General features: G+C 63.0%; 2 protein-coding genes across 2 annotated transcripts; one reads left to right on the forward strand and one right to left on the reverse strand.

Moving 5' to 3' along the window:
* The first annotated feature begins 4,142 nt into the window (after nucleotides 1-4,142).
* AOC1 (amine oxidase copper containing 1) lies at nucleotides 4,143-10,213 on the forward strand. The gene is given in 5 exon segments (XM_065400110.1): nucleotides 4,143-4,244; nucleotides 6,486-8,031; nucleotides 8,589-8,877; nucleotides 9,325-9,457; nucleotides 9,938-10,213. Coding segments are annotated over 5 exon segments (2,346 nt in total).
* Nucleotides 10,214-12,616: 2,403 nt separating this feature from the next.
* Nucleotides 12,617-120,264, reverse strand: KCNH2 (potassium voltage-gated channel subfamily H member 2). Its single transcript, XM_065400109.1, has 15 exons — nucleotides 120,189-120,264; nucleotides 117,065-117,295; nucleotides 77,797-77,961; nucleotides 74,530-74,973; nucleotides 72,081-72,295; nucleotides 26,251-26,682; nucleotides 23,820-24,207; nucleotides 23,142-23,341; nucleotides 18,934-19,186; nucleotides 17,836-18,029; nucleotides 17,307-17,406; nucleotides 15,710-15,946; nucleotides 13,715-13,901; nucleotides 13,205-13,370; nucleotides 12,617-12,817 (listed from the first exon to the last, which is right to left on the reverse strand). The coding sequence occupies exons 1-15, from the start codon at nucleotides 120,262-120,264 to the stop codon at nucleotides 12,617-12,619; spliced, it is 3,489 nt and encodes a 1,162-aa protein (XP_065256181.1).
* Between the last annotated feature and the right edge of the window lie 19,955 nt (nucleotides 120,265-140,219).

The following is a 140,219-nucleotide window of genomic DNA, read 5'->3' on the forward strand; positions in this document are numbered from 1 at the left end:
CGGCTCTGAGCGCGGAGGAGCTCAGGCCCCACTGGAGCCACGTTGCAGCGCTGTCCAGGGACGCTCCTGGATGCGGCGCGCTGAGGCTCCGGGTGAGGGGGGAGCCGGGGGTAAGGGGCTGGGGGGGTTGGATAAGGGGCAGGGAGGGGGCAGAGGTTGGGGGGGCGGTCAGGGGACAGGGAACGGGGGGGGTTGGATCGTGGGCGTTCTGTGGGTCTGTCAGGACTCGGTGCGGGGGGGTGGATAGGGGTCGGGGCAGTCAGGGGACAGGGAGCAGGGGTGGGATCCCGGGGTGGTGGTTGGGGGAGTCTCTGTGGGACAGTGAGGGAACAAGAAGCAGGATGGGTCGGGGATTCTGAGGGGGGGGCAGTCGGGGGGCAGGAAGTGAGTGGGGGTCGGATAGGGGGCAGGGCCAGGCTGTTTGGGAGGCACAGCCTTCCCTACCCTAAAGCTCATTCAGCAGTTTGAGGCTTGCAGAAGAGCCAAGCTGTTAGCTTTTCCGTTACGGCTGCCGTCCCTTTCACTTCTCAAATGCTAAATTATAGTCTATATTTAATTTCAGTGCCAGAGGGAGATTCATGTCAGGGGAGAGTAGCTTCATTTAAAATTAGCCACTGGTAGAGGGATCACATGAGAAGAGCAATATCCTACACCCCCTACCTCCTTCCCAACCCTACCAAGGGACACCCCCCTCCCCTGCATTCCCTGAGGCTCCAGAGGGGTTAATTCAGTGCTTCTCAAACTTTTGTACTGGTGACCCCTTTCACATAGCAAACCTCTGAGTGTGACCCCCCCCCTTATAAATTAAAAACACTTTTTTATATATTTAACACTATTATAAATGCTGGAGGCAAAGTGGGGTTTGAGGTGGAGGCTGGCAGCTCACGACCCCCAGTAATAACCTCGTGACCCCCTGAGGGGTCCCAACCCCCAGTTTGAGACCCCTGGGTTAATTTAATCTTAGCACCCTGTGTCCATTCACATGCATGTGCAATTTTGAGCATTTCAGTTTTCACAACATAGGCTCATCCCAGATTCTGGAACAAGCTCAAATGCTCAGTTTGTGGAGTATGTTCATAGTCTATTCTGAAGACAAACCCACAGTAACCGTCTCCAGTTTGTGAGGGACCCCATGGAGCCAGTCTCTAGGAAACAGATAAATTCATGGTGGTTAAGTCCATTAATGGCTATTAGCCAGGATGGGTAAGAATGGTGTCCCTAGCCTCTGTTTGTCAGAGGGTGGAGATGGATGGCAGGAGAGAGATCACTTGATCATTGCCTGTTAGGTTCACTCCCTCTGGAGCACTTGGCATTGGCCATTGTCGGTAGACAGGATACTGGGCTGGATGGGCCATTGGTCTGACCCAGTACAGCCGTTCTTATGTTCTAACCTAAATGAACCCAAAGTTATGGAGACAGATGAGAGTCAAGGAAGCCAGCAGAGTGTCAGAAACCTGGACAAATCTCTGACTGGATGGGCTCAGGCGTTTGGTCACAAGCTGAGGTGGTTCAAAAGTTTTGGATTTTTTTTTAGCAGAATTTTTTTATTGTTTCTTTAAACAATCAAACCAGCAAGCAGCAAATATCTGGCCACACACTTCTGAAACCCCAAACCATATTCAGGTTTTGGCAGACTAATTTCAGCTTTTCAATTAACAAAACCACAACAAATTTTGAAGGAAAGCTGACATTGTCCGTGTTTTTTTCTGCTTTTTAAAAACCCCTAGTTTCGATCCAAAAAAAGTTTTGATGGAAAATATTTGTCCAACCCTTTTAATGAGCTTTAGTGCCTTTTAGCACTAGCTGATGCTGAAAACCAGTGATGCCGTTGTGACGATGCGGTTCTGGCGGAACCCAACTGAGAGTGCCAACTCAGGACAAATTGCTCAAACAGGGCAGTTACAGCCCAAGGCTGGGGGTTTTTCCACCTCTAAGGCAAACCAAACCAGCCAGACTAAGAGGACTTCGGTCTCACCCCACTGGCTAACCGCAAGTCTCACAAGCAATCTCCTTAGACACTCCAGTTTCCCAATATTACCACCAGTGCCACTCGTTATGGGGACAAATGGTTATGAAAACCAAGACCCCAGTAAAAGAAAAAGGTTCTCCTGATCCCAAAGGACCAAGCCCCAGACCCAGGTCAATATACAAATCAGATCTTACCCACAAATCACGCTGTTGCCAATCCTTTAGAACCTAAAATCTAAAGGTTTATTCATAAAAGGAAGAAGATAGAGATGAGAGTTAGAATTGGTTAAATGGAATCAATTACATACAGTAATGGCAAAGTTCTTGGTTCAGGCTTGTAGCGGTGATAGAATAAACTGCAGGTTCAAATCAAGTCTCTGGAACATCCCCCGCTGGGATGGGTCCTCAGTCCTTTGTTCAAAGCTTCAGTTTGTAGCAAAGTCCCTCCAGAGGTATGAAGCAGGATTGAAGACCAAATGGAGATGAGGCATCAGCCTTATATAGTCTTTTCCAGGTGTAAGAACACCTCTTTGTTCTTACTGTGGAAAATTACAGCAAAATGGAGCCTGGAGTCACATGGGCCAGTTCCTGCATACTTTGCTGAGTTACAAGGTGTATCTGCCTTCTCTCAATGGGTCCATTGTGTAGCTGATGGTCCTTAATGGGCCATCAAGCAGGCTAGGCAGAGCTAACACCAGTTTGTCTGGGATGTCACCCAGCAGCATAGCATAAGTTTGAAATACAGACAGGATAGAGCCAATATTCATAACTTCAACTACAAAACTGATACACCCATATAGACAGCATAATCATAACCAGTAAACCATAACCTTGTCTTAGACACCCCATTTGACCCCCTTTATACAAGATTTGGTGCCACTACAGGACCTTGGTTGCAACAATGATCTATATGGTCCCAGTTTATGTCAATAACGTCACAGCAGGGGAAGGCGTTTCGTGCTGGTATCACCTGGGGGAGGGGGGCCCGGGGCTGGCGTGAGCCCAGGCCCCAGGCAGGAGTGGCCCCTCTAGCCAGCCATCCTGGTGGCTCTGGGCCTGTTCCCAGCGGCACTGGGTGGCCCTGGAGTTTGATCGCGGGGTCAGAGCAGCTGGGGCAGCCGATTGCTGGCAGGGCCCAGCTTATCACTGGCCCCATGGGGTGAGGACAACGGCCATGGGGCCAGAGCTCCCGGGGGACAGGACTCGCCGATCCCAGCACAGGGCCCGCGTCACCACCTGGCTCCAGCGGGTTACCCATTAACCCGGGCGGGGGAGGGGGAGTGACCCCTGCGGGTGCCCATCGCCCGGGGCGCTGCCTGAAGGGGGCCTGGCCGTGGGGGCTGGACAGGGCCTGTGGTGCCTGCTGGCCTCCCTGGCAGGGGCCGGTGCCCTTCCGCCGGAGCCCCCACCGCACAGTGGGCAATGGAGACCCTGGGGGGCGCTGGCTGTGGAGCCCGGGGATAGCGGCTCTTGTCCGGGGGGCCCGCGGCTGGGGGCAGGGCTGGCGCCGGGGCTGAGTGACGGAGCCCCCATGAACTCGCCAGCATAGACCCCTCGGAGCCGGGGGGCAGGGTGGCTCTGACACACAGAGCTGGTGCGCTCGGCCCAGCCCCTCCCCCGGGCAGCCCTGGTGCCCCTGGGCTGTTTGCTCTGCTGTGTTTGCCGGCACCTGGGCCGATCTCGCCCTCAGTGAAGCCCCGGCGCAGGCTCTGGTGGTCAGGACGCCCAGCAGAGACCCTCCACCCCCAAGAGCAGCGCGGGCAGGGTGCGAGAGGGCGTGGCGGGGCGCAGCGTGCCAGGCCGGGGCAGGGTGCAGCGTGCCAGGCCGGGGCAGGGTGCGAGAGGGCGTGGCGGGGCGCAGCGTGCCGGGCCGGGGCAGGGCGCAGCGTGCCAGGCCGGGGCAGGGCGCGAGAGGGCGTGGCGGGGTGCAGCGTGCCAGGCCGGGGCAGGGTGTGAGAGGCCGTGGCAGGGCGCAGCGTGCCAGGCCATGGCAGAGGCGTGGGGTTTGGGGGCCAGGGGGCTCTCAGAAGCCCTGGGTGGGTATTTCCCTCCCCTCCACATCCTCTGTCTCTGAGACCATCGTCATCTCCTCTCCCCTTGGGGGGGCCTGGACCCCCCGCCCAGCTTAGGCCCTGGGCCAGGAGCTGCCGCACCCCCCCCCCTCAAGCCAGCCAATGGCATCCCTCGGCCCCGCTTAGGGGGGGCGGGGGGCGGAGCGGGGCATGGGGCAGAGCCGGTGCTGCAGCCACAGAGCCAGAGCGGAGCAGGGGCTGCAGGTGAGCGACACCGGCTGGGCTGGGGGGTGATATGGGAGGGTACATGGGGGGGTGATATGGGGAGTGCACGGGGGGAGATGGGGTGCATGGGGGAAATGAGGGGTGCACAGGGGGGTGAGATGGGGTGCACGGGGGGTGAGATGGGGGGTGCATGGGGGGAGATTGGAGGTGCACAGGGTACAAGATGCCCACGGGCTGGGGATGCATCGAGGTTGATGGGAGGGACATGGGGGGAGCTGCACTGGCTGGGGGGCTGGAGCCCAGAAGGGGCAGGCAGAGGGTCCCCCAGCAGGTGCCCCCAGGCCAGGCAGCTCCGGGCATTTACCTGCCAGTGCCCCTGGCACTGGCCACATGGGGAGTCTCAGGGCTGAGTCGGGGCAGGGGCAGGGGCTGGCTAGTGCTGCCAGCAGCCCCAGAGAGGCCAGTCTGGAGGCTGTGGGGAGCCAGCTGCGGGGCACGGGAGCCCTGCTGCCCAGCCCCCTGCAGGGTTCTGGGCACAACTGCCCCATGCAGCCCCAAGCTCTGCCGGTGCCCCTCACTCCCGACCTGCAGCCCCTGCTAGCCCAGCTCTGTGCCGCCCCCCCACCCCCCCGCTCTGCTGGTGCCCCTCACTCCCGACCCGTAGCCCCTGCTAGCCCAGCCCTGGGCTCCTCTGGGTTGCCTGCTGTACTGCCAGCGAACCTGGGACGCACTATGTGGATAATCCTGACAGCAAGTATCTGGGCAGGGCCTGGCAGGGTGCACAGAATTGCAGACGTGTGGCACTGAAAGGGACCCTCCGTAGGTCAACCAGTCCCGTGCCCGGCACTCAGACACGGGGACATGCCAGTGTTTTGCAGGACAGGCTTAAAATTCAAAATGATCTGGACAAACTGGAGAAATGGTCTGAAGTAAATAGGATGAAATTCAATAAGGACAAATGCAAAGTGCTCCACTTAGGAAGGAACCATCAGTTGCACACATACAAAATGGGAAATGACGGCCTAGGAAGACGTCCTGCGGAAAGGGATCTGGGGGTCATAGTGGCTCACAAGCTAAATATGAGTCAACAGTGTGATGCTGTTGCAAAAAAAGCAACCATCATTCTGGGCTGTATTCGCAGGAGTGTTGTAAGCAAGACACGAGAAGTGATTCTTCCGCTCTGCTCCGCGCTGGTTAGGCCTCAGCTGGAGTATCGTGTCCAGTTCTGGGCGCCACATTTCAGGAAATTGGAGAAAGTCCAGAGAAGGGCAACAGAACTGATGAAAGGTCTAGAAAACATGAGCTACGAGGGAAGACTGAAAAAACTGAGCCTGTTTGGTCTGGAGCAGAGAAGACTGAGAGGGGACATGAGAACAGTTTTCAAGCACATAAAAGGTTGTTACAAGGAGGAGGGAGAAGAATTGTTCTTCTTAACCCCTGAGGACAGGACAAGAAGCAATGGGCTTAAATTGCAGCAAGGGAGGTTTAGTTTGGACATCAGGAAAAACTTCCTACCTGTCAGGGTGGTTAGGCACTGGAATAAATTGCTGGGGGAGGCTGTGGAATCTCCGTCACGGGGGATGTTTAAGAGCAGGTTGGACAAATCCCTGTCAGGGATGGTCTGGATAATATTTAGCCCTGGCGTGAGTGCAGGAGGCCGGACCAGGGACCTGTCGATGTCCATTCCAATCCTACGACTCTGTGATTCTACATAATAACTACACCATCCTGCCCCTTCGGTCACCGTACAGCTCCCCCCCCCCTTTCTGCCCCCCCAGGAACCGCAGCGTTCCCGGGCTTGCAGCCAAAGCCCGTCTTCCCCGTGTCCCCCGCAGACGGTGCAGCGTGAGCAGGGACCGGCAGAGCAGACAGGGCTGGAGGGAGCGGGGGAAGGTGCCCTGGCACATGCCCGGGAGGGTGACCAGCTGAGGAGCTGGGCCTGCCCGGGGCCCTGAGGGGTAGGGCAGGGCCCACACTGTCTTCCCCAGCTCCTGGCATGGGATGCAGTGCGGGTCGCCCGGGCTGTCTGCCCCGTGGCTGGCCCTGTGGTGCTGCCTGCCCATGGAAGCTGCCCCCAGCAGTTCCCCCTGCCGAGCCAATGGCCCGGCCCCTTGCGGGGGCTGAGCCCAGGATTGCTGAGGCGGGCACGGAGCCCCCAGCTGGGTGTGCCAAGCCCAGTGCGACCCGTGTGGGGTGCTGCAGCTTGGGCTGGGCAGGGGCGGTGGGACCAGACTGGGCCCGGCTCCTGCCCTGCTCTGACCAGCCCCTCCTGGTGCCCAGGTTCCCAGCGGAAGGATGTGGCTAGAGACCCTCGCGTGGGTGGTGGCGGCGCTCGGCGTCCTGGCCAGCGCCAGCCCCGCGCCCCAGCTGGGGGCGTCGATCTTTGCCGACCTGAGCCCGGCGGAGCTGCGGGCGGTGCAGAGATTCCTGCTGAGCCGGCCGGAGCTGAGGCTGGTGGCCGACTGCGGGGACTCGCTGGCCAGCAACAGCCTCTTCCTGGTGGAGCTGCAGGTGCCCCGGAAGAGCCAGGCCCTGCAGTTCCTGGACGGGGGCAGCCCCCGCCCACCACGCCTGGCCCGCGCCATCGTCTTCTTCGGGGAGCAGGCCCAGCCCAACGTCACCGAGTTCGTGGTGGGGCCCCTGCCCCGGCCCAGCTACTACCGGGCCGTGAGCTACAAGGGTGGGCGGCCCATCCCCTTCGCCGCGCGGCCCGTCACGCTGCTGGAATACGAGCTGATGCACCGCAGGCTGGTGGAGCTGACGGAGCCGCTATACCGGCTGCTGCGTGACACCGCTGGCTTCTGGTACCACAACTGCAGCCGGCGCTGCCTGACCTTCTCGGACGTGGCGCCGCGCGGGCTGGGCCCCGGCGAGCGCCGCTCCTGGCTCATCCTCCAGCGCTTGGTGGAGGGGCACTTCCTGCACCCCGTGGGGCTGGAGCTGCTGCTGGACCACCGCTCCCGCGACCCCCGGCGCTGGGCCCTGCAGCAGCTCTGGTACAACGGGCAGTACTTTGCCAGCGCCCAGGAGCTGGCCTGGCGCTACGAGCGTGGGGAGCTGTCCCTGGCCCGTCCGCCCACGCCCGAGCTGCTCTTCTCCACCTACGTGCCCCGCGGCCACTTCGGCACCGGCACCCCCACGGACATGCACGGGGCCAAGGTGTGCGAGCCGCAGGGCAAGCGCTACCGGCTGCAGGGCAACCTGGTGGAGTATGGGGGCTGGCGCCTTGCCCTGCGGCTGCGCTCCTCCGCCGGCCTGCAGCTCTTCGACCTGCGCTTCAACGGCGAGCGGCTGGCCCACGAGCTGAGCGTGCAGGAGGCTGTGGCCTTCTACGGGGGCAGCACGCCGGCCGCCATGCAGACCAAGTACATCGACACCGCCTGGGGCATGGGCACCCTGGCCTACGAGCTGGCGCCCGGCATCGACTGCCCCGAGGTGGCCACCTACCTGGACGCGCATCACCTGTACGACGCGGCGGGGCCGGTGCGCTACCGCCGCGCCCTCTGCCTCTTCGAGCTGCCCACGGGCGTGCCCCTGCGGCGCCACTTCGACAGCGACTTCCGGGGCGGCTACCGCTTCTACGGGGGGCTGGAGGGGCAGGCGCTGGTGCTGCGCACCACGGCCACCGTCTACAACTACGACTACATCTGGGACGTGCTGCTCTACCCCAACGGCGTGCTGGAGGCCAAGGTGCACGCCACCGGCTACATCCACGCCACCTTCTACACGCCGCAGGGCCTGCGCTACGGCTCCCGCGTGCACCGCGACGTGCTGGGCAACCTGCACACCCACCTGCTGCACTACAAGGTGGACCTGGACATCGCCGGTGCGTGTCCCCCCCCCCTCCCCCCCCGCGCCAGCTGGGTCCTTCCCCGGGGCAGCCCCCCCCGTGTCCTTCCCCAGAGCAGCCCCCCCCCCCACCAGCCGGCCGGTCCTTCCCCAGGGCAGCCCCCCCACCGCATCCTTCCCCAGAGCAGCCCCCGCCCCCACCAGCCAGCCAGTCCTTCCCCAGAGCAGCCCCCGCCCCCACCAGCCGGCTAGTCCTTCCCCAGAGCAGCCCCCCCCCGCCCCCCGCCAGCCGGCCGGTCCTTCCCCAGGGCAACCTCCCCCCGCCACCGGCTGGCCCTTCCCCAGGGCAGCCCCGCTCTTGCCCTGCTCCCTGGTGGCTACTGGCCTCCCACCCCCCCGCCAGTGCCCAGGCCAGGGGCTGCTCCTAGATGGGCCCCCCCCAAGCTGAGGTTGGAGAGACCCAGGAGTCCTGTTCCCATGACACTGATTGGGCCCAGGGGAGCGTCAGCCCCAGCCCCCTATCCTGGCCCTTCAGAGCGTCCGTCCCCGGGGGGCAGGGCTGGGGCCTCCCCTCATGGCCTGTCCCCCTCGCAGGCACCCGGAACAGCTTCGAGACGCTGGACGTGCGCTTCGAGAACATCTCCAACCCCTGGAGCGCGGGCGAGCGGGTCGTGCAGCCCCGTCTGCACCGGCGGCGGTGCCGGAGCGAGCGCCAGGCCGCCTTCCCCTTCGGCACGGCCCTGCCCCGGTACCTGCTGTTCTCCAGCCCGACCCAGCGCAACCGCTGGGGGCACCCGCGCAGCTACCGCATCCAGTACAGCTCGCAGGCCGGCCGCGTCCTGCCCCGCGGCTGGAGGGAGGAGCGGGGCGTCGCCTGGGGACGGTAAGGCCAGGGTGACCCGATGTCCCAGTTTTATAGGGACAGGCCCAATTTGTGGGTCTTTTTCTGGTATAGGCTCTTATTACCCCCCCACCCCATCCCGCTTTTTCACACTTGCTGCCTGGTCGCCCTAGGTAAGGCCGGGACCCAGCAGCCAGCGGGGGCCCCACTCCACGCGCGGGAGAAGCCAGTGCCCTGGGCCGAGCGGTACCCGGGGCTGGGGCAGCCGGGCCCGGCAGGGGGCGTCCTGGGGTCTCTGGGGCTGGCGCTGACCTGCAGCCGGTGGGACCTTGCGCTGGCCGGGGCGGTCTCAGGGCCGCTGCCCATTAACGGAGCTGGGGGGGCGGGATTCCCGGGGGGGGCCTGCCCAGCGGTGGTTTCTCCCTCGAGCCTGCTAGGCCGCGCCCCACAGGGGGACCGGGGCTCAGCTGGGGAATCCCCCCCTGGCAGGTACCACCTGGCGGTGACGCGGCACCACGAGAAGGAGGCGACCAGCAGCAGCCCCTACGCCCAGCATGACCCCTGGCAGCCGGCCGTCGACTTCGAGAGCTTCATCCGAAACGACGAGACCATCGAGAACCAGGTGTGGGGCGGGGCCTGGGCCGGGGCTGGTGTGGGGCCTGGGCCAGAGTTGAGCTGTGGGGTGGGCCCCTGAGGCTCTGCTCTCTGTGGAAAGGAGGGGATGGGGGGGGCTCCCTGCTGGGGGCGGGGGGAGGCAGTGCCGGGCCCCCAGTGTGTGCGGGGGTGATGGGTGTGGGAGGACAGTGCTGGGGTCCTGGGGGCACAGGGACTGTGTGGGGTGGGGTTGGGGCCCTGGGGGCGCAGGGGGGCCCCGGGCTGTGGGGGACAGTGCTGGGGCCCTGGGGGCCCAGTGACTGTGTGGGGTGGGGTTGGGGCCCTGAGGGTGCAGGGGGGCCTGAGGGAGTGGTGGTGCCAGGGCCCCGGTGACTGTGTGGGGTGGGGTTGGGGCCCTGAGGGTGCAGGGGGCTGCAGGCTGTGGGGGGCCCCAGGCCATGGGGGGCAGCGCCGGGGCCCTGGTGACCGCGACTCTCGTCCGTGGCAGGACCTGGTGGCCTGGGTGACGGTGGGTTTCCTGCACATCCCGCACGCCGAGGACGTGCCCAACACGGCCACGCCCGGCAACGCCGTCGGCTTCTTCCTGCGCCCCTTCAACTTCTTCGACGAGGACCCGTCGGTGGCGTCGCGCAGCCCTGTCATCGTGCGGCCCCGGGACCCAGCCTTCGCCCATGTGGACGTCCAGCGCTGGACGCCCGCCAGCCCGGGGCCCTGCGTCTCCGCCGAGCCCTTCGGCTACAACGGCACCTACAGGCAGGAGTGAGCCCGGCCCTGCCGCGGCACCGGGGCCCCGGGCTCTGCTCCGGCTGGCTGGGGCCGTGGCTGTGGAGACCGGGGGGGGGGAGCCCATAGCCCCCAGGAGTCGCCCCCAGACAGCTGGGCCTGGGGGGGGGCACAGAGGGGGGAAGGGGGCGCAGACTGAAGGGCTTGGCCCCTTGCCAAGGGGACTGTAGTCAGTAAATACACGTGTCTTTGCCCAGCCAGCGGTGTCCGTGGGGCTGTCAGGGCTGCAGGCCCCCGTGCGGCGTGTGGGGAGTTCTGGGGGGCTGTGTCTGCAGGCATGGGGGGGTGTCAGTGAGTGGTGTGTCTGTGAGCCGGGCGCTGGGTGTGTCCGTATGGGGAGCTGGGGGGCGCCGTGTCTGCAGGCATTGGAGGGCGGTGGGGGGGCTGTGTGAGCCGGGCGCTGGGTGTGTCCGTATGGGGAGCTGGGGGGCGCCGTGTCTGCAGGCATTGGGGGGCGGAGGGGGGTCTGTGTGAGCCGGGCGCTGGGTGTGTCCGTATGGGGAGCTGGGGGGCGCCGTGTCTGCAGGCATTGGGGGGCGGTGGGGGGGCTGTGTGTGTCCGTATGGGGAGCTGGGGGGCGCCGTGTCTGCAGGCATTGGGGGGCGGAGGGGGTGTGTGTGAGCCGGGCGCTGGGTGTGTCCGTATGGGGAGCTGGGGAGCGCCGTGTCTGCAGGCATTGGGGGGCGGAGGGGGGCTCTCGGGCCGGTGTGGGGGCTACGATCCCGCAGCCTGCCCCGCTGGGCACCCCCGGCACAACCAGCCACTGCAGAGCTGTGTTCCCCTCCCCCAGGCCCCGCGCCCACACGGAGCAGGCAGGGGCTGTGCCGGGGCCCCCAACACCGAGGGGCACCGTGCTGCCAGGAGCAGGACTCAATGGGGGGGCAGCAGGTGCAGACAGACTCCCCCACCCCGCCCCGCAGAGCCGCGTCCCAGGGCTGCCCCCGCAGACCCAGGCCGGCGCGTGTCCATGGTGCCCCCCAGGCAGATGCAGAGGGCGGCGTCATTGGCTGGTTTATTGGAGCGCTGGGGGGTCGCGTGAAGGCGCCATGCGGGGCCGTGTGGGGGGGGCACAGACCGGGCAGCACCCGCTACAGGACACGGCAGGAGGATGCACACGCCACATGGAGCTGCCGGCGGGTTGCTGACGAGAACCCCCGGACCCGGGCTGGGCTGCTTCGCCCGCCCCCACGGCACGGAGGGGAGCAAGGGGCTTGGGGGGGGGCTCCTCACCCTCTGCACAGCATGGGGAGCCCCCCCCCCCCCCCCCCCGGGACAGAGCAGATGCCCAGCTGGCCCCCCGGCGGGTTCGGGGCAGGCTGGGGGAGGGGCAGTACCTGCCAGGCAGCTCAGGGCTCCGGGGGGGGTGGGGGCTGGGGAGCAGCAGCCCAGAGGGGCGCGGGGGGGTGGCACTGGCAGGAGACGGGTATGTGGGCAGGGGCCACCTTGCCAACAGGGCCGGGGAGCAGCCCACGGCCCTGCCAGTCCCCTCCCCTGACCCACAGCAGGGCCAGCCGTGTGTGCTGCACCCCCCACAGGGAACAGGCCCCCCCCCGACACACACACACACAGGGAACACCCCCCCCCCAAGACACACACACACACACAGAGGGAACAATCTCCTCCAGACACACACATCCAGGGAACAGCCCCCCCCACACACACACATACAGTGAGCAGGGCCCAGCCACACACACAGGGACCCAGCTCCGCCCCCCCAAACAGCAGAGGGACATCTGTCTATAGACACACACACACAGGGAACAGCCCCCTCCCCCCAGGGAACAGGGACACACACACACACACACACACACACACGGAACAGAGCCGTGTGTACACACACGGAACAGGGCTCCCCCCCCCCAGGGAACAGGGCCGCACACACACAGACACACACACAGACACACACAGAACACAGCCGCGCGCACACACACACACACACCCCCGCCAGCGGCGCACACACGTGCTCATATCAGGGCACACACGGGGCAGCCAGGCAGATAAGACCCGGGCACCCAGCATGCTCAGCCCCTTTCGCCTGCCCGCCCGGCACCCATGGGGGCCAGCCCTGGCTGCGGGGGCCGCGCTGTGTCGGCCGGGCCCCGTGATATGTTCCAGAGTCCCGGGCTGTGGGTCCTTCATGGCTAGTCTCTGTTTCTTCGTACCAGTCTCTGGGCACCGCCGGGCGCGCGGGTCCCGTCCCGGGTCCGTTAGGCCGGCTAACGTCCTGGCAGCGTGGGCTCGGCCCGTGGCTCCTGCTGGGCTAGCGTGCGGCCAGGCCCTCTCAGCCGGGCGGCACTGTTGTCCTTGGGGGCGGGGAGGGGGCGGCAGCCCTGAGGCCCTGGCCACCTGCACAGGGCTCCGTGCCCCGTCCCCGTCCTGCTGATTAACTGCCCGGGTCGGAGCAGTGTCTCTGTAGGGTCTGTGAGTCCGGCGTCTGGGCCAGCTGTCCGGGGAGGGAGCGGCGCCGGGGGGGCGTGGGCGACGGCTCCACCAGCAGCACCACCTCCGAGGGGGGGGGCGGCTCGCGGGGCGGCACTGGGCTGGGTGGCGGCGGGAACTGGAACGGCGCCGGGTAACTAGGAACCTGCCGGGGGTGAGATGCTGTCAGCCAGGGAACCGGGCAGAAAACACCACGACTGACCGCAGCCCAGAACTCACTGGGCCGCGGCGCTGTTCACCGCCACGGGGCACCATAGAGGGGCAGGGCTGGGCCGGCAGGGGGCTGCGGGTCGGGAGTGAGGGGCACCGGCAGCGCTCGGGGGAGGGGAGCTCTGGGCTGGGCCAGCAGGGGGCTGCAGGTCGGGAGTGAGGAGCGCCGGCGAAGGAGGGCCCGGTGCTCCTGGGGATCTCGGTTCGATTCCCGACCCGGCGGTTGGGCGACCCGCCCCGCGTCCCCAGGGGGCAGAGCCCCGGCCGGTGTCTGTTGGCCGCAGGGGGTGTGCCGGGCTGACGCCGCATGGTGGGGTCTCACCTGGGGGCAGGGCTGGACAGGGGTGATGGGCAGGACGGGCGGCGGGGGGCGCTCCAGGCCGGGGAGCGGCGACGACACGGTGCTATAGGCTGGCGGCACCAGCCCAACCTGCCGCTGCAGCAGATGCATGATGGCGCCCACGTCCGCGGCCATGCGGGTCTCCAGCCTGCCGGGAGAGGAGGGGCTGAGCCGGAGGGCGGGGGCTGGGGCGCGCCTCCCAGCCAGCCCAGGGGCCCTGGCACAGAGCAGAGACGCCCCCGGGCACGACCCTGCCCCCCTGCTGGGCAACGCCTCAGCCGGCAGGAGCCACCAGACCCCACAGGCACCTGGCCAGGCCTGAGGGGCTGGAACTGGGTGGCCTCTGGGCAGACCCCCACCGGGGCCTTTCCCTCTCATGTTCCCAACCCCCCCCCACCTGCCCCCCAGGGCCTTTCCCTGCCATGCCCCCCCCCGCACTCCCCGATGGGGCAGCCGCCCGGTGTCAGAGCCGCCCCCCCCACCCCCCGCTACCTGTTGAGCTGCTGCTGCAGCTGGTCCAGCCGGCTCTCCACCTCGGTGTGGGGCCAGCGGCCCCGGGGGGGCAGGGCCATGCTGAGGCTGGCGTGGGCCGGGACGGTGCAGCGGGGCAGCTCCTGGTACTGCCGCCCCTGGCTCTCGCCCCAGAAGCTGAAGATGTTGGACACCCCCGAGAAGGCCCCTGAGGGGAGGAGAGAGACGGGTCAGGGCCGCGCTCGGGGGCTGCTGAGCTCCGAGACAGAGACCTCAGGTGGGGCTCCACCGACGCCTGGCACCGGGCCCAAGGGACCCACACCCCAACCTGTGGGGCCCGCACCCCTCCCCTGTGGGCCCGAACCCCCTCACTGTCCCTGTGGGGCCCGCACCCCTCCCCCGCTGTCCCTGTGGGGCCCACACCCTTCCCCCGCTGTCCCTGTGGTAACCTGTATCGGAACTGTTTAATGGATAAATTACCCTGTGCTAATTGCCAGGATGTTTGGGAGAAGGAGAGTTGAGCCTATTGTTTTCTCAGGCCGAAAGGCTGCTGGAAATGTATAAGAACCCTGGGACATGATCCTTCTGCATCTCAGATCTGCTTTGGGTTTCAAGAGGGGGAACCTTAAGCCACAAGGATTGAGATCCCCAGTCACTGACTGGAGGCACCCTGAATATGGACATTGGACTATACCCTATGGACTATTTCTAAAAGGACTTTTGGCAACTACAAGCTCACCTCTGCTATGCATCTGAACCTCAAGAATTGAATTCAAGTCTGTCTGTATATTGATCTTTTAACCAACTTTCTCTCTCTTCTTTTTTAATAAATTTTAGCTTAGTTAATACGAATTGGCTATAGTGTGTATTCTGGGTAAGATCTAAGTTATAATTGGACCTGGGTATGTGGCTGATCCTTTGGGATTGGAAGAACCTTTTCTTTTATATGATGAGATAAGATTTTCAATAATCATCATCATATCTGACAGGTGTGTCTGGACGGAGGCCTGAGGCTGGGCACTTTAAGGGAACTGCGTTGTTTGGACTTCTGAGTAACCAGTGAGGTAATACAGAAGCTGTTTTGGGCTGTTTGGTAAATCTAAGGCTACGTCTTCACTACCTGCCTGAATTGCCAGGTAGAAATCGATCTCTCGGGGATCGAATTATCACGTCTCGTCGGGACGCAACAATCGATCCCCGAATCGACGCGCGTACTCCACCAGCCCAGGTAGGAGTAAGCGCCGTCAACGGGGGAGCCGTGGCGGTCAATTTGCCACCGTCCTCACAGCGGGGTAAGTCGGCTCCGATACGTCGAATTCAGCTACGCTATTCGCGTAGCTGAATTTGCGTATCTTAAATCGACCCCCCCCCCCCCTTAGTGAAGACGTAGCCTAAGTATTGGAATAACCACCAGCGTTTGGGGTTCGTCTGCCCCGTTCTGTTTGCAGTTCACCCTGATTGAGTGACCTCAGCTGGTTCCCACGGGCAGCACCTCACGGGGGTTGGGGGGAAGTGCGAGGGCTGCTTGCCCAGCGTTAGCCGGTGCCCTTTGGGCAGGAGATGGGGGGGTGCCCAGAGCAGGAAGGCAGCGTGAGTGTTGATGCCCAGAAATGTACCTGAGAGGCCAAGGGGGGCCTGGCGCTGCAGCCTGCTGGCCCCAAGACGCTGGCAGATAGGTGCTAGGTCGTGCCAGGCCTGGCCTCGCTGTCCCTGCCGCAGACACGGCTGGGTGCGGCCGGCTGCCCGTGGGCCAGGCCGGTTAGACACATGGCAGCATCGCTCGGCCGTGCTCAGCATGGCCACGGCCTGGCACTGGTCGAGGGGGGCGCCTGCGGGCCTGAGCCGCCCCAGGCAGCCATCAGGCCTGTGATGAGCCTGCGCCCCCTGGCACCAGTTCCCTGGAGCCCCTCCCCTCCCCCCATGCTGTCCCTCATGTTCCTCTTGGTGTCCCCCCAGGCGCCTAGCCCCAGGGCCCTCCCCACACAGCACCTGTCCTCGTGCCGTGCTCTGTCCCACCTGAGAGGGGGCTGCACGTCTCGCTGCCCCTGGACTGCCCGTCACCCTGGATCAGCAGCTCCCCGTTGGCGCGGAGGGGTGACAGCTGGCCGACACTGGCGATGGGCGTGGGGCGCTCGCCCTCGTCGCTGGAGGGTTCCCACTCAGGCTGATCCCCCGGGACCCCCGGTGCCTGGTGGTTCCGACCCGTCCGCAGCGGCTTCTGGCTGCTCCTCAGCTCCCCGGCGTTCTCCGGGTCTGCGGAGGGGGGGGGGAGTGAATGTTCTGCAGAGCCAGGCTGGGCAGGGCCCTGGATGCTGGCCGGGAGGTGCCAGCTGGGGGTCCGGTGTCAGGGCGGAGCCCTGGGCGGGGCACGGAGCCTGCGCTGGGAGGTGGGTTTACTCCTGGGGAATTCTGCGCCACTGCGCACGTGCCTAATTAATTAGCTGTGCATAGTTTTAATTTTTTGCACAGAAAAAAGCTTCTGCTGAAATGTTGCCGCAGTTCTGCCTTTTGCCCACCAGAGGGCACTGTGACAATAGAACAGAGCAGCAGCTCCTGGCCAGCTAGGGAAGAGAAAGAGCCTGCCTTCTTCGCTGCGCCTGTCAGGCCAGGTCAGGAGACAGGGGCTATGGTGAGACAGACAGTGTGCGGTGCTGCGGGGGGGCGGTTAGACAGGGACTCATAAGGGCTAGTGAGGGAGGACAGCCTGGGACGGGGGTTGAATGGGAGTGGAGGTGCAGGGCCACAGAGGGGAAGGAGGTGCAGGGCCACACGGTGATGGGGGAGGGGGTGCAGAGGTATATAGGGACAGGGAGTGGCTGAGTGGGGTCACAGAGACACATTGGATTGGGGAGGGGGTACAGGGGCACATGGGGATGGGGGGAGTGGGTGTCCGAATGGGGGTGCAAGGACATATGGGGGTACAGCAACACATGGAAACAGGGGCAGATGTGCCTGACTGAATGGGAGAAGCTAGGGGTCAGCCAGGATCTGCATGGGGGAAGCTCCCCAACGATCCCTCCCCGCCCTCCAAAACCTGTTCCATACTTTTCTCACCCACACCCAACAACCCTCCAAGTTCACACCCAGACTCCTTCCCAGCAATTTACTTCCCTCTCCCTCAGCTCCTCCATTACCCCTGACTCCCGCCAGCCTTTGCACTGCTTCTGGGGGGTGCAGGAAATACGGTTCTGTATTGTAGTTTAAATGAATTTTTATTCAGAGTTCTATATTAATATGCCTAATAATTTGTTTGTCAAAAAATATTTCCTGAATCTTTTTTGTTGTCTGTATTGTTACAGACACACTTGCTGGTGGGTGTTTTGAAATAAATGACCAAAAATAATTGAAACTGGTGTGATTACAGTGTGTTATTTTCACAAATAAAATATGCAGAATTTTGCAGAACTTTAAAATATTGCGCACAGAATTTTTAATTTTCTGTTGCAGAATTTTTAATTTTTTGGCACAGAATTCCCCCAGGAGTAGGGGTTGGCGCTCTGGGCAGAGACACCGGCCCTGCGCTGGGAGAGGGGCTGGTGCCCTGGGCAGGGCACAGAGCCTACGCTGCGGGAGGCCCTAGGCTCCTCGTGCTTGCTCTCCCGCCCCCACTCACCCTTATCCGTGCGCCGGCGGAAGGACAGTTTGCGGTGCCGCAGCCGGTTGAAGCCACCGTCCAGCTCGGTGCTTCCGGGGGAGCCGGGGATCATGTTGGTCTGCAAGGAGGGAGAGCCGTGAGCCGGGCTGGAAACTGGGGAGGGGGTAGGCGGGGGGAGAGGGGGAAATGGATACACTGGTGGTTAGGTGGGTGGGGGTGCTGGTAGGTGGGGGACAGGTTGGTGGATGGCACAGTGGGTGGGTGGGTGAATACACTGGTGGTTAGTTGGAAGCAGGGTGGATGGCTTGGTGGGGGTGGAGTGGGGTCAGGAGCAGGCGGGGTTCTCCCCCTCAGCCTGGCTGAGAGCCCACAGAGCCCCCCCAGCCTGTCTGAGCGCCCCCAAAGCTCTCTCCCCCCACAGCCTGTCTGAGTGACCCCAGAGCTCCCCCCAGCCTGGCTGAGCACCCCCGAAGCTCTCCTCCCTGGCCTGGCACCCCCCTGCCTCCCCCGGCCCCGCTGAGCACCCCTGGAGCCCCCCGGCTCTCACGTCGCGCAGGTTGAAGGTGATCTCCAGGCTGGCCCAAAAGCGGTCCGAGAACTCGGGGTACATGTCCAGCACCTCCAGCAGCTCCTCCCGCTGGATCTTGTGCAGGTCACAGTAGGTCAGAGCCCGCACATCCGCGTTGGACTTGCCCGGCCGCGCGTACAGGTTCAGTGGCTCCCCAAAGATGTCGTTCTTCCCTAGGGGCGGCACGGCAGGGTCAGTGCGGGTCTCCCAGGGGCATGGGCTGCGGGGCACACGCCGGGTTAGGCTGGGCGAGCTGGGGGCACGTGCCAGGGGTCGGCTGAGCAGGATGGGGGGGCACACACCAGGGGTGGGGTGGGCGAGCCGGGGGGCACATGCCGGGGTGGGCTGGGCAGGATGGGGGGACACACGCCAGGGGTGGGGTGGGCGAGCTGGGGGGGCACGTGCCGGAGTGGGCTGGGCAGGATGGGGGGACACACGCCAGGGGAGGGGTGGGCGAGCCGGGGGGCACATGCCGGGGTGGGCTGGGCAGGATGGGGGGGCACACGCCAGGGGTGGGCTGGGCAGGACGGGGGGGGCATACGCCAGGGGTGCGGTGGGCGAGCCAGGGGACACGTGGCAGGGGTGGGCTGGGCGAGCCAGGGGGCACATGGCAGGGGTGGGTTGGGCAGGATGGGGGGGCACGTGCCAGGGGTGGGCTGGGCAAGCCGGGGGGCATGTGCCAGGGTGGGCTGGGCCAGGGGGGGCTGTTAGGTTCTCCTGGGCGCCAGGCTGGGGGCCGTGCAATGGGGTGATGTGAGGGACAGAGGGCCCATGCCCCCCCCCGGCTGGCAGTGCCCCCCCACGGCTCCTGCCCCCCGTCAGTGCCCGCCCCCTGGTCAGCAGTGCCTCACCCTGGCTGGCACTGCCCCCCCCCACTGGCAGCATCCACTGCCCCCCACAGCTCCCCCCCAGTCTGGCACCGCCCGTCCAGCACCTCCCCACACACCTGGCAGTGCCCACCCCCAGTTAGCAGTGCCCCTCTCCCGCTGGTAGCTCCCCCCCCCAGCTGGCGGCATCCGCCCCCCTCACCCCGCAGCGCCCACCACCCTGCCTGCCCGGCAGCGCCCGCCCCCTCACCGAGGATGGCCACCACCATGTCGCGGCGCAGGATCTCGATGGAGCCGCGGGAGATGAAGTAGAGCGCGGTGAGCACATCGCCGGCATGCACCAGCGTGTCGCCGGGCGGGGCGTGCGTGGTCTTGAACTTCATGGCCAGGGCGCGCAGGCAGCCCTTGCTGGCCCCCTGGAAGGGTCGGCAGCTCTGCAGCAGGCTGCGGTTGAGGTGCAGGCAGATGTCAGCTTGCAGGCACTCGGGGAAGCCCTTCAGCACCTGCGGGCGGGTGGGAGAGACCCCATTACCAGGGAGGGCACCGCGCAGCGGGGGCAGAGAGCGCAGGGGCTCGCCGTGGGCACCAGGGGGGGCTGGCACAGACGGCTGTGCCCATGGCCGTGTGCTGGTCTGCATGGGCCATTTGGATTGGTTGTGGCTCTGTGTGTGTATGTGTGTGTGTCTCTGGGTTTGTGTGTGAGTGTGTGGGGTGTAGGTGTATGCAATTGTGCGTGGGTGTGACGAAGTGGGGGATTTTCTTGTTTTTTCCTTGTTTTTCCAATGGTTTGCATGCAGAGCGGGTGGGACTCAGTTTCCCTGGGTGTTACTGGTTTAACGAGGTGAGGGGAGAGGGAGTGTGTTGGTACAGAGGACCGGAGAGGGGACTTGGGACCCCAGCCAATGGCCTGGAGGAGGGACACCCCAGCGACTGGTGACCTGGTGACCCGGAGGCCCAGCTGAGGAGACGCAGCTGGTTCTGGCCAGTGGGAGGACAATGGGCTGCGGAGAGAGGACCCCAGTGACCTGACCAGCCGGTTCCAGCCAGAGGACAGAAGCAGGAGAGGAGGCCCCGGTTTACGACCCTGTTTCCCTGGAGAGAAGACAATGGACAGAGGCGGGGCCTGGGGCCGGGGATCTCAGATGCCCAGCTGGGAGCAGGGGGGCTCGGGGCTGGAGAGGGGGAGCAGGCAGAGCCCACCTTTGTGAACTCACAAACCCAGGGTTGTGAGTTCAATCCTTGAGGGGGCCACTTAGGGATCTGGGGCAAAATCAGTACTTGGTCCTGCTAGTGAAGGCAGGGGGCTGGACTTGATGACCTTTCAAGGTCCCTTCCAGTTCTAGGAGATAGGATATCTCCATTAATTTATTATAATTTATTTATTATTATACCTGGATGCAGAGAGACTGGGATGTGCTGGGCTGAGGGAGGCCAGGCCTGAGGCCCTGAGAGTTTCCTGTGCTGTGTTCAACGCTCAATAACCCCTCCTGTGTTATGCTGGCTGAGAGTCACTCCGGTCTAGAGAACAGGGGACATAGTCCCCTTCGGGGGGTGGAGGCCCCGGGGGTCCAGAGCGAGTGGACTCCCTGAGGGGGCCCACGGTGAGAGACGGACGTGCTCAGGCTCAGAGAGGTGCAGCTCCAGGAGGTGGAGGGGCCTGACCCCGGGAGAGAGTGGACCCCCGAGAAGGGCTGTCGCACTGAAAGGGGCTCCCCCCATGGACTGCATGGGGCCAAGAGGGGGCACGACCTGTGAGTCCGTGACAACGGGTATATAGGTGTGGGTGGGTGTGCTCATGTGTCTGTGTGTGTATATGTGTGTGTATGGGTCTGTACGTCTCTGTGTGTGTCTGTACATCCCTGGCTGTGTAGAGGTGTGTGTGTGCCTAGCTGTGAAGGGGTGTGTGTGTGTGTGTGTGTGTCTCTGTGTAGAGGTGTGTGTGTCTGTGGGTATGTGTCTGTACATCTCTGGCAGTGCAGGGATGTGTGTTGTGAGTCTCTGTGCAGTGGGGTGTGTGTGTCTGTCTGTGTGTGTCTGTACGTCTCTGGCTGTGCGGGGTGTGTATCTGTGTGTGCGCGCACACGTGCTGCAGGTGTGGGGGGCTCTGCAGGGCCATTACGTCTCAGTGCCCAGGGCGCTGCGCCTGGCCCTGGGGATGGGCAGAGGGAGGTGGCACAGCCTGCGGGTGTGTTGCGGAACGAGTGCCCCTCTGCCCATGGTGCTGTTTGCTGCCAGTCACCCAGTTCTGGGGTGTCCAGAGTCCAGGCCTGGGGCTGGCATGACGGGGGTGTGGGCACCGTGCATAGGGCGGGGTGCTGAGCTCATGCCATGCCCATGGTGCAGGACCAGGTGGGATGAAGTGGGGTTTTCCCCTTTTGATGTTGTACGTGAGTAACTGTTCTGCATGAATACTGGGTGTGCCTCAGTTTCCCTGTGTATTGCACCATAGCCCAGGTGGTGGGGATAAGGGTGTGTGACGTTATTGACATGAACGGTGACCGTATAGATCATTGTTGCAACCACTGTTATAGATTTGCAGCAAATATTGTACAAGGGTTGTCGTGTGAGGAGTCTATGAAGAGGTTATGATTTGCTGGTTATGATGATGCTGTCTGTGTGCGTGTATCATTTTTGTATTTGAAGGTATGAATATTGGCTCTGTACTTGTATCTCAGTGTGTTTGATTCTAAATAGCCTCAGTGAAGCATTTGGGCAGCTTCTTAGGGAGGGACAATTCTCAGTAAGTGCCCAATCAAGAAACACTGAAGTGACACTGAACTTTGGGAGATGCCAATCCATATCTGAGCTTTCCTGGGAACGTTCAAACTAACATGTATACAATGGCGTCGGCCTGCAAAAACTGAATCATTCATAGACGTGGGACTTGCCCAGGTGACTGCAAACTCCATCTTGTTACTGTGATTTTGCACAGGAGAACCAAGGGGTTTCCGCCCACAAGAGAGAGAATATAAAAGGCCATGGAAACTCCTCCATCTTGTCTTCAATCCTGCTTCTTTCCTCTGGAGGGACTTTGCTACAAACTGAAGCTCTGAACAAAGGACTGAATGACCCATCCCAGCTGGGGATATTCCAGAGACTTGATTTGAACCTGCAGTTTATTCTATCACTGCTACAAGCCTGAACCAAGAACTTTGCCATTACTGGATGTAATTGATTCCATTTAACCAATTCTAACTCTCATCTCTATCTTTTTTCTTTTATCAATAAACCTCTAGATTTTAGATCTAAAGGATTGGCAACAGCGTGATTTGTGGGTAAGATCTGACTTGTATATTGACCTGGGTCTGGGGCTTGGTCCTCTGGGATCGGGAGAACCTTTTTCTTTTACTGGGGTATTGGTTTTCATAACCATTCGTCCCCATAACGAGTGGCACTGGTGGTGATACTGGGAAACTGGAGCATCTAAGGGAATTGCTTGTGCTACTTGTGGTTAGCCAGTGGGGTGAGACCAAAGTCCTCTTAGTCTGTCTGGTTTGGTTTGTGTTAGTAATAAAGGACACCCAGCCTGGGGCTGTGACTGCCCTGCTCTAAGCAATTTGTCCTGAGTTGATACTCTCAGTTGTGTCCCGCCAAAGGCCGCTTTGTTCCAGGGTGTGTGACCTTTGCTGAGACCCTCGGGGGCAGGGAAGGCTGCTCCAGGTGCCTGCATGTAAGAGATGGATGGTGCCCTTCGGAACCTGAGAGCCAGGAAGGCGGATGCGACCAGGTGACATAACATGTCTGTGTCACACGCTGGCTGGGAGTCACGGCTGCCTGCGGCGTGGGGGGCAGGGCCCCTCTGGCTTCCCCAGGGGTCCCAGCCAGGTGGCCCCGCTGTGGGAAGCGCACGGTGAGACCAGGGGGCTGAATGCTCCGAGGTCAGACCCGGGGAGCCCGTAGCCCAGGAGGCTCCATGCCCTGGACAGTCCCGAGAGGAGTCGCCCACCCCATAGTCCTGGCTGGCTTCATACCGAGGAGCCCCAGGGCACCGGGCTGTGACTCCGAGACACCCAGAATGTGGGAAGTGCTCCTACAGGGCGGGTGCAGTGGGTGAGGGGGCGCTGGGTGAATCGGGGAGCCGGCCGTGGTGAGTGCAGGGGCCGTGCCGCGGGGTCCGTCGGGGGCGCTGGGTGAATCAGGGAGCCGGCCGTGCTGAGTGCAGGGGCCGTGCTGAGTGCAGGGGACGTGCCGCGGGGTCCGTCGGGGGCGCTGGGTGAATCGGGGAGCCGGCCGTGGTGAGTGCAGGGGCCGTGCCGCGGGGTCCGTCGGGGGCGCTGGTGAATCGGGGAGCCGGCCGTGCTGAGTGCAGGGGCCGTGCCGCGGGATCCGTCGGGGGCGCTGGGTGAATCGGGGAGCCGGCCGTGCTGAGTGCAGGGGCCGTGCCGCGGGGTCCGTCGGGGGCGCTGGGTGAATCGGGGAGCCGGCCGTGCTGAGTGCAGGGGCCGTGCCGCAGCTCACCGCGTTCATGTCGATGCCGTTGGTGTAGGACCAGGCGTGCTGGAAATACTCCTCCAGGCGCTGGCGCAGCGGGTTGGGGATCTGGTGAAAGCGGATGAACTCGCGGACCCGCAGCATCTGGGTGTGGTAGCGGGCGGTGCCCGAGTAGAGGCGCTGGATGATGGCCGAGACGTTCCCGAAGATGCTGGCGTACATCAGGGCTGGAGGCAGAGAGGCAGCAGGTGAGCATGCGGACGCACACACACGTGCACGAGCACACACATACGTGCTCACGCACACACACACATACGCAACCCCCTTCCCCGCCACGCCTCCCAGCATGGTCCCCTGGGGTGGGTGGGATGGGGCAGGCAGGGGACGGGCGAGAGGCAGACGCAGGTGTGGGTGAGGCAGGGAGTGAGTGGTGGCAGGCAGGGGGCAGGCACAGGCAGGACGGGTGCAGGCTGGGGGCGGGCTGGAAGGGGGCGGGTGCAGGCAGGGCAGGCAGGCAGGGCGGGCGCAGGGGGTGGGTCGGCGGGCAGGGGGCGGGCGCAGGCAGGGGGCAGGGGCAGGCAGGGCAGCGGGCGGGTGCAGGCAGGGGGCGGCAGGGGGCAGGTGGGCGTAGGCAAGGGGCAGGCAGGGGGCAGGCAGGGCAGACGCAGGCAGGGCACGTGCAGGCAGCGCCCGGCCCCCACTCACAGCCGATGAGCATGACGCAGATGGAGAAGATCTTCTCGGAGTTGGTGTTGGGGGAGACGTTGCCGAAGCCCACACTGGTCAGGCTGCTGAAGGTGAAGTAAAGCGCGGTGACGTACTTGTCCTTGATGCTGGGCCCCTGCAGTGGGACGCTGCGGTTCAGGGGCTTGCCAATCTGGTCGCCCAGCGCGTGCAGCCAGCCGATGCTCTGCTGCTCCATGTTGCCGATGGCATACCAGATGCAGGCCAGCCAGTGGGCGATGAGGGCGAAGGTGCACATGAGCAGGAAGAGCACGGCTGCCCCGTACTCCGAGTAGCGGTCCAGCTTACGGGCTACGCGCACCAGCCGCAGCAGCCGGGCCGTCTTCAGCAGCCCGATCAGCGTGGTGGTCTGAGGGCAGAGCAGAGAGGGGCAGGGGTCAAAGCCACAGGGACCATTCTGCTCCCCCCGGCCGGCGTCCCGCAGAGCCCAGGGCTGGGCTCCCCCTGTGGCCCCTGCATCCGGCCCAGCCTGTCCAGCCTCCCACAGAGTCCAGGGCTGGGCTCCCCCCGGAGCCCCTGCATCCGTCCCGGCTGGCTGAGCCAGAGTAGGGCTGTTAGAGACGCCCGTGTTCAGCTGCTTTCCCCACAGCCCCCAGGTCCTTCCCCGAGCCTCTGCGCCCCAGGATACAGCCCCATCTGGGGAATGCAATCCCCACCCTGGCCCCAGCTGGCCTGGTGGTTAGTCAGATTAATGCACATTAAAACACCTGCCAGCGGCTCTCAAATGTTTGTCCTGGTGACCGACCCCTTTCACAGCCAGGCTCCGAGTGCGACCCCCCTTATACATTACAACCATGGTTTGAATATTTAACACCATTAGAGATGCTACCGGCGAAGCGGGGCTTGGGGGCGACCCTGCACTTAACCTCGCGACCCCCTGAGCCAGTGGCGGCCAACCTGGGGCTCCGGAGCCGCATGCGGCTCTTCAGGGGTTAACATGCAGCTCCTTGTACAGGCACCGACACTGGGGCTGGAGCTACAGGCGCCAACTTTCCAATGTGCTGCTCAACCCCTGCCTCTGCCCCAGGCCCTGCCCCCACTCGACCCCTTCCCGCCCCCTCCCCTGAGCCGGCTGTGCCCTCGCTCCTCCCCCCACAAAGCCTCCTGCACGCCATGAAACAGCTGATCCGGAGGTGCAGGGATGGAGGCGGAGGTGCTGATCGGTGGGGCTGCCGATGGGTGGGAGGCGCTGGGAGTGGGATGGGGGAACGGATGGGGGGCTGCTGACATATTACTGTGGCTCTTTGGCAATGTACATTGGCAAATTCTGGCTCCTTCTCAGACTCAGGTTGGCCACCCCTGGGGGGGTCCCGACCCTGTTTGAGAACCCCTGGTCTAGAGAATACTTAGTCCTGCCCCGCGTGCAGGGGACTGGATTAGGTGACCTCTCGAGGTCCCTCCCAGCCCTACGACTCTGTGATTCTATGATCTTGTTCACAATATCTTTATGAAGGCTGTGTGTGCCTCAGTTTCCCCACATGCTGCACTGTTACCTGGGGAGGGGGAAGGCCTGTCTGCTCTCAGGGCAGGCTGGGAGTCGCTAGCTGCCGGGGCCCTAACCCCATAGCAGTGCAGCATGAGAGGACAATGGCAAATCCAATGGCCAGGACGTGGACACCCAGCAACCCACGCCCCAGAGAGATCTGGACCCCCCTGAGCTACAGCCCCCAGCTCGGGATCACAGGGCTGGGGGAGGGGGGGTTACGTGGGGCTGTGGGAAGCAGTCGGGCTCTCACCTGGAGTCTGACCAAGGAGGCCGCACAGACAGACGGAGCCAGACCCCAGGGTTCCCCACAGCCGGACTGGGCTCGGGGCTGGCCAGGATGGACCCTGCTTCACCCTTCATTGTCCCGGGCTGCCCTAAGGCCCCTAGGCCGGGCGCCCGCTAACGACTGAACCTGGCTGTGCCCGCGCTGGGAGTGTCCCTGCCAGGGCTGGGCGAGGGGCCCTGATCCCTGCGAGCGGCCGAGTCTCCCTCAGGGGTATCTCCGGGGGACTCGCTGCCCGGAGCTTGCGGGGGGGCTGCAGGCCCAGAGGGCCAGTCTAGGGGGTGGTGAGGTCGCGTGGCTCACCCTGGAGGCAGAGCGGGACCCCCAGGGGGGCTGGCCCAGTGAAGGGGCCTCCCAGAGACCGTCCCAAAGCTGGGGGCGCAGCCCCGAGCCTGTAGGTCCGTGACAGGGGGCTAAGCTGGAAGGCGGCTGGGCGGGACAGGGCTGGGCTGGAAGGTGGGTGGCTTAGATGGGAGTGGGGCTGGGAAGTACCTGGGTTGGACGGGGGCAGGATTGGATCAGACGGGGCGGGGCTGGAGAGGGCCTGGGTTATACAGGGGTGGGGCCAGCCCCCCACCCCCACGGCAGGGCTGGAGTCGCCCCAGGACCAGCGCGGTCGTTACCTCCTCGGAGCCGGAGCCGGAGCCGAAGATGAGCAGGTCGAAGGGGATGGCGGCCACCATGTCGATGAGGAACCAGCCCTTGAAGTAGTGGATGGCGATGCGGCCCGGGTGGCTCACCACCTCCTCGTTGGAGTTGACGTAGGTGGTGCGGAAGTTGATGACAATGTCGATGAGGAACATGATGTCCACCAGCAGGTCCACCACGAAGAGCGGGCTGCAGGAGTAGCCGCAGGTGTGCCGCAAGTCCTCCTGCTGATCGTTGAGCAGGAAGGCGGCCGAGTAGGGCGTGAAGACGGCCGTGTAGATGACCAGCAGCAGGATGAGCCAGTCCCACACCGCCTTGAAGGGGCTGTAGTGCAGGATGGTCCATTTGTGGATGCGCGGTGCCTGCAGCTTGTACTCCGGGAGCACATCGGCCCCGAGGGACAGGACCTGCGGGGACACGGGGCTGGGGAGCCGGGCGACGAGCCTGCTGGGCAGGGCCATGGGCATCACGCGGCACACCCAGAGCCGGGATCCCAGCATGCAATGCTCCAGCCTGCCCGAGAGCCCGCCCGCTCCCTGAGTACCACGCCGCCCGCTCGGCCCCCGTCCACTCCCTGAGCCGGGCTCCCAGCATGCAATGCTCCAGCCTGCCCGAGACCCCGCCCGCTCCCTGAGTACCACGCCGCCCGCTCGGCCCCCGTCCACTCCCTGAGCCGGGCTCCCAGCATGCAATGCTCCAGCCTGCCCGAGACCCCGCCCGCTCCCTGAGTACCACGCCGCCCGCTCGGCCCCCGTCCACTCCCTGAGCCGGGCTCCCAGCATGCAATGCTCCAACCTGCCCGAGAGCCCGCCCGCTCCCTGAGGACCACGCTGCCCACTCGGCCCCCGTCCACTCCCTGAGCACGGCACCTCCCCCCTGAATCCCCCCATTCCCTGAGCACGGTGCCCCCGGCTGAGCCCCCCACCCTGCTCCCTGAGCACGGCACCCCCCCATCCACTCCCCAAACACAGCACCCCCCCGCTGAGCCCCCGTCCACTCCCCAAGAACGATGCCCCCTGATGAGCTGCCCCCTCCAGTACGGTGCCCCCTGCTGAGCCCCTAAATTTAAATTAAATAAATTAAAAATTAAATTAATGGAGATATCCTATCTCCTAGAACTGGAAGGGACCTTGAAAGGTCATTGAGTCCAGCCCCCTGCCTTCACTAGCAGGACCAAGTACTGATTTTGCCCCCGATCCCTAAGTGGCCCCCTCAAGGATTAAACTCACAACCCTGGGGTTAGCAGGCCAATGCTCAAACCCCTGAGCTATCCCTCCCCCCTCACTCCCTTTGGCCCAGTGCCTCCTACCACTGCACTGGGGCCAGCACTGACTGAGAGGGGATGGTGCTCCCAGGCCTGGTCTCTGCGTCCCTGGACCGTCCTTTGCTGCCCCCCATCTAAGAGCTGCACCCAGTGCAGGGTGGGTCTGAGGGCCGGTGCTGAGGACCCCACAGACAGACGGCCCTGCACCTCTCGAGCACCCGGGCAGCACATCAGCTGTGTCTGGGGTGTGTGGGGGTGATGGCCACACACACTGGGCCCCTGCCCAGGAGCACGGGGGGCTGCCGGTGCGCCAGGAGCATTAATTCGGAAGCAGCTGCGCTGCTGAACTGTGAGGTTACTGACATGAACTGGGACCGTATAGATCATTGTTGCAACCAAGGTCCTGTAGAGGCACCAAATCTTGTACAAAGGGGGTCAAATAAGGTGTCTATGACAAGGTTCTGGTTGGCTGGTTATGATTATGCTCTCTGGGTGCATGGATCATTTTTGTATTTAAAGTTACAATTATTGGTGCTATACTGTCTGTGACGGTGCCCCCAATAAGGCTTTATGGAATATGCTTATGAACGTATATGTGACATAACTGGAATATGTTTTATGTTACATGGCACATGTAGCCTATCTCTGTAAAGGTTATGATCTACTGAATCTATTCCTCCTATTTGTATGCATGTGTCATTGTTGTATTCGAAGTTATTAATATTGGCTCTGTACTGGTTTGCTTTTAAATAACCTTAGTAAACCTTTTGGGCAGCTTCTCCGGCCCCCCAGAGAAGCTTCCCTTGGATCTATCAGAGATATCCATTGAAAATGTACTGGAAAAAGCAAGGACTTCATCCCAATAAAGGCTTGGACCTGATTTTTGGTTTGCGGAGCGGGCCAGTCTCTGATCACCTCCACTTCGGCTGGTTCCGGCTTTAGGCAGCCGCTCCCCACCCGGTGACCTAGGTAGGATACTTCAGCCATCCCCACCTTGTACTTCTCAGCTTTTACGGTCAGCCCAGCCTCCTGGAGTCTGTTTAGCACTTGTCTAACCTGGGACATGTGGTCCTCCCATGTCTGGCTAAAGACGCAGATGTCATCAATATACGCCACGGCAAAACTCTCCATCCCCCTCAGTAGCTGATCCACCAGGCGCTGGAAGGTGGCCGGCGCTCCCTTGAGGCCGAAAGGCAGGGTCAGGAACTCATAGAGCCCCAGAGGGGTGATAAAGGCCAATTTCAGCCTGGCATCTGCATCCAGCGGCACTTGCCGGTAGCCCTTTGTAAGATCCATGGTGGTAAGGTACCGAGCGCCTCCCAGCTTGTCTAGGAGCTCGTCCGGCCTGGGCATGGGGTAGGCATCGGCTACAGTGATGGCATTGAGCTTCCGATAGTCCACACAGAACCGGATCGACCCGTCCTTTTGGGGGACCAGCACCACCGGCGAGGCCCAAGGACTGGAAGACGGCTAGATCACCCCCAAAGCCAGCATGTCCCTGACCTCTCTTTCCAGGTCCTGAGCAGTTTTCCCTGTGACTCGGAAGGGGGAGCATTTTATAGGCGGGTGCGATCCTGTCTGCACCCGGTGGACAGTCAGATTAGTGCGTCCAGGCTGGTTGGAAAACAGCTGTTGGTACAGATGCAGCACCCCTCTGATCTCAGCTTGCTGGGCCGGGGTCAGCTGATCAGAGAGGGGAATTGCTTCCAGGGGGAAACCAGCTCTTGTCCCAGGGAATAGATCTACTAAAGGGTCATCTCCCTGCTCCTCCCAATGTCCACACATGGCCAATACCACATTCCCCCGTCATAATATGGCTTCATCATATTCACATGGTGCGCCCGGTTCGACAACTCCACCACATAGTTTACCTCATTTAGCTGCTTGACAACCTTGAAGGGCCCTTCCCAGGCGGCCTGGAGTTTGTTTTTTCTCACGGGGATGAGGACCATCACCTGATCCCCGGTGGCGAAGGCACGGGCCCGCGTCTTGCAGTCATACCAGACCTTCTGCTTCCTCTGGGCTCTGGCCAGATTCTTCCTGGCCAGGCCCATTAGCTCGGCAAGTCTTTCCCGGAAGGTCAGGACATACTCCACCACCGACTCTCCATCAGGAGTGGCCTTCCCCTCCCATTCGTCCCTCATCAGGTCCAGGGGCCCCCTTACCCGCCTTCCATATAACAATTCGAAAGGCGAAAACCCGGTAGACTCCTGGGGTACCTCCCTGTACGCGAACAGCAGGTGAGGTAAGTACTTGTCCCAGTCCTGCGGGTGCTGGTTCATAAATGTTTTTAGCATCATCTTTAGCGTTCCGTTGAACCTCTCCACCAGCCCATTGGATTGGGGGTGATACGCTGCGGCCCAGTTGTGCCAGACCCCGCATTTCTCCCACAAGCACCGGAGTAGGGCTGACATGAAGTTGGACCCTTGGTCTGTTACGACTTCCTTGGGGAACCCCACTCGGCTGAAAATGGTCAGCAGTGCATCTGCCACAGTGTCTGCTTCGATGGACGAGAAGGGCACTGCCTCGGGGTAGCGGGTGGCAAAATCTACCACCACCAGAATGTATTTCTTCCCCGACCGGGTCGTCTTGCTGAGAGGTCCCACTATGTCCATGGCCACCTTCTGGAAAGGCTCCTCTATGATGGGCAAAGGTCTCAAAGCCGCTTTCCCCTTGTCCCGGCCTTCCCCACCCTCTGACAGGGGTCACAGGATCGGCAGTACTGCCGGACGTTGGTAAAGACCCCAGGCCAGTAAAAGTTCTGTAGCAGCCTCTGCCTGGTGCGCCGGATTCCCTGGTGCCCTGCGAGAGGGATGTCATGGGCCAGGTACAGTAGCTTGTGGCGAAACTTCTGGGGAACCACCAGCTGCCTCCTGATCCCCCACGACTCCACTTCCCCTGGGGGAGCCCATTCTCAGTATAGGAACCCCTTCTCCCACAGAAACCTCTCCTTGCAACCTCTCCTCATGGTCTGTACCACACTGAGGTCAGCCAGGCCCCTTAGCTTCCGCAGGGAGGGGTCCTTCTGCAACTTGGCCTGGAACTCGGCGGCTGGGGAAGGGACGGGGACCTGCTCCCTCTCGTCGGCTGGGTCGGAAGCCACAGCCCCCCCGAGCCTTGTCCTTGGGTGTTCCCTCCCCACCAGGGTAGGGTTCTGCGCCTCGATGTGACATCCTTCCCAAGGTCAGGGTGTAGTGCCCCTCGCCGGCTCTCGCTACGGGTCACGACTAAGGCGTTCTGGGGGTTGCTTGGCCAGTCCTCTAGGTCCCCCCCATCAACACCTCAGTGGGCAAATGGTGGTGCACTCCCACGTCCTTGGGGCCCTCCTTGGCCCCCCACTTCAGGTGTACCCTCACCACGGGCACCTTGAATGGAGTCCCGCCCACCCCCGTCAGGGTCAGGAAGGTGTTGGGCATCACCTGATCTGGGGCCACCACCTCGGGCCGGGCCAGTGTCACCTCAGCGCCCGTGTCCCAGTATCCTTCCTCCCATCCACCTCCAGGGGAACAAGGCACTCGCTCCGCAGGGACAGCCCCGCGCCCACCCTGTAAACGGAGAACATTGAGTCCGGAGCATCTGGCCCCCCAGAGAAGCTGGCCTGGGGCCCTTCTCTCTCTTGAGCAGTTGATAAGCTGCCAGCCCCCCTTGCGTGAGAAGCCTGCCCCTCGTCCGTCTGGGCCTCTACCAAGTTAACCCGGTGTGGGTTCAGTCTGCTCAGTTTGTCCTTGAGCTTGGGGCACTGGGCCCGAATGTGGCCTCTTCGGCCGCAGTAATAGCAGCTCATGTCCCGTGGGTCCCCTCGAGCCGGTCGGTTGTCCCTGACGCTGGGCATTCCCCTTGGGAGGGGATTCCCCATATTCCCCCTTTGGGAGGTCCCCGGGTGACACTCTCTCTGCATTGTGGCGGGCTGTTCCTTTGGGACTCCTCCCTGCCACCCCCTGACCGGCTCTTCACAAACTCATTGGCCAGCCGCCCTGCGTGTCGCGGGTTCTCTGGCTTTTTGTCCACCAACCACAGCCTCAGGTCGGATGGGCACCGCTCATACAGTTGCTCCAGTACCAGCAGTTTAACCAGGTCCTCCTTCGTCTGGGCCCCATCTGCCCACTTGCTGGTGTATCCCTCCATGCGGACGGCTAGTTGCAGATATGAGATCTCAGGGGTTTTATCCTGACTCCAGAACCTTTCCTGGTACATCTCAGGAATCAGCCCAAACTCACGTAGCAGGGCCTTTTTGAATAGTTCGTAGTCCCCTCTCTCCGCCTCTTCCAGTCGGCGGTACAATGCCACGGCTTTGGGGTCCAGTAAGGGGGTGAGAACCCGGAGTCTGTCCGCAGGATCAACCTGGTGCAGCTCGCAGGCCGTCTCAAAGGCATCCAGGAAGTCATCCATGTCCTCCCCCTCCTTACGTGGGGCCAGGATGCACTTATCAAAGCTTCGTGCAGTCTTGGGTCGCCCCTCACTCACCGCAGCTGGGGGTTCGCTGCTCCTCAGCCTCGCCAGCTCCAGTTCATGCTGACGCTGTCTCTCATTCTCCTCCCGTTCATGCTGTCTCTGTTTCTCACGATCCTACAGCTCTCTCAGTTTTAGCTCTTTCTCCCATTCCAGCCACTTCCGCTCCACGGATGCCGAGCTTCGCCGGGAGGATCCTCTGCTGGCCGGGGGGGTCACGGCGCCCTCGGTATTCGCTGGGCTCCTCCCCACCCTTCCCCTAGGCATAGGAAGGAGGGGTCTCAGGAAGCCCTCAGCAGCCGGCTGACCACTCCCAGATGGGACAGACACTGGTGCCTGCGCTGCATCTGCCAGGCTGCTTCCCTCAGAGACAGGGATCAGTTTATTCGCGCAATCTCCCTTCTCCAGCTGGGCAATGAGCTGTTCTTTGGTGAGCTTCCCACTGCGCAGCCCCCTCTGCTTGCACAGCTCCACCAGGTCGCTCTTAAGCCGCTTGGCATACATCTTCCTGCTGGCCACTCACAGGCCTGTGTGCTCACCGCTCCCCACAGTTTCCAGGGAGACCCCTAGTGTGCCAGCCCTTCTCGAGGTCACCACCTCTCTGCCAGGGTCGAGCTGCAGACTCGTCCGCCCCTGGGACCACTCGCTACGATCCCCCGGGGGACCCAGTTACTGCAAAAGTCCTTCTCGCTGGTCACACACTCCCAGGGGTGATAACCGTCTCTCACTGACTCTTCAGCACGCCTGGTCCCCGTCAATAACCCTTTGTTTTACTGCTCCCCAGTCACTTACTGCAGGAAGCGCCGTCCACGGGGTGCAGTCGATCCCACCGCTGCCACCAGTTGTCACGGAGTGTGGGGGAGTCAGGGCCCTGCACCCCTCTCTTCCTGAGATTCACCGTGACTCTCAGCCAGCCAGTAAAACAGAAGGTTTATTAGATGACAGGAACGCAGTCCCACGCAGAGCATGTAGGTACAACCAGGACCCCTCAGTTAAGTCCTTCTGGGGGGTTCAGGGAGCTTAGACCCCAGCCTGGGGTTCCCTGCGTTGCACCACCCAGCCCAAACTGAAACTAAAAACTCCTCCAGCAGCTCTCTCCCCCCTCCCCTCTGCTCCTCCTCTCCTTTGTTCAGTCTCCCGGGCAGAAGGTGTCACTTCTGCCAACCCACCTCCCGGCTCAGGTTACAGCTCAGGTAGCTTCCTTCAAGGGAAGTCCCCCATCCCCAATGCAACCTCCCTGCAACATTCCCAGGTCAAATCTGCCCCGCTCCCTGCTCCGTCACACTGTCAGGGTTGTTAAACATTGGAATAAATTGCCTAGGGAGGTTGTGGAATCTCCATCTCTGCAGATATTTAAGAGTAGGTTAGATAAATGTCTATCAGGGATGGTCTAGACAGTATTTGGTCCTGCCATGAGGGCAGGGGACTGGACTCGATGACCTCTCGAGGTCCCTTCCAGTCCTAGAATCTATGAATCTATGAAAGTCTCTGGAACATCCCCAGCTGGGATGGGTTCTCAGTCCTTTGTTCAGAGCTTCAGCTTGTAGCAAAGTCCCTCCAGAGGTAAGAAGCAGGATTGAAGACAAGATGGAGATGAGGCATCAGCCTTTTATAGTCTTTTCCAGGTGTAAGAACACCTCTTTGTTCTTACTGTGGAAAATTACAGCAAAATGGAGTCTGGAGTCACATGGGCCAGTCACATGTCCATGCGTGACTCAGTTCTTTACAGGCAGGGCCGGCTCCAGGCACCAGCGGTGGAAGCACGTGCCTGGGCCGGCACATGCTAAGGGGCGGCACTCTGTCCATTGTTGGGGCGGCACAGTCCAAGCAGCTTTTTTTTTATTTTTATTTTTTTGCTTGGGGCGGCAAAAATGGTAGAGCCGGCCCTGTTTACAGGCGGCAGCCATTGCTCACATGCTACCTTGAACGTCCCCAGGAAGACTTCTCCTGTGGATTGGAGTCTCCCAAGGCCCATTGTCAGTTAAGTGTTTCTTGATTGGGCACTTACTGAGAATAGTCCCTTCTCAAGAAGCTGACCAAATGCCTTACTGAGGCTACTTCAGAATCAAACACATGAGATACAAGTACAGAGCCAATATTCCCCAATGGGCAGAGCTCCATTCCACACAGCAGCCCCCCCCCCCCCCCCGGGTTGCTGGCCTCGGGGCAGCACTGGGGGACTCTGCCCACAACCCACACAAGGTGGGCGCCCAGCAGAGGGCACCAGCCAGCCATGCCACCCAAGGGCCCCCGCCAAGCGTGTGCACCGGCCGGGGGGGCTGGCCCTGCACAGGGGTGGGGCTGTCACAGGCCAGGCCTCCCAGTGCTGGGGACACAGCCTGATGCCAGACATGAGGGCTACACGCAAATGAGGGTCCATATGCAAATCAGCTCATTATAGAATTTGCATAAACATCACACCATGGCTCCACAACGCCAGCAGATTCGCTCCTGAGGCACAGACGGTCAGAGCCCCTCCCTGCAGGAATGGCGGCACCCGGGGTCCCACAGCTACAGTACTATAGCCCCTCCCCCAGGTACTCGCCCCCCCTGCAGCATCAGTACTACAGCCCCTCCCCCAGGTACTCGCCGCCCCCCGCAGCATCAATACTACAGCCCCTCCCCCAGGTACTCACCCCCCCCCTGCAGCATCAATACTACAGCCCCTCCCCCAGGTACTCACTCCCTCCCCCACAGCATCAATATTACAGCCTGTAACGATGCTGGTTCTGGCGGGACCCAACTGAGAGTGCCAATTTAGGACAAATTGCTCCAACAGGGCAGTCACAGCCCCAGGCTGGGGTTTTTCCACCTCTAAGGCGCCAAATAGAGAGGACTTCGGTCTCACCCCACTGACTAACCACAAGTCTCACAAGCAATTCCCTTAGACACTCCAGTTTCCCAGTATTACCACCAGGGCCACTCGTTATGGGGACAAATGGTTATGAAAACCAATACCCCAGTAAAAGAAAAAGGTTCTCCTGATCCCAAAGGACCAAGCCCCAGACCCAGGTCAATATACAAGTCAGATCTTACCCACAAATCACGCTGTTGCCAATCCTTTAGAATCTAAAATCTAAAGGTTTATTCATAAAAGGAAAAAGATAGAGATGAGAGTTAGAATTGGTTAAATGGAATCAATTACATACAGTAATGGCAAAGTTCTTGGTTCAGGCTTGTAGCAGCGATAGAATAAACTGCAGGTTCAACTCAAGTCTCTGGAATACATCCCCCGCTGGGATGGGTCCTCAGTCCTTTGTTCAGAGCTTCAGTTTGTAGCAACTGAACAGGGGCTGCTAACAGGGAGTTTCGCAAGGGAGTTCTCCAGGTGAAGGAGGAGCAATACAGCATCTGTGGGGTAAGTGACTGTGTGTAGTGTGTGTTTGTTTGTGTTTGGGGGTTACTTGCTGTGTGCTGAGCTTGTGTTTGTCAGTCTGTTTGTTTGTTTGGTTGTTTGTTTGAAGGACCGTGTGCTGTGGCTGGCAGTTGGAAGCTGTGAGCTTCAAAGGAAGGTTTGAAAGCTAGAAGCCTCTGGTAATTGGCTGAGCCTTAATCAGTGGGCGGGGCATTCATACAGGCCAGGGCTTTATAAGCAGCGCACAAGCGACCAGGGAGCTTTTGCGACCAGGGGCTGCTAACAGGGAGTTTCGCAAGGGAGTTGGGAAGGGGTGAGGGTCCCTTGCCAGTTCTGTCTGTATTCCCTTTATTCCCCTTAAAACCTAAAACTTCTTGCTTAAACAACCCTGTCAGCGGACAGGGGGCTGCAGACGGGAGTTTGACAGAGGGAGGCTTACGATGGTTAAGAAGACCCGCAACACCTGTGCCAGCACTGCTTCTGTCTCCTCCACCTGCGCCTGTAGCCAGACAGAGCGCCTGAGCATGGATGCTTCTACCCAGATCCTGGTGTGGTTTTGCAGAGACTGTAACTTGCAATTTCCACTTACTGATATCCAGGCTGGGGGGACCATCCAATGTGAAAGGTGCCTGCTGGTGGAAACTCTCAGGCAGCAGGTGGGAGAGCTACAGGAGGAGGTGGCTAGGTTGAGGAGCATCCGAATCCACGAGCAGTTCCTGGACAGTATCCATGTGGAGACAGCTGAGGTAGCTGTCCCAGTACACAGGACTGCTGATACACCACTGGTGGAGGAGGAGATGGCTCAGGGTGGACACTGGCAGCTGGTTACTTCTGGCAGCAGGCAGTGCTCCACCCCTGCTCCGAACCCTCCTGCCGTGGTAATAGGTAACCGTTATGCTCTTCTTGACACAGGAAAGAAGGCATCACCCCCTACAGTAAAGGAGGAGAAGCCTCGTACCCCTAAGGCTGGGAGGTCTGCTGCCACCACTGCGAATAGAAAACGTAGGGTAGTGGTGGTCGGAGACTCTCTGCTGAGGGGGACGGAGGCGCCCATCTGTCGCCCTGACATTTCATCTCGGGAGGTATGCTGCCTGCCGGGAGCCCGTATCCGAGACGTTACGGAGGCATTGTCGAGGATTATCCAGCCCTCTGACTACTACCCCATGCTACTCATCCATGTGGGCACAAATGATACTGCGCGGTGTGACACTGAGCGGATCAAGAGTGACTACAGGGCTCTGGGAGTATGGGTGAAGGAGTTTGGAGCGCAGGTGGTATTCTCTTCGATTCTTCCTGTCAAAGGTAGGGGCCCGGGCAGAGACAGATGCATCATGGAGGTGAATGCCTGGCTGCGAAGATGGTGTCGCCAGGAGGGCTTTGGCTTCCTAGACCACGGGATGCTATTTGAGGAAGGACTGCTAGGCAGAGATGGCGTTCACCTTTCGAGGAGGGGAAAGACCCTATTTGGACACAGACTGGCTAACCTAGTAAGGAGGGCTTTAAACTAGGTTCGACGGGGACAGGTGAGCAAAGCCCGCAGGTAAGTGGGGAACATGGAGACCTGGGAGATGGGTCGGAAACGAGAGGGAATGTGGACTATATTGGCAGAGAGAAAGGAGGGTCAGGACAAAACTGGGAGGAAAGATTAAACCAGTATCTTAGATGCCTATATACAAATGCGAGAAGTATGGGTAATAAGCAGGAAGAACTGGAAGTGCTAATAAATAAATACAACTATGACATTGTTGGCATCACTGAAACTTGGTGGGATAATACACATGATTGGAATGTTGGTGTGGATGGGTACAGCTTGCTCAGGAAGGAAAGACAGGGGAAAAAGGGAGGAGGTGTTGCCTTATATATTAAAAATGTACACACTTGGACTGAGGTAGAGATGGACATAGGAGATGGAAGTGTTGAGAGTCTCTGGGTTAGGCTAAAAGGGGTAAAAAACAAGGGTGATGTCATGCTAGGAGTCTACTACAGGCCACCTAACCAGGTGGAAGAGGTGGATGAGGCTTTTTTTAAACAACTAACAAAATCATCCAAAGCCCAAGATTTGGTGGTGATGGGGGACTTCAACTATCTGGATATATGTTGGGAAAATAACACAGCGGGGCACAGACTATCCAACAAATTCTTGGACTGCATTGCAGACAACTTTTTATTTCAGAAGGTTGAAAAAGCTACTGGGGGGGAAGCTGTTCTAGACTTGATTTTAACAAATAGGGAGGAACTCGTTGAGAATTTGAAAGTAGAAGGCAGCTTGGGTGAAAGTGATCATGAAATCAGAGTTTGCAATTCTAAGGAAGGGTAGAAAGGAGAACAGCAAAACAGAGACAATGGATTTCAGGAAGGCAGATTTTGGTAAGCTCAGAGAGCTGATAGGTAAGGTCCCATGGGAATCAAGACTGAGGGGAAAAACAACTGAGGAGAGTTGGCAGTTTTTCAAAGGGACACTATTAAGGGCCCAAAAGCAAGCTATTCCGCTGGTTAGGAAAGATAGAAAATGTGGCAAAAGACCACCTTGGCTTAACCACGAGATCTTGCATGATCTAAAAAATAAAAAGGAGTCATATAAAAAATGGAAACTAGGACAGATTACAAAGGATGAATATAGGCAAACAACACAGGAATGCAGGGGCAAGATTAGAAAGGCAAAGGCACAAAATGAGCTCAAACTAGCTACGGGAATAAAGGGGAACAAGAAGACTTTTTATCAATGCATTAGAAACAAGAGGAAGACCAAAGACAGGGTAGGCCCACTGCTTAGTGAAGAGGGAGAAACAGTAACAGGAAACTTGGAAATGGCAGAGATGCTTAATGACTTCTTTGTTTTGGTCTTCACCGAGAAATCTGAAGGAATGCCTAACATAGTGAATGCTAATGGGAAGGGGGTAGGTTTAGCAGATAAAATAAAAAAAGAACAAGTTAAAAATCACTTAGAAAAGTTAGATGCCTGCAAGTCACCAGGGCCTGATGAAATGCATCCTAGAATACTCAAGGAGCTAATAGAGGAGGTATCTGAGCCTCTAGCTATTATCTTTGGAAAATCATGGGAGACGGGAGAGATTCCAGAAGACTGGAAAAGGGCAAATATAGTGCCCATCTATAAAAAGGGAAATAAAAACAACCCAGGAAACTACAGACCAGTTAGTTTAACTTCTGTGCCAGGGAAGATAATGGAGCAAGTAATTAAGGAAATCATCTGCAAACACTTGGAAGGTGGTAAGGTGATAGGGAACAGCCAGCATGGATTTGTAAAGAACAAATCATGTCAAACCAATCTGATAGCTTTCTTCGATAGGATAACGAGTCTTGTGGATAAGGGAGAAGCTGTGGATGTGGTATACCTAGACTTTAGTAAGGCATTTGATACGGTCTTGCATGATATTCTTATGGACAAACTAGGCAAATACAATTTAGATGGGGCTACTATAAGGTGGGTGCATAACTGGCTGGATAACCATACTCAGAGAGTTGTTATTAATGGTTCCCAATCCTGCTGGAAAGGCATAACAAGTGGGGTTCCGCAGGGGTCTGTTTTGGGACCGGCTCTGTTCAATATCTTCATTAACGACTTAGATATTGGCATAGAAAGTACGCTTATTAAGTTTGCGGATGATACCAAACTGGGAGGGATTGCAACTGCTTTGGAGGACAGGGTCATAATTCAAAATGATCTGGACAAATTGGAGAAATGGTCTGAGTTAAACAGGATGAAGTTTAACAAAGACAAATGCAAAGTGCTCCATTTAGGAAGAAAAAATCAGTTTCACACATACAGAATGGGAAGAGACTGTCTAGGAAGGAGTACGGCAGAAAGGGATCTAGGGGTTATAGTGGACCACAAGCTAAATATGAGTCAACAGTGTGATGCTGTTGCAAAAAAAGCAAACATGATTCTGGGATGTAGTAACAGGTGTGTTGTGAGCAAGACACGAGAAGTCATTCTTCCGCTCTACTCTGCTCTGGTTAGGCCTCAGCTGGAGTATTGTGTCCAGTTCTGGGCACCGCATTTCAAGAAAGATGTGGAGAAATTGGAAAGGGTCCAGAGAAGAGCAACAAGAATGATTAAAGGTCTTGAGAACATGACCTATGAAGGAAGGCTGAAAGAATTGGGTTTGTTTAGTTTGGAAAAGAGAAGACTGAGAGGGGACATGATAGCAGTTTTCAGGTATCTAAAAGGGTGTCATAAGAAGGAGGGAGAAAACTTGTTCACCTTAGCCTCTGAGGATAGAACAAGAAGCAATGGGCTTAAACTGCAGCAAGGGAGGTCTAGGTTGGACATTAGGAAAAAGTTCCTAACTGTCAGGGTGGTTAAACACTGGAATAAATTGCCTAGGGAGGTTGTGGAATCTCCATCTCTGGAGATATTTAAGAGTAGGTTAGATAAATATCTATCAGGGATGGTCTAGACAGTATTTGGTCCTGCCATGCGGGCAGGGGACTGGACTCGATGACCTCTCGAGGTCCCTTCCAGTCCTAGAATCTATGAATCAAGGTTCCTCCAGAGGTAAGAAGCAGGATTGAAGACAAGATGGAGATGAGGCATCAGCCTTTTATAGTCTTTTCCAGGTGTAAGAACACCTCTTTGTCCTTACTGTGGAAAATTACAGCAAAAGGGAGTCTGGAGTCACATGGGCCAGTCCCTGCATACTTCGCTGAGTTGCAAGGCGTATTTGCCTTCTCTCAATGGGTCAATTGTATAGCTGATGATCCTTAATGGGCCATCAAGCAGGCTAGGCAGAGCTAACACCAACTTGTCTGGGATGTCACCCAGAAGCATAGCATAAGTTTGAAATACAGACAGGATAGAGCCAATACTTGTAACTTTAAATTTAAAAATGATACATGCACCCAGATAGCATCATCATAACCAGCCAACCATAACCTTGTCTTAGACACCTCATTTGACCCCCTTTATACAAGATTTGGTGCCACTACAGGACTTTGGTTGCAACCATGTTCTATATGGTCCCAGATTATATCAATAATGTCACACAGCCCCTCCCCCAGGTACTCACGCCCCCTGCAGCATCAATATTACAGCCCTTCCCCCAGGTACTCGCCCCCCCCTCAGCATCAATACTACAGCCCCTCCCCCAGGTACTCACCCCCCCTGCAGCATCAATATTACAGCCCCTCCCCCAGGTACTCACCCCCCCTGCAGCATCAATACCACAGCCCTTCCCCCAGGTATTCACCCATCCCACAGCATCAATACTACAGCCCCTCCCCCAGGTACTCACCCATCCCGCAGCATCAATACTACAGCCCCTCCCCCAGGTACTCACCCACCCCTAGCTGCTCCCACAGATACATTACTACGCACACCCCAGGGTAGTCGCCCTGTCCGGCAGTAAGGGTGGTCACTCCCCGGTAGGGTAACTGGTGTTTGTCAGCATGTGGGTGCAGACAGATTGCGCTCAGGTGACCCCCCAGCAATACTGGGGTGGCTATTTAAATAGCGACTGACGACCCACCGTCCCCAGTCTGCATCTGCCCCGAAGCCGTGTTGTCAAGGAGTGTGGAGGAGTCAGAGCCCTGCACCCCCACTTCCTGCGATTCACCGGGACGCTCAGCCTGCCGGTAACACGGAGGGTTTATTGGACGACAGGAACACACCAGAGCTTGTAGGTACAACCAGGACCCCTCAGCCAGGTCCTTCTGGGGGGCAGGGAGCTTAGACCCCAGTCCTGGGGTTCTCTCCATTTCCCCAGCCAGCTCCCAACTGAAACCCCCTCCAGCCGTCTCACCCCCCCCCCCCCCAGCTCCACCGCTCCCTTTGTCCAGTTTCCCCGGCAGAAGGTGTCACCTGGCCCCACCCCCCTTCCTGGGCTCAGGTTACAGGCTCAGGTACCGTCCCTCATGTGAAGTCACCCCCGGGTATCCCACCACCAATGCAGACAGGCCCAGTAAAACTCCCCTCCGCCCCGCTCCCTGCTCCGTCACACATGGTGAGGGCCCAAGGCCCAGCCGCGGTCTGCACGGACGACCGTGTTGCGGCCGCTGCTCTCCCGTCCTGAGCCACGGCTGCGAAGCTCGTCGCTGTCGCTGAGGGCTGTGAGGACGCGAGTGTGAGCGGAGCCTGGAGGGACTGTGACGAACTGGGACTGTTCTTAAAGTGGTCTGTGAATGCTGACAGGGGAGTGTGGCTAGGATGGTCTGCGTTGGGGGATGGGAGAATGACCGAAGGGAAATACCTGAGCCTGTAACATGAGAACCCAGGAGGGGGCTGGGGCCAGGTGACACCTTTGCCCGGGAAACTGAACAAAGGCTGTGGGAGGGGTCGCTGAAGGCAGAGTCTGAAAAGCTGGCTGGTGAGGTGGCTGGAGGCAGGGAGGGCTCTGACCTCTGGAGGGGGCTGGGGTGCCCGAGGACTCCAAGATGGACCTAACTGAGGGGTATCCTGTTGTCTGTGCCTGCAAGACCTGTCTCGGACTGTATCCCCGTCGTCTAAATAAACCTTCTGCTTTACTGGCTGGCTGAGAGTCATGGTGAATCGCAGGGAGCCGGGGGTGCAGGGCCCTGAGTCCCCCCTTACTCCGTGACAGGGACGTTCCCCACTCCGCCGAGGGCACGAGGAACAGATCTACCTTGCACGCTGAGTGCAGCCTGGCATGTACGGGAACAAATCCAGGCAAGTCAATACCCTGATTACTGGGAGCCTGAGACAACCTGGGGGGGCAGGGGCCTTTAAAGCCCCCTTCTCCTTGAGGGCCTCTGCATATGCAGGGTCTGTCATGGAGTCTCCCCCCACCTGGGCAGAGGCGCCTTTCCCCAGCTGCACGGCCACGTGACTGCGCAGCTCACGGGGAACTGAGGTCAGCATGGATTTGTCAAGAACAAATCGTGTCAAACCAGCCTGGTAGCTTTCTGTGACAGGGTAACAAGCCTTGGGGGTGGGGAGAAGCAGTAGATGTGGTGTATCTTGACTTTAATAAGGCTTGTGATACTGTCACATGTGACATTCTCATGAACAAACTAGGGAAATACAACCTAGATGGAGCTACTACAAGGTGGGTGCAGAACTGGCTGGAAAACCGTCCCCAGAGAGTCGTTATCAGGGGTTCACAGTCAGGCTGGAAGGGCAGAACGCGTGGGGTCCCGCAGGGATCGGTTCTGTTCAATATCCTCACTGATTTAGATCATGGCACAGAGAGTGCACTTGCGAGTTACAGCAGCCCCGGGCGCCCTAGCTCACTCCCCGTCCACACTGGCAAGGCCCGTAGAGCGCTCTGACTCCGCGGCTACGGCACTGCTGGTTTCCACCTCGGCGAGAGGAATAACGTTTGCTGCAGCTTGGCTACAACGCCCGGGCGTCAGTGTGTACGAGGCGTTGGGTTACTGCGCTCTGATCGGCCTCCGGAAACGTCCCATAATCCCCTGAAGTCAAGTGGCCACTCTTGCCATTGTTTTGAACTCGCCGCAGGAATGCGGAAGTGCCCTATGAAAGCTCCGTTTGACAGCCGGCTGCTTATCTGCTCCAGGACAAAGCAACCGTTACTGTACAATGCTGTGTGTGAGAGAGGCGGGGGTGGGGGGTCTGCGGCTGTCTTAACTTACAAGACAGCCTGCTGACATGCTCTCAGCCCCCCAAAACCCACTCTCTCGCCCCCCCCATACACACAACACTCCCTGTCACACTCCATCCCACCCCCCCATTTGAAAAGCACGTTGCAGTCACTTGCATGCTGGGATAGCTGCCCATAATGCACCGCTCCCAACGCTGCTGCAAGTGCCGCAAATGTGGCCACGCCAGTGCGCTTGAAGCTGTCAGTGTGGACAGACTGCAGCGCTTCCCCTACTGCGCTCTCCGAAGGCGGGTTTAACTCCCAGCGCTCTACAGCTGTAGCCATGACCTTAGAAAGTGTGCGGACGATACCAAGCTGGGAGGGGTTGCAAATGCTTTGGAGGATAGGATTAAAATTCAAAATGATCTGGACAAACTGGAGAAATGGTCTGAAGTCAATAGGATGAAATTCAATAAGGACAAATGCAAAGTGCTCCACTGAGGAAGGAACCATCAGTTGCACACATACAAATGGGAAATGACCGCCTAGGAAGGCGTCCTGCAGAAAGGGATCTGGGGGTCATAGTGGCTCACAAGCAAAATATGAGTCAACAGTGTAACACTGTTGCAAAAAAAGCAACCATCATTCTGGGCTGTATTAGCAGGAGTGTTGGAAGCAAGACACGAGAAGTTATTCTTCCGCTCTGCTCCGCGCTGATTAGGCCTCAACTGGAGTATCGTGTCCAGTTCTGGGCGCCACATGTCAGGAAAGATGTGGAAAGTCCAAAGAGCCACAAAATTGATGAAAGGTCTAGAAAACATGACCTATGAGGGAAGATTGAAAAAACTGGGTCTGTTTGGTCTGGAGCAGAGAAGACTGAGAGGGGACATGAGAACAGTTTTGAAGTACATAAAAGGTTGATACAAGCTGAAGGGAGAAAATTTATTCTCCTGAACCTCTGAGGACAGGAAAGAAGCGATGGGCTTAAATTGCAGCAAGGGCGGTTTAGGTTGGACATTAGGAAAAACCTCCTACCTGTCAGGGTGGTTAAGCACCGGAATAAATTGCCTGGGGAGGTTGTGGAATCTCCGTCACTGGGGATGTTTAAGAGCAGGTTGGACAAACCCCTGTCAGGGGTGGGCTAGATAATACTTAGTCCTGCCGTGAGTGCAGGGGACGGGACTAGATGACCTCTCGAGGTCCCTTCCAGTCCTACGGTTCTATGTTGCTCCAATGCCATGGAGACGAAGGCCCAGAGAGTAGGTGACACCCACGCCAGTGCGTGTCAGCCTGCCCTGAGAGCAGAGTCCCCTCCCCCCACTGGCTGACACTGCAGCACACCGGGGAAACTGAGGCACAGAAGCCCTCCTAAAAATGTTGCCCGCTATTTCTGTGTTGTCGCCCTGGACACAGCAGAGAGCCAGCCCTTGGGAACTCGGGAAGTGCGGTCACTGGACTGGCGAAGTTGGGGGGAGCTGGCTGGCATGGCGGCCCTAGCCGCGGTGGGGTCTGGGAAGGAGGCACGGGCTCTCTCTGGCACTGTCGGGCCCTGCGCCAAAGAAGGCCTTGTGGCTGGCCCCATCGGCTACTGGGCTCCCAGGTCTCTCGCCACCCGCATTCCTCTGCTCACAGCCCTGCCAGGGAGCACCCTGGGCCCTCTCCAGGGACAGAGCCCAGCGCTAGGGGCACTGCTGGGAACATCCCCCCGTCGGATAGGGCGAGGCCTGGGCAGACCCTCCACCAGGTACACGGGCTGCTGGAGCCAGGCCAGGGATGGGGCAGCCACCAGGACCAGGAAAACGAGATCAAGGAATTCAGTCCCATGGCGCGCACGTGGACCCGTGGGCGGGGAGCGGAAGCTGAGGGGCGCCAGCGGGCACCACCCTTATACAGCCGGGGGAGGGGCACAAGAGCCGCATCTCCGAGTACTGCCAGGCAAAACCCTCCGGCGTTTGAGCTGGGCGCATACACCTGGGGGGGACCACGTTGGCGCCTGCTGCAAGAGCACCGCCCCCCGCCCCCGGGTACGCACACCAACCCACTGTGATGCCACCCCCCCCACCCCGGGTACGCGCCCAGTGCCGCCGTGACACCCGCCCCCCACCCTGGGTACGCGCCCCGCCCCGCCATGACACCACCCCCCCGCCCCGGGTACACGCCCAGCGCCGCCATGACGCCGCCCCCCGCCCCGGGTATGCGCCCCACCCCACTGTGACACCGCCCCCCCACCCCGGGTACACGCCCAGCGCCGCCATGACGCTGCCCCCCCCGGGTACGCACCCCAACCCGCCGTGACGCTGTCCCCCTGTGACGTTATTGATATAATCTGGGACCATATAGATCATTGTTGCAACCAAGGTCCTGTAGTGGCACGCAAATCTTGTATACAGGGGGTCAAATGGGGTGTCTAAGACAAGGTTATGGATTACTGGTTATAATTATGCTGTCTATATGTGTGTATCAGTGTTATAGTTGAAGTTATGAATATTGGCTCTATACTGTCTGTATTGCAAACTTATGCTATGCTTCTGGGTGACATCCCAGACAAGCTGGTGTTAGCTCTGCCTAGCCTGCTTGATGGCCCATTAAGAACCATCAGCTATACAATGGACTCATTGAGAAAAGGCAAATATGCCTTGAGACTCAGCAAAGTATGCAGGGACTGGCCCATGTGACTCCAGACTCCATTTTGCTGTAATTTTCCACAGTAAGAACAAAGGGGTGTTCTTACACCTGGAAAAGACTATATAAGGCTGATGCCTCATCTCCATTTGGTCTTCAATCCTGCTTCATACCTCTGGAGGAACTTTGCTACAACTGAAGCTTTGAACAAAGGACTGAGGACCCATCCCAGTGGGGGATGTATTCCAGAGACTTGATTTGAACCTGCAGTTTGTTCTATTGCTGCTGCAAGCCTGAACCAAAAACTTTGCCATTACCGTATGTAATTGATTCCATGTAACCAATTCTAACTCTCATCTCTATCTTTTTCCTTTTATGAATAAACCTTTAGATTTTAGATTCTAAAGGATTGGCAACAGCGTGATTTGTGGGTAAGATCTGATTTGTATATTGACCTGGGTCTGGGGCTTGGTCCTTTGGGATCAGGAGAACCTTTTTCTTTTACTGGGGTCTTGGTTTTCATAACCATTTGTCCCCATAACGAGTGGCACTGGTGGTAATATTGGGAAACTGGAGTGTCTAAGGAGATTGCTTGTGAGACTTGCGGTTAGCCAGTGGGGTGAGACCGAAGTCCTCTTAGTCTGGCTGGTTTGGTTTGCCTTAGAGGTGGAAAAACCCCAGCCTTGGGCTGTAACTGCCCTGTTTGAGCAATTTGTCCTGAGTTGGCACTCTCAGTTGGGTTCCGCCAGAACCGCATTGTCACACCCCCCACCCCGGGTACGCGCCCTGACCCGCCGTGCCGCCCCCCCCACCCCGGGTACGCACCCCAACCCGCCGTGACGCTGTCCCCCCGCCCCGGGTACGTGCCCCGACCCGCCGTGACACCGCCCCCCCGCCCCGGGTACACGCCCAGCGTCGCCGTGACGCCGCCCCCCGCCCCGGGTACGCGCCCCGACCCGCCGTGACACTGCCCCCCCGCCCCGGGTACATGCCCAGCGCCGCCGTGACGCTGACCCCCGCCTGGGTACACGCCCAGCGCCGCCGTGACACCGCCCCCCCCCCCGGGTACGCGCCCCGACCCGCCGTGACGCCGCCACCCCATGCCACCGTTGGGGTGACCAGGCCCCCTGGCCCCGCCCCCTGCCCCGGGTACACGCCCTGACCCGCCGTGACGCCGCCCCCCACCCCGGGTATGCGCCCCGACACGCCGTGACGCCACCCCCCACCCCGGGTATGTGCCCCGACCCGCCGTGACACCGCCCCCCTGCCCCGGGTACGCGCCCCGACCCGCTGTGACACCGCCCCCCCCCCCGCCCCGGGTACACGCCCAGCGCCACCGTGACGCCGCCCCCCGCCCCGGGTACACGCCCAGCGCCACCGTGACGCCGCCCCCCGCCCCGGGTATGCGCCCCGACCCGCCGTGACGCCGCCCCCCCGTGATGCCGTTGGGGTGACCAGGCCCCCTGGCAGTGGGGTGACGGGGGGCAGGCTGGGGTCCGTCAGGGCTGTGGGGGTGGGTGGGACGCGCTGTGGGACGGTGACCAGCCAGGACCCATCTTACCGGTCGGCGTTTGGGCCGGAGGCCCCGGCTCCCAGCAGCAGCCAGTGCTCGCCCTGAGGCGGCTCATGGCCTGGCGCTGCGCCGGGTGCCCCTGGGATGGGGGGCAGTGCAGGGCGGGTGGCGCGGCCGCATGTCTTGCCAACGTGCCGTCCGGGGCCAGCAGAGCCGTGCCAGCTGCCAGGGCGAGGTGCGTGCGCTGCCCACTGGCTCTGGGACGCCCCAGCAGCTGCTCCCATCCGTCCCCCGGCTCAGGTCCCTCCCCCGCTCGCGGCATGGGGATTAGCTGTGCTGGCAGCTGGGCACCGGGGCTATAAATAGGGTCCCCAGAGACATGGGGAGGGGCCCGGCCCGGACACCCCTCCCTGGGCCACACCCTAACGCACAGGGGAAGGATCAGTTGCTGCAGGCGCTCCAGGGGCGCACTGGCCCTGTACGGCCAGGGGTGTGTCGGGTCCTGCGGCCAACGCCCCGGGGCAGAGAGCCCAGGGCAGGGCTCACGCCTGCAGCAGGCTGGGGGCAGGCTGAGGGTGCTGTGCCCGTCTCTGCTCCCCTGCTGGGTGGCGCTGACTGGTTGTGACAAAGTGGGACTGTTCTTAATGTTTTCACTGAATGCTGTGTGGGTGCCTCAGTTTCCCTCATGCATTTCTTAAGTCGCTAGGTGGGGGGATAAGGGGCTGAGATTGTTGCAGAGCAAAGGGCCAGTGCACATAAATGGCCGACACTCTGTCTCCTGGCAACAAATGGCCAGGGTCCTTCCCCCCTGCAAGGGGATGCTAAAGGTGTTGGAGAACAAAGAGATCAGGTGACCTCCTGGCCCGGGGCGTTGGCCGGACAAAGGCCAGAAAGGAGGGGCTGGAGGGGGTTTCAGTTTGGAGCTGGCTGGGGACGAGAAGTGAGGGCAGATGGGTCTCGCTGGGCCCCAGAATGGACCCAGCTGAGGGGTCCTGTTCTCTGGACCTACAAGCTCTGTTTTAGACCGTGTTCCTGTCATCTAATAAACCTCTGTTTTCCCGGCTGGCTGAGAGTCACGTCTGACTGCGGAGTTGGGGGTCAGGGCTCTCTGGCTTCCCCAGGACCCCCCCCCCGGGCGGACTCGCTGTGGGAAGCGCACAGAGGGGCAGAGGATGCTGAATGCTCCGAGGTCAGACCCAGGAAGGTGAAGCCGTGTGAGCTCCATGCCCTGGAGACAGTCTGCTCCCAGAGAGACTTCCCCAGAGTCCTGACTGGCTTTGTGGGGAGCAGTTCCAGAGCATCGCCCGGGGACTCCGTGACACTGGCCCCTGGGACTCGCCCCGCCTCCTGGGCCCGGCCTGCCTGCGGCTCTCTGGGGCAGCCTGCCATGGTGTGCCAGGGAAGGCACAAAGCCACTGTGCTGCTGGCAGCTCTAGCCGGGCCAGGGAGAGCTGCAGGGGCTCCCCACCCCCCACCCCCACAGCAGGGCCTGTGGGTAGGGCTGCTTCCCGAGGCCCTCGACCCCCTGCCCCAGGCTCTGCATCCCTGTAATGGGCAGAGCAGGCCTGGGCAAGCCCCACCCAGCTCTGTTGGCTCCTCGCTGGGGCCCCTGTGTGCCAAGGGCGTGACCCATGGGGAGCCCAGACTCCGAGCTCTGGACAGGCCCCTCCGCTGGCCTGTGAATTAACCCCACTCCGGTCACCCTGCAGACAAACCCTACCCCCCTCCACCCCACCCCCCAGGATTCCAGCCACCGCAAGCCCCCTGCTAATCCGAATCCCGGAGACCCCGGGCCCAGCCCCACCCTAGAACAGACGCTCCCCCAGCCTGGCGCAGTCGGGGATCAGAGACGCTCTCCCCCCGAGAACGCGGCAGGAGACCCAGCTGGCAAACCAAGGGCTGCCCAGCACCGGCATGGGCAGGGCCCCTGCAGGATACAGGGTCCGAGACGCAAACAGGGCCCAGGCCCAGGGCGAGACGGGCTCCAGGGAGCCGAGGGGGAACGGTGTGAGGAGAGACGGGGCCTGCCCCCCAGGTCAGCACACAGATTTCAGGCTGGGGGACCGTTCTTCCCACCCCACTCGGTCTCCCGCAGAGCCCAGGGCAGGGCTCTGCCCAGGGACTCCTGCATCCAGCCCCACCAGCTGAGCTAGAGCGGGGCTGTCACGGAGTGGGGGGGAGTCAGGGCCCTGCACCCCCCCCCCCCCACTTCCTGCGATTCCCCGGGACTCTCGGCCAGCCAGTAACACAGAAGGCTTATTAGACGACAGGAACACAGTCCAAGACAGAGCTTGTAGGTACAGAAAACAGGACCCCTCAGTCAGGTCCATCTTGGGGGGTGGGGAGCCCAGACCCAGGCTCTGGGCCTCCCCCAGTCTCCCCAGCCAGCTCCAAACTGAAACCCCCTCCAGCTGCCTCACCCCCCCCCCAGCCCCTCCTCCAGCCTTTGTCCAGTTTCCCAGGCAGAAGGTATCACCTGTGTTTCTCCCCCCGCCCCCCCCCCCCGGCTCAGGTTACAGGCTCCCCCGGCACAGAGCCCTACAGCGGGGTCCCCTCCCCAGCACAGAGCCCTACAGGGGGTCCCCCCCCAGCACAGAGCCCTATGGGGGGGGGTTCCCCTCCCCCGGCACAAAGCCCTACAGTGGGGTCCCCTCCCCTGCCACAGAGCTCTATGGGGTTCCCCTCCCTCGGCACAGAGCCCTACAGTGGGGGTACCCCTCCCGCGGTGCAGAGCCCTACGGGGGTCCCCTCCCCCGGTGCAGAGCCCTACAGCGGGGTCCCCTCCCCCAGCACAGAGGTGGCACCCCCAATCCCACAGGGCTGCCCTGCCCTGCCGACGTGAGTCCAGTCACATGCAGCCGGAAGCCCAGCGAGATGCCTGATCTGGCCCCATGTAAACCCACCGCGGCAGCAGCACCATTTGAGGTGGAACCCCGGCATCCGGGAGCCTTGGGGTACATTCCAGCTCCCACACTCAGCAGACACAGAGACTTCACTCTCCCTCCAGCCCCCCAAGTCAGCACCAGGCTCTCTTGCCTGAGCAGCAGGGGGCGCTCTCATCCCTGATCCCACCACCCCACAGGGCTCAGCCCCTAGCCCGGGCCCAGGGCTGCACTGAGCAGGCAGAGCCCGTCCGTCCCCAAGGCAACCCCCCTGCGGGGAGAGCAGCTGGGAGCAACGCCCCCTGCCCCAGATGGGAGCCAGCGCCCCCATAGAGGGGACAGGCCCTTGCCCCATTCCCTGCTCCTCCCCCCCCCCCCCCCCCGACTGGCCCCAGAGGGGACAGGCTGCCCAGGCCTGGCTCAGCTCCCAGACCCAGCTTATTCAGTGCTGCCTGGCCGCAGAGGGAGCCCACGCCAGCCCCTCCAGTCTGGGAACAGTCTGTACCTTCTCCTCCCGGCCCTGCCCGGCTCCGCAGGGTGCATCATTATCCAGGCAGAGGCAGGTGCCACACAGGGAGATGCCAGGCATGGGTCCCGCTCTGGCCTGGGGGGTGGTGCTGGGGGTGCCTGAGAACTCCTGGAGCAGCTGCAGGAGAGAAGCCAGCATCCTCACGGCCACCCTGTGTACCACACTGAGCCCATGGTGCGGCGTCCAGGCTCACCCCAAGCCACATGCCCGTGGGCCACCCATGGGGCACCGGGGAGCCACCACACTGCCGTCCTGCTGCCCCTGTGCAGAACCTTCAGTGGGCAGCTCCTGCCTGTGGGCACCCTGGGGAAGGGGCATGGACGTCCGTGGGGAGCAGGGACCCAGGCAGGAGAGAGGATGGAGCGAGTGACAGAGCTGCCAGCCAGCCAGCGAGGGAGACGCGCCGAGTGGAGAGGAAAATTATTGGGGCGGAAATTTTACCCAGCCTGCCCTGCTCTCCCAGCAACAAAGAGCCAGCGGGCGCGCGGGCCGGACCCAGCCGGAGCCTGGGCACCCCCTCCCCTGCCCATTAACCCCGAGACAGCCGGGGCTCCTGCCCACATGCAGCCCAGAGCCCCCAGGGCGGCAGGAGCCCCTGAGTGCCACCTCACCCAGCAGCATGCAGCCCCCCCGGCACCTCACCGGGCTACCCCCAGCCCCCAAGAGGGAGCCACCCAGCTGCCCTGGGACTGTCCGTGGTGCTGGGGAGCAAAGGGAGGCCTGTCCTGCCCCCGGGGACAGGGATGGCTCATGGGTGTCTGAGCAGAGCTGCTGGCCGCGGGGGCAGGGCCGCAGCCCCAGGAACAGGGGTGTCTAGGGCAACCCTTGTGCAGAGTCTGAGTGAGCCCAAGGAGCTGGCGAGGCGAGGTGAGGTGGGGCAAGGCTGGTGGTGGGGCCGGCGGGGTGGCAGGGCAGGGGCCGGGGAGCTCCCTGGCATGGGTGTGCTTGGATCAGGTGGGGCTGGTGCCATCCCAGCGGCTAAGGGGGCCAGCTGGACCCGGAGAGGAGAGCAAGCGTGTGTGTGCGTCAGCACAGGGCAGCGAGTGTGTGTCCCTGCACCAGCGTGTGGAGCAGTTTTGCAGGGAACCCCAGCAGCAGCATAGGCGTGTGCCTGCCCCAGGGCCCTGGCTGGATGTGCATGGATGGATGTCACAGCGGTGTCAGCCATCGCGGAGGTGTGTGTGACTGGCAGGGGGTGTGTCTGTGTGGGCAGAGGTGCCCATGCAGGTGTCCCTGTGTAAGCGTGTGTGAACCTGGGCACCCGCGTGTGAGCCTGGGCTGCTGCGTGTGAACCTGGGCAGCCACGTGTGAACCGATGTGACGAAGTGGGGGATTTTCTTGTTTTTTGTGTGTTTTTCCAATGGTTTGCATGCAGAGCGGGTGGGACTCAGTTTCCCTGGGTGTTACTGGTTTAACGAGGTGAGGGGAGAGGGAGTTTGTTGGTACAGAGGACCAGAGAGGGAACTTGGAACCCCAGCCAATGGCCTGGAGGAGGGACACCCCAGCGACTGGTGACCTGACGACCGGGAGGCCCAGCTCGGGAGTCACAGCCGGTTCTGGCCAGTGGGAGGACAATGGGCTGCGGAGAGAGGACCCAGTGACCTGACCAGCCAGTTCCAGCCAGAGGGGCCACAGGACAGAAGAGGGGAGAGGAGGCCCAGGCGACCCTGTTTCCCTGGAGAGAAGACAATGGACAGAGAGGACTTGGGGGCCGGTGATCTCAGAGGCCCAGCTGGGAAGCAGGGGGGCTCGGGGCTGGAGAGGAGGAGCAGGCAGAGCCCAGCTGGATGCAGGGAGACTGGGATATGCTGGGCTGAGGGAGGCCAGGCCTGAGGCCCGGAGAGTTTCCTGTGCTGGGTTCAACTCTCAATAAATCCTCCTGTGTTACGCTGGCTGAGAGTCACTCCGGTCTAGAGAACAGGGGGCATCGTCCCCTTCGGGGGTGGAGGCCCCGGGGGTCCAGAGCGAGGGGACTCCCTGAGGGGGCCCACGGTGAGAGACGGACGTGCTCAGGCTCAGAGAGGTGCGGCTCCAGGAGGTGGAGGGGCCTGACCCCGGGAGAGAGTGGACCCCCGAGAAGGGCTGTCGCACTGAAAGGGGCACCCCACACGGACCACACGGGGCCAAGAGTGGGCACGACCTGTGAGTCCGTGACAACGTGGGCATCAACGTGTGAGCCTGGTCCCCCTCGTTTGAGCCTGGGAACTGCCGTATGAACCTACGTCCCTCCCCCGCTCCTCCCTCACAGCTGGGGAGGGGCAGGCCAGGTCCAGATTCCCCTCCCCGCGCCCTGCACAGCCTGGACTGTGGGCAGCCCCCCTTAAAGGCACAGTGCAGCGCTCCTCTCCCACCCCTGGGGGCGGGGCAGGGATCTGCTCTGGGTCAGTGTGTGTGCGTGTTTGTGTGTGACACACAACAGGGGGAGGTTACGGGGTGCATGTGACATGTCAGGCGAGGGGAGGGGGTTGTGGGGTGTGTGGAAAGGGGGACACAAGCCCATGCAGGCGACGGAGGAGGCAGCGTGTTTGCTAGGGGGGTCAGTGGGTCACCCCTAGCTCCCTGGGCTGCCCGGCAGCGCTGTCCCTTTAAGAGGGAGCTGCTCTCTCTCCCCCCTCCTGTTCCATTTTTAGCTGGGCTGGGCAGAGGGCGTGGGGGGGGGGGGGCTGCGGGGGAGCAGGGGGCCGGTTACCTAGGAACCAACCCAAGCAGCAGCTCCGGGCTCTAAAATTAACCGGGCTCTGGGACGCGCCAAATTGGGACAAATCCCGGCTCTGCCTGGGGACGGCTGGGCAATCGGGGGGGGGGGGGGGGGGGGGCCCTTTGGCCTGGGCCTTGAGACACCGGTTCATTTGTTTGGCATTTGTTACGTTTCGCAACTTGTTTTTATGCACATCCCTCTGGGACCAAACTGTGAGCCCCTCTCGGCGTGGAGCTGCGCACTGAAGCCAGGAAGAGACGGGATTGGTAAACGACGCCAGGTTTGTTAACGGACATAGACTGAGAGTTCAATGTGCACCGCTATTGATACAAAGAGATCGTTGTGATGGCACGACACTAGACCGTGTGTCCTCGGTTTTCTGTTTGTTATAGCTGGGGCCTCAACAGCTGGACGTGGCCCGGGCCTCCCTGCACCTCGGAGAGGGCCTGCGCCTGGGAAGGCAGGAACAGGGCACCCAGGGGACCCTGCCCGAGCCCTGTGCTAGCCCCAGGGCCTGGCTGGGCCCTGGCATCGCCGCATCTCCCAGCGTCTGGCCCCAGCCCCCTGCACAGGGCTGTTGGGCTCCCCCCAGCACTGAGAGGCAGCTGCCTCTGGGGAGGGGCACAGCAGCTCTGTGACACACAACAGTGTGGGGCAGGAAGCGAAGGGGAACCCAGCTGTGGCTCCCCGCAGGGAACCTGACCCCTGCAGCCCAGCACCTCCTGGCGCTACCAGCCCTGACAGAGGGGAGAGCACGCCCTGCTCAGCCCCTGTTCCCCGCAGCCCCACGCCCCCTGGCGCCGCACTGGACATTGGGGCCAGCCCTGACAGGGGATCACGCCCCTGCTGAGCCCCCCTACCCTGCAGAAGCATCAATGGCTGCCGCACCTGCCCTACCAGCGTCTGCTCTGGGGTCCCCGGTTGGGGCTGGCAGGCGGCAGAGGGCTTCCAAGGGCGCTCGTCCCTTGGGGGAGGGAAGGATGGACAGACAGTTTTCCCTCAGCTTTGTGTCATCCCCCAGCACCGGGCCAGGCTCTCGTCTCCAGCCCGTCAACGTGGTGTCTCTAGCTGCTGCGATTGTGGGCACCCCCCCGGGCATGGGAGGCGCGGTGTGGGCAGGGGCTGGATCCCCAGGGGGCATCTAGCCCCCCAGCCTCCCCAGCCAGACCGAGCTCCTCGGCCTCCGCTCAGGGCACCGAGGCCAGGGCGGGGAGTGGGCACGGGGCCCCAGTCCAGGCCGCGAGCTGGCAGGCTGGGCAGAAGGGAAACGCCTCCTCCAGGGTGGGCCTGGTCACTTGGGTGCCCCAACTTGCTGTGGCCCTGCGAGGCAGCCTGCCCTGCCCTGAGGGGACCCTGGCAGAGTCACTCAAACAGACCTCCCTGCCCTTTCCACGAGACGCAGCTCCCCAGCCCGCTCCGCTCTGCCCTCACCGCAACAACCTCACCGATACACACGCCGATCCTTGACGTCACCCCGACACACACACAGACAACGCAACACCCCCTCCAGATACACACAGTGATCCTGGACATCACCCCGACACACACAGACACCGCAACAACTACTCCTGTTACACACACTGATCCTTGATGTCACCCTGACACATACACAGACAACGCAACAACTCCTCCAGATACACACACTGATCCTTGATGTCACCCTGACACATACACAGACAACGCAACAACTCCTCCAGATACACACACTGATCCTTGACATCACCCCGACACACATACAGACACCGCAACGCCCCCTCCAGATACACACACTGATCCTTGACGTCACCCCGACACACATACAGACAACGCAACACCCCCTCCAGATTACACACAGTGATCCTTGACGTCACCCCGACACACACACACAGGCACCGCAACACCCCCTCCAGATACACACACTGATGCTTGACGTCACCCCGACACACACACAGACACTGCGACACCCCCTCCAGATACACACTGTGATCCTTGACGTCACCCCGACACACACACAGGCACCGCAACACCCCCTCCAGATACACACACTGATCCTTGACGTCACCCCGACACACACACAGACACTGCAACACCCCCTCCAGATACACACACTGATCTTTGACATCATCCCGACTCACACACAGACACTGCAACACCCCCTCCAGATACACACAGTGATCCTTGACGTCACCCCGACACACACACAGACACCGCAACAACTACTCCTGTTACACACACTGATCCTTGACATCACCCCGACACAAAGAAAGACACCGCAACACCCCCTCCAGATACACACACTGATCCTTGGTGTCACCCTGACACACACATAGGCACTGCAACACTACCTCCCGATACACACAGTGATCCTTGACATCACCCAGACACACACACACAGACACCACAACAGCCCCTCCAGATACACACACTGATCCTTGACATCACCCTGTCACACACACAGACACCGCGACAACTCCTCCTGTTACATGAAGTGATCCTTGATGTCACCCCGGCACACACACAGGCACCGCAACACCCCTGCCAAGTATGCACACTGATCCTTAGTGTCACCCTGACACAACACACACATCGCAACAGCTCCTCCAAATACGCACACTGAGCTTTGACATACACCCTGACATGCACACAGACACCGCAATCACCCTGCCAATATGCACACTGATCCTTGACATCACACCGACACACACAAAAACACCGCAACATCCCCTCCAGATACACACAGTGATCCTTGCTGTCACCCTCACACACACACACAGGCACCGTACAACCCCTCCAGATACACACAGCAACCCCATACGCACATAGGCATCGCAACACCCCCTCCTGATACACACAATGATCCTTGACATACACCCTGACACACCCTAGGCACCACAACACTACCTCCCAATACACACAGTGATCCTTGACATCACCCAGACACACACACACAGACACCACAACAACCCCTCCAGATACACACAGTGATCCTTGCTGTCACACCGACACGGGCACCGCAACACCCTCAACCATTACACATACTGATCCTTGACATCACCCCGACACACAGACAGGCACCACAAAACCCCCTCCAGATACACACAGTGATCCTTGACTACACCCTGACACAACACACACATCGCAACACTCCCTCCTGATACACACACTGATCCCTGATGTCACCCTAACACAACACACACTTTGCAACAACCCCTCCAGATACACACAGTGATCCTTGATGTCACCCTGAGACACACACACACACAAACTGCAACACACACACACACAGATACACGCAGTGATCCTTGACATACACCCTGACACATATACAGGCACTGCAACACCCCCTCCCGATACACACAGCGACCCCATGTACACACAGACACACACAGGCACCGCAACACCCCCTCCCGATGCACACAGCTACCCCACACGCACACAGACACACACAGGCACCACAACACCCCCTCCCGATACACACAGCGACCCCATGTATACACAGGCACACACAGGCACCGCAACACCCCCTCCTGATACACACAGCGACCCCACACGCACACAGACACACACAGCACTCTCAGTCCACGAGCCGCTGTTCACCTGGCGAGGTGCCCAGGAGCAGTGCCAGCGCCCTAGGCCAGGGGAGCCGGGCTTTGGGCTGGGAGCTCTGGGGTTGTGGACATGCCCCTCGCAGAGCAGGTGTAGCAGCGTTTCACCATCCATGTCCCCAGACCTGCATATACAGACACGGTCCTGCCAGCCAGCCACGGGCTCCATTTCCTTTCACCCCTTGGCTGCCCTTGCTGCCCACAACAGGGCATTGTATTGACATGAAACTGGATCGGCAGGTGGGTAGCACAGTATCACTGACACACCCACAATAGCCACAGTAACACATGCACCCAGCACCACCGCTACTCAGCAACCCAACCCTGCCGTCATCACACACCCGCCGCAGAGCAGCACAGATGAGGTGACCCAAAGCCCACGGCACGTTGGATACCCAACACCCTCCATGCCCCAGCAGCCACGGCAATCCAGATACCAACAACCTCTGTGACCCAGTGAGTAGAACCTCAGAGTTACAAACTGACCCGTCCGCCACACACCTCACTTGGCATCAGCAGTTCGCAATCAGGCAGCAGCAAAGTGTGAGGAAGTGGGAATGTTCTCGATGTTTTCTCTGAATACTGTGTGTGCCTCAGTTTCCCCTATGTGTTATTCAAGTGTCTAGGTGGGGGGATCAGGGTGTGTGATCGTTGCAGAGACCCCTAGAGGGCAGGTGTGACGCTGACTGGCTGCAGGCCGACACTCCGTATCCTGGCAACTGATGATCAGGCCCCCTCCTCTGCGATGTGTTGAAGAACAAAGAGGCCTGTTTTCGGGGGGAGGGACGGGGCAGAGAGACAAAGCCCTGAGACGGGGCAGCTGGAAGAAGTCAGTCTGGGTTGGGACTCAGGGATCGCCCCAAGATGGACTTGGCTGTAACTTCCTGCTCCCTATGCTCCCAAGCTCTGTTCTATGACTAATAACCCGTCTGTGTCCCACGCTGGCTGACTGCGGAGTTGGGGGGCAGGGCCTCTGGGGCGTGTGAGGCTCCCCAGGCGTCCCGTTCAGGTGTGGGGAGTTCCCGGGGCGAGCAGGGGGCTGATCGCTCCGAAGTCAGACCCAGGAGGTGCTGAAGCCCAGGGGGCTTGCCATGGGGAGAGCGTGCTCTGAGGGGAGTCACTGGCTGACTTCAGTGTGAGCCATAGGTGCCAACTCCGTGGGTGCTCCGGGGCTGGAGCACCCACGGAAAAAAATTGGTGAGTGCTCAGCACCCCCCGGCAGCTCCCCGCCCCACCCCCTGCTTCAGCTCGCCTCCATCTCCGCCTCCTCCACGAGCATGCTGCCACGTCCTGCTTCTCCCCCCTCCCTCCCAGCGCTTCCGCCGCAAAACAGCTGATTCGTGGGGCAGGGAGGGAGGGGGAAGGAGGGGGAACGCGGCGCGCTGGGGGAAGAGGTGGGGCTGGGGCGCAGTTAGGGCGGGGACTTTGGGGATGGGGTTGGAATGGGGGCAGGGCCAGGGGCGAGGCAAGGGGCTGGGGGGCGCGGGCACCGACCGGCACCGGAGAAAGTTGGCGCCTATGGTGTGAGCGGGACCCCGTGACAGCCACACAAAGAAAAGCACACCCCGGACAGCATGAAATGTAAACGACTAGAAAGATTTTTTTTTAAATGACAAATTAACAAAACTGTTTCTGGGCTTGTTTAGTTGAAATGAAGCTGGTTAAAAGCAGCATTTCTGTCTGCGCAGTAAAGCTCCAACGCTGTGTGAAGTCACCGTTCAGCTGGAAACGTCGGAAAGAACCACAATGTTGTGTTCAGAGTTACCAACAACCTCCATTCGCGAGATGTTCGCAACGCTGAGGTTCTGCTGTACCCAACACTTCCCATGACCAACGCCCGCGGCGTCCCACATACCCAGCGCACACAGCGACCCACATACCCGATGCCCACGCGACCCACATACCCAACACCCACGCGACCCACATACCCGACGCCCACGCGACCCAGATACCCGACGCCCACGCGACCCACATAACCAGCGCACACAGCAACCCAGATACCCGACGCCCACGCGACCTACATACCCGACGCCCTCGCGACCCACATACCCAACGCCCTTGCGACCCACATACCCAACACCCACGCGACCCACATACCCGACGCCCTCGCGACCCACATACCCGACGACCCGTGACACAGTCCAGCAGTACTGCAGGTCCTGCGACCCCAGCCAGAGGGTGGGGAAGTCCCGGGATAAGAGTGAAACTCCCTTGAGACCCCTGCCCGTCATAGAGGAACCTTTCCAGCAGGTGGCTATGGACGTAGTGAGGCCCCTCAGCAAGGAGACCCAGTCAGGGAAGAAATACATCCTGGTGGTGATGGATTTTGCCACCTGCTACCCAGGGGCGGTGGCTCTGTCCTCCATCGAGGCAGACACCGTGGCAGACGTGCTGCTGACCATCTTCAGCAGAGTGGGGGTCCCCAGCAAGGTCCTTACCGACCAGGGGTCCAATGTCATGTCAGCCCTGCTCCGGGGCTTGTGGGAGAAATGTGGTGTCTGGCCTCTGCATATCAGCCTCAGTCCAACGGGCTGGTGGAGAGATTTTGTGGGACCCTGAGGATGATGCTGAGGACTTCTATGAATCAGCCTCCGCAGGACTGGGACAAGTACCTGCCCCACCTGCGGTACGTGCCCCAGGAACCCCCAGCGTTCTTCCCTTTGAGCTACTGTATGGGAGGAGAGTGAGGGGACCCCTGGACCTGGTAAGGGAGGGTTGGGAGGAGAAGGGGGAAGACCCCCTGGTGGATCTCTTCCCTTTGCAGGGGAGGGGCCCAGGCCATCAGTTACCAGGAGACAGGGTGTCGGCCATTCTCTGTGCAGACACCATCACACTGGCCCTCTAGGGCTCTGCAACAATCACACCCCCTGATCCCCCCACCTAGATACTTAAGAACTGCATAGGGGAAACTGAGGCACCCACACAGTATTCAGAGAAAACATTAAGAATATTCCCACTTCGTCACAGACTCACATACCCGACGCCCACAGCAACCCACATACCCAACGACCCACATACCCCACGCCCATGGTGACCCACATACCCAGCGCACACGTTGACTGACATACCCGATGCCCATGGCGACACACATACCCGACACCCACGGCGACGCATTACGCAGCTGCCATGGGCACACGTATACCCAACACCCGCAGTGATACCCAGCAACTGTGGGCAAACAGACATGCAACACCCGCAGTGACGCCCAGCATCCACAGGAAAACAGAAACCCAACGACCACAGCGTCACCCAGCACCTGCAGGCACAGATACCCAACACCCGCAGTGACACCCAGCACCCACGGGCACACAGATACCCAACACCCGCAGTGACACCCAGCACTCACGGGCACACAGATACCCAACACCCGCAGTGACACCCAGCAGCCACGGGCACACAGGTACCCACCACCCGCAGTGACAGCCAGCGGCCACGGGCACACAGGTACCCACCACGCGCAGTGACAGCCAGCGGCCACGGGCACACAGGTACCCACCACCCGCAGTGACAGCCAGCGGCCACGGGCACACAGGTACCCACCACCCGCAGTGACACCCAGCAACCATGGGCACACAGGTACCCAACACCCGCAGTGACACCCAGCACCTGCAGCCACACAGATATCCCCCACCCCCATTCAAAACCCAGAATCCGGAGACACACAGATACCCAACACCCGCAGTGACACCCAGCACCCACGGGCACACAGATACCCAACAGCCGCAGTGACACCCAGCAGCCACGGGCACACAGGTACCCAACACCTGCAGTGACACCCAGCAGCCACGGGCACACAGATACCCAACAGCCGCAGTGACACCCAGCGGCCACGGGCACACAGATACCCACCACCCGCAGTGACACCCAGCACCCACGGGCACACAGATACCCACCACCCGCAGTGACACCCAGCAGCCACGGGCACACAGATACCCAACACTCGCAGTGACACCCAGTGGCCACGGGCACACAGATACCCAACACCCACAGTGACAGCCAGCACCCATGGGCACACAGATACCCAACACCCGCAGTGACACCCAGCAGGGGGGGAGCTGCCGCGGGGAGGTGCCTCAGGGTGGAGTGGGGCGGAGAGCTGCCACAGGGCTCGGGGAGGGGGAGGGGTGCAAGGTGGAAGTTTCGCCTAGGGCACGAAACATCCTTGCACCCGCCCTGATGGGATGATCTTCCAAGAAGGAGGAGTGCTAGGCAGAGACGGGCTCCACCTAACGAAGAGAGGGAAGAGCATCTTCGCAAGCAGGCTGGCTAACCTAGTGAGGAGGGCTTTAAACTAGGTTCACCGGGGGAAGGAGACCAAAGCCCTGAGGTAAGTGGGGAAGTGGGATCCTGGGAGGAAGCATGAGCAGGAGAGTGCAAGAGGGGAGGACTCCTGTCTCAGACTGAGAAAGCGGGACAATCAGCGAGTTATCTTAAGTGCCTATACACAAATGCAAGAAGCCTGGGAAACAAGCAGGGAGAACTGGAAGTCCTGGCACAGTCAAGGAACTATGATGTCATTGGAATAACAGAGACTTGGTGGGATAACTCACCTGACTGGAGTACTGTCATGGATGGATATAAACTGTTCAGGAAGGACAGGCAGGGCAGAAAAGGTGGGGGAGTTGCATTGTCTTTAAGAGAGCAGTATGACTGCTCAGAGCTCCGGTATGAAACTGCAGAAAAACCTGAGAGTCTCTGGATAAAGTTGAGAAGTGTGAGCAACAAGGGTGATGTCGTGGTTGGAGTTTGCTATAGACCACCAGACCAGGGGGATGAGGTGGACGAGGCTTTCTTCCGGCAACTAACAGAAGTTACTAGGGCTAGGTCTACACTACGGGGGGGGGGGGGGGGGGTGTCGACCTAAGATACGCAACTTCAGCTACGTGAATAGCGTAGCTGAAGTTGCGTATTTTAGGTCGACTTACCTGGCTGTGAGGACGGCGGCGAGTCGACCGCTGCCGCGCCGCCGTCGACTCAACTTCCGCCTCTTGCCGCGGTGGATTTCCGGACTCGACAGCAGAACCATCGGGGATCGATTTTATCACGACTTCACTAGACGCGATAAGTCGATCCCCAATAGATCGATTGCTACCCACCGATCCGGCGGGTAGTGAAGACGTGCCCTAGATCACAGGCCCTGGTTCTCATGAGAGACTTTAATCACCCTGATATCTGCTGGGAGAGCAATACAGCGGTGCACAGACAATCCAGGAAGTTTTTGGAAAGTGTAGGGGACAATTTCCTGGTGCAAGTGCTGGAGGAACCATCTAGGGGCAGAGCTCTTCTTGACCTGCTGCTCACAAACCGGGAAGAATTAGTAGGGGAAGCAAAAGTGGATGGGAACCTGGGAGGCAGTGACCATGAGATGGTTGAGTTCAGGATCCTGACACAAGGAAGAAAGGAGAGCAGCAGAATACGGACCTTGGACTTCAGAAAAGCAGACTTTGACTCCCTCAGGGAACTGATGGGCAGGATCCCCTGGGAGAATAACATGAAGGGCAAAGGGGTCCAGGAGAGCTGGCTGTACTTTAAAGAATCCTTATTGAGGTTGCAGGAACAAACCATCCCGACGTGTAGCAAGAACAGTAAATATGGCAAAAAGAACAGGAGTACTTGTGGCACCTTAGAGACTAACAAATTTATTAGAGCATAAGCTTTCGTGGGCTACAACCCACTTCTTCGGATGCATATAGAGTGAAACATATATTGAGGAGATATATATACACACATACAGAGAGCATGAACAGGTGGGAGTTGTCTTACCAACTCTGAGAGGCCAATTAAGTAAGAGAAAAAAAACTTTTGAAGTGATAATCAAGATAATCAAGATAGCTCAGTACAGACAGTTTGATAAGAAGCAAGTGTGAAAATACTTACAAGGGGAGATAGATTCAATGTTTGTAATGGCTCAGCCATTCCCAGTCCTTATTTAATCCTGAGTTGATTGTGTCTAGTTTGCATATCAATTCCAGCTCAGCAGTCTCTCGTTGGAGTCTGTTTTTGAAGTTTTTCTGTTTTAAGATAGCCACCCACAGGTCTGTCATAGAATGGCCAGACAGGTTAAAGTGTTCTCCCACTGGTTTTTGAGTATTATGATTCCTGATGTCAGATTTGTGTCCATTAATTCTTATGCGTAGAGACTGTCCGGTCTGGCCAATGTACATGGCAGAGGGGCATTGCTGGCACATGATGGCATATATCACATTGGTAGATATAATCACATCAGCCATACCATCAGGGGCTCGTTCACCTGCACATCTACCAATGTGATATATGCCGTCATGTGCCAGCAATGCCCCTCTGCCATGTGGAAGAAGCTAATGTACTCAATGATTTTTTTGCCTCTGTCTTCACGAACAAGGTCAGCTCCCAGACTACTGCACTGGGCAGCACAGTATGGGGAGGAGGTGACCAGCCCTCCGTGGAGAAAGAAGTGGCTCAGGACTATTTAGAAAAACTGGACGAGCACAAGTCCATGGGGCCGGATGCGCTGCATCCAAGGGTGCTAAAGGAGTTGGCGGATGTGATTGCAGAGCCATTGGCCATTATCTTTGAAAACTCATGGCGATCGGGGGAGGTCCCAGATGACTGGAAAAAGGCTAATGTAGTGCCCATCTTTAAAAAAGGGAAGGAGGAGGATCTGGGGAACTACAGGCCAGTCAGCCTCACCTCAGTCCCTGGAAAAATCATGGAGCAGGTCCTCAAGGAATCAATTCTGAAGCACTTGGAGGAGAGGAAAGTGATCAGGAACAGTCAGCATGGATTCACCAAGGGGAAGTCGTGCCTGACTAACCTAATTGCCTTCTATGAGGAGATAACTGGGTCTGTGGATGAGTGGAAAGCAGTGGATGTGTTATTCCTTGACTTTAGCAAAGCTTTTGATACGGTCTCCCACAGTATTCTTGCCAGCAAGTTAAAGAAGTATGGGCTCGATGAATGGACTATAAGGTGGATAGAAAGCTGGCTAGATCGTCGGGCTCAACGGGTAGTGATCAATGGCTCGATGTCTAGTTGGCAGCAGATATCAAGTGGAGTGCCCCAGGGGTCGGTCCTGAGACTGGTTTTGTTCAATCTCTTCATTAATGATCTGGACAATGATCTGGACAATGGTGGACTGCACCCTCAGCAAGTTTGCAGATGACACTAAACTGGGAGGAGTGGTAGATACGCTGGAGGATAGGGATGGGATACAGAGGGACCTAGACAAATTAGAGGATTGGGCCAAAAGAAACCTGATGAGGTTCAACAAAAGACAAGTGCAGAGTCCTGCACTTAGGACGGAAAAATCCCATTCACTGTTACAGACTAGGGACCGAGTGGCTAGGCAGCAGTTCTGCAGAAAAGGACCTAGGGGTCACAGTGGACGAGAAGCTGGATATGAGTCAACAGTGTGCCCTTGTTGCCAAGAAGGCTAACGGCATTTTGGGCTGTATAAGTAGGGGCATTGCCAGTAGATCGAAGAACATTTGTGAGGCCTCATCTGGAGTACTGTGTCCAGTTTTGGGCCCCACACTACAAGAAGGATGTGGAAAAATTGGAAAGAGTCCAGCGGAGGGCAACAAAAATGATTAGGGGGCTGGAGCACATGATTTATGAGGAAAGGCTGAGGGAACTGGGATTGTTTAGTCTGCAGAAGAGAAGAATGAGGGGGATTTGATAGCTGCTTTCAACTACCTAAAAGGGGGTTCCAAAGAGGATGGATCTAGTCTGTTCTCAGTGGTACCAGATGACAGAACAAGGAGTAATGGTCTCAAGTTGCAGTGGGGGAGGTCTAGGTTGGATATTAGGAAACACTATTTCACTAGGAGTGTGGTGAAGCACTGGAATGCGTTACCTAGGGAGGTGGTGGAATCTCCTTCCTTCGAGGTTTTTAAGGTCAGGCTTGACAAAGCCCTGGCTGGGATGATTTAGTTGGGATTGGTCCTGCTCTGAGCAGGGGGTTGGACTAGATGACCTCCTGAGGTCCCTTCCAACCCTGATATTCTATGATTCTATGATTCTAACACCCGCAGTAAAAACCAGCACCCATGGGCACACAGATACCCACCACCTGTAGTGACACCCAGCACCTGCAGCAACACAGATACGTTGAAACCCAGAAACCGGGGGTGTCACGGAGTCCCCGGGCGATGCTCTGGAACTGCTCCCCACAAAGCCAGTCAGGACTCTGGGGAAGTCTCCTCTCCCTTGGAGCAGACTGTCTTCAGGGCAAGAAGCTCACACGGCTTCACCTCCTGGGTCTCTCCTGGGAGCATTCAGCATATGCCCCTCCGTGCGCTTCCCACAGCGAGTCCGCCCAGGCGGGGTCCTGGGGAAGCCAGAGGGTCCTGCACCCCCACTTCGCAGTCAGACGTGACTCTCAGCCAGCCAGTAAAACAGAGGTTTATTAGATGACAGGAACTCGGTCTAAAACAGAGCTTGTCGTTCCAGAGAACAGGACCCCTCAGCCGGGTCCATCCTGGGGGCCAGCGAGCCAGACACCCAAGTCTGCACTTCACTCCTCCTCCCCAGCCAGCTTCAAACTGAAAGCAAAACCCCCTCTAGCCATCCCTCTCCCGCTTCCCCCAGCTCCTGCCCTCCCTTTATCCAGCTTCCCGGGCAAAGGTGTCACCTGGCACCACCCCCCTCCTGGCTCAGGTTACAAGCTCAGGTAACTCAAGTAAAATCATCCCCTGCTCTCCCAATCCCAATGCAGACAGTCCCAGTAAAACTAGACAACATTCCCAGATCAATCCGCCTCGCTCCCTACTGAGTTACAGGGAGTACACAGATACCCACCACACACAGCGACACCCAGCTCCTGCGGGCACACAGATACCCAACAACAGCAGGGAAACCCAGCACCCATGGGTACAGATACCCAACACCCGCAGTGACACCCAGCACCCACAGGCACATAGATACCCAACACATGCAGTGACACCCAGCACCCACAGGCACATAGATACCCAACACCCGCAGTGACACCCAGCACCCACAGGCACATAGATACCCAACACCTGCAGTGACACCCAGCACCCACGGGCACGTAGATACCCATCACCCGTAGTGACACCCAGCACCCACGGGCACACAGATACCCAACACCCGTAGTGACACCCAGCACCCACGGGCACACAGATACCCAACACCCGCAGTGACACCCAGCACCTGCAGCAACACAGATATGTAAAACTCACAGGGACACCCAGCAACCACGGGCACAGAACCCCAACACCCACAGGGAAACCCAGCACCCTCGGGCACAGATACCCAACGCCGGCAGTGACACCGAGCAACCATGGATACACAGACACCCAATACCCACAGTGATACCCAGCACCCACGGGCACACAGAAACCCAAAACCAGCAGAGACAGCCAGTGCTCATGGGTACAGATACCGACCACCCGCAGTGACACCCAGCTCCCGCGGGCACAGATACCCTATACCCGCAGAGACACCCAGCACTCACGGGTACAGATACCGACCACCCACAGTGACACCCAGCAGCCACAGGCACAAAGATGCCCAAAAGCTGCAGTGACAACGAGCAGGGCTTGGGGGGACAGGGGGGTGGGGCAGTCAGGGGGTGCCAGGCTCTGCAGGGGGAGGGGGGGCAGGGGGAGGGGCGGGCAGGGGGTGCCGGGCTCTGCAGGGGGAGGGTGCAGGGGGAGGGGGGAGGGGAGGTCAGAGGGTGCCGGGCTCTGCAGGGGGAGGGTGCAGGGCACGGGGGGAGGGGAGGTCAGGGGGTGCCGGGCTCTGCAGGGGGAGGGTGCAGGGGGAGGGGGGGAGGGGAGGTCAGAGGGTGCCGGGCTCTGCAGGGGGAGGGTGCAGGGCACGGGGGGAGGGGAGGTCAGGGGGTGCCGGGCTCTGCAGGGGGAGGGTGCAGGGCTCGGGGGGCAGGGATAGTCAGGGGGTGCTGGGCTCTGCAGGGGGCGGGGAGACAGGGGGGAGGGGCAGTCAGGGGGTGCCGGGCTCTGCAGGGGGAGGGGGCAGGGGGAGGGGGGGAGGGGAGGTCAGGGGGTGCCGGGCTATGCAGGGGGAGGGGGCAGGGCTTCGGGTGCAGTGTGGGGGGCGGTCAGGGCGCTCTGGGGTATAAAACGCTCCTGTCTGCTATTTGCTAAAGCCCTGCCACTCAATCCAGCCTGCTGGAAATCTAGATCAAGCCATCTGGGGCAGGATGTGGGGGAGGGGAGGATGTGTTTGTGTCCCCCCCCAGAGAACCCCCGTTGCCATGGCAGCACCATCCCTGGGGCCTCATGGGGCCCACCCCGCTGGTCCCCAGGGCCAGGGCTGCTTGCCTTCCGCTGGCCCGAGCCCCCAGCCCTCCTGTCCCCAGCCCCTTCCCTATGCCCCATCCCTGCCCACCCCAGCCCGAGCCCGTCCCCTGTGCCCCACCCCTGCCTGCCCCATCCCCGGGCCCCTGCCCCGTCCCCATGCCCCACCCCTGCCTGCCCCATCCCCGGGCCCCTGCCCCGTCCCCCTGCTCTGTGCCTCACCCCTGCCTGCCCCGTCCCCGGGCCCCCCGTGCCCCAGCTCCTACGTGCCCCGTCCCCGTGCCCCACCCCTGCCTGCCCTGTCCCCGGGCCCCCCGTGCCCCCCGTGCCCCAGCTCCCACCTGCCCCATCCCTGTGCCCCTGCTCCTGCTCTGTGCCCCACCCCTGCCTGCCCCGTCCCCCTGCCCGCCTCGCCTACCTCCTGTGCCACCAGACTGGAGATGCGGACGGCGCGGCGCACCCGGGTGTTCTTGCGGTCGCCCTCGGGCTGCGAGCCACTGTCCTTCCTGCCCTGGGACATGGCAGGTGCTGGGGCCCTCAGATGTGGGCCCCCCCCCCTCGTGCGCTCAGACCCCCGGTCCCCTCCACGCCCCATCCTGCTGCCAGCACCCGGCCACATGCCAGCTCCTCTCCAGGGAGCTCCAAGCAGCGCTGCTGGGTGCTCTGCTCACACTGACAGATGGCAGAGCAGCGCTGGCCTGCCCGCCCCTGTGCCCACCCACGGGGAGGGGCCTGCCCTGCCCCCCGCCCTCCCCCTCTGCACGGGGGCTTGCACTCTCCCCTCCCCTCCCTTCCCTGGGCTCACAGGCTGCTCTCTGCCCCTCCCCGCCAGACCTGTCACAGCATCCCAGCCCCCTCCTGCTGATGGGAAACTGAGGCACAGAGAAGGGACCGGCCTCACCCAGGTCACCCAACGAGGCAAGGGATGAGCTGCCAAGAGGGCCAGGAGTCCAGATTCCCAGTCACCTCTTCCTGTGCCATCATTAACCCGTCTCCTCCCAGAGCTGAACCCAGGCGTCCTGACTCCCGGCCCCCACCCCTGCTCTAACCACCACACCCTACTCCCCCCAGCCCCGGGGTGGGACCCAGGCGTCCTGACTCCCGGCCCCCACCCCTGCTCTAACCACCACACCCTACTCCCCCCAGCCCCGGGGATGGGACCCAGGCATCCTGACTCCCGGCCCCCACCCCTGCTCTAACCACCACACCCTACTCCCCCCAGCCCCGGGGATGGGACCCAGGCGTCCTGACTCCCAGCCCCCCCCCCCCCCCCCGGGGTGGGACCCAGACATCCTGACTCCCGGTCCCCACCCTGCTCTAACCACCACACCCTACTCCCCCCAGCCCCGGGGATGGGACCCAGACTTCCTGCCTCGAAGCCCCCGCTGCTCTATCCCGCATGGGGAGGGGGTGGGTGCCCGGGAGACCCCGCCCCAGCCCTGGCCATTGCTGATGCCGCTGACTCACCCTGCGCCAGCGCCAGGAGCGGGCAGCTCGCAGTGTCCCTGGCAGCCGGCAGAGCCCAGCCGGGGAACACGCCACGCATCCCTAATGGCCAGAGAGCCCCCAGCCAGGCACCGTCACCCATCGCTGCCCCCACGGCCCCGTGGCGGCACCCACACACTGCCACAGGCCTTCGGCCTCCCCACAGACCACACCCGCCCCGCAGTCAGGGCTGGCCCCGTGCCCAGCGTGGCGGGAAAGCCCCAGCAAAGGTGCCACCCAGGGGGGCAGATCTCAGCATTGGGGGGGGGGGAGCCCAGGGGGTGGCGAATGCTCTGGATCCCCCAGCTCCCGCCCATGTGGGCTCTGGTGGACACCCCCCATGGCATGCCGGGAGCCAGGCAGGGGCCACGCAGCTCTCCTTGGTCACGCCGTGCTCTGGCCCACCAGAGGGGCCGTGGCTGGACACGCATGGAGTGAGCAGCTGTAGGCACGAAGGGATCCCAGCCCCCCCCCCCCCCCCCCCCCGCCCGTAGCAGAGCGGGCATCCCCTGTGTGCAGGCCTGGCGGCGAGCCCGAGACCGCGGTGACCTTGAGTGAGTGCTGCAGGCATAGGGAGGCGGACGGAGGGCTGGCTTGTATGGCTGCTGTCACTGCAGCTGATTCACGGCTCTGTCTGGGAGCCCCCCGCCCGCCCGGCCTGTTCCCCGTGCCGGGAGTTAGCGCTGCCTCCTCTCAACAACGTCCCCGCCCTGCACACGGCACCGTCTGCTCTGCACGGGCTTCGCCGTGCCCGGCTCCCAGCTCCCAGCACCCAGCTCCCTCAGCCCTGCCCAGCACCTGGCACCCGGCACCCTGCACCCTGCCCAGCGCCCAGCACCCAGCTCCCTCAGCCCTGCCCAGCACCCGGCACCCGGCACCCAGCTCCCTGCCCGGCACCCGGCACCTGGCACCCAGCACCCAGCTCCCTCAGCCCTGCCTGGCACCCGGCTCCCAGCACCCAGCTCCCTGCCCAGCACCCAGCTCCCTGCACCCTGCCCGGCACCCAGCTCCCTGCACCCTGCCCGGCACCCGGCTCCCTGCACCCTGCCCAGCTCCCGGCACCCAGCTCCCTCAGCCTTGCCTGGCACCCGGCACCCGGAACCCAGCTCCCTGCCCAGCACCCAGCTCCCTGCCTGGCACCCAGCTCCCTGCCCAGCACCCGGCACCCTGCACCCTGCCCAGCGCCCAGCACCCAGCTCCCTCAGCCCTGCCCAGCACCCGGCACCCGGCACCCAGCTCCCTGCCTGGCACCCGGCACCCAGCACCCAGCACCCAGCTCCCTCAGCCCTGCCTGGCACCCGGCTCCCAGCACCCAGCTCCCTGCCCAGCACCCAGCTCCCTGCACCCTGCCCGGCACCCGGCTCCCTGCACCCTGCCCAGCTCCCGGCACCCAGCTCCCTCAGCCCTGCCTGGCACCCGGCACCCGGAACCCAGCTCCCTGCCCAGCACCCAGCTCCCTGCCTGGCACCCAGCTCCCTGCCCAGCACCCGGCACCCAGCACCCAGCTCCCAGCCCAGCACCCAGCTCCCTCAGCCCTGCCTGGCACCCGGCTCCCAGCACCCAGCTCCCTGCCCAGCACCCAGCTCCCTGCACCCTGCCCGGCACCCAGCACCCAGCTCCCTGCCCAGCACCCAGCTCCCTGCCCAGCACCCAGCTCCCTGCACCCTGCCCGGCACCCAGATCCCCTCCACCCTGCTGGGGACCTGGCTCCCCAGGTCACCTCCACCCTGCCCCACATGCTGCCCACTGCTGCCCTAGACCTTGTCCCCCGCTGCCGCCTCCTGCTCCCCCAGGCCTGGCCCGCCCGCCGCCTGCTGCTCCCGGTATGTGAGGCTCCCTGTCCCATGGCTCTGGATGACTGCCCAGCTCTGCCAGTCCCCTGACCGGCCGAGAGCACGTCCCGGGCTGCAGCATCCGGCCCCTACCACTGAAATGCCACCACGCCAGGCCATGCTGTGCCTCCTGCTGCCCAGTGCCCCGCCCTGAGACGGGCATGGCCAAGCCACACAAGCCCAGTCACTCCCGCGGTGCCCACCCCTGTTCTTGCCCTCCCTGGTGAGCGCCAGCTGGTGGGGGAGGGGATTATGGGGCCGCCAGCAGCGGCGCAGGAATTAATTTCACTGCCAAGGCCCTGGGGCTGCTTCGCTCCTTAGCAGCTGGAGGGGAGGGAGCCCATGCGGAGCAGGGGGAGGGGTTGAAGGTGCTGGCGGGGGGCCTGCCCGGCCAAGCCCTGTGGAGCTCACTGCCCAAGGATGCTGTTGGGAACGCTGGGGTCCCCACGGGCATGTCCAGGGCCCAGTGCCTGGGGGCTCCCCACCTTCCCCAGAGGCAGCTGGCCCTGGCTATGCCCAGGAGCAGGGCTAGCTCGGGGGGGGTCCCCGTGTGGGCGCATGTGCAGACACGTGTGGCTGCGTGTGCTGGCAGCATGCACACGCGTTCCCGGGAGGATGGCCAGGCGTGTGGGAGCACATGTGCCTGTGTTGCTGTGTCGCTCAGCATGTGCACACGCATGTTGGGGCGTGCTGGCCCCTCCATGCCCCTCCCCGGGGGCTCCCCACGCTGCGCTGCCCTCGCTCCCTCCTCGAGAGACATGGGCCAGCCCGACGGGCGGCAGGTGCAGGCACAGCTTCTCCCCGCCGGCCCCACGCGGCCTCGCTCCACAGCGTCTGCGCCAGCCCCAGTGAGCTGCCTGGCAGCGCCCCGTGCCCGGTGCCAGGGGGGCACCTGGCTCCACCTCCGCTGACCTTTCCCCTCAGCTCCTCTCCCTGCCCAGCCCCACTGCAGCGCCGGGGCCCAGGGCGGCTCCCGCTCCTGCGGGCGCAGCCGGGCGCAGCTTTACCTGCGGGAGCCGGGGCTGGGGGCTGCGAAGGCGGCAGCAGCTGGCTCTGGCGGGCAGAGGGCAGGGACAGGAGCCGCAGCGTCAGCCGCCCGGCCTGGCAGGGCTGCAAGGAGATGGCCACAGCCCTCGGCACAGACACAGGAGCAGGGGCAGGGCTGGCGGGGGGGAGGCGGTGCTCCCGGCAGAAGGGGAGGGCAAGTCACGGGGGGGCCAGGCAGGGCGGTGTCATGGGGAGCCCGGGCAGGGGGGAGGGCACATCACAGGGGGGCCAGGCAGGAGGGTGTTATGGGCAGCCCAGGGGCATGGGGGCAGGAACCATCAACATTTACTTATTTTTTCAGGATTTAAACTTTAAAAACCAGGTCAACATTCCCCCCCCCCCCGCCGTCCCCTCCCCAGAGGACGAGACGCACACAGAGCCCCTGTCTGCCCAGCACCCATGGGGAACCGCACTGGGGCCAGCAGTGACTGCCAACGGGGAGCACCCCCTGCCAAGCCTGCAGCCCAGCGCCCCCCACAGAGCCCCCGCCCCGCTCCCCGCAGAGCCCCCGCCCCACTCCCCACGGCCCAGCGCCCCCCACCGAGCCCCCAGCCCGCCCCCCAACGGCTCAGCGCCCCCTGCCAAGCCCCCACCCCTCCCCGCCCCGTCCCCCGCAGCGCCCCTGCTCAGCGAGCGTCAGCCTGTCCAGCCAGGTGCCCCAGAACTCTGCCATCACAGCCACCCCCCGGCAGGCCCCCGGCTCACTGCTAGGTGAGGCCACAAGCCGCTCCCCTTGTTCACCGCAGGAAGCGCCCCCAGCGGGCCTCACCTGGGTGACCTTCTCGGTGACGTTGTGCGTCCGGTCCTTCAGCTTGGTGGGCGCGATGATCTCCCGTTCGCTGGACGGCGACGTCAGGAAGGCCTCGGCCTTGAAGTCCACGAAGTTGAGTGTGATCTGCGGGATCCGGCTGATGGCGCGGTACCGCATCAGGTCCGAGTCCGAGGTGGAGTTTAGCACGCTGCTGCGCAGGTTGTTCATGGCCCCTGAGGAGAAGAGGGCGCAAGGGTCAGGGGCAGGCGGGCACACAGGGCCCTGCCCCCAGCAGGAGGCAGCAGCTCTGGGAACCGCCCTAGAGACAAGGAGACACTGGCACAGACAGACTCCGGGCTCGGGGCAGGCGGGACAGACCCCGTGCCAGCTCCCCCGGGGCTTGGTGTGGGCGGGACTGACCTCGTGCCAGCGCCCCCGGGGCTGGGTGTGGGCGGGACTGATCCCGTGCCAGCTGCCCTGGGGTTAGGTGTGGGCGGGACTGACCCCATGCCAGCTCCCCTGGGCATGGATGTGGGCAGGATGGGCACTGTGCCAGCTCCCCTGTGTCTGGGTGCGGCACACTGGGGCTGGGTGAGGGCAGGACAGATCCATGCTGGTGCCCCAGGGCTGGGTGTGGGCGGGACAGATCCATGCTGGTGCCCCAGGGCTCGGTGTGGGCGGGACTCACCCCGTGCCTGCTCCCCTGGGGCTCGGTGTGGGCTGCACAGACCCCATGTCAGCGCCCCGGATATGGATGTGGGCAGGATGGGCACTGTGCTGGTGCCCCGGGGCTGGGTGTGGGCAGGACAGATCCGTGCCGGCGCCACGGGGCTGGGTGTGGGCGGGACAGACCCATGCCGGCGCCCCGGGGCTGGGTGTGGGCGGGATAGATCCGTGCCGGCACCCCAAGGCTGGGTGTGGGTGGGACTGGCCACGTGCTGGCGCCCCAGGGCTCGGTGAGGGCGGGACAGACTTGTGCTGGCGCCCCAGGGCTGGGTGTGGGCGGGACTGGCCACGTGCCGGTGCCCCAGGGCTCGGTGTGGGCGGGACAGACCCGTGCCGGCGCCCTGGGGCTGGGTGTGCAGCTGAGGAGCGAGAGGCAGGCTGTGGGGGCTGGGCTGGGCTCTGGATGGGGAGCTGTGCTGGTGGGGAGGTGGGGAGTAGCTGTAAAGCTTTTCCCATTGGGGCCTGGGGGCCGTAGCGCTGCTCCCCGGAGGCCAGGGTCCTGGCGGAGGGAGATGGGTGAGGCCCCTCCCATGGGAGTCCATCTGTCCCCAGCCAGTTAATAGCATGGGCCCCTCCCCAAGGCGCTAACGGGGCTGGGGTTGGACAGGTAACTGCTGTCCCTGCTTCTCCTCTGGCAGCTCGGAGCAACTGGGGGTCAGCAGGGTCACAGTGGGCGCTATGTCAGGGAAAAGTGTGTGTGCACCTGTCTGTGTGTCCGTGTGTGTGCATGTGTCTGTGTGTGCCGGTACCTGTGCTGCATGGTGGTGCCCTGCCCAGCGTGTGCCGGTACCTGTGCTGCGTGGCGGTGCCCGGCCCAGCGTGTGCCGGTACCTGTGTTGCGTGGCGGTGCCCGGCCCTGCCCAGCGCGTGCCGTACCTGTGCTGCGTGGCGGTGCCCTGCCCTGCCCAGCGCATGCCGTACCTGTGCTGCGTGGCGGTGCCCTGCCCTGCCCAGCGTGTGCCATACCTGTGCTGCGTGGCGGTGCCCTGCCCTGCCCAGCGCATGCCGTACCTGTGCTGCGTGGCGGTGCCCTGCCCTGCCCAGCACATGCCATACCTGTGCTGCATGGCGGTGCCCTGCCCAGCGTGTGCCATACCTGTGCTGCGTGGCGGTGCCCTGCCCTGCCCAGCGCATGCCGTACCTGTGCTGCGTGGCGGTGCCCTGCCCTGCCCAGCACATGCCATACCTGTGCTGCATGGCGGTGCCCTGCCCAGCGTGTGCCATACCTGTGCTGCGTGGCGGTGCCCTGCCCTGCCCAGCGCATGCCGTACCTGTGCTGCGTGGCGGTGCCCTGCCCTGCCCAGTGCATGCCGTACCTGTGCTGCGTGGCGGTGCCCTGCCCTGCCCAGCGCATGCCGTACCTGTGCTGCGTGGCGGTGCCCTGCCCTGCCCAGCACATGCCATACCTGTGCTGCATGGCGGTGCCCGGCCCTGCCCAGCACATGCCGTACCTGTGCTGCGTGGCGGTGCCCTGCCGTGCCCAGCGCGTGCCGTACCTGTGCTGTGTGGCGGTGCCCTGCCCAGCACATGCCGTACCTGTGCTGCGTGGCGGTGCCCGGCCCAGCGCATGCCGTACCTGTGCTGCGTGGCGGTGCCCGGCCCAGCGCATGCTGTACCTGTGCTGCGTGGCGGTGCCCGGCCCAGCGCATGCTGTACCTGTGCTGCGTGGCGGTGCCCGGCCCAGCGCATGCCGTACCTGTGCTGCGTGGCGGTGCCCGGCCCTGCCCAGCGCGTGCCATACCTGTGCTGCCGTGGCAGTTGTGCCCCCGCCTGTCGCCCTCGCCCTTCATGGCCTCGATGTCGTCGACGGAGGAGGCGCGCCGCATGCTGTGGCAGCTCTCCCGGGAGCGGCTGCGCGACAGGCTGCAGCTGGAGAAGGAGGCGTCCAGGTGGAGCCGGTCCCTGTCGGTGCGGGGCGACGAGTGGGTGATGGGGGGCTCCAGGCCTGCGTTGCCAAGCGGGTCCCTCCCCGCCTCCAGCTCCACCAGGGCCTGGCGCTCCTCCGGCTGGGAGCCCAGGCAGCTGTTATCCAGGGAGGAAGTGACATCGTCTGGGGCCCCCAACTCACTGCTGGGCTTGGAGAAGTCCACGATGACGCCATCCGGGCCCCCCTGGGGCAGTGACTGCTTGCTGGCCGTGAGCGCCAGCAGCGCTGGCAGCTTCAGCTTGAAGGACTTGCTGCGCCCTGTCGAGGAGAGAGGGTGACGGGGGGAGGAGTGGGGGGCGTTCTTAGTGCTGTGTGTGCCTCAGTTTCCCTGTGTGCTGCGTGTGTAAGGAGGGGGTGGGAGGGGGGTTTGCTGTTGCAGGGGACCAGGTCACAGGTGTGACCTCAAAGAGCAGCCAGGACCCCAGACAATGGCCTGGAGATGGGGGGCCCAGCGACTGGTGACAGGGAGGCCCCCCCAGCTCAGGAGCAGCTGGTTCTGGCCAGTGGGGGGACAAAGGGCCGAGGAGAGAGGGGCCCGGTGACCTGACCAGTCGGTTCCAGCCAGGGGGGAACAAAGGACGGAAGGGAGAGGGGGCCCTGGGGCAGAAGACAAAGGGCGGAGGAGGGGCTAGTGGGGGAGGGGATAGCAGCTCGGCTGGAAGGAGGGGGCTGGGCTGGGACAGGGAGCAGCCTGAGCCCATGGGGACGGGGCCAAACCCAGCTGCCCGGGGCTGAGTCCCCTGAGAACTGCCTGGGCTGGGTTCAGACGCTCAATAAACCCCCCATGTTACGCTGGCTCAGAGTCACTGCAGGCTAGAGATGGGGGCGGGGGGGGCATCGCTCCCTCTGGGGGGGGTGGGGAGATGGGGGGGGCATCGCTCCCTCGGGGGGGTGGGGAGATCATAAGAACATAAGAACATAAGAACGGCCGTACTGGGTCAGACCAAAGGTCCATGTTGCCCAGTATCCTGTCTACCGACAGTGGCCAATGCCAAGTACCCCAGAGGGAGTGAACCTAACAGGTAATGATCAAGTGATCTCTCTCTTGCCATCCATCTCCACCCTCTGACAAACAGAGGCTAGGGACACCATTCCTTACCCGTCCTGGCTAATAGCCATTAATGGACTTAACCACCATGAATTTATCTAGTTCTCTTTTAAACCCTGTTATAGCCCTAGCCTTCACAACCTCCTCAGGCAAGGAGTTCCACAGGTTGACTGTGCGCTGTGTGAAGAACTTCCTTTTATTTGTTTTAAACCTGCTGCCCATTAATTTCATTTGGTGGCCCCTAGTTCTTGTATTATGGGAACAAGTAAATAACTTCTCCTTATTCACTTTCTCAACATCACTCATGATTTTATATACCTCTATCATATCCTCCCTTAGTCTCCTCTTTTCCAAGCTGAAAAGTCCTAGCCTCTAATCTCTCCTCATATGGGACCGGTTCCAAACCCCTAATCATTTTAGTTGCCCTTCTCTGAACCTTTTCTAGTGCCAGTATATCTTTTTTGAGATGAGGAGACCACATCTGTACGCAGTATTCAAGATGTGGGCGTACCATGGATTTATATAAGGGCAATAAGATATTCTCTGTCTTATTCTCTATCCCCTTTTTAATGATTCCTAACATCCTGTTTGCTTTTTTGACTGCCGCTGCACACTGCGTGGACGTCTTCAGAGAACTATCCACGATGACGCCAAGATCTTTTTCCTGACTCGTTGTAGCTAAATTAGCCCCCATCATGTTGTATGTATAGTTGGGGTTATTTTCCCAATGTGCATTACTTTACATTTATCCACATTAAATTTCATCTGCCATTTTGTTGCCCAATCACTTAGTTTTGTGAGATCTTTTTGAAGTTCTTCACAGTCTGCTTTGGTCTTAACTATCTTGAGCAGTTTAGTATCATCTGCAAATTTTGCCACCTCACTTTTTACCCCTTTCTCCAGATCATTTATAAATAAGTTGAATAGGATTGGTCCGAGGACTGACCCCATTCTGAAAATTTACCGTTTATTCCTACCCTTTGTTCCTTGTCTTTTAACCAGTTCTCAATCCATGTAAAGATCTTCCCTCTTATCCCATGACAACTTAATTTACATAAGAGCCTTTGGTGAGGGACCTTGTCAAAGGCTTTCTGGAAATCTAAGTACACTATGTCCACTGGATCCCCCTTGTCCACATGTTTGTTGACCCCTTCAAAGAACTCTAATAGATTAGTAAGACATGATTTCCCTTTACAGAAACCATGTTAACTTTTGCCCAACAATTTATGTTCTTCTCTGTGTCTGACAAGTTTATTCTTTACTACTGTTTCAACTAATTTACCCAGTACGGACGTTAGACTTACCAGTCTGTAATTGCCGGGAGCACCTCTAGAGCCCTTTTTAAATATTGGCGTTACATTAGCCTGGGGGCCCAGAGCGAGTGGGCTCCCTGAGGGGCCCACGGCAGAGCCGGCTGCTGGAGGCTCAGAGAGGTGCGGTCCCAGGAGATGGCGGGGCCAAGGGCCTGACCCCGGAGAATGGACCCCGAGAAGGGCTGTCACACTGACGGGGGTTCCTCCCAGAGGCCGTACGGAGCTGAGAGAGACTGGGACTCCAGGAGAGAGGGCCCACGTGGGTCAGACAGCACCATGGCCATGCCCAGCATGTACGTGTGCTGCGAGGGTCGGCCAGCCCCACGGCCAGCCTGCCCCAGAGCTCTGGGCTCAGACCCCCAGGGCCATGCAGGAAACATTCATCTCCACGGGACTGCGAGCAGGGCAGCTCCCATCCCTGGGCTCTGCTCCTCCCAGCCACTGACGGCCTGGCTGGAGCCCGAGTGAAGAGCTGGGGCGGAGCCAGCCCCAGGACAGGCTCGGCTGGGGGCGCAGCAGGGGGGGCCCATTCTGTGGGACATGAACCGCTGGGTCCACAGGCTGCACACGTCCAGCTCCGTGCGCCAGGAGTGTGCCAGGCCTCGGGCAGTGCCCTCATGGGACAGGCACCCATTGCTATGGTAGCCCCAGTTCCCCCCACAGGGGGACGAGAGGATGGGGTCTCTCCCTCCCCGGCCGTGGGGTGCTGATGGGGCCTACCTGCAGGGAACCAGTTGGTGGGGGTCACCCAGTGGTTGGTGTCCTTGGCCGGGGAGCCCAGCAGCTCCTTCTCCAGCACCAGCTCGAAGTTGAGGATGAACATGATCACAGCCCCGTCCTCGCTCTTCACGGGCACCACGTCCACCAGGCACAGAAAGCAGGTGCCTGCGGGGGCACCAAGAGAGTCAGTCCCAGCCCCTGCCAGCGGCACAGCCTGGCTCCCCCCTGACATCCTTCGCCTGCCCCCTGCCCCGCACCCCAGCCAGCCACAGAGCCCGGCTCCCCCGAGAGCCTTCACCTGCCCCCTGCCCCGCACCCCAGCCAGCCACAGAGCCCGGCTCCCCCGAGAGCCTTCACCTGCCCCCTGTCCCACACCCCAGCCAGCCACCGAGCCCGGCTCCCCCGAGATCCTTCGCCTGCCGCCTGCCCCGCACCCCAGCCAGCCACCGAGCCCGGCTCCCCCGAGAGCCTTCGCTTGCCCCCTGCCCCACACCCCAGCCAGCCACACAGCCCGGCTCCCCCAAGAGCCTTCGCCTGCCCCCTGTCCCCTGCCCCGCACCCCAGCCAGCCACAGAGCCCGGCTCCCCCCGAGAGCCTTCGCCTGCCTGTCCCCTGCCCCACATCCCAGCCAGCGGCACAGCCCAGCTCCCCTGAGAGCCTTCGCCTGCCCCCTGCCCCGCACCCAGCCAGCCACCGAGCCCGGCTCCCCCGAGAGCCTTCGCCTGCCCCCTGCCCCGCACCCCAGCCAGCCACACAGCCCGGCTCCCCCGAGAGCCTTCGCCTGCCCCCTGCCCCGTGCCCCGCACCCCAGCCAGCCACAGAGCCCGGCTCCCCCGAGAGCCTTCGCCTGCTCCCTGCCCCCTGCCCCGCACCCCAGCCAGCCACAGAGCCCGGCTCCCCCGAGAGCCTTCGCCTGCCCCCTGCCCCGCACCCCAGCCAGCCACAGAGCCCGACTCCCCCGAGAGCCTTCGCCTGCCCCCTGCCCCACACCCCAGCCAGCCACAGAGCCCGGCTCCCCCCGAGAGCCTTCGCCTGCCCCCTGCCCCGCACCCCAGCCAGCCACCGAACCCGGCTCCCCCGAGAGCCTTCGCCTGCCCCCTGCCCCGCACCCCAGCCAGCCACAGAGCCCGGCTCCCCCGAGAGCTTTCTCCTGCCCCACACCCCAGCCAGCCACAGAGCCCGGCTCCCCCGAGAGTCTTCGCCTGCGCCCTGCCCCACACCCCAGCCAGGCACAGAGCCCGGCTCCCCCGAGAGCCTTCGCCTGCCTGTCCCCTGCCCCGCACCCCAGCCAGCCACAGAGCCCGGCTCCCCCAAGAGCCTTCGTCTGCCCCCTGCCCCACACCCCAGCCAGCCACAGAGCCCGGCTCCCCCGAGAGCCTTCGTCTGCCTATCCCCTTCCCCACACCCCAGCCAGCCCCCGAGAGCCTTTGCCTGCCCCCTGCCCCACACCCCAGCCAGCCACCGAGCCCAGCTCCCCTGAGATCCTTCGCCTGCCCCCTGCCCCCTGCCCCCTGCCCCACACCCCAGCCAGCCACCGAGCCCGGCTCCCCCGAGAGCCTTTGCCTGCCCCACACCCCAGCCAGCCTCTCTGGGGAGAACCTGCCAGCAACATGGGCCTGCCCACTCAGACACCAGCCCCAAACCAGCAGCAAAACAGGCCAACAGGGCCAGGGGAGGGGCTCCCCAAGCAGGGGCAGGGTCATGAACCTCAGAGACCCCCAAGGGGTCGAGACGGGAGGCTTGAGCAGGCCACACCCAAGCAGGGCTCAGCTGGGGCAGTGCAGCTAATATGCCTGGGGCAGCAGCCTCAGGGCAGGGGGGGGAGCGGCTGGGGGGGGCGAGGGGTGGGGGAGCAAGCTAGATGGGGCTAGGGGGGAGCAGCTCAGGGAGCAGGTTAGACAGGGCCGTGGGGGGGAGCGGCTGGGAGGCAGATGTGACGAAGTGGGGGGGGTTTCTTGTTTTCTGTGGAGTTTCAATGGTTTGCACGCAGAGGGGGTGAGACTCAGTTTCCCTGGGTGTTACTGGTTTAACGAGGTGAGGGGAGAGGGAGTTTGTTTTGCAGAGGACCGGAGAGAGGACGTGGGGACCCAGCCGATGGCCGGGAGGATGGATACCCCGGTGACCTGGCGACCTGGTGACCCGGAGGCCCAGCTGAGGAGACGCAGCCGGTTTGGGCCAGTGGGCAGACAATGGGCTGCAGAGTGAGGACCCAGTGACCTAACCAGCCGGTTCCAGCCAGAGGACAGAAGAGGGGAGAGGAGGCCCCAGTTTACGACCCTGTTTCCCTGGAGAGAAGACAATGGACAGAGGCGGGGCCTGGGGCCGGGGATCTCAGATGCCCAGCTGGGAAGCAGGGGGGCTCGGGGCTGGAGAGGGGGAGCAGGCAGAGCCCACCTGGATGCAGAGAGACTGGGATGTGGTGGGCTGAGGGAGGCCAGGCCTGAGGCCCTGAGAGTTTCCCGTGCTGTGTTCAACGCTCACTAAACCCTCCTGTGTTACGCTGGCTGAGAGTCACTCCGGTCTAGAGAACAGGGGGCATTGTCCCCTTCGGGGGTGAAGGCCTGGGGGGTCCAGAGCGAGGGGACTCCCTGAGGGGGCCCACGGCAGAGACAGACGTGCTAAGGCTCAGAGAGGTGCGGATCCAGGAGGTGGAGGGGCCTGATCCCGAGAGAGAGTGGACCCCCGAGAAGAGCTGTCGCACTGAAAGGGGCACCCCCCACGGACCGCACAGGGCCAAGAGGGGGCACGGTCTGTGAGTCCATGACAGCAGGCTAGACAGGGCCGTGGGAGGGGGGGAGCTGGGGGGCAGGCTAGACGGGGCCATGGGGGGGCAGGCTAGACAGGGCCATGGGGGGGAGGAGCTGGGGGGCAGGCTAGATGGGGCCATGGGGGGGAGTGGCTGGGGGGCAGGCTAGATGGGGCCATGGGGGGGCAGGCTAGACGGGGCCATGGGGGGGAGGAGCTGGGGGGCAGGCTAGACAGGGCCATGGGGGGGAGCGGCTGGGAGGCAGGCTAGACAGGGCCATGGGGGGGAGTGGCTGGGGGGCAGGCTAGACAGGGCCATGGGGGGGAGGAGCTGGGGGGCAGGCTAGATGGGGCCATGGGGGGGAGGAGCTGGGGGGCAGGCTAGACAGGGCCATGGGGGGGAGGAGCTGGGGGGCAGGCTAGATGGGGCCATGGGGGGGAGGAGCTGGGGGGCAGGCTAGACAGGGCCATGGGGGGGAGCGGCTGGGAGGCAGGCTAGACGGGGCCATGGGGGGGAGCCGCTTGGGGAGCAGGCTAGACAGGGCCATGGGGGGGAGGAGCTGGGGGGCAGGCTAGATGGGGCCATGGGGGGGGCAGGCTAGACAGGACCGTGGGGGGGAGGAGCTGGGGGGCAGGCTAGATGGGGCCATGCGGGGGGCAGGCTAGACAGGGCCATGGGGGGGAGGAGCTGGGGGGCAGGCTAGATGGGGCCATGGGGGGGGCAGGCTAGACAGGGCCATGGGGGGGAGTGGCTGGGGGACCGGCTAGATGGGGCCATGGGGGGGGCAGGCTAGACGGGGCCATGGGGGGGAGTGGCTGGGGGACAGGCTAGATGGGGCCATGCGGGGGGCAGGCTAGACAGGGCCGTGGGGCAGAGAGGGGCTGTGGAATCAGGTTAGACGGGGGCGTGTAAGTGGCAAGGAAAGGCCTGGTCAGTGTGGGGGCTGCACACACAGGCCTCTGCCCCGGGAGGAGGGGCAGCCCCCACCCGCCTGCCCTTAGCCCCAGGCCCCTAGAGGCCGGACGGCGCAATGGAGAGCTGTCCTCGGGGGCCAGGAAGGGGCGCATTGGGCGGATCTCCATGCAGCCCCCCTGGAGATGGCTCAGCCAGGACTATCTCCCTGGGGAGGGGCCCAGCGGGTGCCCCGGGCAGGCTGTGTTGGGGTCAGGGGCTGCCCACAGTCAGGCACCAGTGGGGGTGGAGGCCCCGGACCTGCTCTAAGCCGCTCAAGGCACTTTCACAGCTGCTGTGTTAATCCGGGCAGACGAGGCTCCTCCAGCTGGGAGCTCTCCAGGGATGAGGGGGCATCTCACCCCTCGGCCAGCCAGCCCCGGGCAGCCCCACTGGCACAGCCAGGGCCAGGGAGAGATCCCAGCCCCTTCACACGGGCCGAAGACACTCAACACCTGTTCTGGACCCAGGGCCAGATGGGAGCCAGTGACCCCTAGAGGGAGCGCAGCGGGCAGGCTGGGGGGCAGGGCAGTTTGGGGCTCACAGCAGACAAGCTGGGGGCAGGTGCACAGTGGGAAGGCTGGGTGGCAGGGTGGGGCGCACAACGGGCAGGGTGCAGAGCGGGTAGGCTGGGGGGCAGGGCACAGAGAAAGCAGACTGGGGGGCAGGGCAGGGCACAGAGCACACAGGCTGGGGGCAGGGTAGGGCACAGAGAAGGCAGGCTGGGGGGCAGGGTAGGGCACAGAGCAGGGAGGCTGGGGGGCAGGTGCACAGTGGGAAGGCTGGGGGTCACGGCAGGGCACAGAGCAGGCAGGCTGGGAGGCAGGGTAGGGCACAGAGCAGGGAGGCTGGGGGGCAGGTGCACAGTGGGAAGGCTGGGGGTCACGGCAGGGCACAGAGCAGGCAGGCTGGGGGGCAGGGTAGGGCACAGAGCAGGCAGGCTGGGGGGCAGGGCAGGGCACAGAGCACACAGGCTGGGGGGGGGGAAGGCCAGGCACACATGCCATCTGGGGCAGCCACAGCTGTAGATAAATCTCTGATAATGTTCATATGACTACATTGTGCCTGTTCATATAACCTTGTAGTGGGTCTACCCACGTGCGACCTCTGTTTTCATGAAACTTTGTATCAAAGCCTCATATAGAAACCTTGTACTAATGAGCCTTGGTATATGGAAACTTTGTATCAAAGCCTCATGTAGAAACTTTGCATTGAACCTTGGTATAATGTTATAGCCCCTAAGGATAGAATAAGATAGAAGAAAAATGTCTTTTTGCTAGCAGTAGAACAAGATCTTCCCCCCCACTCTTAATCAATTGCCCTGTTGAATGAACGAGGTGTGGATGAGGAAGGCATGGAAGGCAGCACCTCCAGACAGCTGCAACCCTTGGAGAGGGGATGGGAGCCAGACCCAAGGACAATAAAACGTGTCAAGTGGGCGCACTACAGAAGAGCAGACATACTGACGGCCTCGGGGGTTAGAAGCCAGCACCTTCTTTTGGAAACACCCTCTTTGAACAGCATTGGGACAACACCCAGAAGGAAGCAGCACAAAGGACCAACGGACACAGACCCAGATTTTGAAGCTGGTACAGATTTGCATGGGAGGGAAGCTGCTATAATTGTGAGGTGTCTTGCAGAGGACTCCGGGTCTCGTCTTGTCAACATGGGAGCATCGATCCGGATCGGCAGAAGCCCGGCTCCACCCCTCCCCCATCTAACTCACCTGGCCAGTGCAGTTAAGGGGAGCAACTAGTTGGTAACAACAAGAGAGAGAGAGTGTGTGTGTGTGTGTGTGTGTAAAATATAGCTCCTATGCATACGATGCAGTGTTAATGAATACATGTATTACCAATAAATGTGGCGCTTTGCCTTATTCCCCCTGAAAAGATCCTGGGCAGTGCTTTAAGTACAAGACAGCTGTGCTGTGGGCAGTCAGGTCAGATGCTCCAGTCTGCAGGGCGCCCCCTATCGGCCCAGCCGCGTCACACTCCCCTGCCTGCCGGTTTGCCAACACGCAGTGGCTGGGGAAAGTTCCCTCGCCCCAGATGTGGCTGCAGAGGATGGCCACTAGCCCACACCATGGGCTGGTCCCTGGCACACTGCTGGCAGGGCAGGAGGCTCCTACAACTCACGGCCACCCAGCCCAACCCCTCTGCTAGCACCCAGAGCATGCGGGGGCAAGGAGTGGGCGGGTTCCCCTGTCTCACACCGCGCCTGGCAGCGAGGGTATGGCTGGCAGGGAGCCCCAGCACACAATGCACCAGCTGGCACAGCAGCTCCCGCCCACCCGGGGAATCCCAGCCCAGCCAGCCACGCGGTGCAGGCTGGAGAGGTAGCTTGGCATGCTCCCGCCCCGCACTGCCCCAGAGGGAGCACCCCTGGCAGCAGGAGATGGGCATCCACCTGGAGCCAGGGGGCTCTACAGCAGGGCATGTGCCAACCTCAGGGAGCTCTCGCATGTTCTGGGGCAGGCCATGGCCGGGGGTCCCAGCAGGGGCTGGGGGCGCGGATTAGCCACAGGCTGGGGCAGGCCATGGCCCAGGGGCCCAGCACGGGCTGGGGGGCCTGGGCACACGGATTAGCCGTAGGCTGGGGCAGGCCATGGCCGGGGGTCCCAGCAGGGGCTGGGGGGCTGGGCACGGGGATTAGCCGCAGGCTGGGGCAGGCCATGGCCAGGGGTCCCAGCAGGGGCTGGGGGTGCGGATTAGCCGCAGGCTGGGGCAGGCCATGGCCGGGGGTCCCAGCAGGGGCTGGGGGGCTGGGCACGGGGATTAGCCATAGGCTGGGGCAGGCCAGGGCCGGGGGTCCCAGCAGGGGCTGGGGGCGCGGATTAGCCGCAGGCTGTGGCAGGCCATGGCCGGGGGTCCCAGCAGGGGCTGGGGGCGCGGATTAGCCACAGGCTGGGGCAGGCCATGGCCGGGGGGCCCAGCAGGGGCTGGGGGGCCTGGGCACGCGGATTAGCCATAGGCTGGGGCATGCAGGGGCCGGGGGTCCTGGCAGGACTGGGGGGCTGGGCGTGGGGATTAGCCGCAGACACATGGCCCCTCCCTGTGCTGGCAGATTTGCTTCCTCCCCGTCCACGCTTTAGTGCAGCGGGAAATCCTAATCCGCTCTGATCCCCTCTGAGCCCGGGGGCGTCCCCAGGGGGCACACACAGCAGCTGCCCCCTACCAGTGCTGGCTTCAGGCTGGCCCGGCCCCCCACCGAGCCCTCCACACTCTCAGATGGCGCCAGCTTCCCCCCACCCCCACGGGAGGCCAGTGAGTGGGGGAGGTTGGTTCCAGTTCCCAGCTGGGCAGATGGGACCTCCTGCCATGGCAAGGCAGCCTGGCTGGGTCCTTCCCGGCCTGCAGGGCACCCCTGGGCACTCTCGGCTCTCCCACCTCCGGCAGGACGGCTGCTCAGTGCGCCCCCACTGGCCAGCAGGAGCCCCACGGGCATGGTCTCCCCCCTCCAGCTGGGAGCCCACCACCCTCTGATCTGTCACTGCCCCAGTCCTGGGCTCCCATAGCCCCACACCACAGCCCCGCTGCCCCCCCAGGCCTCAAGCCGGGGTCACAACCGCAGCCATGCAGTGGTGGGCGGGGCTGCGTCTGGCTGGAGGGGACCCTGCCTGGTGGGACAGGGGCCTCCTGGCCAGAGGGAGCCGCGTGGCTGCAACATTTGGCACCAGGAGCCTAGCGCTCAGATTTTATGCCGAACTACGGCTACAGCCAGAAGTGAAGATCATGAGAACGGTGCTGAGCCACCCCAGGGGCCCTGCGTGCATCCATCCGTCCATCCTCAGGGGCCCTGTGTGCATCCGTCCATCCCCAGGAGCCCTGGGTGCATCTGTGCCTCCATCCCCAGGGGCCCTGAGCATGTGACACAAACTGGGAATGTTCTTAATGTTTTGTCTGAATACTGTGTGGGTGCCTCCGTTTCCCCCATGCAGTTCTTAAGTCTCTAGGTGGTGGGATCAGGGGGTGTGATTGTTGCAGAGCCCTGGAGGGCAGGGGTCTGCACAGAGAAGGGCCAACACCCTGTCTCCTGGCAACTGATGGCCTGGGCCCCTCCCCGGCAAGGTGCCAACTGAAGGTGTTGGAGAACAAAGAGATCAGGTGACCTCCTGGCCCCGGAAAGAGACAAAGACCAGAGGAGGGGCTGGAGAGTTTCAGTTTGGAGCTGGCTGGGGAAATGGAGGGGAGCCCAGACAGGGCTCTGGCCTCCCTGACCCCCTGACTGAGGGGGTCCTGTTGTCCGTACCTGCAAGACCTGTCTTGAACTGTGTTCCTGTCATCTCCTGTCAGGGGAGGGATAGCTCTGGTTTGAGCATTGCCTGCTAAACCCAGGGTTGTGAGTTCAATCCTTGAGGGGGCCACTTAGGGATTTGGGGATTTAGTTGGGGTTGGCCCTGCTTTGGGCAGGGGGTTGGACTAGATACCTCCTGAGGTCCCTTCCAACCCTGAGATTCTATGAAATAAACCTTCTGCTTTACTGGCTGGCTGAGAGTCACGGTGAATGGCAGGAAGCCGGGGGTGCAGGGCCTTGTGTCCCCCCACACTCCGTGACACTGTGCGCCTTGGTTTCCAAGGCCCGTCCTCTGCAAGAATCAGCAGGAGGGGTTGGAGAAGGAAGTGAGAGGTGGAGGCCAGGGGACCTGTTTCCCCGGGAAAGACACAAAGGAAGGAGTAGGGGCACCTGGGCGTGACTGAGGGTGGGCAGCTGGAAGGGGTCAGTCTGGTTTGGGATGGGGGGCGGGAGAGCTCAGGGCTCTGGATCCCCCCTGAGCTGGACATGGCTGTAACTGCCGGTTTCCTGTGCTCACAAGCTCTGCTCTATGCTGGGCTCCTGGTGACTAATAACCCGTCTGTGTCCCACGCTGGCTGGGAGTCACTGCTGGCTGCGGAGTGGGGGGCAGGGCCCTGGGGGAGGGGGCGTGAGGCTCCCCAGGGTCCCGTCCAGGGGACGTGCTGTGGGGAGTTCAGGGGACTGTGCTCTCCGAGGTTGGACCCAGGAAGCGCCGAAGCTGAGGCAGCTTCTTGCCCTGGGGGGAGTCCCGCTGCACCGGAGTCCTGCCTGACTTCAGTCAGAGCGGTTCCTGAGCACCCAGCCTGGGAGCCCTGGGCGTGTCCGTCCATCCCCCCTCGTGCCCCAGCCTGCGAGCCTTGCTCCTGCCCAGAAAGCTGCTGTCCCGCAATCGCGGGGAGGAGACGCTGCTCTCCGCCCCCGGTGCCACTCCCCTCCTGGTCCCCTCAGGGCAGGGGGGCATTGGGCAGCTCGGACACCCCCTCCAAGGCTGCTTGGGGCACAGAGGGCAGGCAGGGGAGACTTGCCCAGAACTCACACGGTAGTGCCCTCAGCCACGCCTGGCACCCACGCCCTCCCGGTACGGTTCACTGTTTCTATTAGCCAGCCCCAGCCCCAGAGCAGGACCCTGCTCCGCCAGGCACTGCACAAACCCAGAGCGGAAGAGGGGCCTGCCCCGAGGGGCTGACACACTAAATACACGGCCCAGAGGGGAGGGGAGCACTAGGAACCTCCAGGGCCATGCTGCTCCGCAGGCTTTGCCAGCCGCCACACAGCCCCTCCCTGTGCCCTGCACCCCCCCGGAGCCCCTCCAGTCTCCCCACTCCCTGCTCTGGAGCATGGCCCCCTCCACCACCTCCCCAGCGGCCCAGCTGGCCTCCGCCAGTGCACGGTGAGACTTCACAGGGCCCGGAGGTTACAAACAGGGGAGAGGAGGGGCTGGGAGCCAGGACGCCTGGGCTCTCTCCCGGCTCTGGGGGGCTGGGAGCCAGGACTCCTGGGCTCTCTCCCGGCTCTGGGGGGCTGGGAGCCAGGACTCCTGGGCTCTCTCCCGGCTCTGGGGGGCTGGGAGCCAGGACTCCTGGGCTCTCTCCCGGCTCTGGGGGGCTGGGAGCCAGGACTCCTGGGCTCTCTCCTGTAGAGAAATCTCTGTATTAACTATCTCTATAAATCTTTATGATGTTGCATTGTGTTATTTTGTATTAAGTATCTTTCTTTATGACATTTTGTATTAAGTATCTTTATGACATTGCATCTTGCATGATGTTATTTTGTATTTCATATGACTTGGCATTGTGCCTCTCTATTTTCATACAACTTTGTATTAGATCCCTATATAGAAAATTGGTAGAAAACTTTGTATCAAATGTTATAGCCCCTAAGGATAGTATAGTTAAAGTAAAAGCCTTTTTGCTAGAAGTAGAATAAGATCTTCCCTCCACTCTGTAATCAATTGCCCTATTGACTGAACGAGGTGTGAATGAGTGAGGCGTGGAAGACATCCACCTCCAGACAGCTACAACAGTTGCAGAGGGAATGAGAGCCAGAGCAAAGGACAATACAACTTGTCAAGTGGGCCCCACAAAGAAGAGCAGACATATTGACGGCCTCAGGGATTAGAAGCAAGCACCTTCTTTAGAAAACACCCTCTTTGAGCAGCATTGGGACAACACCCAGAGAAAAGCAGCACAAAGACCAACGGACACAGACCCAGATTTTGAATCTGGTCTAGATTTGCATAAGAGGGAAGCTGCTATAAATATGAGGTGTCTTGCAGGAGGACCCCGGGTCTCGTCTTGTCACCATCGGAGCATCGATCCGGATCGGCTCCACCCCTCCCCCATCTAACTCACCTGGCCAGTGCAGTTAAGGGGAGCAACTAGTTGGTAACAACAGCAAGACGGAGTGTGTTTGTATGTGTGTGTGTGAATGCATGACTGTGATATATATCTTATATGCATATTGTAGAGTATTAATTAATACCGGTATTACTAATAAATGTGGCGTTTTGCCTTAATCCCCCTGAAAAGATCCTGTATAGTACTTTGAGTACAACACTCCCGGCTCTGGGGGGCAGTTGGGGCTGGTGGTTAGAGCAGGGGGGCTGGGAGCCAGGACGCCTGGGCTCTCTCCCGGCTCTGGGGGGCTGGGAGCCAGGACGCCTGGGCTCTCTCCCGGCTCTGAGGGGCAGTTGGGGCTGGTGGTTAGAGCAGGGGGGCTGGGAGCCAGGACTTCTGGGCTCTCTCCCGGCTCTGGGGGGCTGGGAGCCAGGACGCCTGGGCTCTCTCCCGGCTCTGGGGGGCAGTTGGGGCTGGTGGTTAGAGCAGGGGGGCTGGGAGCCAGGACGCCTGGGCTCTCTCCCGGCTCTGGGGGGCAGTTGGGGCTGGTGGTTAGAGCAGGGGGGCTGGGAGCCAGGACTCCTGGGCTCTCTCCCGGTCTGTGGGGCTGGGAGCCAGGACTTCTGGGCTCTCTCCCGGCTCTGGGGGGCTGGGAGCCAGGACGCCTGGGCTCTCTCCCGGTCTGGGGGGCTGGGAGCCAGGACGCCTGGGCTCTCTCCCGGCTCTGGGGGGCAGTTGGAGCTGGTGGTTAGAGCAGGGGGGCTGGGAGCCAGGACTTCTGGGCTCTCTCCCGGCTCTGGGGGGCTGGGAGCCAGGACGCCTGGGCTCTCTCCCGGCTCTGTGGGGCTGGGAGCCAGGACGCCTGGGCTCTCTCCCGGCTCTGGGGGGCTGGGAGCCAGGACTTCAGGGCTCTCTCCTGGCTCTGGGGGCAGTGGGGCTGGTGGTTAGAGCAGGGGGGCTGGGAGCCAGGACGCCTGGGCTCTCTCCCGGCTCTGGGGGGGCAGTGGGGCTGGTGGTTAGAGCAGGGGGGCTGGGAGCCAGGACTCCTGGGCTCTCTCCCGGCTCTGGGGGGCTGGGAGCCAGGACGCCTGGGCTCTCTCCCGGCTCTGGGGGGCTGGGAGCCAGGACGCCTGGGCTCTCTCCCGGCTCTGGGGGGCTGGGAGCCAGGACGCCTGGGCTCTCTCCCGGCTCTGGGGGGCTGGGAGCCAGGACGCCTGGGCTCTCTCCCGGCTCTGGGGGGCTGGGAGCCAGGATGCCTGGGCTCTCTCCCGGCTCTGGGGGGCAGTGGGGCTGGTGGTTAGAGCAGGGGGGCTGGGAGCCAGGACGCCTGGGCTCTCTCCCGGCTCTGGGGGGCTGGGAGCCAGGACGCCTGGGCTCTCTCCCGGCTCTGGGGGGCTGGGAGCCAGGACGCCTGGGCTCTCTCCTGGCTCTGGGGGGCAGTGGGGCTGGTGGGTTCGATGGAGATGAAGCACGTCACAGGGCATGACTGGCTAGTGCCCGGACTGGCAAGAGGGCGCTGGGATGGCTGCCTGGCCCACAGGAAGGGCAGCCAGGGCAGCAGTCCCAGCCTTTGGCCAGCAGGTGGCAGGCGTTACCCACATCCCAGCCAAGCTGGGGCTCGGTCCCCACTTCCCCGGACTACGGCCAGGGAGGCAGATTGGTGCCAGGCCCAGAGCCAGCGCCACGTGCACCCAGCAGGGACAGGACAGCTGCTGCTCTCTGCCCACGCCCTGCCCCATCCCTGGGGATCCGTGAGCCAGGCCACCTGCATGGGGCTCTGCCTGGGCTGCTGAGTGCAGGGCCGGGGCGTGGGTCGGCGTGCACGTCGCGTGCCCACTCAGCCAATGATCCAACCAAGGGCCACGCTGGGTGAGGAATGCTGGTCGGGCACGTTGTGTGCACGTTCAGACTGCAGGACCATGGGCCCAGCGCCAGCTCCTCCCTCCCCCCGCAGCCTCTCAGCCTGCACCGGGACCAGCCAGTGGCGCAGGCCCCAAACTGGGGACACCCCCTGCCCCCAAGGAGAATGGGGATTGCCCAGCCTGTCAGGCAAAGCCAGGCTCTGCCATGTGCCCTCACTACCAGCCCAGGCCAGTGCAATGGACACAGCATGGCGCGGATCCCCCCGACCGGGGCGCGGCAATCCCGGCGCGAGTGCCGGGGCGTGGATCCCCCCGACCGGGGCGCGGATCCCCCCGACCGGGGCGCAGCAATCCCGGCACGAGTGCCGGGGCGTGGATCCCCCCGACCGGGGCGCGGATCCCCCCGAACGGGGCGCAGCAATCCCGGCACGAGTGCCGGGGCGCGGATCCCCCCGACCGGGGCGCGGGAATCCCGGCACGAGTGCCGGGGCGCGGATCCCCCCGACCGGGGCGCGGCAATCCCGGCGCGAGTGCCGGGGCGCGGATCCCCCCGACCGGGGCGCGGCAATCCCGGCGCTAGTGCCGGGGCGCGGATCCCCCCGACCGGGGCGCGGCAATCCCGGCGCGAGTGCCGGGGCGCAGATCCCCCCGACCGGGGCGCGGCAATCCCGGCGCGAGTGCCGGGGCGCGGATCCGGGGCTGTTTTACAGGGCTGTTGCCCCCCAGTGCTGAGATGTGCCCCCCTGGGGTGAGCCCAGCCACGAGGGACCCAGGTCCCAGCATGGCTACAGCTTAGGGCAGCACAGCTGGTGAAGGGGAATCCTGACTCCCGGGCAGCAGTGCTCTGGCTCCAGAGAGTCTGGGCTCGGGGCTCGGTCCCAGGGCCAGCAGGTGGCCTCTCTGCAGCAGGCAGCTCCAAAGCCGCTGAGGAAGGTGCTGCTCCAAGCGGCGCTTGGCAGGAAAAGGCAGCGTGTGGCTCCCCCCCAGCCAAGCGCCGCATGCTCCAGACGCTGCCGGGTGGTATGTGACGGAGCCGCCGGCCGGCGCAGCAGGGCCGTGCATCACGGGACAGGCCCCGCCGAGCACACTGCGGCTCAGAGCCACGTGAGCACAGAGCAAGGGAGCCCACGCCTGACGCCAGAGAGAATGGGCAAGCCGAGGGCAGGAAGGGAACGGGACACGGTCCTTTCCCCGCTGTGGCCAGTGGGGCTGACACTAGGGGGTGGGAGTGCTGGCCTGAAGGCCCAGTACATGGATTCCATCCTCAGCCTGGCTGCAGCTCCGCGGTGGAGGGGGCGCTGGCTCCGGTCCAATTCCATGTGGTGCACTGGCTGGCGGCTCTCGGGCAGCCGTGTGGCCACCGCGCACTGAGCCCCCAAAGCCCGGAGCCAGGGAAGGGAGTGTGCTGCGGACGGGCTGGAGCCGAGGATGGGGCCTGGGCTCCCCCAAAGTGACCCCACAGTGGCAGCGCTGCAGACACCTCTCTCCCTCCTGGGTGACCAGAAGCTGCAGTGCTCACCTCAAGAGCAGAGCTGGGCCCCATCTCCTGCCGACCCACACACAACGGCCCCCTCAGACAGGCAGCACTAGAGAAGCCCCCCATGAGAGCACAAACCTCCCCCCCCCAAGCCCAGGACACCAGGCCAGCATCTCAGGCAGAGCCCCAGGCCCCCAGCAGAAAGGACGGCACCAGCTCCCTGCCCAAAACACCCCCAGTCACGGCCGCAGGCTGGGGTGGGAGCTGGGCACAGACCCCAGGCAGCGGCCACAGACAGAGAGCCGGGAGAGCAGGGGCCGGGGCCCTCTTCTGGCCAGCACCAACCCCACGAGCCGGTAGCCCAGCGGAGGGGGTGAGGAGACAAGCACAAAGCCCACCAGGCTCCCGCGCCCCAGAGCAGAACCGCAACATGCCGCTGCAGGGCACGGCCGGGCACCCCGCACCCTGCGGCCCAGCACCCCCTACAGAGCTCCCGCTCTGCTCCCCAGCACCCCACAATCGGCCCCCGCCCCGCTTCCCGCATCCCAGAGCCCCCCCCGAGCCCCCGCCCCACTCCCTGCTCAGACCCCGCCCCCCGCCAAGCCCCCACCCCGCGCCCTGCAGCACCAGCTCAGTCTTGAAACCTGCCCGCCAGCGCAAGGGCACACAACACGGGCAGCTGCGCCCGGCCTGGCCCTCCCCTGCCTCGGGAGCTCATCTCTCTGGGGGGGCGGTCTCAGCTCCCTCCGGCATTGCCATGGGGGCCAGCTCTGACTGTGGGGAGAGCGCCCCCTGCCGAGCCCATAGCCTGCTGCACAGTGCCCCCCGCCGAGCCCCCGCCCCGCTCCCCCTGGCCCAACGCCCCCGATGGGCCCCCGCCCCGCTCCCTGCAGCCCAGAAGCCCCTATAGAGACCCCGCTCCGCTCCCCAGCAGCCCCCAATCGGCCCTCGCCCCACTCCCCGCGGCCCAGCGCCCCCCACCGGGCCCCCGCTCCACTCCCCAGCGCCCCCCACCGAGCCCCTGCCCTGCTCCCCAGCGCCCCCCCGCCGAGCCCCCGCCCCGCTCCCCGCGGCCCAGAAGCCCCTATAGAGACCCCGCTCCGCTCCCCAGCACCCCCCAATCGGCCCTCGCCCCACTCCCTGCAGCCCAGCGCCCCCGCCGGGCCCCCACTCCACTCCCCAGCGCCCCCCGCCGAGCCCCTGCCCTGCTCCCCGCGGCCCAGCGCCCCCCGCCGAGCCCCCGCTCCACTCCCCAGCGCCCCCCGCCGAGCCCCTGCCCTGCTCCCCGCGGCCCAGCACCCCCCGCCGAGCCCCCGCCCCGCTCCATGGAACCCCCTAGCACTGCACTGGGCACCAGGGTCAGCACTGAGGGGAGAGCCCCTAGCCCTGCGCTCGGGTCCCCTTGTCCTCCTGCCCACGCATGGGGCCTCCCCCAGAGCAGTCCGGGCCTGGCTCCCGCAGCCAGGGAAGGGTTAAGCATGCGCGGCTCCAGTTATCACACACCAAATGCAGCTCTGGCTGGCCCGGCTATAAATATCAGTGGGAAAGGAGTGTCCAGGCGATGCTGCCGCTGCAGTACAAGCCCCTCCCCCCCGCATGGGCACTGGGGCCTGCAGCGGGGCTAGGACCCAGCAGAGCTGGCCAAACCGTGGGGGCGGGGGGACAGGTCAGGCCGGGACCTTGGGGCTCAGAAAATGGCAGGTACCTTTCACCTGCACCAGAGCCCGAGGAGCTGGGAGACAGGTCCTGAGCAAGGAGACAGCGGTGCCAGCATAGATTCATAGATTCATAGATTCTAGGACTGGAAGGGACCTCGAGAGGTCATCGAGTCCAGTCCCCTGCCCGCATGGCAGGACCAAATACTGTCTAGACCATCCCTGATAGACATTTATCTAACCTACTCTTAAATATCTCCAGAGATGGAGATTCCACAACCTCCCTAGGCAATTTATTCCAGTGTTTAACCACCCTGACAGTTAGGAACTTTTTCCTAATGTCCAACCTAGACCTCCCTTGCTGCAGTTTAAGCCCATTGCTTCTTGTTCTATCCTTAGAGGCTAAGGTGAACAAGTTTTCTCCCTCCTCCTTATGACACCCTTTTAGATACCTGAAAACTGCTATCATGTCCCCTCTCAGTCTTCTCTTTTCCAAACTAAACAAACCCAATTCTTTCAGCCTTCCTTCATAGGTCATGTTCTCAAGACCTTTAATCATTCTTGTTGCTCTTCTCTGGACCCTTTCCAATTTCTCCACATCTTTCTTGAAATGCGGTGCCCAGAACTGGACACAATACTCCAGCTGAGGCCTAACCAGAGCAGAGTAGAGCGGAAGAATGACTTCTCATGTCTTGCTCACAACACACCTGTTAATACATCCCAGAATCATGTTTGCTTTTTTTGCAACAGCATCACACTGTTGACTCATATTTAGCTTGTGGTCCACTATAACCCCTAGATCCCTTTCTGCCGTACTCCTTCCTAGACAGTCTCTTCCCATTCTGTATGTGTGAAACTGATTTTTCCTTCCTAAGTGGAGCACTTTGCATTTGTCTTTGTTAAACTTCATCCTGTTTAACTCAGACCATTTCTCCAATTTGTCCAGATCATTTTGAATTATGACCCTGTCCTCCAAAGCAGTTGCAATCCCTCCCAGTTTGGTATCATCCGCAAACTTAATCATCCACATTGGGGGGAGGGGGGGGACAGAAATGAGTGACACTGGGTGGGGTGGGGGGCTTGAGCCAGGTGATACGGGGGGGCGATGTGGGGCCTGAGCCAGGTGACACTGAGTGGGGTGGGGATGTGGGGTGGTAACAAAGTGGGAATGTTTTGTAATACGTTTATGGAGTTTGTGTGTGCCTCAGTTTCCCCTATACGCTACATTGTGTGCTAGCGGGGGAAGGGCTGTGCGCTCTCAGGGCAGGGGAAAGCTGGAAAAGCTGCAGCGGTGCAGACGCTCTGAGGCCGATAGGAGAGCGCAGTTCACACCTGCCCGAGGGGCAGTCGCTGCAGCGGGGGGAGGAGCTGTCCCACGACAGCGCCGCCTGCACGGGCGCTCGGTGGGTGTAAGTGTAGCGCTCACGGGGCTGGAGCTTTCCACCCGAGCGACGGAGCGAGCGCGACATGTCCAGCTGGCCGAAGACACAGGCACGTAGCTGTCTACGCTTTGCTCGACACCCGAGACCTACAGCGGTGTAACTACGCAGCGCAGGGGAGTGAAAATCCCCCTGCGACGCTGTTCCCCCGACCTGACCCCCATGTAAACAGCGCTATGTCCACGGGAGAGCTTCTCCCCTGCACACGCCCACTGCCCCTCAGGGAGGTGGGGGACACAGCAGGGGATTTTCAATGGCTTGCATGCAGAGGGGGTGTTTGTTGCAGAGGACCAGCGGGACCCGGACAATGGCCTGGAGAATGGAGACCCCAGCGCCTGGTGATCTGGTGAGGTCACCGGGAGGCCCAGCTCGGGAGCAGCTGGTTCTGGCCAGTGGGAGGACAAAGGGCCGAGGAGAGGGGCCCGGTGACCTGACCAGCCAGAGGGGAACAAAGGCTGGAAGAGAGAGGGCCCAGGCAGCCTGTTTACCTGGGCCGGAAGACAAAGGACAGGAGAGGCGCTGTTGGGGGAGGATATCGGCTGCTCGGCTGGAAGGAGGGGGCTGCTGGACTGGACAGAGAGCCCCCAGAGCCCCCCTGGATGTACTGTGCTGGGGCATGCTAGGCCCCCCCAGCCCGAGACCTAGATGTGCTGGGCTGAGGGAGGCCAGGCCTGAGACCCGGAGAGTTTCCTGGGCTGGGTTCAAATGCTCAATAAACCTCCTGTTTTACGCTGTCTGAGAGTCGCTCCGGTCTAGAGAACAGGGGGCATCAACGCCTTCGGGGGGGGGGAGAGATCGGGGGGGGGGCATCGCTCCCTCGGGGGGTGGAGGCCCTGGGGGCCCAGAGCAAGGGGACTTCCTGAGGGGCCCACAGCAGAGCCAGGCGGCGGGAGGTTCAGAGGTGCAGGCACGGGAGGAGGAGGGGCCTACGACAGCCCCCGAGAGAGAGCAGCCCCCCGAGAAGGGCTGTTGCTCTGACAGGGGTTCCCCCCGGGGACCGCACGGAGCCGAGAGAGCCCGAGTCCGGGACGGGGGTAACGACACGGACGGGGGTGTCTCCCACGCACACGGCCGCCAGCTCTCGGGGAGGTGGGTCCCTGCGGCAGCATGGAGCATGCAGTGAAGCGCTGCCGCTGACGCCTGGTTTCAGTGTAGACCCGCCCGGGTCTAAGGGGGCGTTAATCCCATCTCAGTGCAGCATCGGAGACGACCCCCGGCAAGGAGCAACCCCGCGGGAGACGGACGCCCTGCCTCAGGGAGACTGAGCAGCATTTCCCCGGCGGAGAACCCAGGGCTGGGAGGGGGGTTACATGGGGTCGCGGGAAGCAGTCGGGCTCTCACCTGGAGTCTGACCAACGAGGCTGCACAGACAGACGGAGCCAGACCCCAGGGTTCCCCACAGCCGGGCTGGGCTCGGGGCTGGCCAGGACAGACCCTGCTTCACCCTTCATTGCCCCGGGCTGCCCTAAGGCCCCTAGGCCGGGCACCCGCTAACGACTGACCCTGGCTGTGCCCGCGCTGGGAGTGTCCCTGCCAGGGCTAGGCGAGGGGCCCTGATCCCTGCGAGTGGCCGAGTCTCCCTCAGGGGTGTCTCCGGGGTACTCGCTGCCCAGAGTTCGCAGGGGGGGGGGGGGCGCCGGGGGACCAACTCCCCCCTGAACCCACAGCCCAGGCACCCCACGGCCAGCTCACAGCGCCCCACTGAGAGCCCACAGCCCCAGAGACCCCCCCCGGCCCAGCTCACAGCGCCCCACTGAGAGCCCACAGCCCCAGAGACCCCCTGGCCCAGCTCACAGCTCCAGCGCCCCACGGCCCGGCTCACAGCGCCCCACTGAGAGCCCACAGCCCCAGAGACCCCCCCGGCCCAGCTCACAACGCCCCACTGAGAGCCCACAGCCCCAGAGACCCCCTGGCCCAGATCACAGCTCCAGCGCCCCACGGCCCGGCTCACAGCGCCCCACTGAGAGCCCACAGCCCCAGCGAACCACGGCCCGACTCACAGCGCCCCACTGAGAGCCCACAGCCCCAGCGCCCCACGGCCCGGCTCACAGCTCCAGCGCCCCACGGCCCGGCTCACAGCGCCCCACTGAGAGCTCACAGCCCCAGAGACCCCGCCGGCCCGGCTCACAGCGCCCCACTGAGAGCCCACAGCCCCAGCGCCCCACAACCCGGCTCACAGCGTCCCACTGAGAGCCCACAGCCCCAGCACCCCACGGCCCAGCTCACAGCCCCAGCGCCCCACTGAGAGCCCACAGCCCGGCTCACAGCGCCCCACTGAGAGCCCGCAGCCCCAGCAAACCACGGCCCGGCTCACAGCTCCAGCGCCCCACGGCCCGGCTCACAGCGCCCCACTGAGAGCTCACAGCCCCAGAGACCCCGCCGGCCCGGCTCACAGCGCCCCACTGAGAGCCCACAGCCCCAGCGCCCCACAACCCGGCTCACAGCGTCCCACTGAGAGCCCACAGCCCCAGCACCCCACGGCCCAGCTCACAGCCCCAGCGCCCCACTGAGAGCCCACAGCCCCAGCACCCCACGGCCCGGCTCACAGCGCCCCACTGAGAGCCCGCAGCCCCAGCAAACCACGGCCCCGCTCACAGCGCCCCACTGAGAGCCCACAGCCCCAGCACCCCACGGCCCCGCTCACAGCGCCCCACTGAGAGCTCACAGCCCCAGAGACCCCCTGGCCCAGCTCACAGCTCCAGTACCCCACGGCCCCGCTCACAGCGCCCCACTGAGAGCTCACAGCCGCAGAGCCCCCACGGCCCGGCTCACAGAGCCCCACTGAGTGCCCACAGCCCCAGCCCCCCACGGCCCGGCTCGCAGCACCCCACTGAGAGCCCACAGCCCCAGAGACCCCCCCGGCCCAGCTCACAGCGCCCCACTGAGAGCCCACAGGCCCAGAGACCCCCCCGGCCCAGCTCACAGCGCCCCACTGAGAGCCCACAGCCCCAGCGACCCCCTGGCCCAGCTCACAGCTCCAGCGCCCCACGGCCCGGCTCACAGCGCTCCACTGAGAGCCCACAGCCCCAGCACCCCACGGCCCGGCTCACAGCTCCAGCGCCCCACGGCCCGGCTCACAGCACCCCACTGAGAGCTCACAGCCCCAGAGACCCCCCCGGCCCGGCTCACAGCGTCCCACTGAGAGCCCACAGCCCCAGCGACCCACGGCCCGGCTCACAGTCCCAGAGCCCCACGGCCCGGCTCACAGCTCCAGCGCCCCACGGCCCGGCTCACAGCGCCCCACTGAGAGCCCACAGCCCCAGCGACCCACGGCCCGGCTCACAGCTCCAGCGCCCCACGGCCCGGCTCACAGCGCCCCACTGAGAGCCCACAGCCCCAGTGCCCCACAGCCCGGCTCACAGCGCCCCACTGAGACCTCACAGCCCCAGCGCCCCACAGCCCGGCTCACAGCGTCCCACTGAGAGCCCACAGCCCCAGCACCCCACGGCCCAGCTCACAGCCCCAGCGCCCCACTGAGAGCCCGCAGCCCCAGCGAACCATGGCCCCGCTCACAGCGCCCCACTGAGAGCCCACAGCCCCAGCACCCCACGGCCCCGCTCACAGCGCCCCACTGAGAGCTCACAGCCCCAGAGACCCCCCCGGCCCGGCTCACAGCGCCCCACTGAGAGCCCACAGCCCTAGCCCCCCACGGCCCGGCTCGCAGCACCCCACTGAGAGCCCACAGTCCCAGAGACCCCCCCGGCCCAGCTCACATCGCCCCACTGAGAGCTCACAGCCCCAGAGACCCCCCCGGCCCGGCTCACAGCGCCCCACTGAGAGCCCACAGCCCCAGCGCCCCACAGCCCTGCTCACAGCGCCCCACTGAGAGCCCGCAGCCCCAGCGACACCATGGAGCTGTAAAGATAAGGCCTTTTCTTGTAGCCATAGTTTAAGGTCTGAGGCCTTTATCTGCAGCCATATTAGGAAAACAGCAGCCATCAGCCAAGAAGCAGAAAGTCACATCCCCACATTCCATCTAAATTACATTAAAACAATGTAACATCGGGCTGTTAAGAAGACTCCTGTTCTAATAGCACCCACCATCCCCAGATACAGAAACGGAGCTTAAGATGGTTACAGAAAACTTTGATGGCGTTCTGTCCGGCAAGAAATCACTTATCAACAGTTGTGGCTGTGAAATCCCGACTTTACTATTGTTTTGTCTTTATGGTCCCCATTTCGCTATTGTTTATCTGTCTGGTTCTTTGATTGCTTCTGTCTGTTACATAACTAATTTTGCGAGGCGTAAATCAATGAAGGTGGTGGGGTAGGATTGGTTAAAGGATTGTTTGACAATATGTTAGGATTGGTTAGAGAATTGGTTAGTAATCATTTAGTGAAATGATTGGTTAAGGTACAGCCAAGCAGGACTTAAGTTGCAGTATATAAACTGGGGTCCAAGAAGAAGACCAGCGGAAGGAACAGAAAAATAAGAAGGAAAGACCTGGAAGATGAAGAAGAACTCACCTCTAAGTCACAGCCTAAGATCAAAGCTGCTAAGAATCCTCTGCACAACCGTGACATGCAGCACCCAGAATCCAGACGAGACCGACCTTCCAGGGAAAGTCCGCCTGCCTGATCAGCAGTGGTGAGCACGGCGCTGTGTGCTTAGCGTGTGTATTCTGCTTGGTAATTGTTAATAAATAGAGGATAAGGATATTACTGTGCAAGGCTCTGTCACTGGGAAAAGGTCCTGAAAACCGGCAGTCTGCTTTGGTCTTAACTATCTTGAGCAGTTTAGTATCATCTGCAAACTTTGCCACCTCACTTTTTACCCCTTTCTCCAGATCATTTACGAATAAGTTGAATAGGATCGGTCCGAGGACTGGCCCTTGGGGAGCACCACTAGTTACCCCTCTCCATTCTGAGAATTTACCATTAATTCCTACCCTTTGTTCCCTGTCTTTTAACCAGTTCTCAATCCATGTAAAGATCTTCCCTCTTACCCCATGATAACTTAATTTACGTAAGAGCCTTTGGTGAGGGACCTTGTCAAAGGCTTTCTGGAAATCTAAGTACACTATTGTGACGAACTGGGACTGTTCTTAAAGTGGTCTGTGAATGCTGACAGGGGAGTGTGGCTAGGATGGTCTGCATTGGGGGATGGGAGAATGACTGAAGGGAAATACCTGAGCCTGTAACATGAGAACCCAGGAGGGGGCTGGGGCGAGGTGACACCTTTGCCCGGGAAACTGAACAAAGGCTGTGGGAGGGGTCGCTGAAGGCAGAGTCTGGGAAGCTGGCTGGTGAGGTGGCTGGCAGGCAGGGAGGGCTCTGACCTCTGGAGGGGGGTTGGGGTGCCCAAGGACCCCAAGATGGACCTAACTGAGGGGTATCCTGTTGTCTGTGCCTGCAAGACCTGTCTCGGACTGTATTCCCGTCGTCTAAATAAACCTTCTGCTTTACTGGCTGGCTGAGAGTCATGGTGAATCGCAGGAAGCCGGGGGTGCAGGGCCCTGAGTCCCCCCTTACTCCGTGACAACTATGTCCACTGGATCTCTCTTGTCCACATGTTTGTTGACCCCTTCAAAGAACTCTAATAGATTAGTAAGACATGATTTCCCTTTACAGAAACCATGTTGACTTTTGCCGAACAAGTTATGTTCTTCTATGTGTCTGACAATTTTATTCTTTACGATTGTTTCAACTAATTTGCCGGGTACTGACATTAGACATACCGGTCTGTAATTGCCGGGATCACCTCTAGAGCCCTTTTTAAGGTTACGCCTTGAGCCCACGCAACAGTAAAGGTGAGTGCCCTAGAGTGCGTGAGTAACAGATAATTTTGTGCAGGTAACAGATTTGGTGGAGAATGCGGGCAGCCTAAGGTCATTTGGACCGAATTGATCTAACCTAACACAGTAATAGCAGCAGAATATCAGTGACATTTTGTCAGAAAGGGTCGCTACCTGCTCGGCAGAATGTTCACACTGAAGCAACAGGAGGGAAAGGAAACAAAGCAAAGGGACCAGGAGGGGTGGGGATTAGCTGAAGAGCCCCCCCGCCCTTGCTAAATGGGTAGCAGAACGAGGAACATGCTCATGGGGACAAGATTCCTTCCAGGGGAGGGATGCCCTTGAGTCCACTTGTCAGGGGTTTGAAGCATTCTGTGAGTGCATGAAACCCAAGCCAAAGAAGGCGGCTATCAAAGCAGCAGCTGGGTGGGCACTGTGGAAAGCTGTCACTAATCTCTCCAGCCTGGTAGCACTCCAGGAAAGGCAACTGGAGGATTCCAGACTCGATTTGGATGTAGTTAAGGAGAATTTGGCTCAGTATAAGGCATCTCAGTGGGCCAGTGCAGCTTCAGCATTACAGAATGCAACAGCTCTACAGGCGGAAACAGAAGAGTGTGAGCACTGAGACTGGAAGTACAAAACCTGAATGGGGAGGGATCTACACTGCAGATGAAGCTGGGGGATGCTCAGGCAGCTGTCAGAATGGTGTTACAGGGAAATACAGATCGGGCCCGGACAGGCAGTGACCACACAGTCTGCAGGCAGCCAACAGAGAAACCGGAAAACGTTGGGAGCCCAGAGGGCCACAGTAGCAGCAGCAAGGGGAGGCGTGAGTGTGGGCCCGGAGGATGCAGACACCTGGGAGGACACTTGGAATGGGATTGTTGGATGGATCCCGAACAGAGAGATCCTGGATGCTCATACACCCCCGCCCATGCTTTTCCTGAGGGGCCCGACGCCCCTGCAAAAAGGGACTTGCAGGATTTGAAATGAAAAGCACAATTCAATCCTGTGGCTCCAGTTCCCATGAGGGCGTAACAAGAACAGAACCTGTCCCAGATGACCCACAACAACAAAAGGAAACAAGGCAAAATATTACAGAGATTTCTGATTTTACCCCAGAACAGGTACAGGCGGCTGCTCAGTTAGTGGGACCCCTAGAAAGGGACACGTGTCTGGACTGGATGGTGAAGGTGTTGGCAAGAACTGGGTGGAGGCCGGCAGCTGATGACGTTCTAGCCCAGGCCTATACTAGTGCTTCTGACTGGGCAGTAATACGCAGTGCTGAGGGGTGGTTAGGTGCGAGCGGTGTTTTTGCTACTGAATGGGACTGGGCGAAGGAAGTAATGAAGGTAGGGATGCCTGCCCGACAACTGGGGAACTTGTTCCGTGTCACAGAACAGGGCCCTGGTGACTCCCCGGAATTGTATGTTATTAAAAAGGAGATACACCTCTACCTCGATATAACGCTGTCCTCGGGAGCCAAAAAATCTTACCGCGTTATAGGTGAAACCGCGTTATATCAAACTTGCTTTGATCCACCGGAGTGCACAGCCCCGCCCCCCCGGAGCACTGCTTTACCGCGTTATATCGGGGTAGAGGTGTACTGGCCATGGCTACCAGGGTTGTGCCAGTAGTAACTGGAACCCTACCGATGTGAGGAAGTGGGGGATTTCTTGTTTTTTCCGTGTTTTTCCAATGGTTGCATGCAGAGGGGGTGGGACTCAGTTTCCCTGGGTGTTACTGGTTTAACGAGGTGAGGGGAGAGGGAGTTTGTTGTTACAGAGGACCAGAGAGGGAACTTGGGACCCCAGCCAATGGCCTGGAGGACGGATACCTCAGCGACTGGTGTCCTGGCAACCGGATGACCCGGACACCCAGCTCAGGAGTCGCAGCCGGTTCTGGCCAGAGGGAGGATGCATCAGGCGAGGTATTTCCAGTAAAGATAAGGAAGTGTTAGTACCATTATACAAGGCACTGGTGAGACCTCTGTGACGAACTGGGACTGTTCTTACTGTGGTCTTTGAATGCTGACAGGGGAGTGTGGCTAGGATAGTCTGCATTGGGGGATGGGAGACTGACCGAGGGAGAATACCTGAACATGTAACGTGAGACCCCAGGAAGGGGTTAGAGGCCAGGTGACACCTTTGCCTGGGAAACTGAACAAAGGCTGGAGAGAGAGTTCAGAGCTGGCTGGTGACATGGCTGGGAGGCAGACGGGGCTCTGACCTCCCAAGGGGGCTAGGGTGCCCTGGGACCCCAAGATGGACCTAACTGAGGGGGTCCTGTTGTCTGTGCCTGCAAGACCTGTCTTGGACTGTATTCCTGTCGTCCAAATAAACCTTCTGCTTTACTGGCTGGCTGAGAGCAGCGAGCCCCCGGCTGCGGTGAGTGAGGGGGGACCCAAGACTGCAAAGAGCTTTGATAAGTGCTTCCTGGCCCAGCGTAAGGAGGGGGAGGACATGGATACCTTCCTGACGGCCTTTGAGAATACCTGCGAGCTGCTCCAGGTTGACCCTGCAGACAGGCTCCAGTTTCTCTCCCCTCACTGGACCCCACTGCCAGGGAGGTGTACAGCGGACTGAAAGGGGCGGAGACAGGGGACTACGAACTGTTCAAAAAGGCCCTGCTCAGCGAGTTTGGGCTGACCCCTGAGATGTACCGGACAAGGTTCTGGAGTCAGCGTAAAACCCGTGAGGTCACATACCTACAACTAGCCCAACCGGGCGCAGGGGTATGCCCGCAAGTGGACAGCTGGGGCCCAAACTAAAGAAGACCTGCTTGACCTATTTGTACTGGAGCACGTGTATGAGCAGTGCCCATCCGACCTGAGGCAATGGTTGATGGACCAAAAGCCAGAGAACCCACAGCATGCAGGCCACCTGGCCGACGAGTTTGTGAACAGTCGGGCAGGGGATAACCGGGAGGAGTCCCAAAGAAACAGGCCCGCCACAACGCAGAGAGAGAGTCACCATGGGACCTCCCAGCGGGGAAATATGGAGAAAGCCCACCAAAGGGAAACATCCTACGTCAGGTCTATCCGAACTACTCGAGGGGACCCACGGGACATGGGCTGCTATCACTGTGGCCAAAGAGGCCACATAAGGGCCCAGTGCCTCAGGCTCAGGGACAGACTGAGAGGACCCAACCCACAGAGGGTTGACTGGGTGGAGACCCAGCCAGGCGAGAGGCAGCATTCCCAGAGAAGGGGGGCTGGCAGAGTACCACCTGCTAAGGAGGGAGGAGAGCTCCAGGCCAGCTCCTCTGGGGGGCTGGATGCTCCAGACTCAGGGTTTTCGGTTTACAGGGTGGGCGTGGGGCTGCCCCTCCAGAGAGAGTACCTTGTTCCCCTGGAGGTGGATGGGAGGAAGGTCAATGGATACTGGGATACGGGCGCAGAGGTCACACTGGCCCGGCCCGAGGGGGTGGGTGGGACCCCAGTCAAAGTGCCCATGGTGAGGGGTACACCTGAAGTGGGGGGCCAAGGAGGGCCCCAAGGATGTGGGGGTACACCCGTATTTGCCCACTGAGGTGTTGATGGGGGGAGACCTGGAGGACTGGCCAAGCAACCCCCAGGGTGCCCTGGTTGTGACCCGCAGTCAGAGCCGGCGAGGGGCACTGCGCCCTGGCCTTGGGGAGGGGGCCTTGCCTGAGGCGCAGGACCCTAACCTGGTGGGGAGGGAACACCCAGGGACACGGCTCAGGGAGGCTGCGGCTTCAGACCCTGCCAGCGAGAGAAAGCAGGTGGCCATCCCTGTCCCAGCTGCTAAGTTCCAGGCCGAGGTGCAGAAAGATCCCTCCTTGCGGAAGATAAGGGACCTGGCCGACCTCAGTGCGGTACAGACCATGGGGAGAGGTGGCCGGAAAAGGTTCCTGTGGGAGAAAGGGTTCCTGTACCGAGAATGGGCTCCCCCAGGGAAAATGGAGTCAGGGGGGATCAGGAGGCAGCTGGTGGTACCCCAGAAGTATCGCCGCCAGCTGCTGTGCTGGGCCCATGACACCCCCCTCTCAGGGCACCAGGGAACCTGGCGTACCCAGCAGAAGCTGCTACGGAGCTTTTACTGGCCTGGGGTCTTTGTTACTGTCCGGCAGTACTGCCGATCCTGTGACCCCTGTCAGAGGGGGAGGAAGGCCCGGGACAAGGGGAAAACGGCTTTAGGACCCTTGCCCAGCATAGAGGAGCCTTTCCAGAGGGTGTCCAAGGTTAAAAGGGGGGCTCTGAACCAAGAGAGCCCGAAGCACAGACCTCCAGATGGGAGCGCTGGGAGAAGACCCCAGCCCAGTTTGAACCTCAGGGGTATTGGGGTGGGAAAAGGGCACAGGCCGCATAAACCTTCCCACAGGCGAACTACGAGTGCCACCGAGCACCCCCGACCTAAGGGGGGGGGTGAAACTGGAGGGGCCAGGTGTAATTCTCACCAAGGAATGAGAGGGATGCTGGGGCATCCACGGGAACGGGGGTAGGTTCGAACTTCCCCGGGTCACTGGCTAAAGTGACCCCGCTCAGTTCAGTCTCGAAGGGGGGAGAGATGTGACGAAGTGGGACTGTTCTTACTGTGGTCTTTGAATGCTGACAGGGGAGTGTGGCTAGGACGGTCTGCATTGGGGGATGGGAGACTGACCGAGGGAGAATACCTGAGCATGTAACGTGAGAACCCAGGAAGGGGTTAGAGGCCAGGTGACACCTTTGCCCGGGAAACTGAACAAAGGCTGGAGAGAGAGTTCAGAGCTGGCTGGTGACATGGCTGGGAGGCAGAGGGGGCTCTGACCTCCCAAGGGGGCTGTGGGGCCCTGGGACCCCAAGATGGACCTAACTGGGGGGGATCCTGTTGTCTGTGCCTGCAAGACCTGTCTTGGACTGTATTCCTGTCATCTAAATAAACCTTCTGCTTTACTGGCTGTCTGAGAGTCATGGTGAATCGCAGGAAGCCAGGGGTGCAGGGCCGTGTGTCCCCCCACACTCCGTGACAACCTCATCTGGAATACTGTGTGCAGTTCTGGTCTCCCATGTTTAAGAAGGATGAATTCAAACTGGAACAGGTACAGAGAAGGGCTACTAAGATGATCCGAGGAATGGAAAACCTGTCTTATGAAAGGAGACTCAAAGAGCTCGGCTGGTTTAGCCTAACCAAAAGAAGGCTGAGGGGAGATATGATTGCTCTCTATAAATACATCAGAGGGATAAATACCAGGGAGGGAGAGGAATTATTTAAGCTCAGTACCAATGTGGACACAAGAACAAATGGATATAAACTGTCCATCAGGAAGTTTAGACTTGAAATTAGACGAAGATTTCTAACCATTAGAGGAGTGAAGTTCTGGAACAGCCTTCCAAGGGGAGTAGTGGGGACAAAAGACATATCTGGCTTCAAGACTAAGCTTGATAAGTTTATGGAGGGGATGGTATGATGGGATAGCCTCGTTTTGGCAATTAATTGATCTTTGACTATTAGCAGTAAATATGCCCAATGGTCTGTGATTGGATGTTAGATGGGGTGGTATCTGAGTTACTACAGAGAATTCTTTCCTGGGTGCTGGCTGGTGAGTCTTGCCCACATGCTCAGGGTTTAACTGATCGCCATATTTGGAGTTGAGAAGGAATTTTCCTCCAGGGCAGATTAGCAGAAGCCCTGGGGTTTTTTCACCTTCCTCTGCAGCGTGGGGCACGAGTCACTTGCTGGAGGATTCTCTACACCTTGAGGTCTTTAAACCACAAGTTGAGGACTTCAATAGCTCAGACATAGGTTAGGGGTTTGTTACAGGAGTAGGTGGGTGAGATTCTGTGGCCTGCGTTGTGCAGGAGATCAGACTAGATGATCATAATGGTCCCTTCTGACCTTAAAGTCTATGAGTCTATGAGGACAATGGGCTGTAAAGAGAGGACCCTGGTGACCTAACCAGGCGGTTCCAGCCAGAGGGGCCAGAGGACAGAAGAGAGGAGAGGAGGCCCAGGCGACCCGGTTTACGACTCTGTTTCCCTGGAGAGAAGACAATGAACAGAGGCGGGGCCTGGGGCCGGGGATCTCAGATGCCCAGCTGGGAAGCAAGGGGGCTCGGGACTGGAGAGGGGGAGCAGGAAGAGCCCACCTGGATGCAGAGAGACTGGGATGTGCTGGGCTGAGGGAGGCCAGGCCTGAGGCCCTGAGAGTTTCCTGTGCTGTGTTCAACGCTCACTAAACCCTCCTGTTTTACGCTGGCTAAGAGTCACACTGGTCTAGAGAACAGGGGGCATCAACCCCTTCAGGGGGTGGAGGCCCCGGGGGCCCAGAGTGAGGGGACTCCCTGAGGGGGCCCACAGCAGAGACAGACGTGCTAAGGCTCCGAGAGGTGCGGCTCCAGGAGGTGGAGGGGCCTGACCCCGAGAGAGAGTGGACCCCCGAGAAGGGTTGTCGCACTGAAAGGGGCACCCCCCACGGACTGCATGGGGCCAAGAGTGGGCACGACCTGTGAGTCCGTGACACCCCGGGGTTTTCATAACACACCTGCAATTTGTCCCTCCAATGTGGTTAAAATGTGGGGAAAATTGACACCTGAAGCCCTAAAAAGAGTAATTTCTTACGTTGATGATATACGGGTGCCTGGGTGTGACGTTATTGACATAAACTGGGACCATATAGATCATTGTTGCAACCAAGGTCCTGTAGTGGCACCCAAATCTTGTATAAAGGGGGTCAAATGGGGTGTCTAAGACAAGGTTATGGTTTACTGGTTATGATTATGCTGTCTATATGTGTGTATCAGTTTTGTAGTTGAAGTTATGAATATTGGCTCTATACTGTCTGTATGGCAAACTTATGCTATGCTTCTGGGTGACATCCCAGACAAGTTGGTGTTAGCTCTGCCTAGCCTGCTTGATGGCCCATTAAGGACCATCAGCTATACAATGGACCCATTGAGAGAAGTCCAATATGCCTTCAGACTCAGCAAAGTATGCAGGGACTGGCCCATGTGACTCCAGGCTCCATTTTGCTGTAATTTTCCACAGTAAGAACAAAGAGGTGTTCTTACACCTGGAAAAGACTATATAAGGCTGATGCCTCATCTCCATTTGGTCTTCAATCCTGCTTCTTACCTCTGGAAGGACTTTGCTACAAGCTGAAACTTTGAACAAAGGACTGAGGACCCATCCCAGCGGGGGATGTATTCCAGAGACTTAATTTGAACCTGCAGTTTATTCTATCGCTGCTGCAAGCCTGAACCAAGAACTTTGCCATTACTGTATGTAATTGATTCCATTTAACCAATTCTAACTCTCATCTCTATCTTTTTCCTTTTATCAATAAACCTTTAGATTTTAGATTCTAAAGGATTGGCAACAGCGTGATTTGTGGGTAAGATCTGATTTGTATATTGACCTGGGTCTGGGGCTTGGTCCTTTGGGATCAGGAGAACCTTTTTCTTTGACTGGGGTCTTGGTTTTCATAACCATTTGTTCCCATAACGAGTGGCACTGGTGGTGATACTGGGAAACTGGAGTGTCTAAGGAAATTGCTTGTGAGACTTGCGGTTAGCCAGTGGGGTGAGACCGAAGTCCTCTTAGTCTGGCTGGTTTGGTTTGCCTTAGAGGTGGAAAAACCCCAGCCTGGGGCTGTAACTGCCCTGTTTGAGCAATTTGTCCTGAGTTGGCACTCTCAGTTGGGTCCCGCCAGAACCGCACTGTCACACTGGGGACCACAGGGAGGGGGTTGGTAGGATCACTGAGCAGATGTTACAGATCATCCAAGATACCGGATTCCAGGCTAGCAGAGCCAAGGCCCAGCTGGTACAGCAAGAGGTAAAATACTCAGGGGTCATGTTGGGAAAAGAGGGACGAACCGCAGATGCACAACGGGTGGAACTGATTGGAAAACTTCCCACCCCGACTGATGTGGCATCTTTAAGAGCCCTTTTGGGAACCTGAACTTCTCAAGAGATGTCACTGAAATGTCGCCCATGGGGCTTTCTCCCACAGAAAGGGCGGCAGTGGGAGTGGGGCCTGATCAGGCAAAGGCTTCACTAACCCTGAAACAGGATTTGGCCCAGGCCCCGGCCCCACAAATCCAAAGGTGGGAGAACCATCCATCCTGCAACTGCCTAATAATGACGTAGCACTGGGAGCAGCGCCCCACTGAGAGCCCACAGCCCCAGAGACCCCACGGCCCGGCTCACAGCGCCTCAGAGAGCCCACAGCCCCAGCGACCCACGGCCCGGCTCACAGCGCCCCACTGAGAGCTCACAGCCCCAACACCCCACGGCCCAGCTCACAGCCCCAGCGCCCCACTGAGAGCCCACAGTCCCAACGACCCACGGCCCCGCTCATAGCCCCAGCACCCCACTGAGAGCCCACAGCCCCAGCACCCCACGGCCCGGCTCACAGCCCCAGCGACCCATGGCCCGGCTCACAGCCCCAGCGCCCCACGGCCAGCTCACAGCGCCCCTGTGACCAACAAGGCACTTTCTGTGATGTTTCAATGAATGTTGTGCCCGGCAGTGACTGAGGTGAGCTGGGCTTGCTGCCGGGCGGGTACCCTGGGCACGCAGAGAAGGGTACGGTGCTCCTGGGGAAGATGCCTGGGTCACCTACTGAGTGGGGCTGTGAAGACTGCCTAGAAGGAGCTCAGATCAAAGGGAACTCGGGGAACCCCCAGGACTGGACATCTGACACCCCCCAGCAGGAAGCTCCAGCCAGCGAGCAGGGAGCTCAGCAGGGCTCTGCCGAGGACAATGCCCGGTGTCGGGTGTCTGAGCTCAGTGACACAGGCTGTCCCCAGAGAGTGACAGACACAGGTACTCAGGGCAGGCTGTAGCTGTGAAATAGCCACACCTCTGAGCGACACAGTCACACCGACCTAACCCCCCATGCTAGGGTGACCATACACCCGTTTTGGCTGGGACAGTCCCTCTTTTAAACCCTGTCCCGGTTGTCCCGACTTTTTTCCCCAAAAGGAGGCATTTGTCCTGTTTGCTGTTGCGCCCTTCACCAGTTGGCAAGAGGAAACGGGACAAATGCCCACTTTTGTCAACTCAGTGGGGTGGGGGGGAACATGCAGTCTACACCTAAATACATCCGTTTTACTCGGTATAAAGCTTATACAGGGTAAACGCATACATTGTTCGCCCTCTAGAACAGCTCTTGTTCCAGCTCAGGTGGTAGCTAGGGGATTCTTCATGATGGCTCCTCTCCCCCCTTTGTTCTGTTCTACCCATTTATATATCTTTTGCATAAGGGGGGAACCCTTTGTCCCTCTCTGGGTTCCCACCTGTGACGCAACAGGGACCGGGGCGGATTTGACCTGGGAATGTTGCAGGGGAGTTACATGGGGGATGGGAAGGAAGCTACCTGAGCCAGGAGGGGGGGTGGGAGAAGTGACACCTTCTGGCCGGGAGACTGGACAAAGGAGAGGAGGAGCTGGGAGGAGGGGGAGAGAGCTGCTGGAGGAGTTTTTGGTTTCAGTTTTGTGCTGGGTGGTGCAACGCAGGGAACCCCGAGGCTGGGGTCTAAGCTCCCTGCCCCCAGAAGGACTTGACTGAGGGGTCCTGGTTGTACCTATAAGCTCTGCTGTAGCCTGCGTTCCTACTGTCCAATAAACCTTTCGTTTTACTGGCTGGCTGAGAGTCCCAGTGAATCGCAGGAAGAGGGGTGCAGGGCCCAGGGCCGGCTCCAGGGTTTTTGCCGCCCCAAGCAGCCAAAAAAAAAAAAAAAAAAAAAAGCCGCGATCGCGATCTGCGGCGACAATTCGGCGGGAGATCCTTTGCTCCGAGCGGGAGTGAGGGACCGTCCGCCGAATACCTGGACGTGCCGCCCCTCTCCAGATCGGCCGCCCCAAGCACCTGCTTGCCAGGCTGGTGCCTGGAGCCGGCCCTGGCAGGGCCCTGACGTCCCCCCACTCCGTGACACCACCCCTGCCTCTCAATGGAAAGACAGCAGGTTAAAGATGGATTCCAGTTCAGGTGACATGATCACATGTCACTGCAGGACTTCATTACCCACTTGCCAGCACACACATATACAGGAAGACTCACAGGTAAAATACAGCCATCTGCAGACAATGGTCCTGGTTAATGGGAGTCATCAAGATTGCAAACCACCATCAATAGCCCACACTTTGCATAATTACAATAGGCCCTCAGAGTTATAGTTCATATTTCTAGTCCCAGATACAAGAGTGGTACATTTATACAAATAGGATGATCACACTCAGTAGATTATAAGCTTTGTAATGATACCTTACAAGAGACCTTTTGCATGAAGCATATTCCAGTTACATTATATTCACTCATTAGCATATTTTTATAAAATCATATAGAGGGCAACGTCACAGGGACAAGCGGTGATGCCAGCCCCCCACAGGGGGAGGCAGCATTCCAACATGGGGGGGCGGGGGGCAGCTGGGTCCCAGCAATGGGCAAGAGCCTCAGGGGGAAGGGGGGCACTCAGGCGAGCGGCTGGGAGGGTCCCTACCCCATGCAGACGGTGCTACGGTGGGAGAGCTTCCCCAGGGAGGTGGATTAACTACACTTTCCCGGCAGCAGAGAGCATCTTCGGTAAAGCGCTGCAGGGGTGCAGCTGTGCCCAGAGGCAACCAAGCCGGATGCTGCAGCTCCTGGCCACGCGCGGGGAGAGCTGGCCTGGGCAGTCCGGAGCCGCTGCCTCTCTGGGCTTCCCGGTGCTGGGTCCAGTTGACTGACACAACTGCTCTGGGGGAAGGGCTGCCTGGTGTCGCTGCAGGTCCTGGCTGAGCGCATGGGTCCCTGCGGAGTAGACAAGGCCCCCCCAGGAGCCCAGCTCAGTGGGATTTGCAGGTTGAAGCAGGAGGGCTGGAGCCCAGAGGCTCCGTCTCGGAGGCGGGGAGGCCATGTGGCCTGCCCTGGAGGGGGATCCCTGGGGTTCCTGCCAGGGACTGTTTGAAAGCGGAGGTGCAGCCCAGACCCCATAGACTTCTGACAGCCCCACAGGGCCCCGTGCAGCTCCTCCCAGACATGCAGCATTAGGGGAGCAAACATGAGCTCACAGGCCCCAGGCTGCCAGGCCAGCCCCTCAGTCAGCAGCCCGCAGGGTGCTGGGCAGAGCCAATGGTGCCCAGCAGCAAGGCGGATGGCACCCACTCCCTCCCCGGCCCAGCCCTCGCTGCAGGGACATGGGCTGAGCACAGAGCTCACCACTAGAGGGGAACAGGCAGGGACGGGGCACAGAGCCCAGACTGGAGCCAGCGTGTAGGACAGAGGCACTGCCCATCCAGTGCCCAGGCAGGAAGTGGGCGCGATTCCCTTGTCCTGCCAGGGACCCCCCCACTCACATACCCAGCCAGGAGGCCAAGGGGAACCCGACCCCGGGCAGGGGCGATAGAGAGGGCAGGGCACTGCAGGCAGGAACCCCCGGACAGAACCCCCCAGAGGCTGGCCCCACTCTGCAGGCCCAGGCCATCCCACAGGCCCACCCCACTCGCTACGGGGCCAGAGGGGGCACTGGCAGCTGGGATCAGGGCAGAGCGCAGTGAGCACTAGGCCCAGCTCCCCTCCCCCTGCTGTCCCAGTGCCTCATTCCTCAGCCAGTCTGGATGGGCTGAGTGACGCTGGCCAGAGCCGCAGCGGCCCGGAGACACAAGCGTACACAGCTGTCAGCGAGCCGCCTGCTGCCAAAGGGGGGAGGGGGAGCCGGAGCCCAGCTGGCCAGCAGCGCACACGAGGGCCCAGCCTCCTCCGGCTCGGGGCCAGCCGCTCGGCCAAGGCCCCATTCCCCACACCGGACAGTCCTCCCCTCCCCGTGCATGGGGGCCTGCTGCCGGCCAAACCTGCAGGCCACAAATCGCCACCTCGGGGCGGGGCCGGATTAATCTTTAGTGGGCTCAGCGTCAAACATATTTGTGGGCCCCCATGTAGGCAGTGGAGCCTGGCGCGGGGAGGTCAGTCCCCAGAGCAAGGGCTGGCCAGGGGCAATGGGGCACGGCATGGCAGGGGCAGCCCCGCTCCACCCAGCCCAGCGCGAGGGCACTATTTACAGACCGGCAGCTGCCAGACGCACAATGGCCCGCCCGGCCCTGTGCTGCCAGCATGTCCCTTTCCCTCGGGGGTGGGCCTATGCCGTGCCACACAGCCCCCCCGCCCAAACACCCCACCCCAACTCCCTATGGCCAGAGCCCCCCCGGACCCACTATGCCCAGCGCCCCCCTGACCCCCCCACACAAATGCCCAGAGCCCTGCCCAGTGCCCCCCTGCCCACAACTGCCCAGCACCCCCCACAGAACCCCCACTCCCTAGTGCCCCAACACACGGAGATCTTCCTCCGCCCCCCCACAGCCCAGCACACACACCCCCGGAAACCCCCTCCCACTCACCAGCCCTGCTGGGAGGCGATTGTTTGCCAGTGGTGCCAGCCAAGCTCCATCACCAAGCCCTGTTACGAGCAGGCCTGGAGACGCAGGGCCCTGGAGCCCGCTTGGCATGTCTCTCTCCCCCCCTCCCACACTCCCACACACAGGGCTGAGCCAGTGCTCAAGCTAGGGGATGATCTAAGGGCATCTTGCCAAGCTAGGGCCCGAGGGAGCCAGGGATCGGGTGCCAGGTCCTGGTGCTGCAGGTGCCCTCTGGGTGGCTCAGGCTCTGGTCCCACCTGTCACCGAGTCCCCGGGCGATGCTTTGGAACTGCTCCCCACAAAGCCAGTCAGGACTTTGGGGAGCCTCCTCTCCCTTGGAGCAGACTGTCTTCAGGGCAAGAAGCTCACACGGCTTCCACCGCCTGGGTCTCTCCTGGGAGCATTCAGCATATGCCCCTCCCTGCGCTTCCCACAGTGAGTCCGCCCAGGCGGGGTCCTGGGGAAGCCAAAGGGTTCTGCACCCCCCACTTCGCAGTCATACGTGACTCTCAGCCAGCCAGTAAAACAGGTTTATTCAATGACAGGAACATGGTCTAAAACAGAGCTTGTAGGCCCAGAGAACAGGACCCCTCAGCTGGGTCCATTGTGGGGCCCAGCAAGCCAGACACCCCTGTCTGCCCTCACTCCTAGTCCCCAGACAGCTCCAAACTGAAACCCCCTCCAGCCCCTCCTTTCTGGCCTTTGTCTCTTTCCCAGGCCAGGAGGTCACCTGACCTCTTTGTTCTCCCACACCTTTAGCATCCCCTTGCAGGGGGGAAGGGCCTGGCCATTAGTTGCCAGGAGACAGAGTGTCGGCCAGAAACGGAGGCACCCACACAGTATTCAGAGGAAACGTTAAGAACAGTCCCACTTCGTCACATCACCTGTCTGAGCCTGGGGAGCTCTCGGCCCCAGGAGGAGCCCACCTGCCCTGCCCTGCCCTGGGGAGGTGTGGCAGGGCCAGCGGGCAGGAAGGGGGCAGGAGGTGCTGGCTGCAACTTGGCTCCTCGGCCAGCGGGGCGATGCCAACCTCCAGGCCAGTTAACTATGGATGGGAAAACACCGAAAACAGCAGTGCCCAGCACCTGAGACACCAGCAAGCGGGCCTCCCGCAGTGCAGCAGGGCGAACCGGGCCAGCTGGAGCCCCGGGCCACCCCCCAGCAGTGGCGCTTCTCCAGCCCTCTCACCAGGGCAGAGCCTGTCTGTCACGGGAGTGAGCAGCCCAGAGCATGCTGGGTAAGTGACCCTCGTCCAGCACTGCCCCCCACCAGGTGCAAACCCCGGAGATTCTCCTTGCTCCTCAGCCACCCCCCACCAGGCTTTACAGCCCCCTCCTCCTGCCCCAGAGTCCCAGCCCCCGCCCGGTTTTACAGACCCTCCCCCCCGGCTAGGGTGACCAGATGTCCCGATTTTATAGGGACAGTCCCGATATTTGGGGCTTTTTTTTTATATGGGCTCCTATTACCCCCACCCCCTGTCCCTATTTTTCACACTTGCTATCTGGTCACCCTAGCCCCGGCCCAGTATTACAGACAGCCACCCCCACCCGGCTTTACAGCCCCCTCCTCCCGCCCCAGAGTCCCAGCCCCCGCCCGGCTTTACAGACCCCACCCCCCGGCCCAGTATTACAGACAGTCACCCCCACCCGGCTTTACAGCCCCCTCCTCCTGCCCCAGAGTCCCAGCCCCCATCCGGCTTTACAGCCCCCCTCTCTCCTGCCCAGCATTACAGACAGCCACCCCCACCCGGCTTTACAGCCCCCCTCCCTCCTGCCCCCGGCCCAGCATTACAGACAGCCACCCCCACCCGGCTTTACAGCCCCCTCCTCCCACCCCAGAGTCCCAGCCCCCGCCTGGATTTACAGCCCCCTCCTCCCACCCCAGGGTCCCAGCCCCCACCCGGCTTTACAGACCCCCTCCCTCCTGCCCCCGGCCCAGCATTACAGACAGCCACCCCCACCTGGCTTTACAGACCCCTCCTCATGCCCCCAACCCCCTGGTCCAGCATTAGACCCCCCCCTCACCCACCCCATGTTCCAGCTCCTTGCCCCCTCAGGCCTGAGAGAGCAGCTCACGTCCCACCTGGCTTACAGCGCGACCCCCTTGGCTTATGGGGAGAGGAGCCCAGGAGTGGGACTGTCAGGCCTGCACCTGACACAGCCTATCACCCCCGACACTCCCCCCACAAGCTGCCCCCCAGCCCAGGGGCAGGAATTGCCCAGTTGTGCCAGGACCCGTTGTCCTTAGGTCCCCGCTGCGGGTGCAGAGCCAAAAGGGGCCGGCAGCTGGGAACCAGGTCTGTTTACGCTGCTGGCCGGAACCGGGGAAGGCTGCTGAGAGCCGGAGGCAGCTGCCTGGGCGAGAGCAGAGACACCTGGTGTGGGAGGGCCGGCTCCCCCCAGGGACGTGCTCCAGGCCCTGCATCCACCCCCAGCGTTCACATGGGGCCTGCAGGAGGATGGCTCCTAGCACCAAGCAAAGGGCCAGACCCCTAGGCCATGGCCCCCACTCAGCCCCACACTGCAGGGGCCACGTGTGCATCTCCGCTCCCCTCTGCAGAGCCTGGCCAGCAATACCCCACAGCCCCCCACTGCGAGACCTGGGCCATGGCTCAGGGCCCAGCCACATTCTCGTGCACAGCTGGTGGCAGCCCTCCTCCCCAGAGCTAGCTGCACTTCAACAGTGTTCATCACACTCCAAGCAGCTGCCAGCTGCTCCCACACGGCAGTCCGGCCTCGCTGGGCACCCGACCATCAGCAGGACAGTGGAACTAGAGCAGGCAGTGGGTGAGGACTGGTGGCAGCAGGGGTAGCCACAGGGTGGGGCAAACAGCAAAGCAGCCGGCCTGCCACCACTCCATTGCGTGGGAGCACTCAGCCTCCCTGGGCAGCCTGCAGGGAAGAGACCGTACAAAGCAGGGATGTGGGGCAATGGCACACACACTGGGTGCCTGTGGGCACTAGCTCATGGCAGGCTAGCCAGCGCCACAGGGCTACAGCAAGGCTCAGCACTCTGCACCAGCAGCTGGGGCAGGGCCGGAGCATCAGCCCCGGGTTCCAGCCGGGGAGGGACTTGCCCAGGGTCCCCCAGCCAGCCGTGGTTGGAAGAGGAACGCCCCACAGGAAGGGACGGGGTGACTGCCTCTCCTTTCCCTGCCCCACCCCACTGCCAGATCAGGGCTTACTGGGCAGGAGGCAGAGACACTGGCGGGTGCCTGGCTCGGCTGCTCTTCCCCAGCTCGCGAGGGCAGCGCCATAGGACGGGGCGCACGGGACCGGGGCGCCAGACACACTGCGTGCTACAAGGGCCACGTGGGGACCATGGCTCTCGCCCGCTGAGTGCTGGAAGGTGCTGGGGAGCGCAGGCACTCAGCCCCCCGAGCCAGCACCCAGCTGGCTGTGCACACGTCGTGCCAAGGGCTGCCCTGGCGCCAAGAGACACCCACCCTGCAGCAATCCTCAGCACCACTGACTGATCGCCACGCCGCGCCGCCGGGCCTCGGCAGGCCGTTAACTCAAGGGTCTGTCTGCCCATGACGGACGGCGCTTTCACACGCACACAAATAATCATAAATCGCCACCAGGCAGCGCAGTGGGTGAGCGTGCAAGAGCACACAGGGACAGGCATGGGGACTCCACAGACTGCCAGGCCCCACAGCCCTGCCCCCATGGCCCCTGGGCTCTCTCTACCCCTCTTGGAAAGTGGTCATGGCAGGGGACTGGCTGGCTCTGGAAGGCGGGACAGGACTCAGGGCCTTTCCCCTCTAGGGGGCAACACCTCCGATCGGGCCCCAGTGCAGGAGACCGGCTGTTCGGGACCTGGGGCCGTTCCCCTGCAGACAAATGGCTAGCCCAGTGTTCTGGCTTTGGCACAGAACATGGGACCCCACGGCCCAATGCCCTGCTCCAACAGACACCCCAGGACGCTGGGCCCCGTGGCTGGCGGCGGGTTGCCTCTCTGATGCCTGCCATTCCATGGCTCTCCTGCCCCCCGGCCACCACCCTTCATGGGAGCGATCCTGCCGTCCGCCCAGCACAGGCCCTGCCACCCCACAGAGACGGCGCACGCTGGGGGGCAGGAAGGGACCAGCTCCGAACACCTCCCCCAGCCCTGGGACCGGACCGTCACCTCAGTGACGAGGCAGAAGGGGTGCCACCTCCTCCCTTCCCCCCCTCACATCTATAAGTGGTGCTGCATCCCCACAGCCACCCGAGGTGCCACGTCCCCCTGCCCAGCCCCCCATGACAGGCAACGGATGCCTGCACCCAGCCCCCCCCCCCACTCCAGCAGGGCACTGTGCCCCCCTGCCCAGCCCAGCCCCCCCCCCACTCCCAGCACAGCGCCACGTGCCCACACCCGGCCCCCCACCATAGCACCGCATGCCCACGCCCAGCCCGGCCCCCCACCTCCCAGCACAGCAGCGCAGCCCAGGGGGTCCCTACCATCCTTGCGGTAGAAGCAGATCTCCACCTTGCGCTCCTCGGAGCCCAGCAAGGCCTGCGCGATCTGGGTGGTGGCGCTGCGCTGGGTGCGGGGCCCATACAGGAAGTCACAGGTGCAGGGCTTCTGCATGACCTCGGCCCGCGTGTACCCGCACAGCTCGCAGAAGCCATCGTTGCAGTAGATCACGGCGCAATTCTCCACCCGGGCGTTGGCGATGATGAACTTCCGGCCTGTGGGGGAGAGGCAATGAGAGGACGAGCGGCTGGCAGCGCGGCTACCCATGGGGCTGCCCCCCCAGCCCACCCACTCCCACCCCCGCCCAGAGAGGCGCCAGGCTCCCACCCCCATCAGTCAGACCCAGCCCAAGGCAGCTCCTGCCTCCATTCAATCCGGGTTCACCAGCCTGCTGGGGTCTCCCCTCGGGGGCCAGGGCCGATGCGGAGGGAACTGGGGTTATTTAGTCTGCAGAAGAGAAGAGTGAGGGGAGATTTGATAGCTGCTTTCAACTACCTGAAGGGGGGTTCCAAAGAGGATGGAGCTCGGCTGTTCTCAGTGGTGGCAGATGACAGAACAAGGAGTAATGGTCTCAATTTGCAGTGGGGGAGGTTTAGGTTGGATATTAGGAAACACTATTTCACTAGGAGGGTGGTGAAGCACTGGAATGCGTTACCTAGGGAGGTGATGGAGTCTCCATCCTTAGAGGTTTTTAAGGCCCGGCTTGACAAAGCCCTGGCTGGGATGATTTAGTTGGGAATTGGTGCTGCTTTGAGCAGGGGGTTGGACTAGATACCTCCTGAGGTCCCTTCCAACCCTGATATTCTGTGATTCTATGATTTACTGCAGAGAAGCGCAGCGTCCTGGCAAGGCCGGGGGGGCCAGGGACTCCATCCGCCCACACCCCGCGGCCGCCCACAGGAGGGAATCACAGGGGAGCACAGGTGCCGCGGATCCCGCTGCTGCCCCCCCATGCACAGCACGAGGGGCCGGCCCCACTGACCGAATGCCCACAGTGTCCACCAGACACCCAGCGCTGCAGATGCTGCCTCTGCATTGCCCAGCTCCCTTGGCAGCAGCCGATTCTGCCAGTGCCCAGCCCAGCCGGCGCAGGAGGGAACAGCCCCACCCCCCGCCGCCCTGCGCTGGCCTTCACCCTGCTCCAGACGAGTGGAGACACTTCAGCCCCCGCCTGGCTGCGCGGGGGTCATGGGTCGGACTCTGCAAAACTATCCCAGTCCGAGAAAGCCAAACCTAGCTCTGCTGGTGCCCCTCAAACCCAACCCCCAGTTCCCGGTTTTCCTAGTCCTGAGCCTTCCCTCGCGCTGTCCCGGCCACGGCAGTGTCTCTCGCTGCTTGTTTACTTGCCACATCCGCAGCAGCCTTTGCATTCGCAGCCCTGTCAGGGCAGTCGGTGCCAGCAGCAGCATGCTGGGGATAAACAACCGTGAGGCCTGGGCTGCAAGCTGCCTCGCCTCCCCTCCCTGCAGGCCCCAGGCCAGCCCAGCCCAGGCCTCCCAGGAGCAGCTTCCTCACGTCCCCCTGCTCCTGGGGGCTCTGGCAGTGCCCTACCTGCGCAGGTGGGGAGGCAGTTCTCTGCTGGTGCCAGCGCAGCCCTGCAGTCACTGCCACAGCTCCCATGTGGGCATCTGCCCAGAGCAGGGACGTCCCACCCCAGCACAATAGGATTCACACCAGCGTGTGGGCTGAGGCTGCAGGCCCATGGGAGCGTGACCAGGGAACATGGGCAAGGAAGGGAGACGCACCCCACGCTACTGCGTGTAAGAACAGCCCACCACAGCACACACCTATACCAGACATCGCTCGTCACACACCAGGGCCGCCCCACCGCTAAGCTGAGAACTGACTGACTTCTTCCACCCCCAGCACCCGCCGTGCAGCGGGCTGGTGAGGAGCAGGATTCGCTCCCAGGTACACAGGCACCCCAGCAGTCACGCATGGGAGTGGACATGCGCACACACACAGTCGCAGCTGGCATAGCTCTGTACCAGCCCCTCGTCAAAGGCCGGGCTGCTGGCCCTGACCGGAGACTGATTCTCCTGCAGCCCATCCCGTCCCCCAACCAGCCCCAGACCCCAGCAAAGCCGAGCCTCCTCTCCAGACAGCCCTCCTCAGAGTCACCTTCAGAGCATTGGAGGGAGGGTCAGCCCCACCCTACAAATGGGGAAACTGAGGCACAGTTACACCAGGGCAGAGACAGACATCCAGCTCATATGCTGCCAGGCCCAGCCCCACAATGATCAGCTGTCCACAAGGGCATCTCCCGGCCTGGCACACAATCTGCAGGGCTGGCACTGGGCACAGACAGGAACTGCCCCCGGTCTAGCACCCTCGAGTGCCCCACGGCATGGGCCACTCCCCAGCCTCAGCCTCTTGGGCACATTAACTCAGTCAGGAAGCACAGATCCAAATTCTCCTGCTGCTGACTCACCAATATACTGGGCCACACACCTCGCTCCCAAGCACACAAACCTGGGGCATGCCTTTCACACACCCCCACACAGGGACACCCTCTCCCCCCCCCCCCCCCCGCACACACACACGGCACATGCATACCCTACACACTGCCACACAGGGACACCCTCTCCCCCCCCGCACACACACATACACACTGCACATGCATACCCTACACACTGCCACACAGGGACACCCTCTCCCCCGCATGCACACACACACGGCACATGCACACCCTACACACCCAGGGACACCCTCTGCCCCTGCCCCCCCGGGCACATGCGCACACGCACACCTGAGCACATGCAGGGGCACCCTCCCCCCTACATACATACACAAGGGCTGGGGCACACACAGGGGCTGGGGGACATGCCCAGACACACACAAGGCACCCCCCTCACACACACACACGCAGGGGCTGGGGGACACAGGGGCACATGCAGGGCACCCCCCCCCACACACACAGGGACACACACACCCACACACGCAGGGGCTGGGGGACACAGGGGCACACGCAGGGCACCCCCCCCACACACACACAGGGACACACACACCCACACACGCAGGGGCTGGGGGACACAGGGGCACACGCAGGGTACCCCCCTCACACACACACACGCAGGGGCTGGGGGACACTCCCGGCCCCGCACTTACTCTGCCCCTCGAACTTGCGGATGATGGTGTCCAGGAAGGTGTTCTGGGGGGCGACGTGCCCGCGCCGGACTGGCATGCTGCTTATCCCATGGGGGGCGACCGGCGGCCCCTGTCCCCGGGGCCCCACTAGCCCGGCGCCCCAGTAGGGCCCTGCCTGGGCCTGTCTGTCCCGGGCGCAGGGTCAGTCCCCGAGGCGCGGGCGGAGGGTCCCGCTGCGCTCGGCTCCGGCGGGCGGTTTTCCAGCCCGGGGCTGCGGCTCGGTCCGCGGCGCCTGCTCCGGCCGCCCGGCGGCGAGGGGGCGGGGCCGGGGCCGGGCTCCGCGCCCCGGCTGCGGGAGGATGCGGGCTGCGCCGCCGGGCCCGGAGGGGTGAACCCCGCGGAGCCGAGCCCAGCCCCCGCCTCGGGCGCGCTGCGGGTCCGGGTCCGGGTCCGGCTGGGCGCGGGCCCCCCCCCCGGGACCCGTGCACCTGCCCTCGGCTCGGCTCCCGGGGGCTGCAGCAGCAGCGTCCCTTATTAGGCACGGCGGCGGCGCGAGGTGCCGGCAGACGGGTCGGATTCGCCGCGCCCTGGTCCGCCCGCCCGGCCGCGGTCCCCAGCCCGGCCCTGCGCTGCGCTGCGCGGGGAGCCGGCCCGGGGCGGGGGGGCGCGGCGTGGCGGGGGGCCGCTGCGCGCTGACAGCCAATGGCTGGGGCCGAGCGCGGGGTCCTGGGCGGCGGGGCGCACAGACCGCTGGGCCTCGCCCCCTTCCCACTTCCGCGGCACCCGGGCCTGGGTCCGTCCCCTCTCCGGCCCCAGGCACTGCCCCCCAGCCACTTCCCCCACCCTGCTCTGGTCCTGCCTCCCACTGGACCCCCTCCGGCCCCAGGCACTGCCCCCCAGCCACTTCCCCCACCCTGCTCTGGTCCTGCTCCCCACCGGACCCCCTCCGGCCCCAGGCACTGCCCCCCAGCCACTTCCCCCACCCTGCTCTGGTCCTGCCCCCCACTGGACCCCCTCCGGCCCCAGGCACTGCCCCCCAGCCACTTCCCCCACCCTGCTCTGGTCCTGCCCGCCACCGGACCCCCTCTGGCCCCATGCACGGACCCCCAGCCACTTCCCCCACCCTGCTCTGGTCCTGCCCCCCACCGGACCCCCTCTGGCCCCATGCACGGACCCCCAGCCACTTCCCCCACCCTGCTCTGGTCCTGCCCCCCACTGGACCCCCTCCGGCCCCAGCCACTTCCCCCACCCTGCTCTGGTCCTGCCCCCCACCGGACCCCCTCTGGCCCCATGCACTGCCCCCCAGCCACTTCCCCCACCCTGCTCTGGTCCTGCCCCCCACCGGACCCCCTCTGGCCCCATGCACTGCCCCCCAGCCACTTCCCCCACCCTGCTCTGGTCCTGCCCCCCACCGGACCCCCTCTGGCCCCATGCACTGCCCACAGCCACTTCCCCCACCCTGCTCTGGTCCTGCCCCCCACCGGACCCCCTCTGGCCCCATGCACTGCTCCTCCATGGTTTCCCCGCCCTCCCTATGTCCCCCACCTGCACCAACCACCCCTGCCCCCATCCCTCCTTATGTTACCACCATGGTGCCCACCCAGCACTTCCCCTGCCCCAGACCTCATTACTCCCCTGTGCCCCATCTCTGCCGACACTGCTATGCCACAACGTGTCCCATGTCAGCTTGGCGTCAGAGACACCCCTGAGGGACTGGACAGCACCCCGGATCCACAGACCCACCACGGGTGGCTCCTATTTGATGCAAAGGCTGGTCTGCCTGTTACCTCATTCCCCTGCAGCCCTCCCCACGTCTGGCTATTCAGCCCCTGGGTAGTGTCTGAGCCTGCAGTGAGAGACCTCTGGGGCCGGCCCTGGCCTGTGCGGTGTGTGCCGGGCCTGGGTGCGCAGTGACAGAATAACACGCTCAGCGATGCAGGGCTGGATGGGACCAGGAGAGGTCAGCAAGTCCCCCACACACACACACACACACATACACCTCTCGCTGACAACGGATACTTCAGCCACCCCCACAGATGCGTGTGCGCAGGGCTGGGTGCACATGAAGTGCGCCTGCAGGGCCTAGCACCATGGCTGCGGCCCCAGGCGCTGGCCCACTCCAAGGCTAAGCTTGTGTGCCCTGCTGGGACACAGCTTTCCCCACAGGCCCAGGCCATGCGGCTGCTCACGGACAGCTAGCAGGAGCGAGGGCGGCCTGGAGACTAACTGGGGAGAGAGCCCCTCAGGAACCCAGGCGACTGGGTCCAGCCCTGCCCTCACTTCTGTGCTCAGAGCCTGCTCCGTTTCTGCCGGGTGCCCCAGGCCTGTGGGAGAGGCACTGGCAGTGAGCGTGTCCCGGGGGGAACAGACTTGGCACCCAGACCCAGCGTGCCCCGGAGCGGAACCACCTCTCCCCAGGCAGAAACGCTGCGAGGGTTTGGGGGGCGGAGGTGGGGCTCGGGGGGGCTCCTTGCAGCCCCCAACACAGACCCTCCCCGCCTGTGTTGCTCTTGCTGCTGCATGCAGCTGAGCCGAGCTGCCTCTGTGCTCTCACCTGCGGGCTCCTGGTCCCAACCCCCAGCAGTCTCCAGGGCAAGGCCCTGCAGCCAGTGCCCAGGCAGGGGCTCGTGAGGGGCAGGAGGGCCTGGGCACTGACACGGCTCCCAGAACCTCGGCACAGGGTCCCTGTGCAGGGCTGGACACCCCGAGCATCTCTCCCTGCGTCACCAACCCCCAGCCTGACCCCACAACCCACCGCAAGCCTAGGGCTGGCATTGCCTGCCGGGCAGCCGAAGCCTCACCCAAACGGCGCATGCAGGCTATGCAGGGCCAACCTCCAGCCTCCTCACCCTGCCAGCCCTGCCCACCCCTGCCTTGTAACCCGATCTCCAGTCTGCTGCCCCCACCTACCACTGTTTGCCCGTCCTTTCCCACCTAGGGGTACCAGATAGCACCAGTGACAAAACGGGATGGGGGTGGGGGATAATAGGCACCTATATAAGAAAAAGTCCCCAAAATCAGGACGGTCCCTTTAAAAACAGGACATCTGGTCACCCTATTCCCACCCTTCACACTCCCTGTCCCTGCCCCCATATTCTCGACCCCCTGCAGATTCTCCTTTCCCCACACAGTTCCCCTGCGTGCCCCCCACGTTCTCCTGCCCTCACACTGCAGGGGCCACCATCTTCCCAGGGTCAGCCTGACTTGGCTTCCCTTGGGACGGCCATCTCTGATGAGGGCGCAGCCTAGCAGTGGCCATGTTAGTGGTGTGCCCTGGTCCCTGCGAGAGCAGCCCGGGAGGGCGGCCATTTCAGGGAAGGGCAACACATCACGGGATTGTCCATGCCTCCCGCCAGCCAGCAATGAGAGGGAGATGGGGCTGGGGCAGAGGTTCCCTGGAGCCCCCATGGCACCCCACTGGGGGAGCAGAAGGCATCCATCCCACACACCAGCCAGTAAGGCTGCCCCAGGGTGACGCTGCTCCATGGTCCTCCCCCAAGCCTGCTCAGCCCACACCCCAGATCCTCACCCCCTAGGCCATCAAGAGCGCCCACTCAGCACCACCCATGAACAGGCTGGGTTTCCAGGACAGCAATGTCATACTGCTATCCCCAGGGACCCACCCTGCTCCCCACTGCCACGGAATCCCACCCTGCTCCCCGCACCCACCCACCCTGCTCCCCACCGCCACAGAATCCCACCCTGCCCCCTGCACCCACCCTGCTCCCCACCGCCACGGAATCCCACCATGCTCCCCACACCCACCCCACCCTGCTCCCCACCGCCACGGAATCCCACCCTGCTCCCCGCATCCACCCACCCTGCTCCCCACCGCCACGGAATCCCACCCTGCCCCCTCCACCCACCCTGCTCCCCACCGCCACGGAATCCCAACCTGCTCCCCGCACCCACCCCACCCTGCTCCCCACCGCCACGGAATCCCACCCTGCCCCCTGCACCCACCCTGCTCCCCACCGCCACGGAATCCCACCTTGATCCCCACACCCACCCCACCCTGCTCCCTGCACCCACCCTGCTCCCCACCGCCACGGAATCCCACCCTGCCCCCTCCACCCACCCTGCTCCCCACCGCCACGGAATCCCAACCTGCTCCCCGCACCCACCCCACCCTGCTCCCCACCGCCACGGAATCCCACCCTGCCCCCTGCACCCACCCTGCTCCCCACCGCCACGGAATCCCACCTTGATCCCCACACCCACCCCACCCTGCTCCCTGCACCCACCCTGCTCCCCACCGCCACGGAATCCCACCCTGCTCCCCACACCCACCCCACCTTTCTCCCCACCGCCACAGAATCCCACCCTGCCCCCTGCACCCACCGTGCTCCCCACTGCCACAGAATCCCACCCTGCCCCCTGCACCCACGTTACTGCACCCCCCCTGCTCACTGCACGCACCCTAGTCCCCATTCACTGCATCCACCCTGGTCCTCGCTCACTGCACCCCCCTGCTCAGGCACCCCCCACCCCAGGCTGCTGCTTCCCAGCAACATGCAAAGGGTTAATATCACGCTGCCAGGAGATGACTAGGCCCCTTGCATGTGATTTTCTATCCATCGCTGATCCTGGAGTGCCCTGCACCCTTCCTCTCCCTTGCTATGCCCTGCCCCTGCTGTCTCCCTCCGCACTCCCCAGTACAAGAGCAGCTTGATAACCCTGCTCAGCCCGTGCCCTCCCCAGACTGCGGCCCAGCCAGCAGCCAGAGGCACAAGGTCAGTTTATGTTTCTGAACACTGCTCTTGATACAGTTCTCTCGGTAGCTTCCCCCTCCCCCAGGCCCTGGCAGGCTCTCCCTGCCGCAAGGCCACAAACCCAAACATGCTGGGCGTCTCTAGGCCATACTGGGAGATAGCGTGAGCAGGGGAAGAGCAGGGAAGCATTTGCAATGTAAACACAACGCGGTCTGGGACACACTGTGGCTTTAACAGGGCCTGCTCCTTACCTGCCCGGAAGGGGACCCAGGGGACTGCCTCAGACCAAGGTGCACACTCGGAAAGATCTGCTCTCGTCCAAGCAGGAGTTAATTCAGGGCAGTCCCAGGGCCGGTGCAAGGCAGGAGAGAAGACTGGATGACCCGTGCTCCCTTCTGGCCTTGAAATCTGTGAATCCCGTCACGATCAGCTCTGTCCCTGCCAGGGAGGCTGGCCCTGGGCCAGGGCTGGCCTGGGACCCAGGAGCTCTGCATTCAACTCCCAGTTCTGCCACAGTCAGACCCCATGTGACCCACAGCAAGACACAACCTCTAGGGCTCACGTCCCCATTTGTTACACTGCAGCAACTCACCCTTTGTCTGTCTGGTTAGACCAGGTGCTCCGGAGCAGGGCCTGTCTCTCACTAGCTCTGTGCCAAGCTGCTCACACCTGGGCCTTCTAGCAGCTCCTATCATACTGATTCATTCCTCTGCCCTGGCTCGATCCCTCCCATCCAGCCCCTGGAGATCTCCCAGTTACCCCCAGCCCTGCAGCCATGGCCACTCGCTGCCCTCTCCCTCTCCTCCTCTGCCCCCGCCCCCAGCAACCCCACTGCTTTGGCACAGCCCCTTGTCAGTAATCTGATCCCAGGGTGAATACTCGGCTGTCCCCCATTCTCCTCTCTGGGTCCCCAGGGGCCCCTCCCAGTGGGCGAGCCCTTCTGCTATTCTCCCAGGCCCCACCACAGACCAGCTCCCTGATCACTCCTCATTTCCTGATTAGCAGGGGCCAGGGGGAGATGAACGCCTGCCTGCTGCCCTTGTAGCGGTCTCCTCTCTGCTTAGGGGATGGGTGGAAGACCCCTCTCCAGCTTCCCAAGCCAGCCGGGCTGCCTCTGCCCATCTCCAAACCCTGCATGTGCAGCCAGATGGGAGGCGAGCAGGGCTGGGGAGAGTGAGAACCGCCAGCACTGCTCCATGGTTCCCCAGAGCCGGGTCCCAGGCAGCAGCCATAGCCCATCACCCTTCGGACCCAGACCAGCTCCTGCTGTCCCGTGGGGCGAGCAGAATACCCAGTGGTGCCATGGGGTCAGGCTGTCACTGAGGGTCCTCGTCAGTACAGAGCCGCTGCCAGTGTTGAGACTTTACACTGCCACAGCCACCCGGGCTGTCTGGTGGCACCTCCCTGCTGCTGCTCGAATCCCGGCCCATCACATGCTGCATCTCACCTCAAGGGCTCTCACTCCTGCTGCTGGGGAGGCTGCCCCATAGGCCAGGCTGCTGCTGCTGAGACCAGCACAAGGATGGAGGATGTGAAGGGAAAAATGACCCCTGGCAGGGGCAGCTGGAGGGAGCCATGCCCCAGCCCACAGATCAGCAGGGTTCTTGCCTTTCCCCATGGGGACCACTCTAGAAACACAGAGTTTGAGTGGGAAGGGCCCATCCTGAGCCTCCCCCAGGGCCGGGCAGAGCTGGGCCCTAAAAGACCTTGTGTTGCCAGCGCTCCCCTGGGGACACGCCCCAGCCAGATCTCTGTCCCGGACAGGGACGTGACGCTGGCATCCACCCTCTGGGGTGTCCGAGGCTTTGCCCTCACGCAGGCAGGAGCCACCCAGCAGCTCACTAGTACAGCTGCAGGGGCAAGGGGCTCATGGGCTCTGGAAGGGCTGAGAGGGGGATGGACGACACTTTCTGCCCACAGCCAGAGCAGCTGACTCTGGGATTCCACCCCACTGGGCTGATCGGGTGGGGAGGGGGGAACCAGGCCAGATGAGCCCACCGGGCTGATCCAGGGCAGCAAGAGGGCATGGGGGGTGGTACTCATTTAGAGGGGCCCGTTGCTCTGTTTGGTGCAGCACTGGTGAGATAATGCCAAGGCCATGAGGACAGTCAGTGCCTGAGTAGCTCCAGGAGTGGAAGAAGCAGCTGCTGGGTCATGTCAGACCCTGACAGCTTGTCCCAGGACTATCAGCACATTCCACTGGTATCTGTCCAAGGTGCTGAAAGCTATGTCCTGTGGTTCGAGGACCCACAGCTACTGGGGGGGGGGGGGGGAGGGGGTAACAGGCGAATTCTTCCCAGTTGCACATGCATCCCATCAGCAAGGAGCTTCTAGGATGGAGCTGGATCCGCCAGGACAGAGCGGAACAACAGCTTTGGGGTTCATGCCCTGGCACCACAAACATCAGCTTCTGCCCCACTGGACCCCCTGGCTAGGGCTCGAACCGAGAGCGTGTCTGCACAGCCATGCAATGCAGCCACCATGAGGAGGTGCAGCCCAAGGGGAGCATAGCTCCCAGCATGCAACGCTCCACCTGGAGCCCAAAGCATGGCCACTTGGCTCAAGATGGAGCATTGCATGCTGGGAGCTGTAGTCTCCCACCTCACCTGCCCCAGTGCGACAAAGTGGGAATGATCTTAACGTTCAGTCTGAATACTGTGTGCCTCGGTTTCCCCTATGTGTTACTCAAGTGTCTAGGCGGGGGGATAAGGGTGTGTGATCATTGCAGAGACCCCTAGAGGGCAGGTGTGATGCCGACTGGCTGCCAGGCCGACACTCCGTATCCTGGCAACTGATGGCCCAGGCCCGTCCTCTGCAAGAATCAGCAGGAGGGGTTGGAGAAGAAAGTGCTCTATGCTGGGCTCCTGGTGACTAATAACCCGTCTGTGTCCCACGCTGGCTGGGAGTCACTGCTGGCGGCAGAGTTGGGGGGCTGGGCCCGGCTGCACAGAGGGAGGCAGGTGGCGATTCCTGGGGGCGTAGGCTGTGTTCTCACCTGCTCGTGGGGGTCGGGCCAGGCACTTGGGGCCATGCAGGCTCTTCCTCTTGGAGGGCCTTGGGCTCCCGGCAGTCTCTGGGGGCGGGTGGTGGCTGGGGAGGAAGGCAGGCACAAGTCCCTAGTGAGTGACCCCCGCCCCCCAGCGGGCCAGGGACGCTACCTGGCCTTGCCTATGTTTCTCGCCCCCAGGCCGGCGCTCGCCGCGGGCCTGGCGAGGAGCCGAGCCGGAGTCAGGGCTTGGGCAGCCAGCGCAGGGGGGAAGGGGGCTCATGCGCCAGTGGCTCCACTGCCCTCCAGGCCCACAGGGAACAGCACAAAGGAGCCAGGCGGAGCTCGGGAGGGAGCTAATGGGCCATGAAGTGTGTGCAATTACAGGCGGGCCCAGCCAGCTGGGGGGGACAAGAGGGGGGGAGCAGGGTGACCAGTGCTAGGGCCAGGCCAGTTACCCTCAGTAATGGCCCCACGGGGAGCCCCTGCCTCGTCCAGTACTCAATGAGCAGGGAGCCCCCTCCCCCCTCAGCGCTTCCCGCTCTGCCCCCACAGCGCCTCCCCCCTCCGCCCCCACCCCGGGGACCTCCCCCCTCTGCCATCCCCCACAGCGCCTCCCCCCTCCGCCCCCACCCCGGGGCCTCCCCCCTCTGCCATCCCCCACAGCGCCTCCCCCCTCCGCCCCCACCCCGGGGACCTCCCCCCTCTGCCATCCCCCACAGCGCCTCCCCCCTCCGCCCCCACCCAGGGGACCTCCCCCATCTGCCCCCACAGCGCCTCCCCCCTCCACCCCCACCCCGGGGCCTCCCCCCTCTGCCATCCCCCACAGCACCTCACCCCTCCGCCCCCACCCCGGGGCCTCCCCCCTCTGCCCCCACAGAGCCTCCCCCCTCCGCCCCCACCCCAGGGCATCCCTCTACAGCTTCTCACACCTCTGCCCCCACAGCGCCTCCCCCCTCCGCCCCCACCCCGGGGACCTCCCCCCTCTGCCATCCCCCACAGCGCCTCCCCCCTCCGCCCCCACCCCGGGGCCTCCCCCCTCTGCCATCCCCCACAGCGCCTCCCCCCTCCGCCCCCACCCCGGGGACCTCCCCCCTCTGCCATCCCCCACAGCGCCTCCCCCCTCCGCCCCCACCCAGGGGACCTCCCCCATCTGCCCCCACAGCGCCTCCCCCCTCCACCCCCACCCCGGGGCCTCCCCCCTCTGCCATCCCCCACAGCACCTCACCCCTCCGCCCCCACCCCGGGGCCTCCCCCCTCTGCCCCCACAGAGCCTCCCCCCTCCGCCCCCACCCCAGGGCATCCGTCTACAGCTTCTCACACCTCTGCCCCCACAGCGCCTCCCCCCTCCGCCCCCACCCCGGGGACCTCCCCCCTCTGCCATCCCCCACAGCGCCTCCCCCCTCCGCCCCCACCCCGGGGCCTCCCCCCTCTGCCATCCCCCACAGCGCCTCCCCCCTCCGCCCCCACCCCGGGGACCTCCCCCCTCTGCCATCCCCCACAGCGCCTCCCCCCTCCGCCCCCACCCAGGGGACCTCCCCCATCTGCCCCCACAGCGCCTCCCCCCTCCGCCCCCACCCCGGGGCCTCCCCCCTCTGCCATCCCCCACAGCGCCTCCCCCCTCCACCCCCACCCCGGGGCCTCCCCCCTCTGCCATCCCCCACAGCGCCTCCCCCCTCCGCCCCCACCCCGGGGACCTCCCCCCTCTGCCATCCCCCACAGCGCCTCCCCCCTCCGCCCCCACCCAGGGGACCTCCCCCATCTGCCCCCACAGCGCCTCCCCCCTCCACCCCCACCCCGGGGCCTCCCCCCTCTGCCATCCCCCACAGCACCTCACCCCTCCGCCCCCACCCCGGGGCCTCCCCCCTCTGCCCCCACAGCGCCTCCCCCCTCCGCCCCCACCCCAGGGCATCCCTCTACAGCTTCTCACACCTCTGCCCCCACAGCGCCTCCCCCCTCCGCCCCCACCCCGGGGACCTCCCCCATCTGCCCCCACAGCGCCTCCCCCCTCCGCCCCCACCCCGGGGCCTCCCCGCTCTGCCATCCCCCACAGCGCCTCCCCCCTCCACCCCCACCCCGGGGCCTCCCCCCTCTGCCATCCCCCACAGCACCTCACCCCTCCGCCCCCACCCCGGGGCCTCCCCCCTCTGCCCCCACAGCGCCTCCCCCCTCCGCCCCCACCCCAGGGCATCCCTCTACAGCTTCTCACACCTCTGCCCCCACAGCGCCTCCCCCCTCCGCCCCCACCCCGGGGCCTCCCCCCCTCTGCCATCCCCCACAGCGCCTCCCCCCTCCGCCCCCACCCCGGGGACCTCCCCCCTCTGCCATCCCCCACAGCGCCTCCCCCCTCCGCCCCCACCCCGGGCCTCCCCCCTCTGCCATCCCCCACAGCGCCTCCCCCCTCCGCCCCCACCCCGGGGACCTCCCCCATCTGCCCCCACAGCGCCTCCCCCCTCCCCCCCCACCCCGGGGCCTCCCCCCTCTGCCATCCCCCACAGCGCCTCCCCCCTCCACCCCCACCCCGGGGCCTCCCCCCTCTGCCATCCCCCACAGCACCTCACCCCTCCGCCCCCACCCCGGGGCCTCCCCCCTCTGCCCCCACAGCGCCTCCCCCCTCCGCCCCCACCCCAGGGCATCCCTCTACAGCTTCTCACACCTCTGCCCCCACAGCGCCTCCCCCCTCCGCCCCCACCCCCGGGGCCTCCCCCCTCTGCCATCCCCCACAGCGCCTCCCCCCTCCGCCCCCACCCCGGGGACCTCCCCCCTCTGCCATCCCCCACAGCGCCTCCCCCCTCCGCCCCCACCCCGGGGCCTCCCCCCTCTGCCATCCCCCACAGCGCCTCCCCCCTCCGCCCCCACCCAGGGGACCTCCCCCCTCTGCCATCCCCCACAGCGCCTCCCCCCTCCGCCCCCACCCAGGGGACCTCCCCCATCTGCCCCCACAGCGCCTCCACCCTCCACCCCCACCCCGGGGCCTCCCCCCTCTGCCCCCACAGCGCCTCCCCCCTCCGCCCCCACCCCAGGGCATCCCTCTACAGCTTCTCACACCTCTGCCCCCACAGCGCCTCCCCCCTCCGCCCCCACCCCGGGGCCTCCCCCCTCTGCCATCCCCCACAGCGCCTCCCCCCTCCGCCCCCACCCCGGGGACCTCCCCCCTCTGCCATCCCCCACAGCGCCTCCCCCCTCCGCCCCCACCCAGGGGACCTCCCCCATCTGCCCCCACAGCGCCTCCACCCTCCACCCCCACCCCGGGGCCTCCCCCCTCTGCCATCCCCCACAGCACCTCACCCCTCCGCCCCCACCCCGGGGCCTCCCCCCTCTGCCCCCACAGCGCCTCCCCCCTCCACCCCCACCCCGGGGCCTCCCCCCTCTGCCATCCCCCACAGCACCTCACCCCTCCGCCCCCACCCCGGGGCCTCCCCCCTCTGCCCCCACAGCGCCTCCCCCCTCCGCCCCCACCCCAGGGCATCCCTCTACAGCTTCTCACACCTCTGCCCCCACAGCGCCTCCCCCCTCCGCCCCCACCCCGGGGCCTCCCCCCTCTGCCATCCCCCACAGCGCCTCCCCCCTCCGCCCCCACCCCGGGGACCTCCCCCCTCTGCCATCCCCCACAGCGCCTCCCCCCTCCGCCCCCACCCAGGGGACCTCCCCCATCTGCCCCCACAGCGCCTCCCCCCTCCACCCCCACCCCGGGCCTCCCCCCTCTGCCATCCCCCACAGCACCTCACCCCTCCGCCCCCACCCCGGGGCCTCCCCCCTCTGCCCCCACAGCGCCTCCCCCCTCCACCCCCACCCCGGGGCCTCCCCCCTCTGCCATCCCCCACAGCACCTCACCCCTCCGCCCCCACCCCGGGGCCTCCCCCCTCTGCCCCCACAGCGCCTCCCCCCTCCGCCCCCACCCCAGGGCATCCCTCTACAGCTTCTCACACCTCTGCCCCCACAGCGCCTCCCCCCTCCGCCCCCACCCCGGGGCCTCCCCCCTCTGCCATCCCCCACAGCGCCTCCCCCCTCCGCCCCCACCCCGGGGACCTCCCCCCTCTGCCATCCCCCACAGCGCCTCCCCCCTCCGCCCCCACCCAGGGGACCTCCCCCATCTGCCCCCACAGCGCCTCCCCCCTCCACCCCCACCCCGGGGCCTCCCCCCTCTGCCATCCCCCACAGCGCCTCCCCCCCTCCACCCCCACCCCGGGGCCTCCCCCCTCTGCCATCCCCCACAGCACCTCACCCCTCCGCCCCCACCCCGGGGCCTCCCCCCTCTGCCCCCACAGCGCCTCCCCCCTCCACCCCCACCCCGGGGCCTCCCCCCTCTGCCATCCCCCACAGCACCTCACCCCTCCGCCCCCACCCCAGGGCATCCCTCTACAGCTTCTCACACCTCTGCCCCCACAGCGCCTCCCCCCTCCGCCCCCACCCCGGGGACCTCCCCCCTCTGCCATCCCCCACAGCGCCTCCCCCCTCCGCCCCCACCCCGGGGCCTCCCCCCTCTGCCATCCCCCACAGCGCCTCCCCCCTCCGCCCCCACCCCGGGGACCTCCCCCCTCTGCCATCCCCCACAGCGCCTCCCCCCTCCGCCCCCACCCAGGGGACCTCCCCCATCTGCCCCCACAGCGCCTCCCCCCTCCCCCCCCACCCCGGGGACCTCCCCCATCTGCCCCCACAGCGCCTCCCCCCTCCCCCCCCACCCCGGGGCCTCCCCCCTCTGCCATCCCCCACAGCGCCTCCCCCCTCCACCCCCACCCCGGGGCCTCCCCCCTCTGCCATCCCCCACAGCGCCTCCCCCCTCCGCCCCCACCCCGGGGACCTCCCCCCTCTGCCATCCCCCACAGCGCCTCCCCCCTCCACCCCCACCCCGGGGCCTCCCCCCTCTGCCATCCCCCACAGCGCCTCCCCCCTCCACCCCCACCCCGGGGCCTCCCCCCTCTGCCATCCCCCACAGCACCTCACCCCTCCGCCCCCACCCCGGGGCCTCCCCCCTCTGCCCCCACAGCGCCTCCCCCCTCCACCCCCACCCCGGGGCCTCCCCCCTCTGCCATCCCCCACAGCACCTCACCCCTCCGCCCCCACCCCAGGGCATCCCTCTACAGCTTCTCACACCTCTGCCCCCACAGCGCCTCCCCCCTCCGCCCCCACCCCGGGGACCTCCCCCCTCTGCCATCCCCCACAGCGCCTCCCCCCTCCGCCCCCACCCCGGGGCCTCCCCCCTCTGCCATCCCCCACAGCGCCTCCCCCCTCCGCCCCCACCCCGGGGACCTCCCCCCTCTGCCATCCCCCACAGCGCCTCCCCCCTCCGCCCCCACCCAGGGGACCTCCCCCATCTGCCCCCACAGCGCCTCCCCCCTCCCCCCCCACCCCGGGGACCTCCCCCATCTGCCCCCACAGCGCCTCCCCCCTCCCCCCCCACCCCGGGGCCTCCCCCCTCTGCCATCCCCCACAGCGCCTCCCCCCTCCGCCCCCACCCCGGGGACCTCCCCCCTCTGCCATCCCCCACAGCGCCTCCCCCCTCCGCCCCCACCCAGGGGACCTCCCCCATCTGCCCCCACAGCGCCTCCCCCCTCCCCCCCCACCCCGGGGACCTCCCCCATCTGCCCCCACAGCGCCTCCCCCCTCCCCCCCCACCCCGGGGCCTCCCCCCTCTGCCATCCCCCACAGCGCCTCCCCCCTCCACCCCCACCCCGGGGCCTCCCCCCTCTGCCATCCCCCACAGCACCTCACCCCTCCGCCCCCACCCCGGGGCCTCCCCCCTCTGCCCCCACAGCGCCTCCCCCCTCCGCCCCCACCCCAGGGCATCCCTCTACAGCTTCTCACACCTCTGCCCCCACAGCGCCTCCCCCCTCCGCCCCCACCCCGGGGCCTCCCCCCTCTGCCATCCCCCACAGCGCCTCCCCCCTCCGCCCCCACCCCGGGGCCTCCCCCCTCTGCCATCCCCCACAGCGCCTCCCCCCTCCGCCCCCACCCCGGGGCCTCCCCCCTCTGCCATCCCCCACAGCGCCTCCCCCCTCCGCCCCCACCCCGGGGACCTCCCCCCTCTGCCATCCCCCACAGCGCCTCCCCCCTCCGCCCCCACCCCGGGGCCCCCCCCTACAGCTTCTCACACCTCTGCCCCACAGCGCCCACTTCACTGCCCCGCCCCGCCCCCTCAGGGCCTCAACCCCGCTCGGCCCCGCCCCGCTGGCCCCAGGCTCCGCCTCCTGCAAAGGGCGCCGAGTCCCTCCGCGAGCCTTCTCAGCGAGACCCCGCCCTCCTGGACTACCATTGGCTGTTTTTCCTATAAATCCCGCCCACTTGGGAACATCTGCCAATCAGCGCCTCAATCCATGATGATGTGCGCCCCGGCCTCGGACCGCGTTTCCCCGCCCCCCGTGTGCCTGGGGGGGTCAACGGGGGACAAGGAAGTTCCCGGCGGGGGGGTCCCAGGGGCCGGGCTGGGCGCGGATCCAAGGGGCTGAGCTGGAGGGGGGTCCCAGGGGCCGGGCTGAGCAGGGGGATCCAAGGGGCTGGGGGGGGGCTGAGCTGGGGGGTCCCAGGGGCCGGGCTGGGCGGGGGTCCAAGGGGCTGGGCGGGGGGCTGAGCTGGGGGGTCCCAGGGGCCGGGCTGGGCGGGGGGCTGAGCTGGGGGGTCCCAGGGGCCGGGCTGGGTGGGGGTCCAAGGGGCTGGGCGGGGGGCTGAGCTGGGGGGTCCCAGGGGCCGGGCTGGGCAGGGGTCCAAGGGGCTGGGCGGGGGGCAGAGCTGGGGGGTCCCAGGGGCCGGGCTGGGCGGGGGGCAGAGCTGGGGGGTCCCAGGGGCCGGGCTGGGGTCCAAGGGGCTGGGCGGGGGGCAGAGCTGGGGGGTCCCAGGGGCCGGGCTGGGCTGGGGTCCAAGGGGCTGGGCGGGGGGCAGAGCTGGGGGGTCCCAGGGGCCGGGCTGGGCTGGGGTCCAAGGGGCTGGGTGGGGGGCAGAGCTGGGGGGTCCCAGGGGCCGGGCTGGGCGGGGGGCAGAGCTGGGGGGTCCCAGGGGCCGGGCTGGGCGGGGGTCCAAGGGGCTGGGCGGGGGGCAGAGCTGGGGGGTCCCAGGGGCCGGGCTGGGTGGGGGTCCAAGGGGCTGGGCGGGGGGCTGAGCTGGGGGGTCCCAGGGGCCGGGCTGGGCGGGGGGCAGAGCTGGGGGGTCCCAGGGGCCGGGCTGGGCGGGGGTCCAAGGGGCTGGGCGGGGGGCAGAGCTGGGGGGTCCCAGGGGCCGGGCTGGGGTCCAAGGGGCTGGGCGGGGGGCAGAGCTGGGGGGTCCCAGGGGCCGGGCTGGGCGGGGGTCCAAGGGGCTGGGCGGGGGACAGAGCTGGGGGGTCCCAGGGGCCGGGCTGGGGGGCTGTGCACGGCAGGCTGTGGGTGGGCAAACGGGTCTGGTGCTGCTCCCTCAGTTTGGCCCGCAGGCGTGGCTGTTGTGCTCGGCGCTGGCTCCGTTTGCGGTGGAAATTCCCTAGAGCAGAGGGTTTGCGGGAGCCCAGGGATCCAGTAGGTGCCCGGTGGGGTGGCACAGGGTGCCTGGGCAGGTGGCAGAGGTGTGGCGCGGGGCTGGTGCTGGCCGTGCCCCCAGCTCTCTTGGGAAGTCCGTCCCGTACCCCCCCCCCCAGTGGGCTGATCTGTGATTGCATATTGGGGCCCTTCAGGAGACAACCTGGGGGCCGGCCCCACGCCCCCTCTGGCAGCCCATGCCGAGCAGGGTGCTGCACTGCAGCTGCTGGGCATCCTGGCTGGCTCCCAGGGGACACAGAAAGCAGGGGCTGTGGTCAGGATTGAGGGGCACCGGCACAGCTGGGGGGCTCCTGCCCATCCCGATTCCCCTCAGACCCCAAGCAGCGAGCTCCTGCCCTGCCAAGCCTGGCGTCCTGTGCCGAAGGAGGGGACTGTCTATGAGCCGTTGGGCTCGCTATTGCCGCCCGGGTGCAGGAGTAAAGAGCTTCCTCGGGCGCAGCGGGACCCGGGAGGGTCGGTGCCCCGTAGCTGGCTGGGCTGGGCGGAATGAGCCACTCAAGGCTGAACTCCGGGTGGTTTTCTGGCAGCTGAGGCCAGTGGACGGAGGTGTCATGAAGCGCTGCCAAGAGCAGAACTCGCAGAGCCACCGGGCCCCACCTGGCAGGAAGGGCCGCGCGGCCTGGACCACGGACAGGGGCACAGCGGCGGCTCAGGGTGTGAAAATCCACCCCCGAGAGCCGGGATGTCCCGGACTCCCAGGCCCCGGCTCTCTCGCTCTGTACAGCCCTGGGGGGGTCCCTGCGACAGCCCTTCCTGGGGGGCCGCTCTCTCCTGGGGGTCAGGCCCTGGGCTCTGCCTCCTGGAACCGCACCTCTCTGAGCCTCCAGCCTGCCTGTCACTCATTGGGGGCCCCCCTCAGGGAGTCTACTTGCTCTGGGCCCCAGAGGGAGCAATGCCCCCCTGATCTCCCCCCCCAGAGGGAGCAATCCCCCCCCCGATCTCCCCAGCCCCAGAGGGAGCAGTGCCCCCCCGATCTCTCCCCCGAGGGAGAAATACGCCCGCCCCCAGAGGGAGCAATTCCCCCCCGATCTCCCCAGCCCCAGAGGGAGCAATGTCCCCCCGATTTCCCCCCCCCCGAGGGAGAAATACGCCCACCCCCAGAGGGAGCAATCCCCCCCCCGATATCCCCACCCCCCCGAGGGAGCGATTCCCCCCCCCCGATATCCCCACCCCCCCGAGGGAGCGATGCCCCCCCCCCCCGATCTCTAGCCTGCAGTGACTCTGAGCCAGCGTAACACGGGGGGTTTATTGAGCGTCTGAACCCAGCCCAGGCAGTTCTCAGGGGCCTCGGCCTGGCCAGTCTCAGCCCCGGGCAGCTGGGTTTGGCCCCGTCCCCATGGGCTCAGGCTGCTCCCTGTCCCAGCCCAGCCCCCTCCTTCCAGCCGAGCCGCTATCCCCTCCCCCACCAGCCCCTCCTCCACCCTTTGTCTTCTGCCCCAGGGCCCCCTCTCCCTTCTGTCCTTTGTTCCCCCCTGGCTGGAACCGACTGGTCAGGTCACCGGGCCCCTCTCTCCTCGGCCCTTTGTCCCCCCACTGGCCAGAACCAGCTGCTCCTGAGCTGGGGGGGCCTCCCTGTCACCAGTCGCTGGGCCCCCCATCTCCAGGCCATTGCCTGGGGTCCTGGCTGCTCTTTGAGGTCACACCTGTGACCTGGTCCCCTGCAACAGCAAACCCCCCTCCCACCCCCTCCTTACACATGCAGCACACAGGGAAACTGAGGCACACATGATATTCATGCAAAACACTAAGAAAATCCCCTATTTTATCACACGTGACTATTCCAACCTAACCCCCGGTGCAGCCAGCGCTAGTCCAGGGAAGAATTCTTCAGGTAACCTGGCTGCTGGCGGTCAGGGCGGTGGATTAATGACTCCCCTGTCAGCGTAGGGCTGTCTTCAGGGACATGCTGCAACACTTTACTGCAGCCGCTCCCTTGCTGCCGGGAGGGGCAGGTAATCCGCCTTGCCAAGCAGTGGTGGCTGGGTCGATGGAAGAGTTTTCACACCCCTCGGCGATATCATGCTGACCTAATTGTCTAGTGTAGACGGGGCCTACGCTCAGCTCCAGGCTTCCCAGGCTGTGTCCGGGCGGCTGGGCCTGCGCTGGGTGAGGGTCGCTGCAGGTCCTGGCTGGGCGCGTCGGTCCCTGCGGAGCAGACGAGGCTCCCCCAGAGCCCGGCTCCGTGGGACTCGCTGGCAGAGCTCGAGGGGGGAAGCAGGAGGGCTGGAGCCCAGAGGCTGCGTCTCGGAGGTGGGGAGGCCGTGAGGCCGGCCCTATACGGGGATGAGTCCCTGGGGCGTTGGGCGCACTGTGGGGTTCTTGCAAGGGTGACACCTCCCCTTAGAATACAGAGACCCCCCCTGTGGCAGCCCCCCAATAACACCCTGCAGCCTGCCCCCCAGGAGCTGGAGCCTTTGGGGCTGGCCGTGGGAGGGGGGCAGCAAGGCTCCGGGTCTTCAGGGCTGCTGCTGGGCAGCATTGCACCCGGCCCCCCTTCTGGTCCCATCTGCTCCCCCACACAGGGCCCAGCATGGGACCAGCTGCCAGGCCTTGGCCTGTGCGTTCCATCCCCCTTATCTGGTGTGTCTGGCAGGCTGGAAAGCGCCAGGCCCCAGCCCCTCATCCATCATCCCTATCTCTCCAGTGGCAGCGCGATCCCCGCTGTTCCCTGCCAGGGCCTCCGCGAGGCAGGGCCTGCTGCAGCCAGAACAACGCCCGGCGGGGCCTGCCAGGCCGGCCCCCTTGGGGAGGGGCGGTAAGCCCCCCATTCCCACACACAGGCACCCTGGGCAGTGGGGGGAATGGGTCCGGGCTGGCTGGGGAGGAGGGCGGCGCTTCCTGGCCTGGCTGCTCCACCGCTCCCGTGGGGTGCCCTGTGCACCAGCTCTGCCCCCAGCCCAAGGGGCCCGGAGGTGGCGGGAGCCAGGATGCCCGAGAGGCTGTTGCATGGGAACAGTTGCTAGGGCATGGCCTGGGCACATTCGGTGCAATGCCTGGCTCCCGCGGGGCCAGGAGACGCTCACTCAGAGAAAGCAGAACCCAGCTGGAGGGGCCCTGTAGGCTCTGGGGAGACGACCCCCCTGCACCCCTCTGGCCCCTGGGCTCCTCTGTCCCAGACATGGACAGATGGGGGCCCCTGGCAGGAGCCCAGGGCAGGGCACCGGGGGTACTGTTCCTGGGGGGCGCTTCTCCCATGGGAAGGGCGGGTGGTTGAAATGGGACAGAGCCCTGGGCAGTGGGGCAAGAAGCGGCCCTGGGGAGCAGATGAGGCCTCTGGGGGTGTCTCCCAGGGGCACTGGGCACAGTCCCCTCTCCCTGCCCTCGCTGCTGCCAGCCTGCAGGGAACCCCCTTCTGCCAGCGCCCTCTAAGCTGCTGCTGCTGCCAGCCCCGGTGCCCGCCATGGGGAGCCTGGGACAGAACCAGGCCACCTCCCCTTTCTGCAGCCCCCCGGACAGCGCATGAGCCAAGGGCAGGCCCGGCTCTGCAGCAAACTCCCCTGGGCCTCTGGTTCCATCCTGAGGACCCAGCTGGGCGGCCACAGGGCCAGGCAGCACCCCCAGGTGATACCGCACCCACTGGCAGCGTTGGGGGCAGCCCACTCCCAGAGCCCCCAGCAGCTTCCCCACGGCTCCCTCAGGACTAAAAGCTCAAATTAAAAATCTCAGGGGAAACCTCTCTGCCCTTGACCTGCCACTTCGGACCCACAGGGCTTCCCACCCCAGCTCTGTCAGTGGCCCTCAGCCCCAAGCCATGCCCCCTGCTAGCCCAGCCCTGGGCTCCCCCCATCCTCCCAGCTCTGCCAGTGCCCCTCACTCTCGACCCGCAGCCCCCTGCTAGCCCAGCCCTGGGCTCCCCCCATCCCCGCCGGTGCCCCTCACTCCCGACCCGCAGCCCCCTGCTAGTCCAGTCCTGGGCTCCCCCCATCCCCGCCGGTGCCCCTCACTCCCGACCCGCAGCCCCCTGCTAGCCCAGCCCTGGGCTCCCCCCATCCTCCCAGCTCTGCCAGTGCCCCTCACTCTCGACCCGCAGCCCCCTGCTAGCCCAGCCCTGGGCTCCCCCCATCCTCCCAGCTCTGCCAGTGCCCCTCACTCTCGACCCGCAGCCCCCTGCTAGCCCAGCCCTGGGCTCCCCCCATCCCCGCCGGTGCCCCTCACTCCCGACCCGCAGCCCCCTGCTAGTCCAGTCCTGGGCTCCCCCCATCCCCGCCGGTGCCCCTCACTCCCGACCCGCAGCCCCCTGCTAGCCCAGCCCTGGGCTCCCCCCATCCTCCCAGCTCTGCCAGTGCCCCTCACTCTCGACCCGCAGCCCCCTGCTAGCCCAGCCCTGGGCTCCCCCCATCCTCCCAGCTCTGCCAGTGCCCCTCACTCTCGACCCGCAGCCCCCTGCTAGCCCAGCCCTGGGCTCCCCCCATCCCCGCCGGTGCCCCTCACTCCCGACCCGCAGCCCCCTGCTAGTCCAGTCCTGGGCTCCCCCCATCCCCGCCGGTGCCCCTCACTCCCGACCCGCAGCCCCCTGCTAGCCCAGCCCTGGGGTCCCCCCATCCTCCCAGCTCTGCCAGTGCCCCTCACTCTCGACCCGCAGCCCCCTGCTAGCCCAGCCCTGGGCTCCCCCCATCCCCGCCAGTGCCCCTCACTCCCGACCCGCAGCCCCCTGCTAGTCCAGTCCTGGGCTCCCCCCATCCCCGCCGGTGCCCCTCACTCCCGACCCGCAGCCCCCTGCTAGTCCAGTCCTGGGCTCCCCCCATCCCCGCCGGTGCCCCTCACTCCCGACCCGCAGCCCCCTGCTAGCCCAGCCCTGGGCTCCCCCCATCCCCGCCGGTGCCCCTCACTCCCGACCCGCAGCCCCCTGCTA

Source organism: Emys orbicularis, chromosome 2 (genome assembly GCF_028017835.1).
Source record: "Emys orbicularis isolate rEmyOrb1 chromosome 2, rEmyOrb1.hap1, whole genome shotgun sequence".
NCBI classification, from domain to species: domain Eukaryota; kingdom Metazoa; phylum Chordata; order Testudines; family Emydidae; genus Emys; species Emys orbicularis.

Excerpts from the sequence above, each read along its gene's own strand:
- KCNH2 (XM_065400109.1), bottom strand. The coding sequence starts at position 120,264 with ATGCCAGTCCGGCGCGGGCACGTCGCCCCCCAGAACACCTTCCTGGAC. Across the intron at positions 72,296-74,529 it reads CAACTGCCACGGCAGCACAG|GGGCCATGAACAACCTGCGC; the intron begins GTATGGCACGCG and ends TCTTCTCCTCAG. Across the intron at positions 18,030-18,933 it reads CATGGTGGTGGCCATCCTCG|GGAAGAACGACATCTTTGGG; the intron begins GTGAGGGGGCGG and ends TGCCGCCCCTAG.